The sequence below is a fragment of the Sarcophilus harrisii genome, chromosome 3 (genome assembly GCF_902635505.1).
Source record: "Sarcophilus harrisii chromosome 3, mSarHar1.11, whole genome shotgun sequence".
Lineage (NCBI taxonomy): Eukaryota > Metazoa > Chordata > Mammalia > Dasyuromorphia > Dasyuridae > Sarcophilus > Sarcophilus harrisii.
The window spans coordinates 237,974,868-238,096,763 of record NC_045428.1 but is presented as its reverse complement, the minus strand read 5'-3'; the positions used below and the strand labels follow the sequence as shown (position 1 = coordinate 238,096,763).

Genomic DNA, 121,896 nt, shown 5'->3' with positions numbered 1-121,896 from the left:
ACTTTAGAACTGTGCTGGAAAAGACTTTGAGAGTCCCTTGGATAGCAAGGAGATCAAATCAGTACTTAAATTAATTGTCTATTCACTGGAATGTCAACTACTGAAGGTGAATGTAAGTTTAAACAACAGAACTAATTAAACAATAGAAGTGGGAACTCATAAAACCATGACGTTGGGAAAGATTGAAAAACAGTAAAGGAGACAAACAGAAGGCGAAATGGATAGATACTGCAATGGAATTACCCAACTCCCCAAAAGTGTCTGGACAGAATTTTGGAGATAGTGGTAGATAGAAGGGACTGGCATGCTATGATCATGGAGTCTTAAAGAACTGAACACAAATGAATGATCAAATAATAATAAACACTTATATAAATTAAATTCTTCTCTTGTTACTTAGTGACAATGACATTGGCTATATGTTTTTATTACTGTTGATGAAAATTATTCAATAAACTACTCTGACTTAGCTTAAAGCCCTGAGATTTTCTTTTCTTTCTTTCTTTTTTTTGCTGAGGCAATTGGGGTTAAGTGACTTGCCCGGGGTCACACAGCTGGGACGTGTTAAGTGTCTGATGCCAGATTTGAACTTGAGTCCATCTGACTTCAGGGCTGGTGCTCTATCCACTGTGCCACTTAGCTGCCTCTCTCCCTTCCCCGCCCCCCTCCCCACCCCGAGGATTTTCTCGGAAAGCCACAGAATATTTTTTGAAAAATATTGATTTAACTTAGTTTATCTAAATTGTTCTCAACACTTAAAAACCATACTTCAAATCTTTACCTGGCTCTTGGAATAGCTTTAGTTTTAAAAGTATACTAATGACTCAACATTTCACATTAATTTATTAGAATTTGTTGAACTTTAGAACTGAAAGAATTTCTCTTCCTGCTTGTCTGGAAAGTACCCTTATACCCTGTAAACCATATTTCTTCATTGTTTCCATAATTTCATCTGAAATCAAAATGAAATGTAAAATCATATTAACTATTTTGGTAAAATTTATCTAATTGTAATATTTGCTGGGGAAAAAAAATCAGGATTATAATCACAGGATATTAAAAAAACAAACCCAAAACTTTTACCTGGCAAATAGATTTTACAAACTTTAAAAGTTTTCTAAGTTTTATTATGTAGCTTACTATTTTATAATAGTAGTTTGCTTAGGAAGTGAAAAATAATAATTTAAAGTAGTAATTATTACAAATAGGTTTTCCCCCCAATTTTATTTTGACTACTGACTGCATAACAGGTACAACACTCATACAAAAATACAAATATAGTGCCAGTTTCATGATACATACATGCTCAATTGTACTTATCTTTGTTTCATGAGTTGCCTTGGCCCCAAACCTAACATTTAAATGGCCAACTATACTGTCATTTAATCTCTCCACATTAGCTGTGTTGTTCCTCAAAAAATAGATTTGTTTTTTGTCAGGGCCATAAGTCTTCCCAAAAGCATAATAAACTGGCAGAACTTCTGCTCTGCTGATATGGCCTTCAAAAAACAAACAACTCATGCATATAAGGAATACTTTGTTGCAGAACTATGGCATGGTTATATTTATAGCCAATTAACTAATTATCTATCTATATTTACACATCATATATATTTTATGAAATATATTTATGTATTTTATAAATATTTCTAAAATGTTCACATTTACATTTAATGAATGTAACCAAAATGTTGAATGGATTCTTTGTGGTAAACTTATGGGAAGATAAAGACAAGAGTTACACAGGATGAATTTCAATCTTGATCATTGGAGGGAACTTTGAAATTGCTGAGATCACAGAGTCATTCAAATATTTCACTGAAAATACGGCAGTAAAGAAATATTTGTTGTTAGTAAATAGAGTTTCTTTTTAGTGTTCAACTTGTTTAGTTTTAGTTTCAAAACAGTTATCTACTTCTGATAATAAAATTTTATTTCCTGGAATAGAATGTATAATTTGTTTTTGAAGAAATAGTCTCTTAGGAAGTAACAGAAAAGCAAACTAATTTCAAATATAAAGAGCATAAGTGAATTTGAGAAATGAATGCAATTTTTAAAGGGAGGAGTATCTCTTTATTTCATTGGTATGGGATACTACTCATGTAGAAACTCTCCACAAAAACAGATCAGCAACTAGTTTTTAACTTATCACCTTAAGTTACTGTCAGTCACAGGGCAAATATGTATCAACAGTAAGATGTGAACATAGGCTTTTCTGACAGCAAAGCCAGCTTGCTATTTTTTTCATCTTCCTGCTTCATATGTAGTTTTTCATTTCGAAATTTTATTTTTACATTTTAAAAAAAAATTTGAATTCCAAATTCTCTTTTTCTCTCCAGAGCATTCCCTGCCCATTAATCATGTTACCAAAAAAAAAAAAAAAAAAAGTGAAAAACAATAGCTTCATTCAATCTGAGAGTTCAGCGGTTCTCTAGAGGTGGAAAGTATTTTTCATTATTAATCATTCAACAATGTCTTGAAGGCACTGCATCACAGTAGCTAAGTCTTTCATAGTTGATTATTCATACAATATTGATATTATTGTATTACCAAAGTTCTACTGGTTCTGCTCACTTCACTGTATCAGTTTATGTAAGTTTTTGCAAGCTTTTCTGAAACCATACTGCTTCTCATTTCTTATAGCACAGTAAGTACTCCATCACAATCATATACCACTTGTTCAGTCATTCCCAATTGATAGGTATCCTGATTCCTTATCACCACAAAAAGAGGTGATATATTTTTGTATACATATGTCCTTTTCTTTTTTTCTTTGATCTCTTTGGGATAAGACCTAGTAATGATACTGCTCGGGTCAAAACTATGCAGTATTTATAGCCTTTTGGGCATAATTCCAAATTATTCTCCAGAATGGTTGAGACCAATTCACAATTTTACCAAACAGTGCATTAATTTACCTATTCTCTCACATCCTCTCTAGAGTTTGTCATTTTCCTTTTTTATCATGTTAGCCAATCAGATAATTGTGAGGTAGTCATTCAAAGATGTTTTAATTTGCATTTCTTCAATTAGCAATTAAAAACATTTTTTTCACATGACTTGCTAACTTTGATTTCTTCTGTCTGTTTATATCCTTTGACCATCTGTCAATTCTGGAATGACTCTCATAAATTTGGCTTAGTTCCCTATATATTTGGGAAGTAAGGTCTTCATCAGAAAAACCCACTGTAGACAATGGTTCTATTTGTCCCCTAAACTTAATTCTGTGTAATCAAAACTACCCATTTTACCTTCATGATTCTTGCTATCTCTTTTTAGTAAAAACTCTAAATTCATATTCATGTATCTGAGAGACAAAATTTTTCCCCATGATCTCCTGATTTGCTTCTATCATTCTTTTTGTTTATATTATGGATCCATTTTGACCTTATCTTGTTAATGGTATGAGTTGTTGGCCTATACCTAGGTTTTCTAGTTTTTCTGTTTTTTTTTTTTTTTTTGGTCAAACAGTAAGTTCTGGGTCTTTTGGTTTATCAAACACTAGATTATTGTGGTCATTTATTACTATATATCATATATTCAATCTACTAATCCTTCACTACATTTCTTAATCAGTAGCAGATAGTTATGATTACTGCTTTGTAACATAATTTGAAATTTGATACTGCTAATCTGTTTTCTTCACAGTTTCCTTCATTGATTCCCTTGACATTCTTGACTTAATAGCATGATTATAGATTTTGAATTCAAGGTAGGAAAAAACCTATATAGTATTAACAGTAACTGATCAGTTGCATAAAAGAAATTAATAAAACTATAGTCAGGATGATTAGAGATGAGTTTATTGCAATGAAGATATGGTACTTGGAAAAAGTTATAAACATTTTTATGTTGGAGTCGCAGTATACACATCTGAGAAAATCAAAATGAATTTTGCTTTAAAATGATTAAAATAAAACTACTTAATTCCCAAACAAGTAGAATATACCAAAAACTACTATATCTTGTCCCTCTCTAGTGTTAAAATCCCATTATCTTATTTATATTTTGAAAGTTTGTTACATAATTTCAGCTAAGTAAATCATTGAAAGATAAACTCAATTTTATTACCTGGATTGTTTTCTTTAATAGTAACTAAATAGAAAAATCCTTCTGGTGATAGGAGGTCTGCAACCAAAGGGAAGAATCTGTCCATGACTTCTCGGCCATTTCTGCCACCAGCCCATGCTGCCTCTATTCCATGACTTCCTACCTATGTTATGAGTTGGAAAAAATCTTTTTATTTTTATTGAATAAACATATTATCTGGAATTTCAAAGTACTGAAATTCTTCTAATGGAAATTAAATTTCCATTATTAATAATTTGTTGGGAAACAACTTCTATAAACATTTATACTAATGTTAAGAAATCTTATACAGTATTTGAGAAAGTTCAAATTTAAAGTCCTAGATTAACTGCTAGAGAGCACACTATATTATGGAAACAAAGGAGTTTTAAGGGTTTGGTTTTTTTTTTTTTTTGGCATTAAAACATGTAAGAAATTCTATTTAAAAACTGACATAACTTTTAAAGAATATACATAAAGGTACACTTAAAAAAAACCCTATCCATTAGCTTCAGGTCTGGAAGTAAAGAGTTTGAGCAGATATATTGTGAATGACTCATGGTAATTTCATATACAAGATGGCAATATGTTATCTTAGAGCTGTGATAGCAGCTATGTTCCTTCAGCAGTGGAGGGCTCAGGATTCATTTGGTCTATCAGGTTGTGACAAAAAATTGGGATACCACTTCGGAGGATTTGTGAACTTTAAGTGGGTGCTTCTTCCCAACAATTTGTAACCCCATCTATGTTTTTTCATTTGGTGTAACTTTTGCCCATTTTTTTTCCCTACACATCCTCCATAAAGAATTTGACAGATCAGGAAATCTCAGGGAAAAGCCTGCTTTGATTGTCTCCTTCACCTTACCATAACCACTGACATTTCTTTGAATCAGAGAGATAAAAATGAGCCTTCTTAATCACTATTCAGGTATTTATTTTGTGGAAAGGCATCCTAACTCACCTTTTAGGTATTTTGTTCCCTTTGTGTTTTCTTTTCACCGTTAGCATTTAAAGCTGAAGTGTAGGGGGCCTTTTGTGAGATCAAGGAAAGAAATGAGAAACAGTTCACTGCTGTAAGCTTGATGTTAATTATCTTCATTATTAATGTGATCTTTATTATGTAAAGTAGTAAACCTATAATGATGAGTATCTCTGTAATTCAGAAAATGATTTTTTGGACCTTTATTTCCTTATCTGTAAAGCAAGGAGGATGTCTAACATTTTTTTCATTCTAAAATTGTAAGAACATTTTTAATTCCAGTGTTTGTCATTTATAAAGTCTATACCTATGGTTCCTCTAGTTCTAAGCAAGATTATTATGATAATAATACAGGGTAGGAAAAACTTAACTCATAATAGTCTAATCCTAATACAACTTTAATATAATTAAGTTAATAATGTAATCCTTGGTGAGTGGTAGTAGTTCTATGATCTCTCAATTTGACTTGATCTTCCATGAAAATGGCAGTTTAAATATCTACTGCAGTTCAATTAAACAAATATGTGTAGAGCATCATGCTACAAAAACTGGCTATACAAAGACAAAAATAACTCCAAGAAATTTCAACTGTAGTATAAACACAGGAGAATAAAACAGGGTTGGGAGTGAAGGGGATAGAGTTTGAAAAGCCCTATGAACAATAGAAGAGGGAAGAGAACACAGCTGGTGAATCAGGAGAAGTGTCAAGAAGAAGGTGATATCTGAACTAGGCCTTGGGGAAAGAAGGGGACTCTAAAAGGTAGAAATAAATAAGCATGTTTAAAAGCACTGACGTGGGAAACAGAATATTAAATTGGGGAAACAGGAAGTTACTAAAGCTTGGCTGGATTACAAGATACTTGAAAATAGGAAATATTGTTGGAGAGAGGAAGATGAGCCTATTTATTAGTAATAAGTTTCAGCCTGATGGGAGTCACACTTAAAGTTTTTGAGCAAAGTAATGGGGCATTTACTTTAGAGAAAAAATTTTGAATTGTGTGAAAGTTAAGATTATTCTATAGTTAGGATATGAGAGCAAGTAGTGGATAGAGCACTAGGTCTAGAGTCAGAAAGGCCTGAATACAAATCTCACCTTAGACACTAATTAGTTGTGTGACTTTGGGAAAATCACTTGGTCCTATTTGTTTCAGTTTCCTCATAAAATGAACTGGAGAAATGTCAAACCATTCCAGTATCTTTACCAAGAAAACCCCAAATAATCCTGACATAAAGAGTCAGACACTATTGAAACAAGTAAACAAGGACAAGTTAGGATAAGAGGTCATAACTTAGGCCATGTTTCACATACTTATCAGAGACAAGTGCCTTATTAATATATACAAAGTTCATCTCCTATCTACTTTCTGTCATTCTGGGAAAAATAATCAAATCAATGCTGTTCATAAAATAGGGCTGTCTGATAATCTTCATTAGTAATGATGTGTCAAAAAGCATCAAAAACTCAACAAGATTTAGCATCTAATAGGATTTTGGATGACTGAAATTATGATCCTAAGCAGTATGGTAGTGCACTCAAGTAGTAAAGACGTTTGGGTTTGGGGAAAAACACTATAGCTTTTGAGAGGTAGAATTAGAGATGCCAAAAGGACTTTCAAGTGGAACTGATATATATATATAGTCAATATATATTAAGGAGTCATCTTCAAAGATGATAATCGAATCAGTAGAAGTAAATGAAATAGCGAAGAGAAATTGTAGGGAAATAAAAGGGTTCTAGGAAGAGCCCTGATGAGTGTCTATGTTTAGAAAGAAGATATATAAGCTAATAAAGAAAACTGAGGAATGTTGTGTCAGGAATCTAAAGGTAAAGAAAATAACTATGAGGGTTAGGAATTAAAGATTGTATTAAAGATGCAGGGAAGAGCAAAGAGGTTGAAGACTCTGAGAAAAAGTTTGTATTAAATAGCTTTTGCTTAATTGCAAATTGTTAGTCATTTAGAGATTATGGATAAGTTTTTGTTTAATTTTATTTTTTCTAACATATTTTCCCTTAATACCCTCCTTTCCACAATAAAATTTTCTTCAACGAAAAAAAAACAGTATGTAAGTAACTGACACTGTGAATACTTTACACATTATAAACCATATTCTTTTTCTGTATTTCCCTACCCTTTCAATGAAGAGGAAGCATATATATATATATATATAAAATCTCTCTACTCTGGGACCAAGATAAGTTAATCATGGAGATTAATCATTTCAAATACTTTTAAAATATTTTCATATTATTTCAGTATTGTAGATTCTCTATCCTTTGTACCTATTTATACAATCCTTTCCATAGTTTTCTGATCATGTTCACTAAATTCTGAAATTTTGCTTTGGATTTGAGCTGTCCTGAATGATAAATGAAAGGAAACTCCTCTAATTCTCTTTTACCGTCCCAGCCCCAGCCCATACTTCAAACCCCATACATCCTGGAGATTTTGCTAAATGCCCTTCTGCCATATGTATATCCTCTCTCCCATCTACATTTTACCTTTTGCTAACTGAGAATAGTAATCAGACCAATACTATCTAATTACAAGGATTTAGCATAGTGCATGGTACATAGTAAGCATTTAATTGCTTTTATTCAGTTATTCTGTGGATCTGTTCAACATTTCTGAGACTCTCCATGCCATAACTATATTCTCTATGTGTACTGTCTTCCCTTATTGTTATACAATAATATAATATTGTTATACAATAATATAAATTTCCATAAGTAGAACCTATTTCATAGTTGAGTCTGTATTCTCCACTTCTAGCAGTGACTAATACACAGCATCCCTTGATTACTATTGTTCTGTATGATAAGTCAAGGAATATAGTCTGTTCCCTGGCTTAATCTTGACTGTGGAATTTGTCACTGTTTCTGAAAATCCTGAAAGGTATGAAGATCTTGCATGACTAGGGAGAATTTCATTTAGCAGGGATAACTTAGCATTCTGAATCTCTTTTGAAGCTGCAATTAATTAGGTGAATGTGTATAAAACATCCAATAGATCTAAAACCAAAGAGTTTTTAAATTTTTTTCTTTTATTACTAAGGAAAGGGTAGGTCATGTAGTAAAGGAGTCCTAAAGTCTCAAGGAGCATATGGCAATGGTAGTCTCTTTATTCTTCCATCTCTTACACTATGATAATTAGGACCAATATGAGGCAGTTTTTACCCATTTAACTATGTAACAATGGAGAGATGAATAGGTGCCAATTTCACTGATGCTAACCCATACTGAAGAGAAGTGAATGATAACATAAAATAAATTCAATACTAGCCAATGTATAACTTAAAGTTCATTTAAAATTTTTACACATTTCTTACCTCTTCAGAAGGCGTTACTACATAGGGTGGGTTAAATACGAGAAGATCAACTTTCCTGAATAACCTTGGTAACAATCCTTTGGCCTGGATACAAATCAAAATTGTCAATTTGGCTTTGAGGTTAAATGTTAGTGCTTTTGATAATGTCATTTGTATTCTTACAAAAAAAATGTACTTAATGTACTGCAAAGCAAGGCAGGTTTCAGTACCTGAAACATCTTAAAATCTCACACATTATGCAAACTGATTAATCAAAAAAAGCAAAACACATCTGGGTATGTTATTGCTGTTCAACAATCCATTTTGTGCACTTTGGTATATTTTTATAAATGAAGTAAAGGTTAGCCAGAATTTGCAGATTATAGAAAACTGGAGATACAAATATTTGCAGTTTGTAGGTACTTAAAACCTAGTACAATTTTCTGATCGAGAACTAGAAAAAAAAAGATGTATGTGGAATTTATTGACAAAAAAATTTATGCTTCTAGAATTTCTGTGCCCCATCTGTGGTTTTTATATTAGTTTCTCCCCCTCCCCCAAATTAAAGTAATGCTTCTTTATACAATGGCTGCCCTAGAGCATCTCATTTGTTACATTATGTCAAATTCTGTCAGAAATTATGAAATAGTATACATCAAAGATTTCGACTTTCAAAATTCTAATTAAATTTTTAGATCTAAAAGTGTTAAGTAGATGATTTTTTTTTTTTTAAAGACATGCTTATTTAGAATGAGTGCTAAATTTTCTTTCCTGGAGGTCCTTAAGATTCATTTTGTCTAGCAGAGATATCATTTTGCCTTTTTTTTTTTTTTTAAATAATGGTTATGTTTTTCTGGATTACTCAGGATTAAGTATTTTCTGTACATGAGTTACAAAGACATTACATTTTAGAAAGACTTCCATTCAAAATTGTTAAAATTTTTTTTTAAAATTTAGTACTTAAAGAATGAAGCCTCAACTATCCATGAAATCCAGCTATTCAGGACAATTATTCTCTTAAAAGCTACTTTAAATGTTATCTTAACTCTTTACAATAACCCTGTGAAGTAAGACTGTTACTTGGGCATTGACAAATTAAATAACTCCAGTAGTCATGTTAGAAGCAAAATTTGAACATAGATCTTCCTGATTCTACCCACTATGTATCTAACTCTTTATATCTCCTTATGCCTACCTACACCTTTTATACCAGCAGTGGAAAAGGACTACTGTCTCACCAAATCTGTAATTATTGGCTGAATGTGAACTTTGTTACACAGTGCTGTCTCCAAGGTACAGTCAGCTGCTTTAGGGTTGATATCAGTACACCTATAAAAAAAAAAAAAAGATAAAAAAACAATAAAGTAACCTTTGAGAAACAACTAAAACCTTCCAAATTAGTATGGCAAATCTAGGACAGAAATCAAGAAATCTATATGTTTTGTAAGTAAGTAAAGTGTTAAGAAAAAGTATAATGCTATAATAATGGACAAGAAAACATGTACATTAGTGGGCTTTTTTATCCTGACATTGGTATCACTATAAAATTGTTCAGAATTACAGAATATTAGAGCTGGAAGGGACTTTATGTATCATTTCTTCTAAGTAAATAAAAATAACAACTAGAGATGAGTAACTTAGATCCAAATTCATGTCATGGGTATACTTTTAATTATCAGAAAAGGCATATTATTCAACTATATCCTTTATGTGTTTAACTATTGCATTTAAATATCAAACATATGTACTTTGTAAATGTTAACACAAAATATTTCATTCAAATAACTATACTTCACTTAATTACTCTTATACTATTTGGTATATCTGATACTTACACATACAAAGCCTGAGGGCCAATAATTGAAGCCAGGAATGCAGACACGATGCCAGATCCTGATCCTATTTCAAGGCATATCTCTACTCTGAAGTGAAAATATTACATTTTGTAAAATAAAATCAAAATGGACTCTACCAAAAGTAATCCACTAGTTTTATTTATTTTTATTTAATAGCCTTTTATTTACAGGTTATATGCATGGGTAACTTTACAGCATTAACAATTGCCAAACCTCTTGTTCCAATTTTTCACCTCTTTCCCCCCACCCCCTCCCCCAGATGGCAGGATGACCAGTAGATGTTAAATACATTAAAATATAAATTAGATACACATTAAGTATACATGACCAAAACGTTATTTTGCTGTACAAAAAGAATCAGACTTTGAAATATTGTACAATTAGCTTGTGAAGGAAATCAAAAATGTAGGTGGGCATAAATATAGGGATTGGGAATTCAATGTAATGGTTTTCAGTCATCACCCAGAGTTCTTTCTCTGGGCGTAGCTGGTTCAGTTCATTACTGCTCCATTGGAAATGATTTGGTTGATCTCGTTGCTGAGGATGGCCTGGTCCATCAGAACTGGTCATCATATAGTATTGTTGTTGAAGTATATAATGATCTCCTGGTCCTGCTCATTTCACTCAGCATCAGTTCGAATCCACTAGTTTTAGCAAAATCTCTTCTATTCTGTAATCCCTCCCTATAGAATATTAACCATATGTAAAAATACTTATAATTTTTGTATGCTTAATATTATAAACCTCAAAATTGCAGAATTATTCTGTGTATGCATATAGTGTCTTGTTGAATTAGGAAAAAAATCGTATACTGGTGGTATCTCTGGATGGGTTTAAGGTAATTTCAATGAAATATTACACAAAAACGATGTACTTATTCCCTGAAAAAACAGGAATATTTATTAAGTGTTAATTTCTCTAGTCTTCTAAAATTATTTTAGAGATTTAATTCTATAATATGTTGTATTAGAAAGTAGAGGACCCTTGGTACTTATTACTTTAGAGTGCCAAAGGAATTCCCTATACTGAGAAGAGTGGTGAAACACTGAGATACTTGCATGTCTGATGATAGTGCTTTTTTAGTATCATCCAATTTAAGAGTTTAATATTAATTCCGCGGGAGACAGTGTGGTATGATAGAGAACACTTGTGGGCTGGAAATTCTACCTTTCATACATTACTATCTTACAGTGAACTTAACCTCTTAGTGCTTTCAGTAACTCTCTAAGGTTGTATAGGTTTTATATAAGGTTGTATATATAAGGTTGCAAATTCTTGCAATAGTAGAAAGTTTTCCCACATCATATGAAATTACAAAATAAATTCCACATTATTTGGTTACATTTATCTATATAAATAATAGACTCCAAATCAAACTTGCATTATGGGAGAAATCTACTACGAATTCAATTTTTTTCCTTTAATGAAATTTGATTTTATTTTCAGATCTGCATTTTCTTTATTACCTCTTCTTTATTTCCCTAATTCTAAATGCAAGTGGGTCCAATGGCGGAGCTTTATGAATTCAAATCCAGCCTCAGACAGTGAATGACTGTGTGACCTCAGATAAATCACTTCCCCCTCCCCACCTTTTTTTTTTTTTTTTTTTTTTTTTTTTTTTTTGCTGAGGTAATTGGGGTTAAGTGACTTGCTCAGAGTCACATAGCTAGGGAGTGTTAAGTGTCTGAGACCACATTTGAACTCAGGTCCCGCTGATTTTAGCGCTGGTGTTCTATCCACTGCGCCACCTAGCTGCTCCTATTTAGCCCCTTTTGCTTCAGTTTCTTCATCTGTAAAAAGTGCTGGAAAAGGAAATAGCAACTACCCAGGGACTGCCAAGAAAATTTCAAATAGAGTCACCACTGAAGAGGTGGACACGACTGAAAAAAGACGCCAAGACTGAACGAGACTCGGAGCCAAAGCTAACATACTGCCAGAGCAAGCAGTCAATGCGATTAAACAATAGCAAATCGCACTTCCGGCCCTCTCCGCCCCGCCCCCTCACTTCCGGCACCTAATCCGTCCCCGCCCCTAAAATGATGTTCCCTTCTTTCTCTTTCCTTCCCTTCTCCTCTTCCTGTCTCCTGCTTCGCTTTCACCCTCTCACCCCATAAGTTCCGCGGCTGCTTCCTCCAGCGCGTCCAGCAGCAAGAACGTGTCTTCGGCCGGCTCGTATACCTCTCGGAAAGCACCTTGTCCCACGTGTCGGTGCAATGGAGTCGAAAAACGAGGCGGGGCCCAGCCCCCCTGCGCCATCTCTATCGCGCCGGCCTTGCTGGGCGTGGCTCTGGGCGGGCTCTGGCTCGTGTTCGTAAGTGCCCAATGCGCGCCCGTTCTCCCGGAGTATGCGTAGAACTGCCTCCCCCTCTCCCCGTCACGGCCAGGCCGTCGGGCTTCTTTGTCGTCAGTGTCGGTCCAGAGACTCGGTGCTTTCGTTGTCACCCTTGCGACCTGGGAGGCCGCTTATCCCATCAGTTCCTCTCACTGATGGATATGCAAAGCTACATCTCCCCCTTGTGGATTCTAAGCTTGCCCCCAGGGAAGTCGTAAACGTCCTTTACGATGTTCTGCTTAATATTTAACATGTATTGGACAACCTAGGGGAGGGGGTGGGGGAAGGGAGGGGAAAATTTGGAACAGATCAATGTTGAAAAATTACCCATGCATATGTTTTGTAAATAAAGAGCTTTAATAAAAAATAATAAAAAGGTTGTCTGTTTAGATCAATTTAGTCAGCCAAGCCATAAATAACTTAGAAATGTGCCTATTTTACGGCAGTTTAAGTTGGTACAAAATAAACATCCCTACTCCCAAAAATATATACAAAACCAAACATCAAATCTGAGTAACTTGTATATATTCTCATATATCCTTTCCCCTTCCCCTCATTAATATTTTCTCTCTGAATAAATGCATTTTTGGGGCAGTTTTCTGTGTATTCATTGTGCAGTTGACATTTGGTGATATGGGAATCAAATCTTTAATATAAAGTTTAGGATTTTCCTTCCACATTAAAGAATGGAGTGTAGCTTGAACCTAAATATTATATTCCCTAGTTTAGTAATAAAGAACAAGATATAATTCTAGTCTGAAAATACCCCCTCTCTCTGAGAAGAGTTGTTGGCCCCAATCTCCTATTTGCTTTCCTGGCATGAATCAAAGTCTTCCTTGGAGAAGGTTAGAGGAAGATATAGTAGAGATATCTGCTCTTCCTTAACTTGAAGTCACCTTTAAATAGATGAAGTCACCTTTAAATAGACCCTTTATTTTTCTTGCTTTTTTTTTTTTTTTGAGTAATATTGCTAATATGGAAATATTTTGCAAGATTTCAGGTTTATACATTGCTTCTCTTCTCAATGAGTTGGGGAGGTTCTAGAGAGAGGGAAAACATTTAAGTCCTCAAATTTTATTTTAAAAAGGTATCAAAATAAATAAAACTTAAAAGTAATTTTAAATGAGAAACTAGCTGCTCCACAGTTAGCTGTGACTATCTCAATAGTTCCTGGGGGAATCTTTGTAAAGTAAAATAATGTATGCCCATAATGATGATTCTGAGACATACAGATAAGGTTAAATTATGTTCATTATCTTCGTTTTAAGAAGGCAATGAAATGCTTAGTAACATTTCCATTAAGATGAATTCTTAAAAAAAGAGATTTCTTTTCCTGCTCATTCTTTTTCCCACTTCCTATGAAAAGCATGTGGTCTTGTCTTCTAAGTTTTTAGGCTTTGCATTTATTTAGAATGTAGTGTTGAATAGGAAATAAAGTGTTGATCTAATGCTAATCTCTGCTAGACTCCCCCCCCCCCCCCATTTTCCAGCAGTTTTTTTTTTAAAACAAAGATTTTTTTTTCCTAGGTAATTTATGTTTTATCAAATGCTGGCTTGTGAAGTTGTTTCTCATTTTGTCTAATCTTTTCCATTTCTCTGTGTCTTATTTTTTTTTAAACTAATTTAACTAAAAATAATGTTTTTGGTGATTGTTTATGCCATTATAATATAGTTAGAAGACTTCTTGAAGTACTATTTTCCCCTTATCTCTACATCTTTTTTATTTCTTTTAATATTCTAGATCTTTTATCTTTCTAAATGAATTTTGTTATTATTTTGTCAAGTTTAATAAAGTATCTTCTTGGTGACTTAATTAGTTTAACATCAATAGTATAAATTAACTTTGGTACTATTATATTAACATATCCTAGCCATGAGGACTGAATATTCCAATAGATAATTTATTTCTATAAGGAGCACTTGTGTGCGTTGGTAGGTTGACACTCTATACTTTATAGTTGCTTTTTTTTTCTTTCTCCTTTTGTTTCTTGGATTTTGTTATTATGTTAAAGAAATGCAGTTTTTTTTTTTTTTTGAGGCTTTATTTTGTAGTCTCTAAATTGGCTGAAACTATGATTACTTTTCTCAGTATCTTTGCTGATCCTTTAGGATTCCCCAAATATACTATCTTATCATTTACCTAATAAGGTTAATCCTCTTTACCCATCTTTATGCCTTTAATTGCTTTCTCTTGTCTAATTGCTTTTGCTAGCATTTGCAGAACTATATTAAACCACAAAGAGGCATGCTTGCTTTACTTCTCTATGTATTGGAAAAGGTTCTAGTGTATCCTCTTTGCATGATACTTGTTTTGATTTTAGGTAGATACTTTTTATGATACTTTGTAAACTTTTTACATAAAAGAGTATTTTGCACTTTGTCAAGAACTTTTCTCTATATTTATGTAGATAATCATTTGGTTTTGGATATTTTGATTCTTCTCTTTGCCCCCCACTTAATAGTATTTCGTTATTTTACGATTACATGTAAATATTGTTTTATTAACTTTTATAAGATTTTGAGTTTCAAATTTTTTTCCTTTCCTCCCTTCCCTCCCCTCTCTCCAAGACAACAAGCACTCTGATATAGGTTATAATCATATTAATCTTATTTCCATATTAGTCATGATGTGAAAGAAGAATCAGAACAATAGGGAAAAACCATGAGAAAAACAAACAAAAGTTATTGTGTTACTGTAGTTATTGTCTTCTTGTAGGTCACTTAGTATTTCCTTTATTAATTTGTACCACCAGTACCATGTGCAAGTAAATGCTTTAGCATTTGAAGAACATAAGTTTGTTACTGGTGGTACTTTGGTATTAATTTAGAATAATGCTGTTTCATTGTACTTCCTTTTTATTTTTTGAATATTTGCTTTTATGTCTTGTTGAAGCTCAGTTAATATTCCTTTTATCATTTTGGAATCTAAAGTATCTGAAGTGCCTAAGTTTATTATTAATACAGAATTGCCTTGTGCATTATTCCTCTCAGCATGATATAGTTCACTTGTTTATTGCCTTTCATTTTTCCCATTTTCATTTTTTCATATTTGTTTTTACTTTATTATATGGTATGATTACAACTCTAGATTCTTTGGATTCATTTGATGCTTAATTAATTTCCTTATCCTCAATTTTATTTTATGTTTTTCTTTATTGTTGAAATGTATTTTTTTGGTAAGCAACAGATTATAGGGCTTTGTTATTCCCTTATTCAATATGACCCTCATTTTCCTTTTATTGAATTGTTTGATTCATTCATGGTTAAAGTTATGAAAAATGGATTTATATTTTCTTCATTTTGTCTCTAATATTGGTTTTCTCAAGTTACAATTTTTCCATTCTTCTGCTGTAATACTATAAATAGTCCCTTTACTTACTTTAGTTTATTCTTTTTATATATCCTTTTGTTGTTGTTGTTGAGGCAATTGGGGTTAAGTGACTTGCCCAGGGTCACATAGCTAGGAAGTGTACACTGCGCCACCTAGCTGCTCCTAGTTTATTCTTTTTAAATAAACGATTTTAACATTTTAAAAATAAACTATTCCTGCTAGCTCTCTTCCTCTCCCTTCCTAGCCTCGCTTCTCATTTTTTAAAAATCTGTTTTTTTTTTTTTTTGGAGTTTTGCTTGATATTTCCCCTTTTTTTGTTTCATCTGAGTGTTTAATTTTGCCTCTTCTTTTTCATTGTTCACATAGAGTTTCTCTTTCTTTGTTCTCCTTCAAGTGGTCTTGTTCATTTTTTATTTAAAAAAAAAATTTGATGCCCTTTTCCAGAAAGATTTTTTCTCACTCTCTTCTTTGTTCATTTTCTCTTTCTGTCTACTACTCTAGGATATCATTCTCTTGTTTCTGACTGTTATAATTATCTAAGTCATCTCTTTTCTCTGTATTCTTCATGCAATCAAAACTAGTAAGATAACCATTTTGGACTCTTTCATTAATGTATTGGGAAAAAATGGATAAGAGATCCCCCAGGTTTGGGCCTAGGTTTTTTTGTAAGTCCATATGTATTGCATCCTTCAGTTGGCTAGTATAGTCTTGTTGCTGGTGGCATGGTGTACAGTGGGGAAAGGGATGTTGAGTAAACATCACTTCTTGGTTTTTTTTTAAAACCTTATTTTAAATTCTGGGTGTCCTCAATTATGAAGATAGCTATAGTTGTTTTATCTTTGGGGAATAATTTTTGGAGAGGTTTGAGAGGATGAGGAGATAAGAGAAAATATCTACTGCTATATACCTTTTTCATCTTACAACCCAGAAGTCCTGAACCCATTAAAAAATTTGATAATGGAACTTCAATATTATTGGCTCCCTTCATAATATTATATATTTTATTTTATGCATTAAAAAATGCCATTCAGAGGTATCATCCTTAGGTTTTGCTAGAATGCCAAAGAAGCCCATGACACAAAAAAGGTTAAATTCTCCTGTACTAGGTGAAGTACTTGAAAATTTAAATCTATAATCTCTATGTCTTCTGTCTTTAAAATGTTATGATCCTATACGTTCATATCTTTAGGACACTCCCCAGAGGTTCCCTAATAGATGTTTCCTTGCTGAAATTTGGAGATTTTCACCACTAGATGGTGATGTTTCCTCATTAAGTAGTAGACTTTATGAATAATGATCTCCAGGTATTGGAAATTGTTGAAATCCTAGAAACATCCATGCAAATATTGAAATTTCCTCATTCTTTTAGTAAAAAAAGGTATAATTAAATATCATTATTGCTTAAATGTTAGACTTTAATATATGGCATATTTTATGTGCTTATAAAACATGTTCAATCATTCAGTCATGTTTGATAAAGAATTTTCCATTTCCTTCTCCAGTGTGTTTCCATTTTACAAATGAGGGACTGAGACAAATAGAGGTTAAGTGACTTGCCCAGGGTCACACAACTAGTAAATATCTGAAGGCAGATTTGAACTCAGATTTTCATGACAATTCTTAATGCTCTATCCACAGCACCACCTAGCTGCCTCATAAAATATATATACACACACATACATATATAATATGTACTATAAAACATATCCTATATTATAAATTTACATAAAATATATTTAGTTTATAATTATAATGTAATCTATATTTATAACATATATGTGAAATGATATTATATGTATAACCTAAGTATTAGTAAACTTATGGAAATGTAGCACAAGTTTTGGAACCACTCCACCACCTCCTATTTGTGTTGGTAAATCAGGTTTTCAAAACTTAGCTGATATACCTTTCCACAAGGTTTTATGCATAACTCTGAGAGATTAAGAAGCAGTTATCTATTTCCATAGCTCACAAATCATTTAATAAATATTTATTAGGTGCGACCTAGGTGTCTAAGCACGGGGGCTTCAGAAAGAGAAAAGACAGTTTCTGCTTTCAAGGAGCTCACAGTATAATAGAGGAGACAATAAACAAACAAATATGTATATATTTGTTTATTCAGCTATATGCTGAATAAATAGTAAATAAATAACAGGTAAAGCATCAGAATTAAAAAGGATTAGGAAAGATTTCCTATAGAAAGTAGGATTTTAGTTGGGACTTGAAGGGAGCCAAAGAAACAGATGGGTAGAGATAAGGGTGGGGGGGGAGATCATTATGGGAATGGGGGATAGCCAGAGAAAAAGCCTGGAACTGAGAAATGTAGTTTCTCCTCCAAGGGACAGCTAAACCACTGTCACTAAATCAAAGAGGACATGTCAATAATAATATGGAAAGATAAAGGGTAGAGCTATATTATAAAGGCTTTTGAATGCCAAATAGAATTTTATAGTTGCTCTTGGAAGCATTAAGGAACTACAGGGGTTTTTTGAGTGGCAGGTGTGAGGTAACATGGCTAGACATTCTGGTATAGAAAAATCACTTTAGTGACTAAATGGAGGATGGATTGGACTGGAGAAAGATTTAACTGAGGCAGATTCACCTAGAGGCACCATACCACTAGTGTGCTTTCCCATGATTATTAGTCAACCAAACAATTAGATTTTTAAAATGTGTATTTTACTATGTGGTGATTTCCTTGGTATAAAACATTTCCCTGAAAGTGTCTGACAATCTCTTATCAGTGCATAAAATGTCCAAGGAAAAGTGAACTCAGACTTAGAGAGTACATTTGATGAACAGGAAACTCACCACTCTGATAGTCCTCTTGCTGGAGTCCTCAAGGTATTTTTTGATAGGGCTAAATTATATAGTCAATAAGATGGAGAACTAGTAATCTATCCAATCTTATAACCTCTCAAATCCTTCCAAAATAGAAGTCTACATGGGAGATAAAGCACTTTTAGCAGTCTCCATAGTCCAGAACACAAGAAACCAAACAAGATGAAAACTTCATGAATTAACCTCTAACATATGGCCATTCGGTGCCCTCTTCTCCACTGACCACAATCCCTTCTGACAATCCCAATGGCAAGGAAGCACAAGCTGATTAATTCCAAACTCCTACCTCACCTCCTCCATCTATTCAGTGCCAAAGAGCTCCAAACTCCAAGAGGTAGAAATTTGTTCTGGCTGTGATAACCTGAAATAATGTTCTGTTTTTATTTTTTTATTTTTATTTTTAAAAAAATTTTTTAAAATAACTTTTTATTGACAGAACCCATGCCAGGGTAATTTTTTACAACATTATCCCTTGTACTCACTTCTGTTCCGATTTTTCCCCTCCCTCCCTCCACCCTCTCCCCCAGATGGCAAGTAGTCCTATACATGTTAAATAGATTACAGTAGATCTTGGATACAATATATGTGTGCAGAACCGAACAGTTTTCTTGTTGCTCAGGGAGAATTGGATTTAGAAGGTATAAATAACCTGGGAAGAAGAACAAAAATGCAAGCAGTTTAATGTTGTTTTTAAACAGCTTATTGGAGTAAAGGAACAAAAGTTATGAGGTAAGATAGATAGAGTACTGAAAACAGAAATAGAGGCAATCTCGTGTGTGTGTGTGTGTGTATATGTGGTGTGTGTGTGTGTGTGTGTGTGTGTGTGTGTATTAGAGAGAGAGAGAGAGAGAGAGAGAGAGAGAGAGACCCACAACATGCCAATAAATATGAGGAAAAAGAGCTCTGAATCTTCCTGTAAGCAGGTATGAGCCCCTAGAATCACTGAGGGTAATATCTAGGCCATTGAATGATAGAATAATATGTCCTGAAGAGGAATTGAACTTAAGATGCAGTCTGAGATAGCCTATCTTGTAAAAAATGAACCTAAATATAAATGAAAAAACATGGATATTCAATGATAAAGGGACATTTGAAACATTACTGGAAAGGAAACCAGACCTGAAGGCATTATTCCCTTCCTACACAATTCAAACAACAGAAATGGAAGAAGGCAAAATAAATAAATTAAAAAGAAAATGTAATGACAGCTACCTGATTCAGTGAATAAATTACTGGGCCTCTAAGTGAGAAAAATTCATCTTCTTGAGTTCAAATCTGGCCTCAGACACTTACTAGTTGTGGAACTCTGGGCAAGTCACTTCTTAACCCTGTTCACCTCTGTTTCCCCATCTGTAAAATGAGTGGGAGTAAGAAATGGCAAACCACTCCAGAGTCTTTGCCAAGAAAACCCCACAAAAGATCATGAAGAGCCAGGGATGACTGAACAACAAAAAAACAAACAAAAAACAACCAACAATAAAGATCAGAGACTTCTTTCTAAAGGAGTACAAATAACCAGAGATAAAAACGAGTCAAATAAAAATATTGGTGGAGAAGACCTAAAACATCATATACTAAACCACAAAACACCAAGCCAGTGATAAATCAATGTGTGTGTGTGAGTGTATGTATGTGTGTGTGTGTGTTTGTGTGTGTGTAATTTATAAAAAGAACAAAAAGAGGGAGGAGAGGAAGAAAATAAAGGAGAATATATGATGTATTTAAAACAAGTCAAAGGCTAATGGAAGGAAAAATAAACCCTACAGTCTTTCAAGGAAAAGAGAACGAAGTAAGAGACAAAGGAAGGATTTGAAAAAGGAGAAATCAAAGGAGGAAACCTTTTTTCAGTGCTGGGATGGGGTGCTACTGATGAATATTCCTATGGGTAAAGAGAGATATGAAAAGGGAGATGGGGACCTCCCAAAGACTATTTTTACACAAGTTTTTATTTATATTTCCTGTTTTTTACATCATCATAGTTATCTTTAGTATCCCTCTTCCTCTTCCTCCTCCTCCTCCCAGAAAGCCATCCCATCTGAAAAACAGTATTTTTTAAGAGAGGAAAAAATAAATCAACACAACTGATGGATATATTGAAAAAGTTTGAAAATACCTGCAATGTAGAAAACCTCCTACCTCCATGAAGGGGCACATTAAGAATATATTCTCATATTTCATCACTGAAGTCAGGCCTAATCTTTATAATTTTGTTACAATTAAATTTGGGGGGGGGGGCGTGTACTATAGTTGTAATTATAATGAATGTTTTCTTGACTTTTCTTATTTCTCTTTGCATCATTTTATATAGATCTTTTCATGTTTCTCTCCGTTCATCACATATATAATTTCTTCCAACACAATAATCCATTTCATTGAGTTCATGTGCCACAATTTGTTTAGCCATCTACTTTGTTTCCAATTTTTGGCTATCACAAAAAGTGCTCCTATAAAGATTTTGTAGTATATAGAGACTTTCTTCTTATCAATGACTCCAAAGGATATAATTCAAAGGAAATGAACAAATATTTTTTATTTTTAATTTATGGATTAAAACAAGCATAACACAATATAATAAAAATATTATTGCGTATAAAACTCCAAATCTGCTATGCACAACTTGCTATTTCTTTCAAATATGCAACAAAATTATCATGTGAATTTTTTTCTTCCTTTCCCTTCCTGCCCTACCCTAAAGATGGCTACCATTAGAACTCAAGTAGATTATATATATATATATATATATATATATATATATATATATATATATATAGTCTATTTGTTAGCAGGGCTCCCTCTAATCAAATCTGATTGTTCTCTTTATTTTTCTTTGTCCTGTTGGGATTGGAGATTCCCTGGTTCTTTTCTCTTTGATAGAATGATCCATCAAATGCCCCAAAGGGTCTTGTGTTGCAACATTCAGAAAGCAGATCACTTCCCTTAACATAAAATTTAAAGATAATTATGAAAATTAATATTTAGCATATATTGTTGAGTACTTACCTGTCTTTAAGAAATTGAAAATTATTTTTGTCCAGTAGTACAGAGAATGACATACCATATTGTATTAATGTTGCTAAGTGGACAAACATAAAGACAGTATATAATTTACCTGTAAAAGAATTTAATCAGGACTTTTATTTATGTTTATAAGCATCATGTGGTTCAGATGATCATGGCAGTGTTTAAGGACCCATACATGTTTCCACAATGTTTCATTATAATGAAATATTCTGAAAAATTTAAATTTTTTTGGGGGGGAAATTTCAGTAACTTTTACCATATGCTCTTTTCACAAATTCATCTTCACTAAACTGCTTTAAATATTTAGCAATGAGTTCTGAAATAATATAACTTCAACCACACACTCACTCATGAATTTTTTCAATTTTTTTGGTTATTTTTGATGTGTAGATTTCAAATTTCTTAATTTATTTTCTCTTATTTTACATATTTAAATATTGATCGTACTTTATCAGAACTTGATTGGTCAGAATGATGTATTTTATTATGAAATTTTAAATCACTTTTGGGGACAATAATATGGCGTTTACAAATTAAACATTCTTCTGAAAAAAAAGTCACTTCCACTTTGAAAAAATTTGTTTTCTTCTTGTATGGACTTTTTCTTATTGTTCTTAGAATGTAACATCAATAATATTCTTCCAAAATAAAAATTAAAATAAGTTTAAAAGCAAATAACTATAAGTTTATATTTCTAGATGTAAATAAATTTATAATTTTCTTACCTTACATAAGTTGGTATAAAGATTTTTTCTTTTGACTTCTTTTACCAATGGTAAAGATGGTTGAATATGAAAGCAACAAAATATTATTTCCTGTTTAGTGTTAATATGGAATGAGTTTCATTGCAAGGATTACAACAATGGATTAACTGTATAAACTGTACTTAAAAGAATCTTGAGGGTTGAATTTACTTGCATGGGTTATGTGAAACCTTCTCCCACCAGGCTATTGTTAGGGAGAAAATTTCAAAACATGACAGGAGCTTGTTTATAGTATGAGTGAGAGCACATGCTATGAGAAGAACACAATCAGAGTAGAGGAAGTGCTGCTCCATGCTTATCACTTTTTGCTTCTCTTTCGCAGAAATAACAGTCTTATCTTCTTGGTTTCCATACAAACTACCTTTGGTTGCTTGCCAAAGGTATGGTATTTTTTGATGTAAAAGCAAAGGCCATATAACCACAATATACTTCAAATGTTGTTGTTATTCATCCTTTGTTTTTGAAGAGGACCAGTGATATCCTAGGGTGAATTGAATTTATGTGAGTCAGAGTTATGTGAAGCCATTAGCTACAATTTCTCTACCACAGTCATCAGAATCCAGCATCAAGTTAAAATTCAGTATAACTGGTGATGGATGGCCCAGGATGCAGTGGATGACCTTGGCATTATTGATGTCTGACCAACCTCTAGACTCTCTATAGAACCCACTTCAGTTACTTTCATGGCCATTGGAACAAATTGTTCTCATCTAAAATGTTCATTCCACAGAGGGAATTCTTCGCATGCTTTAGATAGACATTCCCCTAACTCACTCTATCAGTTACCTTCAACCTAGGTTAGCCAGTCTGCCGAGATAGATTACTGGGATGTGGGTGCTGTACATTTTATAACTTCTTGGAGTCACTGGTGAGAGTTGAGGTGGACACTAAAGGTGCACCAAAGTGAATAGGTAGCCCTAAACAGGGCTGGGCAAGCCTTCACACCAGAGGTGCTAGTTCCCCTGAACACTCTATACACTCTATACTTCAAATGCTACATAAAAGGATGAATACCTATGCATAGAAATGGATGGTATGGCTGTGTTTGGTGTATCACAAGGTACTTAGTCAAATAAAAATACATAATGTATAGTTGCACAATAAGAACTACCATGAAAAAAGAAATGGATATTTTTTTCCTCTTTTACTTTTAGCTTTTCAGATATTAAAAATATTATGAAGTTCTTTATAATAAATATTTTTCTGCATTTTCCACTTAAAATAGGTTGTGATTGGCAAAGACATGTACTTGGCTGTGAACTATGCTCAATTGATTGTATATAAGGTTGCCTTCCATGTGCTACAAACTTCTCCGATTTCCATTACATGTGCCAAGTTAAGCGTCTCTCCTACCATTCCTCTCTCCACTACCCTATTCTGAGCTTCTTCCAAGCCAGCCACCAAATTTTCATGCAAACTATTGCCTGCCTCCTCCAAAATTACTAATAGTAACTATATATGTTAGAGTAGAAAATAATTCTTTTAAAACCAACCATTGGTATACTATCAATGTTAACAAGTAAGAATGGGTAAAATTGGTAATAAGCTGTTCATTTTATAATCCTAAAACTACCTTCAAAGGGTATTTTATGATTTTTGAAATGTAATATCTATTTTGTTGTATTTTTATTGTATTTATTGTTAAAATATTTTCCAATTATGTTTTAATTAAGTTCAGCTGTACTTGGGAGGGCCATGTTCCATATGTGATCATTAAATCAGATATTTGATATCTCTGATGTACGGTGTCAAAGGCTACATAGAGATCCCAGAAGATAAGGGTTGAGAAAGAAGTGTTGGAGACTAAGACAGAGGCTGAGAGTGCCAAGGCCAAGAGAGCCCACTGTCTCTGGGACTCCCATAAATACCCCAGCACGCTTACATTACCATCACACTGGGCATGCACAGCTGTAGGACATCATACCACATTACCCTAAGTACATACCAATTAGGTTGACCACATCATTACATGACATCAAGTATGTGCTTAGAGAACCATCATCTCACAGGAAGTAGGTACTTAACTACAAACACCCTACTGTCTTAGATTCAAGTATACCCTTTCAGAGTTCCAGCCCACTACATAGGGAAGACATAGACATGTTTATAGGAAACAGAATCCTGGTCTTCCCTATTCCCATAGTAAGTTTCTATGGTTAAGTTTTTACAGAAAATTTTTAAAAAATATTTTTGTTCAAATAATTTCTGGGTTCTCCCTGCCATCTCCCCCTGCCCCAGGTGTACTCCTAGGTATTTTATACTGTTTATAGAGTTATATAAAATCAAGGATCTCTTCTATCTCTTCTTGCAGGGCTTTGTTGGTGATATATCTTAATGCTGATAATTTATATGGATTTATTTTATATCCTGCTACTTTGCTAAAATTATTATTTCAACTAACATTTTAGTTGAATCTTTGGAATTTTCTAAGTATATCATCATATCATCTGCAAAAAGAGATAGTTTTATTACCTCATTCTTTATTCTGATTCCTTCTATTTCTTCTGATTCCTTCTATTTCTTTTTCTTCTCATTACAATTGCTAGGATTTCCAACAAAATATTGAATAATATTGGTGACCATGGGCATCCTTTCACATTTGATCTTACTGAGAAGTCTTCTAACTTATTCTTATTATAAATAATGCTTGCTGATGGTTTTAGGCAAATGCTTTTTATGAATTTAAGGAAAAATCTATTTAAACCTAGGATTTGAAGGGGTTTTAATAGAAATGAGTGCTGTACTTTATCAAAACATTTTTCTACTATTGATATAAACATATGATTTTAAAAAGTTTTTATTATTGATATAATCAATTATGTTAATAGTTTTCCTTATGTTAAACCATCACTACATTCCTGGTATAAGTCCCTTTCAGTTGATATATCTTTGCAATATATTATTATAATCTTCTAGTTAGTATTTTATTTAGAATTTTCCATCTATATTCTTTAATGAAATTGGCCTATTATTTTCTTTCTCCGTTTTTACTTTTCTGGATTAGGTATCAGTATCATATTTGTTTCTTATGAAACAAACAAACTTAGTTGGATTCTTTCTTTGCCTAGTATTCCAAATAATTTATTTAATATTGGAATTAGTTGATCTTTAAATCTTTGATAGTATTCACTTGTGAATCCATGTGGTTCTGCTTTTTTTTTTTCTTTGGAAGATCATTTATAATCATTTCAATCTCCTTTTCTAAAATAGGTCTATTAGATATTTTATTTCTTTTTCTGTTAATCTAGGCAATTTATATTTTTGTAAATATTCTTCCATTTCATTTAAATTGTTAAATTTATTTGTATATAATTGGGCAAAATAACTCCTTATAATTGTTTCACTTTCATCTTTATTAGTAGCATACTCACCCTTTTTATTTTTAATATTAGTGATTTGATTTTCTTTTCTCCAAGACAGCAAATCAATCTGATATAGGTTATACATGTACAATCATTTTAAACATATTTCCATATTATTTATGTTGTGAAAGAAAAATCAGACAATAGGGAAAACCCATGAAAAAACAGACAAAAAAAGATGAAAATAATATGCTTCAGTCTGCATTCAATATCCATAGTTCTCTCTCTTGATTCAGATAGCATTTTCTATCCCAAGGTTACTGAAATTATTTTGGATTATGAATTGTTGGGAGGCACTGTCTATCATAGTTGCTCATCACATAATACTAGTTCTGCTCACTTCACACAGCATCATTTTATGTCTTCCCATGCTGAAAATGATACTTTTAATATTTCTGCTTTTCTGCTTTTAATTATAAAATTTTTATGTTTTAATAAAGGTACTTCTTAAAATCTCTTTAAATTTACCAGGAGTTGGCTAAGAAAAAAATATATATTCCTTTTTATTTCCATTCAATTCTCTCCAGATAACCATCATATCTAGTTTATCTAAAATTCTATTCACTTCCTTGACATCTTATTTATTTTTTGAGTAGATTTATCTAGTTCTGACAGGGGAAGATTAAAATCCCCCACTACTATACTAGGTACACTAGTGTGTGTGTGTGTGTGTGTATGTGTGTGTGTGTATATACATATATATACCTGTCTTCACCTGTAATTCATTTAATTTTTCCTTAAAAAATTTAGACTTTATAATATGTAGTGCTGATAGGTTCAGTATTGATATTGATTAATTGCCTATGGTACCTTTTATCAAAATGTAGTTACCCTATTTTAGAAAAATCTTTATAAAATTGATAGTAAGTTACTTTAAAAAACCACTTTCATGTTTATCTATACTTCATTGAATAGTTATTAGTGGAGGTAATATTTATTTTTAGAATTAAAAATTAACAAATAGAATACATGATATGCAAATAATAGGGCAGTATATATTTCTGGAAGATGATCACTTGTCCCTTTCAGTTGTACAGTAGTGCCCCTGATACATACCATGCTTACAAATGCTTACAGCCACAGTGAGCCCTTTCGTCCAGTCCTTTGTAAACATGATTGCTACCTCTGCCTTTGTTGTAAAGCATAATAATAAACTCCACTTTAATCTTCTGTTAAACAATAAACAACATATTGTTGGATTAATTTTTAATCTATTCTGCTAACCATTTCCATTTTATGGATGAGTTCATTCAACTTATATTCAAAGTTAGTGTCCTTTACAAATAGGTGGCAGCTATGCAAGATACTGAGATCTCTAGTTCAGTCTCTGAAACGAACTTTGCTTCCTTCACAGTCCTAATGGGCTTTTATCTCTATAAGGATCTGACTCTTAAAAACATCATTTTACCTAGTTTAACAATGGCTCTATTTGAAATGTGAGAGACATGCACAACTAGACTTCAATAGTCACTATTATCTTAGGGCAAAAATTCTGATCCTACCTAAACCATAGAAATTCCTGAGACCTTTCCATGAATTTGTACGGTCAAAACTTCTTTCATAAGAATACTGGCTTCAATTTTTAATATAGTAATTATTGATAAATATGATCCAATGAATATCTCAATAATTTTTTAAAATATTGACAAACTTGAGATTTACTGCCCTAGAGAATAAGGGTCTTGTCAAGTGGTTTCAGTTGCCTGAGCTCCAGGATACATGGCTAGAAAATGAAGAGAGCATTGAAGGATAAAGAATTCAGGAAGTAGTTGTCTATAGTGATTTCATAAGTTCAGTAAAGAGGTCTGTGACTGGACAGCATAGTATTGGATAATAAGAGATTCTTCTTTTTGGTTCCTTCTACTGCATTTAGTTGTTGTGGTACAATTCAGCATTCCTTGGAGGTATCATATACCAAATTACTAAACTGGAACTATTTCAAAAGCATCAGAGGTTGGGTAATGTGTCAGAATAGCTGGTCATTGCTGCTAATCTATCCCCGACTGAAAAAATGGCATTTTTTTTTCATTTTAGGACAAAAGGTTTGCCCCTGCTGATCAACAATTTATCATCTGCCCAAGTTATAGATGTCTCAAAGCTGTGTCTGTGACAAATCAACATTACTTTGGAAAGACTCTCTGGTCAAGGGATTTCTGGCATCCAGTTTCCAGAAAGATTTTCCTGACAAGCATGTACTATTTTTGTTCATAGTTAATCATCTCTGACTTTCTCTGAGACAGAAAACATTTAGGGGGTGGTGGGATTTGGAAAGCTTCAGTATCAATTTAGATCCTGAACAGATTACAAGCTAGAGGTTTATGACTTCTTTACCACTTTATTACAGATTATCTTGATATATGATGAACTGTTGGCTGTGCTGTAATGTGTGCTGTGGCCTTCATATTCCTGATGCTTCCTTACTTATGTCTGCATCAAGAGAAGAATATGTAGCTAAGCTAGAAATGCCATTCTTTGTGTCATGTCCCTAGTCTTCTTGTTGCTGTGTGTGGGTCTTGAGGGCAAATTCATAGACCATCTGCATCACATAGAACTCCAACCCCTGAGATGACTGACCACATCTCGCATCTACTCTAGTTTTTCCTGTGCTGGACTGTATAGTGCCTGATTTCCTTAGAGATACTACTTAGCAGCTAAGCTAAGCTAAGTTCCAAAGTTTTTTTTCATAACTTGATGACCAGTTCAGTATTGCTGATGTTCATTATCATTGGCAATTTATTGCTCATCTCTGAGGTCCAAGTCTTTTATTGATAGGGCCTATTGGGTCAATGGTGTAGACAGTGGCTTTGTGGCTTTCACAGGAACTTCTCCCTAGGAATGCTTACCATCTCTTCATATAGTGTACTTAAGTGAATATTGTCCTGGCCCTCTTTTCTTCAAATTAGCCTTTTAAAAAACTTATAGGCATCTTTTTTTCTCTCCATTTCACTTCTTCTGATCTTAGAGAAAATAAGAAAAACAAAACCTTTGCAATGCATATGTATGATTAAGCAAAACATATTACCACATTGCTCATGTCCAAGAATTTGTGTCTTATACTGCATTTCTCTGTCAGGGGGTGGAGAGAGTTCCAAATCATAAGTGTTACAAAATTTTTAATTTTTACAATTTCGTTGCTATTTCATAAATTGTTCTTCTTGTTCTCCATTAGTTCAAAGGGCAACCTGCTTTCTCTATCTCTTCTCAGTTTAAATAGTTTACTATTTTTACCCTCTATTAAGGTAAATTACTGCATTGATGGTAAATTATTTAACTTGAAAAGGCTACAAACTAAGATTAAAATGGAGGAAGAACTGATGTGTGATTTTGTGTTCTTCAGCAGGAAACATCTGTCATACTAAGGGGCCCAGAGTGTGATGTGAACTTCCCTGTGGCCAGCATCAGGGCTTGGAAGTGACTGCCACAATTGCCGCAGGATCTTGGGAGTTCTCAACTCATATGTGGTAAGAAGGTTGGATAACTGAATAGAAAGAGATAATAGGAAATACTTTGCTGGTACTGGTTTTAGGATGCTATTGCATTGCCCATATGGGTCCTATCACTAGGGCAAAGAGATGCACTAGCATTATAGGCTTCAGGGAATCAGGGACCTGAGTCATGATTCCAGCATCAAAAGAAATTAAAACAATTATGGCTGTAGGAGAGCAGAGAGCATAGTTACGTTCTAGGGTGAAGAAAAGAGCTTGTAATCACTCACAAGAAAAGAGAAGCCCTAGTTTCAGTAATAAGGATGAAATGAGCACTGCAGAAGATCAAGGGACTTGGACTCAGTTTCAGAGCTAAGAGCAGTTCTATAACTTAACACAATATGGGGATCTTAGAGTCTCTTCCTGGATAAAGACCAGAGTATAAGTCTGGATAGCAGTGACCACATCACTCCTTAGACCACACACCATGTGAAGAGCGCTGAAAACTGACAGATTCCCAGAACTCTCTCTCTCTGAAAATAGAAGTATGAAAACCCTAGGGCTTGAGACCATGCCCTCTACTGTGGGAACAGGTCCTAACTTTAACATAAAGTTAAAAGTTAAGAAATAGGCTGGAAAAAATGAGCAAATAATAAACAATCAAACGAAAGAACTTGACCACAAAAAGTTAATATAGTGACAAGGAAGATCAAGAAACAAATTCAGAAGACGATGATGTCAAAACAGCTTCAAGCTAAATCTCAAATAAAAATTTGATTTAGATACAAATCTAGCAAGAATTACTGAAAAAAGTCCAAAAAGATTTTAAAAGAAGAATTTTTAAGGTGTTATTTTCTTTAGTATGCTTTTGTGTCTCTTTGAAACAAATCTAATGACTCTTTTCATAAGTTTCTTGCATAGGTCTTATTTCTTTTTCCAGTTTTTCTTCTACATAGCTCATATTTGATTTTTTAAAAATATTTTTTCATGAAAAGCCACTGAGCAGAAGAATTCTTTAGAGAGCAAAATTGTCCAAATGGAAAAAAAGGTACAAAAGCTCAATGAAGAAAATAATTATTTTAAAATTATATTTGGACAAGTAAAAGCTTATGACTTCTCAGAACACCAAGCAACAATGAAACAAAGTCAAAGGAATGAAAAATAACATGAAAAAATGAACTATATCATTGGAAAAATAATTGACCTGGAAATTAGAGAATAGATTAATAATTAATAATAATAGAGACATAATTAATATTGATATAGAAAATTCAGTAATTATTGGATTATCTGAAAACCATGTTTAAAAGGAATATAAATATCATAAATCAAGAATTATTTTTTTAAATGCGCTGATATTCTAGAAATAGAATTACATCAAAATTGAAAGAATTCACCAATCATTTTCTGAAAGAAATTTCAAAATGAAAACTTTGAGGAATATTCTAGCCAAATTCTATAGCTCCCAGTTCAAGGAGAAAACATTGTAATCACCCAGAAAGAAACAACACCCAAATATTGTGAAAACAGTGAAATAAACTCAAGATTTTAGAAGCTTCCATGTTAAAGAATCAGGGGCTAAGGATATAATATTATAGAAGGCAAAAGAGTTAGGACTACAACTAAGAATTGCCTACCCAGAAAAACAAGTTTCTCTTTAGGGAAAAATGAATATTTAATTAAATAGAAGACTTCCAAGCATTTCTGATGAAAAGACCAGAGCTGAATAGAAAATAATGACTTTCAAATACAAGACTGAAGCGAAGCAAAATAATAAATAAATAAACCAGAAAGAATAATCATAAAGAACTCAGTAAGATTTAACTGTTCATATTCCTACACATGAAAATAATACTTAAAATCCTAGGAACTTTATCATTGTTAGGGCAGTGAGAAGGCATATACACAGAGAATACAGATGTGAATTGATGATGTGATGATTTCAAATAAATAAAATGAAGAGTGAGAAAAGAGAGATGCCATGGAATAAGGGATAAGATTCATGGAAAATAATAGAATTGTCTCACACAAAAGAGGTATAAAAGAACTTTTATAGTGAAGGGGTAAATGAGGGTGGGAGGCTTACAGGCAATGCTTGAATCTTATTCTTATCAGAATTGATTTAAAAAGAGAATAGCATTCAGGTTCAATTGGGTATAGAAATCTATCATACTCTATAGGGGAAAAGATATGAGAAAGGAATGAATAAAAGAAGGAAAAATGGATTAAGGGAACCAGTGTTCAGAAGCAAAACAGACTTGAGGAAGTTCAGAGTAAAAGAGGAAAGAGAGAAAGATAAAAAGGGGAAAATAAAATAAAGAGAAATATAAACTGGTAATCACAACTGTGAAAGTTAATAAGAGGAACTCACCCATAAAGTGGAAGCAAAAAGTAGAAAGAATTAAAGACCAGAATCCAAAAATAATATCATTTACAAGACACATGCACAGAGTAAAAATAAGCAGCAAGGGCAGAATTTATTATGTTTCAACAGAAGTATAAGAGTCTAAATAATAAAATCTTAAAGAATAAGTGGGTCAAAGAACAAATCATAGAAACAATCCACAATTTCATTAAAAAGAATGACAACAATGAGACAACACACCAAAATTTATGAGATGAAGCCAAAGCAGTACTTAGGGGAAAATTTATATTTTAAAATATTATAAAATACTATAAATATAAAATAGATTTTATTAATATAAAATATTAATACAATATTAATAAAATAGCAAAAAACCCCAGCTCAATGAATTGGGCATACAAGTTAAAAAAAACAGAAAAATTGAAAATTGAAGACATCGAATTAAACCCCAAATTGGAAAATTTGAAAATCAAAGGAGAGTTGAATAAAATTGAAATAAGAAAAACATTAAACTAATAAACTGGAAGTTTTTATGGGAAAAAAAAACTAAAAAATTTGCAAATCATTGGGTAATTGGATTTTAAAAAGATAAAAGGAGAAAACAAAATTACTAGTATCAAAAATGAAAAGAGTGAATTTATAATCAATGAAGAGGAAATTAAAAGTTATTAGAAGCTGTTTTGACTAATTAATTCTGAGAATCTAAGGAAGATTGTTGACAACTTAAAAATACAAATTGCCCAGATTAATAAAAGAAAAAATGGAATTCTTAAATAATTCCATCTTGGAAAAAGAAATAAAAGTAACCACCAATGAATTCCCTAAGAAAAAATCCCCAGAGCTGGATGGATTTACAAGCAAAATCTACCAAGCATTTAAAAAACAACTAATTTCAATACTATAGTGTCACTTAACGCTACCCTAACCTTGTAGCTCCCCTTAGAGCTACACTTAACTGCCCTTCTGGCGAGGGCATGGCTAGGCCACACTTACCTGTCTTTGGGCACCAACCTGGATAACACAGAGAGAGACCAGCAGGAGGTAGGGGTGAAGCAAAAGAGAACTTTATACTTAGATAGCATGTATTTATACTTCCCTGAGGATCCAAGGGAAGGGGAGGTCTTCTAGGAACCTAGCATAATGGGATTGGCTTGAGAAGAGGGAGGGAGGTGTGCTATGCTTTGAGAGCACTAAGGAGGGAGACATGGTACCTGTGGTCAGACACCGCCTCTTGGGGTTATGCCCCACCTCCACATATAACTTGCCTGCACCTCGGTACCTCTCATCCCTCAGGTCCTGCCACATACCTTGAACTGCATTCTTTGCTCTTAGAGGCTTTTTAACCCTTATAAATACTATGTAAACTATTTGGAAAAATAAGCAAAGGAGTACTACCAAATTTCTTTTATGACACAAACATGCTGATATATAAACCAGGAAGAATGAAAATGGAAGGAAAACTATAGATTTTTCTAATGAATATTGATGCAAAAATTTTAAAATAAAATACTGGCAAAGAGACTTTAGTAAAATATGACAAGGATCATATGCTATATCCAGGAGAGATTTATATCACAAAAGCAAGGCTGGTTCATAATTAGGAAAACTATCATATTTGACTGCATCAATAACAAAATTAGCAGAAATTTTCTCAAAAATGCAGGAAAAATCTTTGACAAAATATGACAGCCATTTCCATTAAAAATAGGAACATAGGAAGAAAGGGAGCATGCTTTAAAATAACAAGCAATATCTATCCAAATGCATCAACAAACATTATCTGTAATGAGGATAAACTAAAAGCCTTTCCAATAGGATCAGGGATGAAGCAAGGATGCCCATTATCACCATTATTATTCAATATTATACTAGAAATTCTAGCTATAGCAATAAAAGAAGAAAAAGAAGTGGAAAGAATTGGAATAGGCATTGAGGAAATAAAACGATCACTTTTTTTTGCAGATGATATTATGGTGCACTTAGAGATTCCAGAGAATCAACTAAAAAGTAGTTGAAATAAGTAATAGCTTTAGCATAGTTGCAGTTTATAAAATAAACTCACATAAATCATCAGTATTTCCATGTATTATCAAGAAAGTCCAGCAGCAAGAAATAGAAAGAGAAATTCCATTTAAAATAATTGTAACCAATATAAAATACTTGGGAGTCTACCTGCCAAAGCAAACCCAGGAAGTATATAAACACAATTACAAAATGCTTTTCATCAATTGGAAAAATATTAATTGATCATGGATTGGAATAATTGAACTATCTCAAAGCTGTGACAATAATGCAAGAAATAATCCAAGAAAATTGTCCTGAAATGAGGGGAAGTAGAAAAAAAATCCACTGATCATCACTTCAAATGGATCTTTTGTGAAAAACACCTTGGAATATTATTATCCCAAATTTCCACATCAAAGAGGAAATTTTGCAAGAAAAAAAATTCAATTATGCTGGAGCTATAATTAGGATTGTTATTGGCAACAACAATATAAGACCGAAGGTCCTGGAATCATATCTACCAACAATCAAAAGAACTAGGTCTGCAAACAAAAATATCATATCCAGGAAAATTACTAATAATATTGAATGAGAAAAAATGAACATTCAATGAACTTGGAGATTTTCAGGACTTTCTATCAAAAAAATCTTCACTCAACAGAACATTTAACATATAAGAGCCAATATTAGATTAATTTCAAGGAACTTAACATGGACAAGTTGTTTAAGTTTTTTTACATGGAAACGTATAACATATTTAAGATTGACATCAGTGACAGGATAGTTCAAAAAGAAAGACTGATGCAGAGTGAAGGTAAAAATTGTAATTATGTTATATGAATGAGATGCAGAGGAAGAATAAAGACAAAGGCATTAGCGAGAAATAGGAGAACTTGTAGTTCTAAAAACCTACTACCACTGAGAATGAGTTATATAGGCAACACTTCATATATCCCATGAAGTCTATAGCACTCTCCAAAATCTTTAAAGAAGTAAGGGGAGGGGAGGGATGGACAGAGAGGGAAGCAAAGGGTGGGAGAAGAAGATAAGGGCGGTATCTATGAGTGGAGGGAGATTAAGTAATAGCAAAACAAGTTAAGGAGTAGAATTAAGAGTTAACAGGGATAGGAAAGATGTGTGTGTGTAAATGTATGTGGGGAGCTGGGGTGTGTGTGTCTACGTATGTGTGTATACATATACATCTACATCCTTGCTTAAAGGGAAAAAAGAATAAAATAAAAAGGTGAACAGCAGAGAACAAAAGAACAATCTATAAGGAGGTAAAGAAAAGATGGACACTCATGAATATAGTTTCTTCACTACCATATATACTTTATTGAATTAGTAATTTATTCTTATATATTTTGAATTGTAATGTTCTTGCCAAAATGTAATGTTTTCTGTTCGGTTTCCTGGAGGTCTCTGGGAGCAGTCTTCCTTTCAGTTCAGTAATCACCACAAGTACAGCTAGGTATTAAAGTCCAAATCCTTTATTATCTTTTTCCAAGTCTTGGTTTGCTTTCTTATAGTCCAGATCCTTTATTATCTCCTTCCTGGGGCTGGGCAGCTTTCTGGAGAGCCTTTCAGTCTGGCCTTGGTCTTAGTGGGGGAAGTGCGGAAGTCTAGACCAGTCACCAGGAAGATAGAAGATCGAATTGAATTTCTCCCCTTGGTTCTGAGAGCTTAAGCTCCTGCTGCCAGTCCTTTGCCTTCTCTTTGAATGTCTCTGAATCTCCCTGGCTGAGGCTTCTAGCTTATATGCTCCACACCGAGTATAAACCAATCATTATATCACTAGGAAACCATTGTTGTAGGAGTATAAATGCTAAACTAGATTGATTTAATAATTTTGGAGAGCAATTTGGATCTATGTCCACATGGCTACAAAATTATGCATCCCCTTTGATCCATCAATGCTACTACTAGTTGGTATCCAAAAGAGATTTAAAAAAGATGGGAAAAGGGGCAACTAGGTGGTGCAGTGGATAAAGTACCAGACCTGAAGTCAGTAGGACCTGAGTTCAAATCTGGCCTCAGCTATTTAACACTTCCTAGCTGTGTGACCCTGGGCAAATTGCTTAACCCCAATTACCTCAGCAAAAGAAAGAAAAGAAAAAAAAAGAAAAGAAAAATGGGAAAAACTGCAAAAAATATTTGCAGCAGCTCTATTTGTGGTGATTAAGAATTGGAATTGAGAAGATAACTATGAATTGATGAATGCTGAACAAATTATGTAGATAATTATATGTAATGTTGTTGTATAAGAAATGAAGAGCAGCACTCCAAGGATGAGAACTTTGCTCCTAGTATTTTATCTCCAACTTTCTTGATATCATTCTATGGCCCTTGCCAGTAGTTAATTCCTTGTTAGCGTTTCAGCTGCTCCACGGGCAGTGGGGGCATTCAGAATTGTTGGGGGAGCCATCAGCATGCTCAAGGCAACCCACAGATAGAACCTAATGCATTATTTGCAAAGGCCCCATTCCCAAATGTCACTCTCTCCACCCTGGATGCCACCCCATTTTTAACCTGCTGGTGAGATTTGTTTCGTCCAGGCTTTGAGCTACGATTTCTAGCTCCTCCTTCAGTCTAAAGATCATGGGACAACTGACTTGGACACTCCACATCTCTTAGATGTTGCTGCCACCTTCAGATCACACTTCCCTTCCTGGCCTTAACCCACATTGAACATAGGGACAACTTTCTGACTCTTGTCAGCTTGAAGCAGCTACAGAAGATGAGACCTTTGCCTCTGCCCCAAATGAATTTGGGAGGACTGTTTGAGGGGGGAGGAATGATGTAAATTGTCCCCTTGATTTTTTGGGGGGAAGGGTTGGAAAGGCCTAATGTAAACTGTGTCCCCTTTAATCTTTGGGGGAAGGGTGGTCCTTAGTCGAAAACCTTCCTGGCCTCAGGGAGGGACCCCACCCATTCATAGGGAAAATTCCCAGAGAAGTCATCTCATTCAATTGGAAATCTTGGCCTGGAGCATGGTCAACATCCTCTATTGATTTGAAGATTAATTCCTCAAACTGCTCCCCATCTCTGAGCCAAAACAAATCCAATATAATCAGAAACCTGTTACTGCTAATTCCTAATCAGGAATGCCCACTGAGTTGCTTTTCAGTGTAAACCCATTTTAGCAAAAGTCCTAATAGGAGTTTGCTCACTGATGAAGATATTTCTCTTCTCAGCTTAATAAATCCATTCTTCCCCCCAAGAAATGAAGAGCAGGTGAAGAGGGAAGTAAGCAGAATCAGGAGAATATTATATTGCAATATTGTATGAAGAATAACTGTGAGTCACTTAGCTATTCTCAACAATATAATGATCCAAGACAATTCCAAAGTCTCATGAAAAAAGAAATATCTGCCTACAGAAAAGGAATTGATGGTATTTGAAAAAGACTGATGCATACTTTTTCTATCTCTCTGTCTCTGTCTTTCTCTTTTTTTCTCTCTCTCTCCTTTCACAAAATGACTAATATGGAAATATATCTTACATGATTACACATTTTTAACCTATATCAGAATTCCTACTGTCTAGGAATGGGAAGGGAGGGAGAAAAGGAAGGATAAAATTTCATACTCAAAAGTTTTCCTTTTAAATGTTTTTTTTTATTTTTTTTTATTTAATAGCCTTTTATTTACAGGATATATACATGGGTAACTTTACAGCATTAACAATTGCCAAACCTCTTGTTCCAATTTTTCACCTCTTACTCCCCCCCCCACGCCCTCCCCTAGATGGCAGGATGACCAGTAGATTCCTTTTAAATGTTAAAAATTGTTTTTACATGTAATTGAGGATAAAAATTTATTATTTAAAATAGAAAAATGAGAAACTAACAAAATGAAAAGAAATAAGACATTTAAATAGTAAACAAAATTAGAAGTTTTTTGTTTTAAAGAATTAATAAAAGAAAAGCCATTAACTAAGTTGACTAAAAATAAGGGGAAAAAACCAAATTATTATTATTAAAATGGGAAAAAAAGAATTCAGGACCAATGAACTAATTACCAAAGTAATTTTGCCTAACTATATCTAAATAAAACATGATTTAAAAGAAATGAATAAATACTTAAAAAATGTCAAATTTAAAAAGATTAACAGAATAGGAACATTAACTGCAATACTCATATAGCACTATCTTAGGAAAAGAAATTGAACAAACCATAAATGAAATCCCTAGGGAAAAACAAAACAAAACAGGACCAAATGGATTTACAAGTAAATTCTACCAGATATTTAACAAAAGCTTACTTTCAATACCATAAACTGTTTGGGAAAAATGGGTCTTACCAAATTCTTCCTATGACACAAATATGGGCTTGATATCTAACTCAAAGATTAACAAAAATACTTTGTATATTTATTAAAGCTTTTTATTTTCAAAACATATGCATGGGTACTTTTTCAACATTAACCCTTGCAAAACTTTGTGTTCCAGTTTCCTCCCCTTTTCTCCATCCCCTCCCTTAGATGGCAAGTAATCCAATATATGTTAAACATGGTAAAAATATATGTTAAATCCAATATACATATTCATGCAATTATCACTGGATAAGAAAAAGCAAATCAAAAAGGGGGAAAATGAGAAAGAAAATAAAATGTGAGCAACAACAAAAAGAGTGAAAATGATCCACACTCAGTTCCCACAGTCCTCTGGATTCATTCTCTTCATCACAAGATTATTGGAACTGGTCTGAATCATCTCATTGTTGAAAAGAACCACATCCATCAGAACTGATCATCGTGTAATCTTGTTGTTTCCTTATACAACGACCTTCTGGTTCTGCTCATTTTACTTAGCATCAGTTCATATAAACCTCTCCAGGCCTCTCTGAAATCATCCTGTTGATTGTTTCTTATAGAACAATATTTCTTAATATTCATATATCATAACTTATTCAGCCATCCTCCAATTGATGGGCATCCACTCAGTTTCCAGTTTCTTGCCACTACAAAAAGGGCAAACATTTTTGCACATGTGAGCCCTTTTCCCTCCTTTAAGATCTCTTTGGGATACAGACTCAGTAGGAACACTGCTGGATCAAAGGGTATGCACAGGCAAAAATTATTTTAAAAAACTATAGATTAATATTTTTCTGAAAATTGGTGAAAAAATTTAAATAAAGCCCTAATAAGGAGATCACAGAAACATATCAGAAAGATTACATACTGTGACCAGACAGAATTTGTGTCAGGAATATAGGATTGGTTCAATATTAAGAAAACTATAAGCATAATCATCATGTTAGTAACCAACAAAAACATATCCAACCTTGTTTGAACTTCTTTTTATTTTTTCCATTAAATGATATTTAGTGGATTGAAATTTTTTTAAGTGATTTTGAAAATCTCAATTTTCTTTTCTTTTCAGTTTAAATTTTTCCTTTCCCTTTCCCTCTTTCCATCTCTTGATATGTTAAGAAAAAACAAAAAACAATAACAGTAAAGTCATAGAAAACAAATTTCTGCATTAATCTTATCCTCAGAAAAAAGAAAAATATGTTTCATATTCTGAGTCCTTCAATTCTTTATTTTGAGGTGGATAGTATGTTTCATCACAAGTCCTTTGGAATTGTGGTGGGTTATTTTGTTGATCAGACTTACAGTATTGCTTTTGCTATTTATATTATTCTTGTGGTTCTGCTCACATCAATTCTTTTAGTGTTTTCAGTTTTTTTTTTCTGAAACCTCTCCTTCATTATTTCTTAAAGCACAAAAGAATTCCTTCATTTTCAAATACTATAATTTGTCTGGCCATTTCTTACAAAATTAGCAATATTTTTCTTATGTGGGACGTTTTCTTCATTCCCTGGTGTTTTGGGGATATAGATTGCTTGTTAGTTAAATGGATAATGCTTAATTTGTGATTTAATGTTAGATTATGGTTGCAGGTAGGGACAAGAAACTTATAAATGTTCTAGCTAGGTCAAGAATGATGTATGATTGGAAGCCAGCTTCTGCCTGGGTTGAACATTTATACATCCTGTTATTTCAGCCACAGCTTCCCTTGTATTGCACTTTAAAAATCCACTTCTTCCTTAAGCAATTTTTGTTTAAAAATTGCATACATACATATCACACAGACGTGTACAGGCAGTATATTCACACATATTTTGTGTGTGTATCTATATCTATTAAGACCAAAGCTTCTGCATGGACTTATTTCCTGTACCTTACTGTCTATAGTAAGCTACTATAACTGGGTGCTCCTTTAAGTAAATCCTCTATTAAAACTTAGACTGATCATCTTGGCTTTGTGTGCCTCTTTCCTGAGAATCACAGGTTTCCTGAGTCACAAGTGGGTCTCCTTGGGAATGTGGATCCCAGTTGAAGAAATAATAGATTCATGTGGGCTACTTAGAGATTGGAGAGATGCCCTAACACTCTGTAAGGATTGAGTACCTTGCTGGCTAAAATGAAATTGGCAATTATTGGCAAAGAGACTAGGAGGGTAATTGCCAATTTGATTGTTGTTAATTGTTTTGTGTTCTCTATTTGAGCAATAGTAAGCTGCTGAGAAGGAAGTATGTGTATTAGAGAAAGACTTAAGGCTAGAAAGAGATATATGGATTTAATGAAGGATATGTCTGAAAAGAGCCAGAGAAGAGAAAAACACTTCTCTATTTTAGCATGTTATTTTGTGAGTATTAGAGGGTGCCAAATACCAAGAGTTGAGATCAGGCATCTTGTACCATCTAAGAATTGGGACTTGGAAACATGGCTCCAGGAAGAAATGGATACAGATGAGGGATAAAAAAGTAGTGTCTGAGACTGAAAGGAAAAGGAAGGATATAGACCTCTGTAATTATACTAAGTTGGATGGGTGTTAACCCGATAAAGCAGTGGTACATAGGAAATGACTAAGGTCTACCTCCCTCTTCCCCCACAATATATTATGAGCTTCAGAGAATATATCCAGGAGAGTTAATAGATTTAATAGCTAGACTTCATTAGAAATCTAGGGAATCCATTCCTAAATAGATGGTTTAGTTTATGGGATATGACTCAGGTAAAATAAAGTTATATGGATCTAAGGATGAAAAGATGAATAATATTATCATATATCTGGCCTGGAAGATTGTATGGCATAATAAGAATTCAGGGAAATCATTGCCTATGAGACTGGATTATTAGGATCTATAGGGATGCTTGACCAGACCATCTGATATGCCAGTAGAATGGGATTCTTGCAGAAGTAAAAGGAAGCCCAGGTTACCTTTAGGGAATTGGCTATGCAATCTACTGCATACACATGTCTCTGAGTTTCATGGGCATGATTCAGAATCCATAATAGTTGGAATAAGGAATAACCTCTGCTCATTGAAAGAAGCCCCAGTTAGCTGTTTTAGGTACCCTGGTAGAGGAATTATCCCACTACTTTGGAGAAGAACTGGTCAAATTGGCTAAAATTCAATATTTAAATCCCACCAAAGCAACATCCATGCAAGGAGAGTCAGAAAAGATGCCCATAACAAACTGGTCAAAGAAGCATAAAAGGAAGCAAATATAGCTTTATTTGATATGGACTGGGGTTCTTGGGAAACCTAATGTAGTATTACTAAAGAGATATAGACACTGAAATCTCATCAACAATATGAGAAAAAATCCTAAAGAAAATAAGGTCTCAGACATGAGAAAGGGGACATACAACAAAGCTTTACCTCACCCTTGCAGCCTGGAAGATGCCTGAACTTATTTATAAGGGGCAAGTTGTGAGGTTAAGATTCCCCAAGAGTAAGGTGGATGAGGGAGACCAGAGCTCACATAGGAGTTACCTTACATTGTTCACAAATAAGCAGACAATTCTTTTTTTTTTTTTTATTGCACTTATTTATTTTTATTTTATTTTATTTTTTAAATTTAATAGCCTTTTATTTACAGGTTATATGCATGGGTAACTTTACAGCATTAACAATTGCCAAACCTCTTGTTCCAATTTTTCACCTCTTACCCCCCCACCCCCTCCCCCAGATGGCAGGATGACCAGTAGATGTTAAATATATTAAAATATAAATTAGATACACAATAAGTATACATGACCAAAACGTTATTTTTGCTGTACAAAAAGGAATCAGACTCTGAAATATTGTACAATTAGCTTGTGAAGGAAATAAAAAATGCAGGTGGGCATAAATAAAGGGATTGGGAATTCAATGTAATGGTTTTTAGTCATCACCCAGAGTTCTTTCTCTGGGCATAGCTGGTTCAGTTCATTACTGCTCCATTGGAAATGTTTTGGTTGATCTCGTTGCTGAGGATGGCCAGATCCATCAGAACTGGTCATCATATAGTATTGTTGTTGAAGTATATAATGATCTCCCAGTCCTGCTCATTTCACTCAGCATCAGTTTGCCTAAGTCTCTCCAGGCCTTTCTGAAATCATCCTGTTGGTCATTTCTTATAGAACAATAATATTCCATAATATTCATATACCACAATTTATTCAGCCATTCTCCAACTGATGGGCATCCATTCAGTTTCCAGTTTCTAGCCACTACAAAGAGGGCTGCCACAAGCAGACAATTCTTGATCTACTTTACATGAATGGAGTACTGAAACCCTAGTAAATATGAAATAAGGTTGTATTACAAATAGAACATTCACCACCTCAAGAACATGCTGTATAAATGTCACCAATTCCTAAAAATATTAAAGAAATCGATTTATTATTGGGGGTAGCCTTGCAAACTCTTATGGGGGAATTCTGGTTGCAAAGTAAAAGTATTTTGTCAAATAGACACCCACTTTCCTCCTCCCATCATAGAAAGCAGTGAACATTAAACAATACAAGGCTCCTGGAAGGGTACCAAGAAATATCTTTTTAAAAAAATTATAGCTTTTTGTTTTCAAAATATATACATGGATAGTTTTTAGCATTCACCCTTATAAAACCTTGTGTTCTCATTATTTTCCCCTCTCTTCCCTCTCCTCCCCCAGTTGCCAAGTAATCCAATATATGTTAAACATGTGCATTTCCTCTATACATATTTCCACAAATATCACACTGCACAAAAAAATTTAGATCTGAAAGGGAAAAAAAAAGGGAAACAAAATGCAAGCAAACAACAAAAAGAGTGAAAATACTATGTTGTGGTCCACATTCAGTTCCCATTGTCCTCTCTCTAGGGGCAGATGGCTTTCTTCATCACAAGACCATTGGAATTGGTCTGAATCACCTCATTATCGAAGAGAGCCACATCCCTTAGAATTGATCATTGTATAATGTTGCTATTGCCTTGTATAAGGATTTCCTGGTTCTGCTCATTTCACTTAGCATCAGTTCATGCAAGTCTTTCCAGGCCTCTCTGAAATCATTCTGTTGATCATTTCTTATAGCAGAATAACATTCCATAATATTCATATACTGTAACTTGTTCAGTCATTCTCCAATTGATGGACATCCACTCAATTTCCAGTTTACCAAGAAATATCTTAAACAATTCTGGGATTTGCTGAAGTAAATATCATAAGGCAAAACCAAAGGCCTTTTAATAGTCCAATGTGGTCTGTGAAAAAACATAATGACAATAGACTTTTAAATCAAACAAGATTACTTCTTTAATGCTGTTCTCTCAGATAGCTTTACTATTTTCTCAGAAAGGCTGGCCACAAAGGTGGAACAATGGCATATTATACTAGATTTTTCGGTAACATTCCCTTAGCAGAGGAATCACAAGAGCAATCTGCATTCATGTGGGATATATAGAAATAGATTTTCCAGGTTCTGTCCCAAAGATACAAATTCAATTATACCATAAGATACAGTCTGATTGCACAGAAACTGGACATCATCCTGGCCCCTTTATGCATCCACCACGAACCTATATCGATGATATCATGCTAGTATCTGATGATTTGTCTTTATTACAGCAATTTTGACCAATTATATACTTTCCTCAAAAAGGGATGGGCAAACAAACCCTAGCATTAGGACATACAGTGAAGTTCCTATGTATAGCACTGTAAGGGTCCTTTAAATGGGCTGGCACATCGCCATTGGAGGTTTGAGTGGCCCGAAAGTAATTTTCTGTGACTAGGGACTGTCCCATAGGCAGGACTCTTGTCATATCGAGATAGCTTTGTAAGGGGAGATAGCTCCCTCTCTGATTGGCTATGTGTGTGACCTCACAGACCCTTTTTAAGTCCATCATAGCAGTAGATCCGTCTCTTTATTCTGGGGTAGCTGAGTCAGATGGATGGATAGCCAAAATAGGTAAGGAGCTTGATAGTGAACACGTGGGTCTCTCGCAGGCCAGATGTTCACTCAGGAGTTAACAAATCAGGGCATTATGTAAGCAAGGATAATAAAGACTTTAAGTTTGCACATGGCTGTTCTTGAGCACACTATCGGTTATTAAACTACAATTCAAGAAATTGTAGCCAGAGATCTCTGAAGGCCTCAGAGGAGGCAGCAAGGTAGAATTAGTTGACACTGCAAAGGTCAATGGCCAGAGGTTCTTTGAGGCCCTGGGAATTAGGAGAGATTGGCGATGTGAAATATTGAGTAACGCTAGGGCTTTCTCAAATGAAGTGATTGCTCAGGGGTAAGTAATAAATGATATTTTACATAGCACAGTCAGAAAGATTTCCTTACTCCTACTTAAAATGTTGTACAAAATTAAAGGATTCTTTTCAGAATTGTTGGAATACTGGAATGTTTATGTTCTCTGTGCGCCATTCTAAGGAAGTGATTGAGAATGGGGCAATAACCAACAAGCTGCTTTTACTAAAGTGAAGGCACTGGTGACATAAGTTAGTACACTTTGTGACACAAGCCCTAGTCTCCCATACAAATTAGATATCACTACATCTAATGAGGGATTTAGTTGGACTCTATAGCAGTACTCTCAACTTAGGGTATGACAGCTCCTTGGAGTCTGGTCACAACTATTTGAGGGATCTGAAAGGCAGTATGCTTTGCAAGAAAATAACTATTAGTTGCTTTTCTAGCTTTATAACATTTTGAATACCTCGATGAACATACCTATAAAATGATGAAATAACAATAATTTGACAAAGCGCACTTCTCCTGTTGTTACAAACCCTTATTTTTACTAAATGGCATGTTTATCTAGTGTATTAGAGTTCATTGTCCAATTGGTGCTATACAGTCTTTTAGGCAACTGAGTTAGAACCAGAAGAATCAATCCCTCCTTCTATAATTCTTCCCACTATGGTAAAAAGAGTTGAGTGAACCTCTCTAGCTGATGTTTTTTTTTTTTTTCTTGATAGTTCTGCACATGGGCTTTCCTCCAGATGGGTAACACTAGCTATTTAGATACACAGATTACACAGATTATTACCCAGATACCACATAACTTAATCAAGGTGAAGATAATATTAGTCAGTAGAGCCCGAATTTAGGGTTTTGTGTATAGTACTTTCAGGAGAGAATCTTCCCTTTACTCTATGTATAGCGTTCTGCATAATAATAGAAGGCTTAGTTCAATGGCCATGGTGGAGTAGGGGGAGGGGAAGGAAGGAATCAGGGAAGGATAAATGATTAATAGTTCCCCATTATGAAAACAAAACATGTAGGAGGATATTTAGGAACAAATACAAACCCAAGATTTCCTCCTATACAGATACCCAATTCAGAGGATAAACTGATTACCTGGGTATGTAGGAATATCGACTCCACATTAGAATGGACATAGAAATATGGTTTCCTTGCCCAGAAGATGTTGGATGAAAGTGACAAGAAAGTGCCAATAAGAAATGAAAAATCAAGTTGGTGAGTTTCCTGTGAACAGCCTAAAGAAAGTATATATGGCTGAACTATTCTATATTATTAAATGGTGGAAGATTACATCCTTTTCTATTATGTGCTTACAGGATCTCACTAGAAAAACAGACCTAATCTTGATCAGAATGATGACTTGTTTGGTATAAATTACCCAGTGAACAAAGATGAAGGTAGAAGTTATAATATCTGTTAGTGAAGCCAACAGCATCATTATTGTGAGAGAGAGACATGATATTCCAAAAATTGTTACTAACTACACTTTTTCTAATTAAATATTAGGTTTGTCTACCTGGCAAAAATTGCATTGTTATGTAACATGACTTTCCATATCAATGCCAGCTGGAGATATGAAAACCAAGTATATACATATTGGGTACCCCATATGGCACATGAGAAACAAAGCTACCTAGTTGCTGCATCTTCATGGCTATATAAGCTACCCCTTGTCATGGAGGAGCACCCTGGAAAATTGAATCACGGGCCAATTCTAATAGACTTGTAATAGAGAGAGCTATTTGTACCCAGAGAGAGAACTGTGGGGACTGAATGTGGATCACAACATAGTATTTTCACTTTTTTTGTTGTTTGCTTGCTTTATTTTTTCTTTCTCATTTTTTTCCTTTGATCTAGTTGTTCTTGTGCAGCATGGTAATTGTGGAAATATGTGTAGAAGAATTGTACATGTTTAACATATATTGGATTATTTGCTATCTGAGGTAGGGGGTGAGGGGAAAGAAAAGAGAAAAAAATTGGAACCCAAGCTTTTGCAAGGGTGGGAATTTTGAAAACTGCATATATTTAAAAAATAAAAAGCTAAAAAAAGGTTGAATCACTGAGAGCCAATATCTACTATTATGTAAGAGATTTTTTAAAAATGAAACTAAAACTGGGCAACGTGTAATGTTCCAAGTCCATAATTATGTCCATTGAGACATGGAACAAGATAAAATTGTGGACTTAGGTATAAAAATGGTTTTCTGGATGGGGCAGATGGAGGAAACAAACTCCTTAATACTGTACTTGCATTGCATACTCTTCCCTTATGATATGCATGTTTTTATATTATTAGTGTGTTGTATACTTACAATTTACAAATAATGGCAAATAAGATAATTAAATTCCTATTATGTAGTCTCTCCATGAAGCCTTGGTTGAATCAGGGAAGAAGTAAGCACTAAGATTGTACAAGTCAACCATGAAAGGTGGGATTCTGAATTAAATTGATCAGGATTGCAGTTAGAGGATTTTTGGATTAAATGTACTATAATTGCAGTTAGGGGCAAGAAACTCATAAATATTCTATCTGGGTCCAGAATGATGTATGGCTGGCAGCCAGCTCCACCTTAGTTGAACATTTACACATCCTGTTATTTTTGCCAGACTCCCCTTGCATATCCTGAATTTTTTTTCAAACCACTCCCCTCTTAAGCAGTTTCAGTAAAAAAGCATATAAATAGCTTAAGGACAAAGCTTCTTCATGAACATATCCTTTGTTGGCTGTTGGCTGTATCAAGGTGCTATCACTGGGATCTCTTGTAAGGAAATCCTCTAATAAAACTTAGACTGATCATTATGACTCTGCATGCCTCTTTTCTCTGATTTCCTGCATCAAAAGTAGATACAACAGGGTGCTTAGTGCCCTGCTCTGCAACATAGCTGTATCATTGGGTCAAAGGGTATATATGACTTAATATTTTTTTTGGCGTAGTTCCACATTGCTTTTTATAATGGTTGGATTAGTTCATAGCTTCCACATCCTTTCCAGCATTTGTCATTTCCCTTTTCCTTCTTGTTAGCCAATCTGAAATGTTTGAAATGGTACCTCAGAGTTGTTATAATTTGTACTTCTCTAAAATGTAGTTATTTCAAGTATTGATAGCAGGGATTTCTTCCTTTGAAAATTGCTTTTTTAGGTTCTTTGATCTTTTTTTAACTTTTTTTTTCCCCCCTGAGGCAATTGGGGTTAAGTGATTTGCCTAGGATCACACAGCTAGGAAGTATTAAGTGTCTAAGAATAGATTTGAACTCAGATCATCTTGACTGCAGGGCTGGTGCTCTATCCACTGTGCCATCTAGTTGCCCCAGCTCTCATTATAATTCAATTACCTATATATTTGAGAGATGAAATCTTGATTAAAGAAATTTGCTGCAAAGATTCCCCCCCCCCCCCAATAATTATTTTCTGCTTTTCCTCTAATTCTAGATGCACTGGTTTTGTTTGTGCAAATTCTTTAAAATTTTTGTAATTAAGATTTTTCATTTTATTTCCTTCAAACCTCTCTATTTCTTGTTTGGTCATGGATGCCTCTCTAACAGGTAATTTCTATGTTTCACTGATTTGCTTACATTACTATTTCTGTCTAAATCATGTACCTATTTTGAACTTATCTTGGTATAGAGTGACACACGTTGGTCTCTGCTTAATTTTTTTCCAGAAAGCAGTCTGGAATTTTTTCCCAAGAATTTTTGTCAAATAGTGAGTTCTTATTATAATAGCCTGGATATTTGGATTTATGAAATGCTGGGTTACTATGCTCATTTGCTTTTGTATATTATGTACCTAATCTATTCCACTGATCACCTCCATTATTTTTTACCTAGTACCAAATTGTTTGATAATTATTACTTTTAAGTATAATTTGAGAGCTGGTTCTGCTAGATTACCCTCCTTTCCATTTTCCCCACATTGATTACTTTGATAATTTTAACCTTTTATTTCTTTTGATGAATTTTGTTATTTTTTGTAGCTTTATAATCCTTTGATATTTTGATTGCATGGCACTGAATAAATCAATCAATTTAGAGAGTATTATCGTTTTTATGGTATTAACTCAATTAAGCCATGAGCAATTAAAATTTTTCTATTTATGTTTGTATTTGTGTGAGAATGTTTTGTGACTCTATTTACATAATTCTTTTGTGTGTCTTGACCAGTAGACTCCCAAATATTTTGCAATTTTGCTAAAGTTGGTTATCATTTCACCTGTTCTTTAGTTGATTCTCTTAAATACTTTAAGTATACCAACATATTATTTATAAAAAGTGATAGTTTTGTTTTCTGATTGCCTATTTTTATTCCTTCAATATTTTCTTGTCTTACTGCTATAGCCAACATTATAGTGGTGAAATTTGACATCTTTTCTTCACTCCTGATCTTCTTGGGAAGATTCTAGCTTATCACTATTTCTCAGATAATACTTTCTCTTATCTTCAGGTTTTTAGAAAAGCTCCACTAATTCCTATACTTTCTTTTTCTTTTTCTTATTTTTTTGGCTGAGGCAATTGGGGTTAAGTGACTTGCCCAGGGTCATACAGCTAGGAAGAGTATTAAGTGTCTGAGATCAGATTTGAATTTAGGTCCTCCTGACTTCAGGACTGGCACTCTATCCACTGCAACACCTAACTGCCCCAAGCTTTCTCATTTTTAATAGGAATGGATGTTATATTTTGAGAAAAGTTTTTTTTTGGTATCTATTGATATAATCAAATGGCTTTTGTTGTTTTGTTAATGAAATGGCCAATTACATTGATAGTTTTTCTAATATTGGAGTAGTCTTGCATTCTTGATATAAATCCCATCTATCTATAATGTATAAACTTTGTGATACATTGGTGTAGAGTTCTTATTAATATTTTGTTTAAAATTTTGCAACAATATTCATTAAGGAAATTGATCTATAATATTTTTCTCTATTTTTGTTATTTTCTGGTTTAAGTATTAAAACCATATTTATATCATAAAAAGATTTTGATAAAACTTATTTATCATTTTTTTCAAATAGATTATATAGAACTGAGATAAATTGTTCCTTAAATGTTTGGTAGAATCTGCTTATAAATCTGTCCTCAATTTTTTCCCCCTTATTAAAAAGAGCTTATTTATGGATTGTTCAATTTCCTTTTCTATAATAAAATAATTTAAGAATTCTACTTACTCTTCTGTCAATATAGTTAATTCCGTTAATATAGTCAATTTATTCATCTATTTCATTTAAATGGTCAGTTTTATTGGTGTATTATTGGGAAAAATAACTCCTAATAATTGCTTTAATTTAATTTTCATTGGTGGTGAATTTACCCTTTTCATTTTTGATACTTGTAATTTGACTTTCTTCTTTCTTAAAAAAATCAAACTAATGAATGCTTTATCTATTTTATTAGGGTTCTTCCCAAACCCCAAACTTAATTTATTTGTTAATAGTGATTTTTTATTTCTAATTTTATCCTTTTTTATTTATTTTTACTTCTGGCTTTATCCTTTGATTTTTGAAATTTTCTATTTTGGTATCTAATTGGGGATTTATTTTTCTAATTTTTTTTCCCCCAGTTGAATGCCCATTTCTTTGATCTCTTTCTATCTTTCACTGATATAAGTACATGAAGATATACATTTCTCCCTAAGTACTACTGTTTTGGCTAGAGCCCACAATTTTTTCATGTTGTTTCCTTGTAATTCTTTTTAATGTTTTTCTCTTTAATAAAATTATTGAATGCTTCTATGATTTGTTTATTGAACCATTCATTCTTTAGGAACAAATCATTTAGTTTATAATTAATTTTAATTTATTACTAGATAGTCTTTGTTGAATGTAAATTCTGTTGCATAAGATATACATTTAATATTTCTGTTTTTCTTCATTTGGTTGTAAGAATTTTTTTACATTAATTAATACATAGACAATTTTATGAAGATGCCATTTATAGTTTAGTATATATATACATATGTGCATATAGCTTTTCTGTTCCCATACAATTTTTTCTAGAAGTCTCTCTCGTTTACTTTTTTCTTATTTATTTTTTGAGAGGGAAAAATTCAAGATCTCTCACTAATGAAGTTTTATTGTGTATTTCCTAGTGTAACTCATTTCACTTTTTCTTTAAGAATTTGGATGCTGTGCCATTTGGTACATATGTGTTTAGTATTGTTATTACTTAATTGTCTGTGGTTCCTTTTAATAAAATGTAGTTTTCCTGCTTATCATTTTTTTAGAGACATTTTTTTTATTATAGCTTTTTATTTACAAGATATATGCATGGGTAATTTTTCAGCAAAGACAGTTGCAAAATCTTTTGTTCCAATTTTTCCCCTCCTTCCCTCTCCCTCCTCCTCCAAATGGCAGGTATATGTTAAATATGTTAAAGTATATATTAAATATGTTAATAATATAATATGTTATATAATATAATATGTTAATATTATATAATTAATATAATATAATATGTTAATAATATAATATGTTAATAATATAATATGTTAATAATATAATATGTTAAATATGTTAAAGTATATATTAAATACAATATATGTATACATGTCCAAACAGTTATTTTGCTGCACAAAAAGAATCGGACTTTGAAATAATGTACAATTAACCTGTGAAAGAAATAAAAAATGCAGGCGGACAAAAATAGAGTGATTGGGAATTCTATGTAGTGATTCATAGTCATCTCCCAGAGTTCTTTCCCTGGGTGTACCTGGTTCTGTTCATCACTGATCAATTGGAACTTATTTGGATCCTCTCATTGCCAAGGATAGCCATTTCCATCAGAATTGATCATCATATAGTACTGTTGTTGAAGTATATAATGATCTCCTGGTTCTGCTCATTTCACTCAGCAAAAGTTCATGTAAGTCTCTCCAGGCCTTTCTGAAATCATCCTGTTGGTCATTTCTTACAGAACAATAATATTACATAATATTCATATACCACAATTTATTCAGCCATTCTCCAGTTGAGAGGCATCCACTCAGTTTCCAGTTTCTGGCCACTACAAAGAGGGCTGCCACAAACATTTTTGCACATATAGGTCCCTTTCCCTTCTTTAAAATCTCTTTTGGGATATAAGCCCAGTAGTAACACTGCTGGATTGCTTATCATTTTTAATTAGGTTTATTTTTTTCTCTTTTTGTCTGAGATTATAATAGTTATCTCCTCCTTTACTTTTTTTACTTCAACTGATGCATAATAGATTTTATTTCAGGTCCTTATTTTAACTCTGTGTCTCTTTTTTATAAGTGTATCCCTTTTGAAAAACCAACCATATAGTTAAAATTCATCGGAGGAAAAAAGGTCAAGAATATCAAGGAAATCAATGGGGGAAAATGTTAAGGAAGATGTTCTAGTCATAGTAAATCTCAAACTGGGTTATAAAAAAATAATTATCAAATCAATCTAGTACTGTCTAAGAAATAGATTGGTGGATCAGTGAAATAGACTAGGTCACACACATTATAGTAAATGACCATAGTAATGTATAACATGATAAACTCAAACATTTAGGCTTCTTGAACAACTTATTTGTAAAAGCTACTAAGTGGAAAATATGAAAAAAACTAGTCACAGACCAAAATCTTACATTGTATACCAGGATAAAGTAAAAAATGGGTACATCATTTATACATAAAGAGTAATTCAATAAGCAAATTAGGAGAGCATGGAATAGTTTAATCTGTCAGATCTATAAATAAGAGAAGACTTTAAGACTAAACAAGATATAGAGAGCAATAAAAATGTAAAATAATTTTTGATCATATGAAATTAAATTTTTTTTCACAAACAAAACCACTTCAACTAAAATTAGAAGGAAAAAAGAAAACTGGGTGGAGGGATTTTGCAACAAGTAAATCTGATAGTGGCCTTATTCCTCAAATATGTAGAAAACTGAATCAAATTTTTTAAGAATACAAGCCATTTTTCAGTTGGTAAATGGTCAAGGATATAGACAAATAGTTTTCAGACAAAGAAATCAAAGTTATAAACTATACCCATACGAAAAAATGTTTGAAATCACTATTTATTAGAGAAATTCAAATCAAAACAACTCTTGAGATGCCACCTCACACTTATCAGACTAGCTAATATGACAAAAAAGGAAAATTATGGATATGGGAAAACTGGGATACTAATACACTATTGGTAAAATAGTGAACTAATTCAACATTTTAGAGAACAATTTGAAACAATCCCAAATAGTGATAAAACTCTACATATCCTTTGATCTAGCAATACAACTACTATATTCATATCCCAAAGAAATATTTTTAAAGGAAAAGGGTTGGGGCATCTAGGTGGTACAGTGAATAGAGCACCAGCCCTGGAGTAAGAAGCACCTGAGTTCAAATCTGCCCTCAAACACTTAATACTTCTTAGCTGTGTGATCCTAGGCAAGTCATTTAACTCCAATTGCCTCAGCAAAAAAAAAAAAAAAAAAAAAAAAAAAAAAAAAAAGGAAAAGGGTTTATTTGTACAAAAATGTTTATAGTGTTTGTTTTCTTATTGACTAAATTTGACAAGATGATGCCCATCAGTTGAGAAATTTCTGAACAAGCAATGGTCTCTGATATTGTTGGAATATTGTTGTTATAAGAAATGAAGAGCAGGATGATTTCAGGAAAAACCTGTAAAAACTTACATAAGCTGAAGCAAAGTGAAGTGAGCAGAATTAAGAGAACATTGTATACAGCAATAGCACACTGTGTGATGAACTATGAATGACTCGGCTATACTCAGCAAGGATCTAAGAGAATCCCAAAGGACTCATGATGTAATATGCCATCTACCTTCAGAGAAAGAACTGATGTTGTTTGAAATTAGACTGATGCATACTACTTTTTGCTTTCTTTCTTTTGTGTGTATGTGTATCTATCAGATTGCTTACTGTCTCAGAAGGGAGGAAAGAAGGGAAAGAGAGAAGGATAAAATTTGGAAGTCAAAAGTTTAAAAAATATAAAAATTGTTTTAACTTGTAATTGGGGAAAAATAAAATATTATCTAAAACCCCCTATCAAATCTGTTGTTGGATTCTGCTTCTAATTCATTCTGATTTTACCTTTTTATGTTAAATTTTACCTTCCCCTCTATTCTAAATTTTACTTCAAAATTTCTCTTAATATTCTTGATCTTTTGGTTTTCCAAATGAATTTTGTCATGATTTTGTCAAGTTCTGTAAACTCTTAGTAATTTAATTGATGTAGCATCAAAATATAAATTAATTTTTGTAGTATTATAATTTTTATTATATTAGCATTGCCAAATTATGAGCACTAAACATTTCTCCAGCCATTTAGGTTGTTCTTTAATTCTTTGATAAAAGTTTTATAATTAAATACATACAAGTTTTTTTGTTTGTTTGCTTTGGGAGGTTGGTTTCCAGATGGCATAAAATAATGCCATTTGTAGTATATGGAATGAAATTTCCCTTTCTCTGAATTGGTTCTTCTGATTTGTTATTATAGTATAGTAATACTTTTGATTTTTTTGAGCATTTATTTTGTAGCCTATAACTTTGTTGAAGCTATTCATGGTCTCAGTATCTTTCCCGATTCCCCAGACTTTCCCAAGTAAACCATCATATCATTAACATTAATTTTTTTAAAGTTATTTTTTTTCTTTAATGCCTTTCTTTTGGTAGCATTTCCAGATCTAGATCAAATAATAGTGGGAGAGTATGCATCCTTTCTTCACTCTGATATTAAGTGGAATTTTTAAAATGTATTTTCCTTATATATAATACTTGTTTTGATTTTTCAATGGATGAAATTGCTTTTAATTTAATTGCTTTAAAATGCTTTTTTCATCATTTTCTTTTTTTAAAAAAGTTCCTTTATGCTGATTCTTTAATAAGGGTTTTTTTTCTTTTTAATCATAAAAGTATTGTACTCTGTCAAAGGTTTTTTCTTCATCTATTAAAATGATCACATGTTTTTGGATGTTTTGGTTTGTAATGATTAATTATGTTGATTGTTTTCTAATGTCAAACTATTCTTCTTTCCCAATATAAATTTCACTCAGTCATCATAAATGATTTCTTGGATAATTCATTGTAATCTATTCAATAGGATTTTGTTTAAATTTTTGAGTCAATATCCATTAATGATATTGGCCTATAGTTTTCTTTTCATATTTTATCTTTTCCTGGTTTAGGTAATAAATCTTTGTTTGTCTTAAAAAAGGATTCTGGCAGTATTCTTTGTTTCTCAGTCTTTGAGAATAGCTTATTAAGTATGGATATTATCTTTGCTTTTTTTCTTTCATAGTTCCATTGCAGATTGATCTATTTTCTTTTCTGAAATTGGATTATTTATAATTTTATGGTTTGCAGTATTTTATATTTTGGAATGTATTCCTCTTTTAATTCAATATTTTCAGTTTTATTAGCATATAACTATGCATAATATGTTCTATTTATTCTTTTTATTTCTTTTGCTTTTGATATAATTTCACCTTACTCACTTGCTATTTTATTGATTTTATTTTTTGCTCTCTTTAATCAGATTATGTGATTATAATTATACTATGGGCATATAATTATATTTGATTATTTAAGATAATTAGCAATTTAATAATTAGTATATAATTATCCAATGCATATAAATACAATTATTATAAATAGTTGTTATATTATGATTAGATAATTATAACTTTACTAATATTTTAAAACACTCTTAAGTTTTATTTATGATAATTTGTGATTTTTGTTCCTAATATCTATTTCCCTTCTAGTTTTTATTACCTTTTTTTGTGATTATTTTAAGTTTATTTCTTGATTCTCTAGCTTTTTAAAATGAGTGTTCAATTTATTAATCTTCCCCTTTTCCTATTTTGTTAATGTATGATGGAAAGAATATAACTTTAACCCTGGAGACTGCTTTCGTTGCATCCCAGAAATGTTGGTAAATTCTTTCACCATTAGAATTTTCTTTTAGATGGTACTTTTTAATTGTTTCTGTGATTTGTTCTTTCATTCATTTATTATTTAAGATTTTTATGGAGGAGCTAGGTGGCACAATAGATAGAGCATTGATTATGGAGTCCAAGAACCTAAGTTCAAATATTTCCCTCCCTTCTTCATGTGTTTTCCCATTTTGTAATGTCATCCTTCAAAAGAAGCATCCATCTTAAGAAGGATGTTACCATAATGCAATGATCTCCCATATACGTACTCTATCTGCCTTTTCGCCATTATTGCTACCAAATTTTTATTTTGTGGAAAGAATGTTCTATTATATTGGTTGAAAAGCATCAATTATTATTTTGTTTAAATTTAACTAAATACTATTTCCATCCCAAATGTCTTCTTAACCCCAATAATTCTCTAATAAGGCTGGAAATGGCTTCAAGAAGTTTTGGATTTCCCATTCTTATTTTGGGTTACTACATCCAGAACTTGGTTAGGGTTCACTGAAGCTTTTATTTTGGGTTTCCTTCATGTGATTCATATGTGACTTATGAAGAAACTTTTGTGAAAATCCTATATAACGTAAGCCTTCCAGAACTTGGAAGGGGGAACTTCTTTCTGGTTCGCTCTCACTCTCACACTCTCTGTCTGTCAATATCTCTTTTTCTCTAAATGATCTACTTTAAAAAAGTATTTCAGGTTTTGGGGTTTGTCTTCTTGAATAACAATGTGGTGTTAGAAGTAGGATTGTCTGGTGGATACCCTAATAAATCTAGTAGGTCTGTGACCAGGGAAACTGAGTACATCTCTATGATTCTAGGATAGGTGGGACTGATGAATATAGGATCATACCAAACACAAAGAAAACCTGATGGTCTATGACTGTACAATAACTATTCAGTGAACAGTCTACTGAAATGGGCAATAATTCTACACTCATTCATTTTAAGATGACCCTGAGTTAGTGAGGGAAACTTGTATTTGGCAGCCATTTGGACTCTGATGAGGTTTTTTGTTTCAGAAGTTCTCTAGTTTGTACAAGGTCTTGTTTACCTTAATGAATTTCAAAGGGAAATATTTTGCCAACATGGAAACTGCTATAAGGCAGAAAGAGAGCTTAGCTGGCTGGGGAAGACTAATGAAGTCTCATACTTAAAACACCTCTCCAGTTATTTGGAATATTAAGCATACAATCACTTTCTCTGATTTTTTTTGTTTAGAGATTTAATGCTAGATAGAGAGGAAAACTGAAAAATTCTCTTTCTCTACTTTCACACTTTCGCAATTGCATTGGAAACTACAGAGATAAAAATGACTAGAAGAGGAAGGAAACATTTTAAAAGCTTTAGAAATATCTTAGTGGATTTTTGTAGATTTGAGGCTAGGATAGAGAATATAGACAAATGGCACATATCTCTATTACTACTATCTTCCCTTCCTGAGGGTGATAAATGCATTTTGTTTTAGTAAAAGGTGATTTCAGCCATGAGAGAATCAACAGAACTAAATGATTTGAAGTGATTAAACAGAGTTTAGCTAAATTAAGGTAACCTAAGTCACTTCATTTGAAATAGACTATATAAATCAAGAAGGAAAAATCCAGAAAGTTATTGTTACTGTAGAAGGATATCGATACAGGAGAGATTTAGTAAAATGTTAGATTAGAATATGATCGGGGAAATAAGATGAGATGGACAAGTAGCAGAGGTAAAGTAAAATGAAATACAGATAAGAAGAGAATGGATGGAATATTTAATAAAAGTGAACTTTCTTTGCACCACATAGAAAGTAACTGACAATAGAGAGTAAAGTTAAGGGTTTTGAAAGATGTTTGAGATTTTTAATTCTATTAAAACAAGAAGAATTTGAGAAACATTTTGGAGAAAGGCCTGCTATTAATTTCAGGCAGACCATTTTTTTAAATCAAGTAATAACATTTGCCAAATGGTAACTATAGAAATAAATTTACAGAATGGAATTATTTGAAGATAATATGATAAAATATATCCCTAAAGGGTCATTAGAAAGATATGCCCTAATCCTTAGCGCTTAATGGATTCTAAAATGAGAGAGATGGGAATATGAGACTGCTACTGAGAATCCTTAAAAAAAGAGTTGTCAAAACAGTGGACCTATACTTTAAGGTATGGTAGCTGATATAGCCTTTGGAAAATTAAGATTTTCAATGTTAGTATTAGTGATTGTAAATCCAGATTTTATTTGGTTGAAATGTATCCTTAACTAAATCATAGAGTGGTCTCATTTTCAGAGTATTTTATTTTATTTTATTTTTAATTTTTTATTGTATATTATATTTATTTTATTGTATATTGTATTTATAATTTTTTTCTTTTTTTTTATTTAATAGCCTTTTATTTACAGGATATATGCATGGGTAACTTTACAGCATTAACAATTGCCAAACCTCTTGTTCCAATTTTTCACCTCTTATTCCCCCCACCCCCTCCTCTAAATGGCAGGATGACCAGTAGATGTTAAATATATAAAAATATAAATTAGATACACAATAAGTATACATGACCAAAACGTTATTTTGCTGTACAAAAAGAATCAGACTCTTCAGAGTATTTTATTAAAACAAGTGTAGTAAATCCAAATTTAATGCAAAATACATTTAATATTTGGCATTTAAATGATATACTTGGAAATGGCATGGGCTGGGAAAACTTTTTCAAATCTGATATCAGAAATTTATTAGCTGTGTGACCTGAGAATGTCACTTCACCTCTGTTTGCCTCAGTTTCTTCATCTGTAAAAATGGGATAATAATGACATGTACTTCCTAAGATTCTAAGGTGAGGATCAAATGACATAATAAATGTAAAGTGCTTAGCATAGTCCTGATAATCACAACATGATTGTTTGCTATTATTATTTTTATTAAGCATAATTACTACATAATTTTTTTAAAAGATGCAATTGGTATAGAATGCCAAATTGATAGATATTGATTTTCATTATTAGGGTATTCAGAAATGCATTCAAATGAATTGATATTATTTGACTGGCAAAAATAATTGTGGTTTGTTTTGAAAATCCATATTATTGTTTATGTAAGTGTGAAACTCCTAGTTTTTCATGTGATTTTCGGGAAATCATTGCATAAGAAATTCTGTTATTAAAAAAAAATGATAACCAGAAGGTATTGTAATTGTAACATTAGCAAAGTAACTTCTCTTTTAATATGAATATTGTGTAGAGGCAGAGCAAAGATGGGGGGGAAAAAGCGGAGATCTATCTGAAATTTTCCAATTTCCCCAACAAAAAACTTTAAATAATGTTTCCAAATGAATTCTGGAGCAGCAGAACCCCAAAAGGATGGAGTGAAACAATTTTCCAACTTTTTAAATATTGGGTAGAATTCACTTGTAAATTCATTTTATCATGGGGATTTTTTCTTATGAAGCTCATTTATGGCTTGTTCAATTTCTTTTTGTAAGATAGGATTATAAATTTTTGATTTCCCTTTCTATTGATCTGGTCAATTTATATTTTTTTGTAAATATTCACTCCTTTCTCTTAGATTGTCAGTTTTATTAGAATATAGATGGGCAAAAGACTTCCTAATATTGATTTAATTTCATCTTCATTGACTTTTAATTTTGATAAAAGTAATTTGTTTTTTACCTTCTCAAAAATCTAATAAGAAAATTATATGTGTATGTATAATCTGTATAATACATTATATATTAATAAAACTAGCTTCTAGTTTTGCTTATGAATTAAATGTTTTTTGTTTTTGTTTTTGTTTTTACTTTCAATTTAATTAATCTCTCTTCTGATTTTTGGAATTTCTATTTTGGTGTTTAATTGGGGATTTTTAATTTGTTCTTTTTCCAATTTTTTTTTTTTTTAGTTTGATGCCTAATTCATTAATCTGCTTTTCTTTTTTTTTTTTTTTAAATTATAAATCAACATAAACATTTCGAAAACCATACCAAGCTTTAGATGTTTTTACATGTTGCCATAACTAGTTCTTGGAATTTATAGGTTTTCAGTGCTTTCAAGGTAGTTTTACCCTGGGAGTAGTGTTATTACTGCTCTCCTGGTATGTGCTGCAGTTTTTATCCAGGAAGAGATCCTGTTCCTCTGTATTTGCAAGTGATGATACTTTTCTCTGTCCTTGAACTATGACCAGATCTTCTGTTTCTCAGCAATTGAAAGTGTGCGTGGGCAATGAAGTTGTCAAACAGCATTCAGTCCTGTTCCCAATGTAACCTCAGGGTCCTTTGTAATATCTTTTTTTTTTTTTTTTTTTTTTTTTTATCAGATGCCCAATCTCCTTATTGTTTCTGTGCTGAGAGCTCCCAACACTAAGACTGCTGCTGTTGTAGTTTTGGGCTGTCCCCAAACTCAGGGTCACAGACTTCCCTCCATCTTCCTAAATTATCATGGACTAGAAAAATGTATCCCCCCAACCTTTTTTTGCCAGTTATATTGCTCCAGATTTGATTTAATGTGTAATTTCAAAGTCATTTTGAGGGGAATATTGGGGAGAATTGAGCTTTTTTCATGTCCTATGACAATAAGAAATTGGCTTAATCCTCAGTTTCTACATTTACTCTTTTCTCTTCTAGGTGAAGAGATTGAATCCTCTGATCTTGAGTTTTTAATTGTTAGAAGAGTGAACTTCCAGAGTCCCCAGCATCTAAGTTTTGTGTCCAATTTAGTATTGGTACTCTAAGGAGGAAGGAATGATTTTTGAGAGTGTACTTTCGGCCACATCCTTCTCAGCAGGAGCTAAAACAAAGATTAATCTGGCAGCAATACTGCCTTTGGACATGAACTTTGTGGACCCAATGTTATGTAGGAATTAAGCTAATTTTGATCCCATTTTTTTTTTTCCTCCAGAGAATAAGGTAGGCTATGGGAAAGCTATGGGAAAGACCTATGTCTTCTAGGTACTGTGGGAAAATATTTGTTTATTTTTTCCTGCTATATCTTTAAAGTAAATATCACTTAAAAACTAGTTGATGTTAAGAGGTCACGTGGCAATGGAGCACTAATCCCTGACAACAAATAGCATGAGAACACAGTTGATTGATTAGTCTTTGAAATAAGGGAATTAAAGAAGAGATACACCAAACTTCTCAAAGTACCCTAGAAATACAAAGGAAATTTGTTTTTACTACTCAATGCCTTGCTATTTAATAATGTTTTATTATATTCATTGCTTGCCTAAGATTTTTCAGTCAATGATCTTCTAGTCCTTTGCAACCACAAAGAATTTTGCTGATTTTGGGGAGACTTATATTAGACTTTTGTTTTTGTCTTTGACTTCTTTGTAATATTTTTCTAATTATGTGACTACTGGGTCAAAAGTTTTTGTTTAATTTAAATAATCTATTAGTCAGCAAGCCTTGATTAAAAACTTACTATGTGCCAGGGACTGTGTTCAGTGTTAGGGATACAAAGAGGAAAAAAATAACAATTCCTTTTCTCAAGAAGACACAGTCTAGTAGTAGAGAGAACAAACAAATACTTATTAACAAATGCCAAATATGAACATTATCTTGGAGATAATCAACAGAAAGAAAGCACAAACATTAAAAGAGATGGAGAAAAGCCTATTGAAAATATAATTTCAGTTGAGATTTGAAGGAAGTTAGGAAAAATAAGTAGCAGAGACAAGGAAGAAGTTTATTTGACGGGGGGGACAACCAGTAAAAAGATAGGGAGTTAGAAAATGGAGTATTCTTGTAAGAGGAACAACAAGAGGATCAGAGTCATTGAATGATGGAGTCTAAAGAAAAATAATATATAAAAAGACTAGAAAGATAGGAAGGGACCAGATTAAGAAAGGCTTTAAAAGTCAAACAAGTTTATTTTAAGAATTTGATGCTGGGGGCAAAGGGAAGCTACAACTAGTGAGAAGTGTGTAACATGGTTGGATATTTATTTTAGAATATCATTTTGGTAGTTGAGCGGAAGAAGGACTGAGGTAGGGGGACACAAAGTAGGAAGAACAACCAGAAGACTATTGTAATAGTCCAAGCCTTGAGGGCCTGAATCAAGATAGTGCTGGGATCAGAAGAGATAAGGATGAAAATATGGAAGATGTGATTTTTTTTGGAGGAGGGGGAAGTTCAGTTTTAGACATATTGAGTTTAATATATTTATAGAACAGTTTGAGATATCCAGTAAGAAATTGCAGAAGCAAGACTAGAGGTGCAGAGAGAGGTTAGGATTTGGACAAATAGATCTGAGAATCATCTGCATTGAGATGATGATTAAATCTTTGGAGGCTGATGAGATCACTAAGTGATGTAGTATTTTTTAAAAGGACTTCTCACTTTCTTCCTCCATATCTATATTGTTTAACAACTTCATTGCCCATATGCACTTCTAGATCACAGCTGCAGGATGGAGAGGAGTGTTTGTGGCTGGTCATAGGGAAGTAGAAGCTCTGATTATAGTTCCAATACCGAAGTATTGGTGAGTGACCTTGACCTAGATTAACAATTAATAAAAGAAAGCGAAGACTTTCTGATCAAAGAAGGAGGAGAACCAGGAGAGAATGGCTTCACAAAAACCTAGAGAGGAGAGATTATTAAGGAAGAGAGGATAATCAATAGTGTCAAAAATTAGAGCAGATTTCAGAAAAAAATATTTACATTCATGTATTTGTAATTGCTGACTCCTTGAGGTACAGTCCTGAACTATGTCTTGTTCTCTGAAAGCAAAGAAATCCCAGGCAGCCAGTCCCAAGGACCCTTGGAGAAGAGAGAATGACTTTCTGGGAGTCTTTCCCACCTCCACCCTGTTGGCAGGATGGGCAGGATGAGCAGTTCTTGCTCATCTATCTTTGATACCTTGGAATACTGTCCCTTAATCTGGTTGGACAGTTCTTCAGGGCTAATAGCTTGATTCCTCACCCCATTTTCCCCAGGACTCTAATTGATTGTGTCTCTGCCCTTTTTCTCATTTAATGCTTGTCCAATTTTCATTTCCCACTGCTATGTTTAAGCAGAGGGAGTAGACACCACCTGCTTTTTTGTAGCTACCTTTTGTCGTATTTGACACTTTTTTTTTTTAATTAAAAGAAACACTGATAACTTTGGAGACAGCAGTTTCAGCTGAATGATGGAGCTGGAAGCCAGGCTGCAAAGAGTTAGGAAGAGAGAGGAAAGAAAGTAAAGGCATTAAAGTTTTCTCAAAGGAGTTAGCCATAAAATTAAGAAGAGATATAGGATGATAGTTACTGGAAATGAATGGATAAAATGAGGAGGTTTTTTGAGGATGGGTAAAGAACAGGAGTTTTTGTAGGTAGTAGAGAAGCAGTCACTTAGACTCCATTTGTCTATATCCAAAGTCTTTCAGGGTACTAGGGTAAATAATCTTGTGGGGGAAACATTCTTCTACCTTTCCCCTGTAGATGTTAAGCCTTCAATTATGCACATTTATTTACACAAATATAATAATTAACAATGATTATACATTAGATATTAATATTACCATTTACTTAACAATAAAGTGAAAACAATAATAATATCATAGGAATTAACATAAAACAAATAATAAATATATCATTTTTTTTACATATAAACCTGGCTTACATTATCCTTCCTGCCGTAGGGAAAGCCATGATTACCTTAATTTGAAAGATTACTTGATATTAATTTTAAAAATATTTAATTTTTTAAATCACCAGAATTTTTTTTTTTTTTTAGAATTTTCTCCTAGTATCCTTCACTCAATATCTGTAGGGGAGAGAGGACACCCAGTAATTGAAATGTAGCAATGAGGAAAATCTCTATGCTTCCATTAACTCATAGGCCTGAATATTATTGTAGGCCTGAATATTATTGATCCATTCAGGAACATCTGCCTTCCATGAAGCCACTTCTCTGCTAAACATTTTTTCTTTGGTCTTTATCACTTTCATATTAGACAAATACATGTGTCTTTTACTGTGGAACTGATGAACTAGTTGAAACTCTATTGCAACTCATTATCACCCTTAAAAAGGCAGGTTTTTTTTTTTTTTTTTTTTAAGTCAGAGATAAGCCAAGCTCATCAAGCTTTCTTTCTTTGAATAAAGCAGAGAAATACAGGCTTCTTTTTACTCAGTGGAATTCTACAATCTATTGGATATTACCATTTCTTCTTAGAGAGCAAATCTTCTCTAAAGATCTTCTCTCCCTCCCTGGACTTTTCTTGTTCCTCTAAAACCAAAAAGAGAATATGTATTTTATTTATTTATTTATTTTTTGGAGAATTTTTAGTATTTTATTTGGATTTCTGAGAGGGAGAGATTTTCTGGGACCAAAAGATCCTTTTTGGAGCCAGAGCTGATGTCTTAAAGTATTCAGCAGTGAATGTGAGATTCCAGTGATTTTTATATTTGTGGCTCCAAGATTAGGGGAGACAAGAGCAAGGGGTGGAGTCCTAGCATTGGTGAGCAAGGAATTTCCAGAAATAGACCATCAATCTGGTTCTGACAGGGTGGGGGGTGAGGACCATAAATTCTGATAACAGGAGGACTTAGGAGCCAGTATGTCTGAACTAGAAGATCTTCTTCCCCTATCTGAGATTATACATTTACAGTTTATAACTCTTGGAATGCCAAAGTGGCCAGATCTCCACAGCCCTAATTATCTCATTCCTAGTGAACAGGAAAAGGGGTTTGCAACCAAGGGGATTGAGGCAGAACAATTCAAGGAACTGAGGCAGAACAATTCAAGGAACTGAGGCAGAACAATTTAGGGAAACTGAGGCAGTACAAACTGTGGCACAACAAATGGACTTTGTTGACAGTATCATCATAAATTTGGCCACTAGAAGAGGAAACATTTCTGATTATAGAAATGGAAGAAGGCTATCTTATTTCAGACACAGAAAATTTAAAATCTGCATTAGTAGAAAATATATTTATTTGATTTATATTTTTCCTCACCTTGAAGTTTCAAAGAAGTTGTTTTCCTTACAATGGATTCTCAGTTAATTTGTGACTGGGTATGACCACCATCAATTCAATAGAAAAAAAAGCCAATATTTTATTTGTTACTGAGAATATGTATTTTAGAAAGCCTTCACTGTTCTTAACAGTAGATGGTGCTACAGAGAAATAATAGAAATAAAAGTTCTCTTCCATAGAGTTTATTTATCTAGCAAATCAGCATCAACTGAAACCCTCTGTGATCTGATGTTCCTGCTCCTAGTTTCTTCACATATGGGGTTTATCATTTCTGATTCTGATTCACATTTCCCTTCTGATTCTTCACTCTCTTGTTCCACCACTCAGGTTTCACTACTTTTAATGGTTCGAATAAGTGTCTCCTCATAATCAGTGATTCACTTTTATCTATAAGGTAAAAACTGAGAAAATATCCTATTTGAAATTAACATTTCCTATTTAATCATCCCTTCATTTCCAATATCATTTTATCCTTTAAAATAATTATATAAATCTGCCCTAAGGAACTATATACAGTCCTCTGGAGCATGAGTTCACAGCTCTGAAAGAATACTTTTTTGTTTTTGAAAACTGTGCTTTTTTTCCACTTAGACTTTATAAAATTTAAATCAAGTTCTCTTCTTGTTCATTTTAAATCATCATTCTGTTCACACACAAAAGAGGCATCTCATGACATCTTCTATAAGATAATTAGCCATTTTTGTTATGCTGCACTTCATTTTCTGTTCCCTTGACAGGGCTTATCTGACAAATAGGTTTCTTCATAGATTTCTATTTACTGCTTTCTTTGATAAAGAGATTTACATTTGTTGAAAAAAAAAAGACTAATCTGAGGAAGTATAAGCTAAATGCTGTCCTTCCCCTTTGAGAATGATTAGGGAAGTAAAATGATCATTTTGTCATCATTTAGGCCAGAACGTCTTAAACTTTTTCCAGTTGTGACCCCTATTAGCCCAAGAAAATTTTATGTAAACCCAGGTATGTAGATATGTAAAATTATGTATACAAATCAAACATTTACTGATAACAAATCATAATTTTGCAATCTCCACATTCAGTTATATGATCCCATAGTTTAAAAAGCTTTGATCTAGATCTATACAATGACTGTTCAGATTAATAAATTTATATATGTATACACATATGTGTATACATTCAGATTTCCATAAAAAATCAGTTACATTTTCATTGTTTAAATAAGTTGGTGGGAACCAAGAAGAATCAAGATTAAGTTTCTATCTAAATTAAAGATCAACATATGTTAAATGTTATTCTCCCTATTTCTCTTCCATAAAAAAATTAGAAAATAAATTAGAAAACCATAAACGGTTTCAAAAGTCTTGGAAGAAGTTTTAAAACAAGCTTAAGGTTTTATGTGAATAAATATTTAGGTAAAGTATCTCGTTATACATTTTTATCTTATTTCTAAGAGAAATTCATTTTAATAAATATATACCTGGTTACCAAAACTACAGACAAAGGCATAATAGGAAAAGAAGTTCTAAAAACAGAACAGATTTGTTTAAATTGCAGTCATAAAAATGAGCACTGAGCCTTAGGGAGGAGGGACTGTGTGAGACTAATGGTGTGAGCAAAAAGAATTTAAGGTTTTTTGCTTTGGGTTTTAAAGGAACTGAGAGAAACTAGTGGGGAAGGCAAATGATCTAAATAGGTAGACTGCATACATTTTGAATCAGGATTAATAATAAGACATCCCAAAGACTGTAAGAAAGTAAGTTATCTACCTAGTTTCTTCAACTGTAAAATGGGGATGATAATAATAGCATCTACCTCTCTGGGTTCATATAAGGATCAAACAAGATAATATTTGTAATGTACCTCAGAATATAGTAGAGACCAGGCAAATACTAGGCATTATCATTATAATCATTATTTGAATAAATTCCTGCCTGAGAAGTGATTGAATGATTCTTATTTGAGAGGCTAAAGAAACTAGTAAAATATTTCGATTTCTGTCTTCTTGTATTTTATTGTAGCCTAAAAATGACATACATTTTACATTCAAATGAACTTTCCCTTATATAAAATCCATGATTAAGTGAGAATTTTTATTTTTCTTTATAACGAAAAAACACTGACAATACTATTGTCAATCATAAATGTTTCCTCCCCTCCTAATAATTTAATAAAATGTTTAACCTTTTTTTTTCTGAAAGTACAATAAAAATTCAAAGCCAAATAAAATTCCCAAATTTTTTTTCAAAGAATGTTGTTTGTGCATCACTAATAGCATGAATATTTTCTCAGCTACATCTGTTCTTCTACCCATAGAACATATTGCTTTTATAACAGGAATTCACTATGTAGTAGATTTTTTAAAAAACAAAAATAATAACTGTCTAAGAATTACTAAACTTCACTGACTTCAAATCAACTTTGGGACTTTGGAATGATAACCAATGTGAGAAATTGTGGGATGTGAGAAAAATGGGATTTCACTTACATCAAAATTTGATAAAGATTCTTGGATTTGTTTGTTTAAAGTTAAAATTTAGGGAAATTGAACTTGATGGCAAACTCAGCTGATAGAAGCTGTTCTTATTCCCATTTCCAGATCCATGTGAACTGCTTGAGGTTGACCAGACATTATCAAATCCAACCTTTCTCTAAGATCTTTTATTAGTTACGCAAAACCACTTACCTATGAAACATTGGAATGTTCCAACCTTCTTCCACCTGCAGTCTCCTCTCCCCTCTGACCAAATACTTTATAAGAACCTCATATCCAGCTGTATCTTTGGTTACCTCAGCACTTACTGTATGGAATGCCAAGCCTTAACTCATTTCCTGGAACAGTGAACTTAATATAGGTTACCTTCTTGTTAATTCAGGTTGACATTACCTTTCCACTATAAATAGAGGGCATAGCCATTGGTAATACTGCATATTATTGGGAGCATTTCCAAATGCTATATATGGTGAATCAGAACATTTCAGAAAAAAAACATTGTTTTTCTTTTCATTCTGAGATTTATTGAGACTCTTCTTTTATGACAATATAAAAATATTCAAGTACTAGCTGAATAACAAGAATTGAGAAGGATATCTAATTAGGATATCAAAATTTGAGAAAATAGTTTTTCCCAGCAAACTTTATAAAACTTTAAAGTAAAATACAATATATCACAATATTTATCTTTTTAGAGCTCAGTAACCAAGGATTGATTCTAGAGCTTGGAAATTCAAGTCACAGTGAATCTTAGGGAAATTGAGATATTTTCTATTATAGTATAAATCACAGAAATTCAAAGCTAGAGGGCACCTTAGAAGCCAATCAGTATAATCCATGCCCAGAGATAAATGTTTACATTTCCTAAGAAATCCTCTTCCAGTTTTTTCCTGAAGTCCTAGAATAAACCAGATATATCCCAAGAAAACCCATTGTATTTTTAGACAGAATTAGGAAGCATTCCCATTTATCTTCAACTTCTATCCATACTTTTGCCTTCTGGAACTAATGACAACAAATCCTTCCTTTGTAGCTGTCCCTAAAGTTTTTGAAAACCAAGATTTTTCTTAGATCAAGGTGCTCTTGGTAAATCAAGAGTCTTGGTAAATTCTATCAATCTGGAAAGTTTTAGGTTTAGTTCAGGTGAGAGACTGTATGACTAGTGACCCAGAACCAGTATAGCTAACTTTGCACATACTTGTGACCAAATTGTCTTCAGAATGATGAATTTTTTAATTTGTAGCAACATAAGATCTCTAAATTAGAGAAGAGTTGTGATCTATATAAATAAAAGGAGAACCCATATTTATGAAATCTTATAGATCTTTAAAGTATACAAGTAAAAATGCAATATCTTACACTTATCTTTTCTTTCCTTTTACCTATATGCCTAAAGAAAAATTTGTCTTCTGTAAGCTTTAAGATTATGTTGAACATATTTCAATATTTTGATGAGTCTAGGATTTTATCAATGTAAGTGCAATTTCCAGTAATGCAGATCATAACCTATCTAGATTTTCCTATTCTATATGACCCATTCATTTTTATTGTTCAGTCTTTTAGTCATGTTCGACTCTTTTCCCACAGACTCTTTTATCCTCCACTGTCAAAATCTGTCTGAATTCATGTTCATTATTTTCTTGACACCATCTGTCCATCTCAATCTCTGCCCTCCCCTTTCCCTTTGCCTTCAATTACCAACCCAGCTTTTTCCATTAAGTCCCATCTTCTCATTGGCCAAATTATTTAAGCTTCAGCTTTAGTATTTGATCTTCCAACAAATTGCCTGCATTAATTTCTTTAAATATTGATTGATTTGATCTCCTTGATGTCCAAGGGACTCTCAAAAGTCTTCTCCAGAACCATAATTCAAAAGCATTGATTTTGCAGTGCTCAGCTTTCCTAATAGTCCAATTCTCACAGTCATACATTGCTAGTGGAAAAACCATATCTTCAATTATATGGACTTTTGTAAGCAAGGTGATGACTTTGCTTGATAGTATGCTGAACAAATTCACCATAGCTTTCCTTCCAAGAAGCAGTATCTTTTAATTTCATGGCTACAGTCACAGTCTGATGTGATCTTTGAACTCAAAGATGTAAAATCTGACATTGCTTCCATTTCTTCTCCCTCTATTTGCCAGAAAGTGATGTGACCATTTGCCAAGATTTTAGTTTTTTTTTTTTTTTAAATGTCAAGGCAGTTTTTATGCCCTTCTCTTTCACCCTCATCAAGAGGCTTCTTAATTCCTCTTTACTTTCTGCCATCAAAGTGCTATCAATTGAATATCAGAGACTGTTATTTCTCTGGTAACCTTAATTCTGGGTTTTGATTCATTCAGCTTAGCATTCTGAATACTATGCTTTGCATATAAGTTACATAAGTAAAATTGGCTAAGATGACAGGAAAAGATAATGATAAATGTAGGAAGAGACATGAGAAAACTGGACACTAATAATTGTTGATGAAATTATGAAATGATCCAATCATTCTGGAGAGCAAATTGGAACTATGTCTAAAGAATTATAAAACTGCATACTTTTGATCCAGTGGTGTCACTATTGAATCTGTATCCCAAAGAGATCATAAAGGAGGGAAAGGGACTCACATGTGCAAAAATATTTGTAGCAGTTCTTTTTGTGGTGGCAAGGAACTGGAAATTGAGTGGATGCCCATTAGTTGGTGGAATGCTGAATAAGCTATGGCATGTGAATATAATGAAATATTATTGTTCTATTGTTTATTTTCTTGAGGAGGGGGAAGGTAAGGGAGAGATAGAGAAAAATTTGGAACAGAAAGTCTTATAAAAATGAATGTTGAAAACTATCCTATATGTTTTTGGAAAAATAAAATTAAAAAAAATAAGGTGACAAGATGCAACCTTTTCATACTCTTTTTCTAATCTTAACCTAATCATTTATTCCTCTTCTCCCTAAATTCCTATAATTCCTTTACAAGAGGGTCTTCCTTAGGTTCTTTTAACATTGTATAGATTTTAATAAAGTAGGAGGGGAACTGCCTTTGTTTCTGTAGCATGTTTGGCCCAACATCTATCACCAATAAAGTTCTTTTTCACCCCCTTTTAAAATCTTATTTTAATAGTATTTTATTTTTTAAAATACATGCAAAGATAGTTTTCAGCATTCACCTTTGCAAAAACTTGTTTTCCAAGTTTTCTCCCTCTCTCCCCTCTTACTCCTCTCCCCAAAATAGGAAGCAATCTGATACAGGTTAAATGTGTAATTCATCTAAATATATTTCCATATTTGTCATGCTATGAAAGAAAAATCAGATCAAAAGGGAAAAAATAGATAAAAAAGGGAAAAAAGTCAAGGAAGCAAACAACGACAGCAAAAGGTGAAAATATGCATTCAGTCTCTATAGGTCTCTCTCTGGATGCTAATGGCATGTTCTATCATATCTATTGGATTGCCTTGAATCACTTCATTGTTGAAAGAGCCAAGTCCATTACGATTGATCATCACATAATCTTTTCATTGCTATGTATTGTTGCTATGAACAATGTTCTCTTGCTCCTGCTTACTTCACTTAGCATCAGTTCATGTAAGTATTTCCAGGCTTTTCTGAAATCAGTCTGCTCATCAACGAATAAAAATTCTTTTACATCACTTCTCCTTACATTACTTTCTTCCTATTCATTCCCATCGGTCATATGTCTATTATTATTTTCATGGTTAACAAGTTCACTTTTTCAGAAAGCATCAGTGGAAATGAGATAGGAGTTATTATTATTCCCATTTTGCATTCAAAGAAATTGAGGCAAAAAAGGTTTCTTTCCCAGGGTTGCAAACTTCAGGCCAGATTGGACTTGGGTTTTCCTAGCCCAGTGCGCTATCCACTGGACCATCTAACATCCCCTAATAACTTGCACAGGGTCACATAACAAGAATCTGTGGGACTTACAGCAAACTGGGTCTTAAACCTAGAACTTCTTCACTCTGAGGTTAGATTGTTATCTATTACGCTGTGTTGAGAAGCAACACCGTTTTTTGTTATATAGTGTTGTTAAATAGACAGATCTTTGTTTCATGGAGAAAAACATGGGCCAATAAAAAAATTGTGTAACTTTTCAGAGATCCAGCCCACTATCCTTTTTTTCAGTTCCAATTTCAGCACAATGTTCAAAATCAGTATCTGTCAAAAATGTATGTGGGCAGCTTGCTTTGTGACCTAGACCACCTCAATGTGCCTCAGTTTAGTTATCTGTGAGATGGAGACTATACTATTGGCCTTCCCTCATTAGGGATCTAATTATTAAATGGTGTGAGAGTACTTTGAATAATAAAAACATTTTATAAAGAAATATGTGCATTGAAAAATGGATTTTGCTTTACAATGTGTTACCTGCTGCATAGCTCAGCCCTAATGATGTTTTTTTTTTTAATACAAATCATATGTTTAGTTATTCCAATATCAGAATTTAATGTTATTCTGTCACTTTTTTCCAGATCCCTTTTAGCAGTTTTAGGACATTTACAGATCCCATCTCAGAAAGTTTTTAAATGCATAAAATAAAATACATAGTATTACAAAGGAAACTAATTAAATTGAAATATAATTGTCAAAATATTTTTTTTTTTTTAAAATTCAAAGACAATAGGTTAAGAAAGCTTGCCTTAAAGTAATCAGTTCCTTGTTTTGGCAGACTTAAGTAACAAGTCTGATTTCACATAAGACAGCAGCAGAACACTCCAATGGGTTGTTTTCTAAAATAAATGTTAGAATAGTCATCTGTAAACTTTTTCCAGCTGTTCTCATTCCAGTACATTGCATAATTGCTGTAGAGCTGGAATGGGTTCTTAACAATTACTGAACAAGTTAGAATTCTGAGAATGTGAAACAACTGTCATCTTAAAAAGAAGGTCCAGAAGTGTTTTATTTAAAGGTCATCTGGAAATTTTTTTTTTTTTTTTTTAGCAATAATGTGTTGGTATTGAAGAATTTTATATCAGTTGAAAGAACAGTGTACAAAACAATATGCATTTGATTATACAAATTATAACCCTGGAGCAGTACTTGGACTTTTCTAATTAAAGGATAGACCACTCAAGGATAACATCTCTTACCAAAAGATTTCTTGCCAAGCACATAACCTGTGTGAATATACCAGGCATTAAAAACAAAATCACTCATATGTTTTCTCTATCTTTACGTAAATATGAGTGTTTATGACAGATTTATGATAATCATACAATTTCAGAATTCAAAGAAATATTTGTGATCACACAGACTGATTACTTTATCAACCAGGATACTAAAATTAGAGAGTTATTGCCATATAGTGATTTAGAACTATTGTAATAATTTCTTATTGTATTCTTTACAATTTCCAAATCTATTGGCAAATTCTTCTCTCTGTGTTTTGTTATTATTAAAGGTAACAACTACACAAAATAAAATCCAAGAAATTTGTACTTGCTCATTTTATTTCTCAACTTTTTTTTTGTTCTAAGAGTAGACACAGCAATATTTTGATAAAAGTCCAAAAAAGAAAGAAAAATATTGTTCCTATACCACAGTTTTTTTCCTCAAATGTGTGGAGTAAAAAACCAATATGGTGAGCTATTGTTCAAGAATAATTCTATTAATACAATTCGCATGCTAATTTCAGGTGTTCCCATAGTTTATTTCTATGATATCTGGCTTACATTTGAATGAAGAAGCAAAAATCCTACAGTTAAATTACTATTTATCTTAGAGGTCAGCAATCAAGTGTAACAAACATAATTGGGGGAAGGTTTAATATAATGAGCTGCATTTTAAAGTCTTCCAGAGTGCTGTACTTTTTTTTTTTTTTATGTAGAATCATTATTTTATAGGATAAAAGAACATGTTAACAGAACCAAATAATTGTGAAGAATTTTAAAAGAGTTTAAAAATGTAATAGTTGAACAAAATGATTATATGTTAAGGAAATTTTTAAGTTTCATTTGATCATAAATACTCCCAAGAGCAATTACATAGACAGACTTATTTTGCAAAGAAAAATGGTAAACCTCATGGAAATGGTATGCCAAGGCTCATGGATCATAATGATTATATCCTTAAATGTATTGCAGTCACAATTAATGTAAGCTTAATTTCATTTTAATTAAAAAAAAACAAAAATAAGGAGGAAAAAACATTTGTTAGCCTTTAGCACCTCTTAGCAGCAATCAGAAAGTATATTATCTATTCTCAGCTCAGTATGGATTTCCTTAGTTTACAGAATCACTTCTCCAAATGGGACAAAATAGTCTAGGTAATACAATACAGTTCATGACTGATTTTTAAATCATGTATACATTAGGACAGTTCCTTAGATAAAAAATCAGAAACTCTGGATCTAAGACTTTCCTCCTTCATATGTAGAATGGACTTTAGAAAAGAATGAAGCTCCTAGAGTTAGAACTTTTCTTCTGAGTATTCTAATATAGGCAGTGACTTTTGAATATTTCCACTTCCAACTTTTCATTTAACTATGGAATTGTATTCCTCAGTTCCTAATTGTTTGGAATTGAATTCCTCAAGTAATTGAGGAATGAAGGCAAAAGCAAGTCAGGAACAAAAAGTAACAAAATTTCCTTGTTTTGATTGCCATTTTACAAGAAAGATGATAATGAACCTAAAGGCCAAAGGAATCAAGAATTCTCCAAACTGAATGTATAACTGAAATGATAGGTCTTTATGAGATTTCTATATTAGATAGCTACAGTGAAGATAAATTTGAATTTTAAAAATTAAGCATAATTTAAAATTTATGTAGTATTAGTAGTTCTGGATACTACATGTTAAAAAATTGAATATTTTCAAAATCTACTGGTTGGAGGTAGATTTATATCATGTAAAATTTTTGCTGAGTTGACTTGCCTTTCTTTTTTGCCAAAAAAAAAAAAAAAAGGATACTTCAGGATTCTAACCTGGGTTACAATGTGAAAATATAATGTTAAAAAATACACCACTTGGCTGAGTCACGATGCTGGAGTAAATTAAGTATTTAAGTAAATTAAGTTTTGTTTATATTGCTAATTAATTTTAAAAATTTGAAAAAGAGAGGTAGAAGAAAAATTGGGAAATAAAAGTGATGCAAGAAAATTATGAAAAAGCTTTAACAGATTATGAAAAGAGGTTAAAAAAAGTAGAATTGACGAAATGATAAAAGAGATACAAAACCTCACTAAAAAAATGTTTCTTAAAAATGAGGCTTTGTCACATGGAAACTAATGATTAGATAAAACATCAAAAAACAATAAAACAAAGTCAAAAAATAGAAGGCAATATGAAATATCTCATTGGGAAAAAAAAACAACTGACCTGGAAAAGGATAAAGGAAAGATGATTTGAATATCATTAGACTATGGAAAAATCATGATTAAAGAAAAAAGGTAGACATTAAATTTCAAGAAATAGTAAAGTAAAATTGCTCATACATTTTTGAACCAGAAAGCAAAAAAAAGAAATTGAAAAAAAATTTACTAACTACTTTCTAAAAGATATTTCAAAATGAAAACTTAGAGGAATACTCTAGTCAAATTCTAGAACTCCCAGAATAAAAAGAATATATTGCAAGCAACAAGGAAAAAACACCATTTCACAAACTGTAATGGTACTGGTCTGGTTCACACAAGATTTAGCAGTTCCGACTATAAGGCAGCAGAAGGCTTGAAATATGATATTCCAGAAGGCAAAGGAGCTAGGAATACAACGAAAAATGACCTATTGAGAAAAACTGAGTAAATCCTTCCAAGGAAAAATGGATATTTTCCTTTCCTTCCAAGGAAAAATAGAAGACTTCTAAGCATTCCTGATGAAAAAGCCAGAGATGAATAGAAAATTTGGTATTTAGACAAAGAAGCATAAAAGATAAACATAAAAAACAAATCATAAGGAGTTTGATAAGATTAAACTTTATAGTCTCAAATAGGATGATACTTGTAAGTTCTATCATTAGGGCAGTTAGAAGGAATATGCTTAAATAGAGGGCATGGGTGTGAGTCTCTTATGTTGAAATGCTTTTTAAAAAAAGAATGAAAAAATGAGAAAGTGGGACACCATGGGAGATGGTGGAAGGGAGAGAAAGATGGGAAAATAATATCACATAAAAGAAGCATGCAAGAAAGAGTTTTTATAATGGAAGGGGCAAAAGAGAGGAAGCAATGCTTGAACCTCATTTTCATCTGAACTAGTTAAAAGAGCAAAGAATGTGTGTGTGTGTGTGTGTGTGTGTGTGTATGTAAGTAGGAGGGGAAAGAGATAAGTACAAGAAAAGTGATAAAATGGAGAGCATTTTAAGGAGGTAATTGTCAAAAACAAAGAAATCTTTGGGGAGGGGACAGGGAAGGATAAAGAGAAGAAAATAAGATAGAGGAAAATATAGTTAGCAATCATAATTGTAATGGACTCATTCATAAAACAGAAGATAGCAGAATGGATTGAAAACCAGAATCTAACAATTTGTTGCTTATGAAACACATCTGAAAGAGAAAGACAGGCAGCTGAAATAAAAAAGGCAAAAGTAGCAATTGATCTCAAATAAAAGCAAAAGCAAAAATAGACCTTATTCTAAAATCAGGGAAACTACATTTCACTAAGAAGTATCATAGAAAGTGAATAAATATTGATACTAAACATGTATGTACCAAATGGCAGCTCATCTAAATTCTGGATAAAAAATTAAATGAATTAAAGGAATTAGATATGATAGTATTCTGGAGAATATTTAATGGGAATAGAAATGTTCATATCTCTTCCTCAGCTATACATGACATGTTCACAAAAATGCTCTAAATCACTATTGATTAGAGAAATGCAAATTGAAAAAAACTCTGAGATACTGCCTCACACCTATCAGATTGGCTAACATGATCAAAAATAAAAATGATAAATGATGAACAAATATTGTTAAAAAATAGGGGAACTAATACATTGTTGATGGAGTTGTAAGCTGGCCCAATCTTTTTTTTGGAGAAAACTGTTCTTACCCTTTGGCTTAGTAAACTGAAACTTGATCTATATCCTAAAGAGACAAGAGGAAAAGGACTCATATTTACAAAATATTTATATCAACTTTTTTTTTTTTTTTTGGTGGTGGCTAATAATTGGAAACAAAAAGACATCCATCTTGAGGAATGGCTCAACAAGTTGGGATCTATAATTGTGATGGAATAGTTATGCCATTTGAAATGATGAAAATTTTCAGAAAAACCTTAGAAAAACTTACATGAGTTGATAGAGAATGAAATGGGGAGAATTAGGAGAACACTGAAACAATAATATTGTAATGACAATCAACTGTGAAAGACATTTTCTTTGATCAGTACGATAATGATCCATGACAATTCCAAAGGACTCATGATGAATAAGATTTAAGAAAAACTGATAAACTCTAAATGTGCATTTAAATATATATTTTTTTCACTTAATCTGTTTTTGTGCTTTCTCCCACAATATTGCTATTGTGGAAGTATGCTTTACATAATTTCATTTTTATGAATATTATATTTCTTGTCTTTTTAAAGGATGAGGGAGGGAATGAAGGGAATGGGAAAATTTGGAACTGAAAATTAAAATAAATAAAAATATACATGACAATTCAGAAATGTATTTTTGTGAAAAGGCAGCAAAAAGCCAAGCATTTCTAAGTAATGTTTGATTTTTTCCCCCATTTTCTTTCAGATGTTTGTTGTATAGAATCTCAAAAGTTCTGTAAGTTCTGGTATGATTCATGCCTGAGGGGTTTTGCTGACAATTGACTTACTGTTCTCCTTTCTTCCAGAAGCTTTTGAGTGTAGGTCTGTGTGCCCCTGCACATGTTTTTCATTACATGGATTTCTAAGGAGAGAGAAAACATTGGACTATGGCAGAATTGTTGTTATTCATTTGTTTCTTGACAGGTTACATAGTGAAAAGACAACATAAATTCACCTTCTGATACATTTTCATGTGCTAAAATACTTGTCAATACAGTATCAAAATCTTGACACTATTAGTCTCTTCCTTTTTTGTGATTCTGATCCTCTCTTTTCTCTACATTTTCATGACATTCCTCTATCCTTATTCTCCCACTTGTCTGACCACTCCTTCTCTGTCTCTTTTGCTTGGCTCTGGATCTATGTCACACCCATTATGAACGGGGCTCTCTTTTCTTCTTCCATTATACTTTTTATAATATTTCATTTGGAAATCTAATCAGCTCCTTTGTTTTCAATTATCATCTCTAAGCAGATGACTCTCAAACCTACTTGTCTATTACTCACTTCCCTCCCAACCTCCAGTTTGACCAGCAGCTCCAACTGCTTATTAGATAGTTTCAACAGATAGTTTCATAGATATCTTAAATTAAACTAAAATAAACTAAAACTTTACTCACACTTACTCCTTATCTCTCCAGTCTTCTTAACTTCCCTATTACTGTGGAGGCTATAATTATCTTCCCAACCCCGTAGACTCACAATTTGAGTTATCACCCTTGACTCCTCACTCTAACTGTCATATTCAATCAGTGGTGAACTCCTGTGGACTCAACCTTTTCAATATACCAATGTCCTTACTGAAGGAAAGCCAAGCATGTTAATTTTTACCATCACCATTCTCAATATTTCTTCAATGTTTTTAAGGGAGCTTAGGGATGTAGTTCTGCCACTGGCTCCAGACCCCTCCAATCACATGCCCTTAATTGCAGGAGGTAAGCTGAATCTCAATTCCATTTAGCCATTTAACAATTTCAATAGTTTTTCCAAAGGAACATTTATATTTACTTCAAAGGAATAGAAATAATAAACATACAAACATATGTCTCCCCAATATCTGGGATCATAAACCCCATCTTTGTCATTTTATACTCTTAAGAGTCAGAGGGGCTTAGGTTTACAGTTTAGCTTCATTCTTTTGCAGGCCAATTCCAATTTCCAAATGCAAACACCCCTCATCACAACCCCCAATTTAGGCTCAAGTTCCAAGCTTGCTGGCTTCTTTGGTTTTCCTGTTTGGCTGTCTACACATCCAGCCTGGGAATCTTGCCTCCAAAGTTGCCATGGTTTGAATTCCCAGGTCCAGTGAGAATTCCACCACCTGCACCTAAAACTGAGCACAAAGTAAAGAGATTAAGCCAAAACCCTAGTTTTATTTCTTGGAGACACAGGGCATAATGGGATGAGGGGAGGTATCTCTTCTCTCCTCACCGGTTCAGTTTACTTCCCAATGTGACTGAACTTTCAACCTTTCTGAATGCCACAGGAAAAAGTCAGAGTCCAAGCCTGACAGTTTTATAAATTTAATGTGTTCCAGATATGCAACTGATGGATATGCTATATCCTCCCACTTGGTAGGGGAATACAGAATGTCCTCAAAGCTGCTTCCTCCATCTTTGGTGATCCAACACCCTGTTATGGTGACATCTATCCTATACTTCTTTTTTATCCTGTGACACTGTCATCAACTTGGTGTAAGCCACTTCAAGCCAAGACCATTACAATTGTCTGCCTTCAGTTTCTAACAATTCTAGTCCATTCTCTATACTCTCTCTACCCAATTCCCTCAACTTTATTGCTTCTTAATACTTCCAAGTTAAAATATAAAATCTTTTATTTGATTTTCAAAGCTACATGTAACAAAATCACTTCCTACCTTTTCAGTTTTTTTATATCTTAGCCCTTTCAACATATTCTTTCTTCTGTGACATTGATCTCCTTGCTGTTCTTCACATGGAGTTTGCCATTGTAATGCTTTTTCTCCTCATTTCTCAGTCTCCTGGTTTCTCTGGATTATTTAAAATATCAGCTAGTTTTTTTTTTTTCATTTCATTACAGTTATTTTTCATTTGCCTGTTTATTTATTCATTTATTTATTTGCTGAAGCAGTCGGGGTAAAGTGATTTGCCCAGCGTCACACAGCTAGGAAGTGTTAAATGTCTGAGGTCAAATTTGAACTCAGGTCCTCCTGACTTCAGGTCTAGTACTCTATCCACTACACCACCTAGCTGCCCCTTGCCTAAATATTTCAAGTATAGCAGAATCTACTAGCTCTCAAAGGTATCCCATTCCACTTTTGGCTGTCACTAATAGTTACAAAGTCTTTTTTTATCTTCAGAAAGCATTCTATTTATCACTTTGAAATATGCTTATATCTTGCCAGATGCCAACCTTGGATTATCCCACCGTCTGCCTCCCTCCAATTCTACTCATAAACTGCTGAATAGAACTGAAGGAAGTCACTCAATTGAGCCAAAAGGTAGCATTACAAAATTGTATTATTTAATCTCAAATGGGACCTTATTTTAGCAAGACAATCCTTTTACTTCTCCCTGATTGATTCCCTTTTCCACTCCTTACAGAGTCTGTTCCAATTTTTTTCACCAAATCTCTTCCATTATCCTTTCCCCACTTTATGCCAGCTGAAGAGCTAATCTCACACTTTCCTGAGAAAATAGAAACCATCACTATAAGCTCTCTCTCTTTTTTTGTACCTCTCAAAAGTCCTTCACATTGTTCCTCCAATCCTCTCATCCTTTACTCTCTCATAAAAAATTGACACTAAAAAAAAAAAAAAATTGACACTGCCCCTTGCCACGGCCAGTCTCTTTGTATGTACCTGTCCAGTTTTATTTGCTTCTTAAGCTTTGTAATCCTTATCAGTTACACCCTTTTGAAGTCTTTGACAACTTTTTCTCCTCAATACTTTGTCCTTTCCAGTCTTTTATAACAAAGTTTTGTTTTGGTTCTCTTTCCATTTATTTGAATAATTCTCAATCTTCTTTGCTGATTCATGTTCCATGTCACACTTTGGAACTTCAGAGGTTTCCCAAGATTTCTGTCTGGTCCCTGTTTTTTGTCCTCTTTAAAAATTCATACATAGTCACTTTATCAGTCTCATGGATTTAATTATCATCCATCTCTAACTTCATTCTCTTTCCTGAACTCTAATCATGCATCTCTGACTATTTATTTGATGGATTTCAAACTGCAAATTTCATAAGCATCTCAAGCTTTATAATAAAAAAAAAACCTCAGTATTTCCCCTCCAAATTAATCTTTTCTCCAAAATTTCCTGAAATATTTTTATATGGAGCACTATCCTTCCAGTCCTATAAGTTGACAACCTCAGTGTTATCCTGGCTACTCTCTCTCAATATGCATATCTAATCAATTTGCAAGTCTTTGCAGTTTCCATCTTCACAAAATCTTGTATCTTCCAATTTCTTTTGTTTATACAAATAGAACTGCCCTACTTTAGGCCTTCAACTCTTCTCACTTAGTGCTTAATAAATGCTACTTGACTTCCTTTTTTTTTTTTTTTGTAGTAAACTTATTTGTTTTTTAATACATATTACTTTATGAATCATATTGGGAGAGAGAAATCAGAGCAAAAGGGAAAAACCACGAGAGAGACCCCCTCCCAAAAAAAAAAAAAAACCCAGAAAAAAGAAGTGAACAAAGCATATTTTGATTTACATTCAGTCTCCTTAGTTCTTTTTCTAGATGTAGATGGCATTTTCTGTCCAAAGTTTATAGGAATTGCTTCGGATCACTGAAGTACTGAGAACCAAGCCTTTCATAGTTGATCATTGAACATTCTTGCTGTTATTATATACAATGTATTCCTGGTTCTGTTTGTTTCACTTAGCATCAGTTCATGTAAATTTTTGGGGGCCTTTCTAAAATCAGCTTGTTCAGCATTTTTAATAGAATAATAATACTCCATTATCTTAATATACCACAACTTGTCCAGCCATTCCCCAACTGATGAACATCTACTCATTTTCCAATTTTTTTGCTACCACAAAAAGAGCTGCTACAAACATTTTTTGCACATGTCTCTTCCCTCTTTTATGATTTCCTTGGGATACTGATCCAGTAATAGCATTGCTGGGTCAAAAAGTCTGTTCAGTTTTATAGCCCTTTGGATATAGTTCCAAATTGCTTTTCAGAATAGTTGGATCATTTCACAACTTCACCAACAATATTAGTGTCTCAGTTTTCCCACATCCCCTCTAATATTTATCATTTCCTTTTCCTATCACCTTATCTAATCTGAGAGGTATGAGGTGGTACCTCAATATTGTTTTAATTTGCATTTCTCTAATCAATAGTGATTTAGAGCATTTTTTTCATATAATTATAGATGGTTTTAATTTTGTCATCTGAAAATAGTCTGTTCATATCCTTTGACCATTTATCAATTGGGGAATGATTTGTATTCTTATAAATTTGACACAGTTCTTTATATGTTTTAGAAATGAAACCTTTATCAGAAACACTAGCTGTAAAGATTTTTTTCCACAACTTTGCATTTTCCTTTTAATCTTGTTTCTGTTGATTTTGTTTGTGTGAAAACCTTTTAATTATTATAATCATAGTTGTCCATTTTCCCTTTCATAACATTCTCTAGTTCTTCTTTGGTCATAAAGTCCTCCCTTCCCCAAGAGTCTAATAGGTAAATTACTCCTTGTTGTCCTAATTTGTTTATGGTATCATCCTTTATGCTCAATTCATGTGTCCATTTTGACCTTATTTTAGTTTGAGGTATGAGATGTAGGTCTATGCTGAGTTTCTGACATATTATTTTCCAGTTTTCCTAGAAATTTTTGTCAAATAGTGAGCTCTTATTCCAGAAGCTGGAGTTTTGGGTTTATAAAATACTAGATAACTAGAGACCTTGATTGCTATTTGATTTACTACTGTAACAGGAACTATTCATTATAGCAAATGGATAAATTTTGAATGCTTCACTTACCTTGGCAGTATATTTTCTGGAAGTGTACACATTGATAATGAGATTGATACATGCATTGCCAGAGTTCAATAGTTGGAAGATTCTAAAGGAAAATATGGGAGAGAAGACATTTTAGACTGACTACCAAAGTAAAGTTCTACAGAATTGTTATATAGCTATGAAACTGAATGATATATATACCAGTGCCATGCCAGGAAACTAAATCACTCCCATCTGATTTGTCTTAGAAAGATTCTGGAGGTCATCTGGGAAGATAAGATACCAGACACTGATGTCTTACTCTAACTAAACTGCTAAGCATTCAAACTCTGGCAGAGAATGCAACTTCAATGGGCTGGCTATACTATACAAATCTTAAATGTATGCCTGCCTAAAAGAATATTTTATGAACTAACACAGAGCAAGTGCTCATATGGTGGTCATAAATAGACATTTAAAGACACTCTCAAGATCTCTCTTAAACTTTGGAATTTATTACATGACATAGACACTAGTACAGGACCACAAGAATGGTGTGCCTTCATTAGAGAAGGTTCTGTATTCTACAAGCAAAGCAGAATTGAAGTAGCTCAAAAGAAATATGGGATATGAGAGAATCCAGTCTAAATGTTCAAATGGATTATCTATGCCCAAACTTTGTCTGATCAGTCACAGTAGGATACACTGTAGCTTGACTGTTGGAGGGATGTCTTTTTGGCCCTCTTTGAGAACAAAGAACAACCAATCAAGTGTAATAGGATCTTAATTGGTCTTTTTGTTTCAAGTCTATTTTTATTCCATCTATCCTCCATACAGGTGACATGATTTTCCATAAGTGCAAATCTCACCATGTCATTTCTTTACTTAGTAAATTCAGATAACTTAATATTTACTTAAGAATCTAGTATAATTTCTTTCATTTAACTCACTTATACATGAGTTATATGTACAACTTGGACCTATTTCTTTCCTTCTTGCACTCTATAGTCCAGCCACAATTTTCTTATTGTTCCTCTCTTATAATGTTTTGTGTCCCATCTTCTTGCCTTTGCACTGGTTATATCTCTTGTCTGTAGTGAAGGATTGATGTACTCTAGCACTAATGTGGATTAGAATGTGAAAAGCTAGTGTTCTGAACTGGTTACTGCAACTCACCTGTTTCCAACTCATCTGATTAGTGTTCCATTTTCCTAACTTTTCTTTCTAAATATTCCTTTCTCATTAGTTTTTCTCTCAGATTTATCTCTTTAGAGAAAAAAAAAATCTCATTTCTTTAACCTATGAAGGAAGAAAAAAGGGACAAAAGGTGGCTGAAGACACTATACTCTGCAAAAAAGGGGATTAGGATATCTTCTCATATCTCTTCTTTGGCCCATGTTTATTCTTTATAATTTTGTGATTTTATTTTTATAATTTTGTGGTGGTTATTTTTCTCATTCACATTGTCACAGTCATTTTATATCATTGTGCATTTAAAAAGGATATATTACTTTTGTGACTCTCCTTGCCTTACTCTATCAATTCATGCAATTCTTCCCAAGTTTCTCTGTATTCATCATATGTGTCATTTCTTACAGCACTGTAATATTCCATCATATTCATCTACCTACTTTTCTTAGCTATTCTCTAGTCAACGGCTGTTTACAGTCAATTGTTATAAAGGGAAAAGTACTTCTATAAATAGTTTATTATCTAGAGAGGATTTCTCTCCTGTGGGTATTAGAGGGAACTGAACTCTTTAGTTCAGATTCCATGATGGGAAACTAAAAAAAGTGATTTAACAATTATCAAAGGGATGTCTGTTTTGTCTTAATATGCCATGGCTATGCAGGAACATTAAAAACAAAAATAACAATAAGTCAGCCTTTATATAGTATGTACCATCTGCTAGATGAGGTGCTAAGCATTTTACAAATGTGCTCTTATTTTAATTTCTCAATAACCTTGGGATATACATGCTTTATTATTCCCATTTTACAGTGGAGGAAATTGAGACAGGAGGAGGTTAAGTGACTTCACCAAAGTCACACAGTTATTAAGTTTCTGGAGTTGGAGTGGAATTCAGATCTTTTTAACTTCAGGCTTATCTCTATATACTGTATTACTTAGCTGCCACTATACAATGGCATCCTGTTTGAAAAGCTCCAACTGCCCATGGTTGAGATTTTTTTTTATAATTTTAGGTGACTTTGTTCCTTTTTAAAAAAAGCTAATCTATAAAGATTAGAGAAGGAGGGAATGGAGTCTGGTCTATCTGAGGTGTGGGAAAGGAAATTGAATTGGTGAAAAAAGTTAGTAAATATTAGTCCCATCACATTGGGTATATGCCTAAGGGTGGAATCTCTGGGTCAAAAGGAATGAACACTTTAGTCATTTTGCCTAATTCAAAATTATTTTCCAAAATAATTGAAATGATTTGCAGCTCCATTAACAATTCTCTTGTGTGCCTATCTTTCTCCAATTCTTCCACAATTCACTATTCCCATTTTTTATCATTTTTAATAATTTTCTAGGTATGAGGTAAAACTTTAGCATTATTTTGATTTGCATTTTTCTTATTAATAACTTGCTATATTCTTTTCATATGGTTATTAGTAGTTTTAAGCACTTCATTTACAGTCTTTGGTCACTTATCTACTGAGGAATAGCTTTTGGTCATATGTATGTATATGTTATATATACATGTGTGTATATATACATATGTGTATGTGCATAAGCATGTATGTGTATATATGCATATTAACATAAATGTGTTAATTGTCAGCATATCTTAGATATCAAATCTGTATGTGAACAATTTTTGTGATTTTTTTCTTGATTCAATTGTTTCTTCTTAATCTAGATGGAATTACTTTGGTTTGTAGGAAAGTTTTTGAATTTATGAATTCAAAATTTTTATCTTTTTAAATTGTCTCTTTCTTGGACTAAAAATATTATATCAATATTTTTAAAGGTCTATGATGTGCTTTTCTTTTATAATTTTTATGGTATGATTTTTAATATTAGGTTTAAATATCCATTTTGAATTTATTATGAAAAATGAAAAAATATATCAATATTTGCAAATATATCAAAATAGCTTAAGCTATTTTCCTAACCATTTTCATTAAATAGAGACTTCTTTCTTAAGTAATTTATATTTTCAAATTTATTGAACACTGGGTTATTTGCTGTTGCTGTTGTTTAGTCATTTCAGAGATGTCCAATTCTTTATGACCCATTTAGGATTGTCCCGCCAAAGTTACTGAAATGGCTTGCCATTTCCTTCTCTAACTCATTTGAGAAACCAAGGTAATCAGGGTTAAGGTACTTGCCTTTGGTCACATAGCTAATATATGTCTGAGGTCAGATTTGAACTCAGGAAGATGAGTCTTTCTGACTTTAGGATTGACACGTAATATCTTCAAGTTTATTGAACATTAGGTTATTAAGTTCCATAAATTATGACTCTCACTTATTTAATTTGTTCCATCCACTTTTCTATATTTAATAAATAGCAAATGAGCAGTTTTAAAATCTCATATTGTTTTAGTTAAACAGCCAATTAACCTAGCCCACTTGTGTAGTAGAGAATGGAGAACATTTATACATTAAGGTATGCTCCAAATTCCTTTCAGGAAATCTCCATGTTAAGCACATCCAGAACAAACCCCATTTGTTAAATTCTCTTTAAAGATAATTTAAATGTTGGATTCTATAAATGTTTTGTGTGGTTGGGTAGGTAGATTAATCCTCAAATATTCTATGAATTTTTTAGTTATTTTGAACGTTACTTGTCATTTTATTATTGACTTTTGGATTTTATTATTTTGTAGAAATCTATCAACTTTCAATTTAACAAGATAGAAAGCTGAGGACATTTCTCCTATCCTCATGACCTCTTAAACTTTCCAAGGTAGGACTTATACAGCAATTTCAACTGTCTTTACAATCTATATAATACTGGAACCCAAATAAGGTAAAAACTCCATTAAATATCTGTAGAGATGGCTAATAATTCCTAACTCCTGTTGTGTTCACTTAGCATTTCTTCCTCTATTCTCCACCAGACTCCAGCAGTAAAGCTGCACAAGCATACCCACAAACTGGCAAAGAACAAAACAAAACCAAAAAAAACCCAGAGAACTTGCCCCAAACCCTCAACTATATCCTTCCATTTTTTTAGTGTCAATGAAAACCAAAAGACTCAAAATGTGGTCCCCCGGACTGGGAAAATATCCTGGGAACTCACTCTGCTGCAATAGAGTTCAGGGAAAGAACTGAGATATAGACAGAATAGGGCAGAACACATTTATGTGGCTCTATAGAGTTCCACTAAGCCTGAAAGAAGAAGCCTGGTAGCCAGCTGGAACCAATTCTGTCCCCCTTTTAGAAGTCACTTGATTAAAGGTTCTGATAAAGGCCTCATTTCCAAAAAAAATAGAGAATTGATTCTAATTTATAAGAAATCAAGCCATTCTCCAATTGATAAATGGTCAAAGGATAGAACAGACAATTTTCAGATGATGAAATTGAAACTATTTCTACTCATATGAAAAGGTGCTCCATATCACTATTGATCAGAGAAATGTAAATTAACACAACTCTGAGACACCACTACACACCTGTCAGATTGGCTAAGATGACAGGAAAAATTAATAATGAATATTGGAGGGGATGTGGGAAAACTGGGACACTGTTGGTGGAATTGTGAATACATCCAGCCATTCTGGAGAGCAATTCTGAACTATGCTCAAAAAATTATCAAACTGTACATGCCCTTTGATCTAGCAGTGTTACTACTAGGCTTATATCTCAAAGTGATCTTAAAAAAGGGAAAGGGACCTGTATGTGCACGAATGTTTGTGGCAGCCCTTTTTGTAGTGACTAGAAATTGGAAATTGAATGGATGCCCATCAATTGGAGAATGGCTGAGTAAATTGTGGTATATGAATGTTATGGAATATTATTGTTCTGTAAGAAATGGCCAGCAGGATGAATACAGAGAGGCTTGGAGAGACTTACATGAACTGATGCTAACTGAAATGAGCAGAACCAGGAGATCATTATACACTTCAACAACAATACTGTATGAGGATAAATTCTGATGGAAGTGGATTCCTTCGGCAATGAGAAGATCCAATTCAGTTCCACTTGATCAATGATGAACAGAACCAGCTACACCCAGAGAAAGAATATTGGGAAATGAATGTGTACTGCTTGCATTTTTGTTTTTCTTCCCATGTTATTTATACCTTCCTGAATCTGATTTTTCTTGTGCAACAAGAGAACTGTACAAATATGTACACATATATTGTATTTAAGATATACTCTAACATGTTTAACATGTATGAGACTGCCTGCCATTGTGGGGGGGGGGGTGGAAGGAAGGAAGGGAAAAGTTGAAACAGAAGTTTGAGTGCAAGGGACAATGTTGAAAAATCACCCATGCATATATGTTCTGTCAATAAAAAGCTATAATAAAAAAAAATTTTAAAAATAAGAAAAATAATGTAAAAAAAAAGAAGTCACTTGAAGTAGAGACTAAGTGAAACATGAATTTCCCATCATGGAATAAGATTGAAATAGCTTTAAGGTTTAGCATCCAGGTAAATTGTTATCAAAGGGGAATGAATCAGAAAATCAACAATAGGAGCATATTGGGGAAAAGATTGAAATTACTTTAAAAAAATCTCAGGAAAAATAAATTTCAAAGATTTTGAGTATAAGCAGATAAACTAATGGGGAAAGATATAATAACTGATAATGCTAATAACTAAATAACACCAGATATCTAGAAATAACTATTGCAAAACAAAGGAGAATAAATCAATACTCAAAGATGAAGAGGATCCTGTAGATTCCCAAGAAAGCAAGAAACCACAACCAGATATTCCTTAACGATTTAAAAGAAAAGGTTAAAAAGCAGAATCCAGAAAACACAGAGAGAAGAAGCATTAGAATTTAGCAACCTTTCTTCCCTCAATCCCCAACAAAGATCTAAAGAATGAACATGATTGAATTCTCACTGGGAAAAGCCAAGAAGAAGTTAGAGTAAGTCATTTTTCTGGCTCTTGATGGCTTAGAGAGAGGGGTCTGCATACACTAGAATGAGGATCTGTCCAGGAGCACAGTTGGTAGGATGCATTCCAGGATAAGGAGAGAATCAAGACTGGGCATTAAAGTAGGAAGTATTGAGCTAGAAAAATCCCAAGAGATCCCTGATCAAACATTGGCAGCTGAGACCAGTGCCTTCTGGTAACTGTCACCCACATTTAGGTCTTGGACCTATGATAGAGAGAGAGAGAAATGGTTATGAGTGCTGGCCTTGTGTTCTGAGTATGAATTAAGTTAAGAAAAGAATAGCTATAAGGTTGTTTTTCCAGGAGTAGAATGCGGCATCCTAAAGAGAAGCCAGCAGTTCAGTCACTATGAAACTTGTAGAGTTTTCTTGTGATTCAGTAGCAAGTGAGACAAGTATCAGTCTACTTAAACTCCTAAGCAGAAAAATGTTGATTGAGATAGAGAACCTACAGAATTCAGTCCAAAGAACCTCCCCTCCCCCTATCATACCATTTTGGTGGCAATGAAAGTTTTCAGGTAACTACAGTTGCTGTGAAAGCAGCAAAAGGAGAGAAGCTCAGGCTAGACCTCCTCCCATACCCTTCCATACCCCCCTGAAGTGTGTAGAACCAAATATTAACAAAAAAGTCCAAAGTTGAGAAGATTGGAAGAATGAGAAAATGAAAAAATAATCTGACCATAAACAGCTATTATAAAACATGGAAGAATATAATTCAAAACTATTGATTGTAGATAGTTTAGATAGATAGATAGTAGATAGATAGATCAAAGAAAAATGCAGTTGGGACATACAAATCCAAGTGTTAAAGGAAGAATTTTATTTTTTTTTTCATCCACTGCAACTGAGCCATTGCCAGGCTTCTTTTAAAAATTATTATTTTTGTTTATTTAAAAAAAACAGAATAGAAAAGAGAAAGACAGAAAAGGAAAATAAAACAAAACAGAACAAAACTTTGTCATATGCCCAGCAGAACATCAAAGACGATTCAAATATATAACAATAAATTTCCGGTTCAAGAAAGGATATATAATAGTAGAAGAAATTATATTTACAAGTATCCATCTTTTCTTTGCTTTCTTGAAGATTGTACTTTTGTTTTTTATTCTTTTTTCCCCTTTCATCCTCCTCATCTCTTCCAAGCAGGTTATAGTTAAACACACATATTTATCTATATATAAATATAGATATATACACACACATGTACATACACATATACACTTCCACCCAAAATACACACACACATACACATATATATGTAAATATACATATACATTCATACCCACCTACAGACACACAATACACATATTTATATACACATATACAGAGAGCAGCATGCAAACATTTCTATATATAGTAAAACATACACACATATATACAAATGCATTTACCCATATATAAACATTCATCTAAAATATTAGTACAACTCACATATAATGTAGATTTCTCTCATGATTGAATCTTTAAGTTTGGCTGTCTAAAATATCCATATGATCAATGTATTGACCGATTAAACAATTCCTTCTGATCCCATTAACTTCTCAAACCTCTCCAAAATAGACACTATATACCAATGATTAAGCAACTTTAGTAGTCTCCAAGATTTAGAAGATTAAGAAAATATGAATTAATGCCTACCTTGAAATCACTCAACATTCTCCCTCCACCTCCCAAACCATTCTGTTGATACAGATGCCACACTAACTAACCCAAGGACCTGATCAACAAACTGTGACAAAATCCAATCCTAAACCCCAGTCCCCTTTCGTTCTTCCCCGTGTTTTGGAGACTCTAGTTCCAGACTGCAGAAACTTTCTGGAGTTGTACAGATGCTGCTGCTGCAGTAGCAGCAGGAGCAGTGTTTGCTGCAAAGAAAATCTCTGTAGAAGAGAGGAATAGAGGGAAAGGGGAAGGACATTTGTTTAACTTTGAAATAGAACTCAGTCTCACAATCCATCTCACTCTCCTTCTAGAGCCTCAGAGATTCCCAATTACAATAAACAATTCTGGAGCACCAAGAATAGGAAAAGAAGTTGGAAAGAACACTAAAAAAGGCATTGTGCATGAGTATATGGAGGGAAGCTGTGTGGCACTCTATTATCCTGAAGAAAAGAGCTCAGCATTCAATGCTTTCAATTCTTTCCCCACAAAAGTCACCTGCTCATTGTAGGAGGAGGCAGAGATTCTTTGAGATTCAACCCCAAGGAAAAACATGATCAGAGAGGTAAGAGCCAGAAAGGGAAGAATAGAAGAAAATGGGTGGGGGGGAGGAAGACTGAAATTATTAGAAATCTCAGGAAGAAGAAAACTTGAATATATAAATAAGGAAAATATTAACAGTAAAAGCAACTATGATCTCCAGGTTGTGTCCTGAAAGATGAAATGACAGAGGATATAAGGTCTGTGCTTTTGAGCATTTCACTTTATTAAGCAATGCAAGCCAACAAATTGGGACCAATAGCCTTCCTCAGCTTTGATACTGGGCTTTGAATATAGCGGGAGAGAGACATTAAAATATACACATAATTAATTAAAGACCATTTTTAAAGAAAAGAAAACAAAACATTTGGCAATCCGAATTCTAATTGGATGAAAGATTAGACACTTTCCAACTTGGAAGGAATGGGGAGAGTGAACAGATGCAATTCCCTGAAATCAGAAAAAGATTTGTCTTCCCTCTCTCTGCCCATCAATTGTCTGTAAACAAACAAAGTAACATGGAAACAATAATCAATATAGAATCAATTGTTTGAGAATGTAGAAGTGTGAGAAAAAATCTTTGGATCTGACTAGGTTTCTGGTCAACATAACCTAGGACCTTACTTAAGGATCTCTAAGCATCAGGTAGAGGTGGTTCAGCTATCCAACCATACAGGGCTGGGTTCAAACAATGCAATAAAGTTTTTCCCCAATTTCCACAACTGAATAAAGTTTTCTCACAAGATAGAAATGAGACTAGAGCCATAATAGAAAAGTAATTGAGCTAGCTGTGGAATTGAGTCACAAGATAGTCAGTGAAGCTGTCAATTTCCATCACTACATGCTGCTCCAATCCCTCAACTCTCTTAAGATTCAGTAGGCATAAATTAAAAGATACTGTAAAACAAAGGAAAATGATTCAATAATTGATGAGACTGAAGACTATTTCGAATTTCATACAAACATAGAAGCAAAACATATGGTTCCTTGGTGTTTTAAAAGAGAAATGAGAATTGTGGGAGTAAAATTTATCACTAAGACAGCAAAACTAATTGGAAGAATAGGAAAATTGGAATCTTCATGAGAAGTCTTATCAAAGAAACAAAATAGAAAGCATTGTATTAGGAATGAAAAATACATTGAAGTGAAGAATGATCAAGAAAACAAGAAGGAAAAACTCTAACATTAAAATTAAAGATGATAACAACAACAATAATAAGTAAATATAGTGCTTACTATGTGCCAGACATTGTACAATTATTAGCTCATTTGAGTCTCACAACAACCCTGAGAGGCAGGTGCTGTTATTACTCCCATTTTACAGATGAAGAAACTGAGGCAAACAGAGTCACTTAGCTGCCTTTTAGGTAAACAGAGGTTAAGTGCCCAAGGTCATATAGCTAAATGTCAGAAACCATACTTGAACTCTTGTCTTCCAGAGCCCACTGCTCTATTCACAATATACATAGCATAGCATCTAAATTCTTAGAGGAAATGTTAAATAAATTACAAGAAGTAAACATTAAAATATAATAGTGGAGGATTTACCCCTCTCAGATCTAGACAAGTTGAACAAAAAATTATTAAGAAAGACTTTGACATGAATAGAATTTTAGAAAACATTAGATATGATTGACCTCTAGATAATGTTGATTGGGAATACAAAAGATGTATACCTATTTTTCAGTTGTGCATGGCAAATTCACAAAAAATTACCATGTACTAGGAAATAAAAACTTTATGAATAAATGTAGAAAAGCAGAAATATAAAAAGAATCTTTTACTGACCATAATAAAGAAAAATTATATTCAATAAAGGGCTTTGAAGGAAACTAGAACTGGAAACTATTTTCATCCTAAATAGGTGGGTCAAACAACAAATTATAGGAACAATCAAGAAATTTCATTAAAGACAATGACAAATCAGTACTTGGGGAAAATTTATAGATCTAATTCTTTTATTAATAAACAATAGGGATAAAAAATAAACAATAGGGATAATAGAACAATGAATTGGGCAATAATCTTTTAAAAAGCCTAGAAAATAAAACAAAACAAACAAAAAAAACTAAAACCCCCATTAAAGCCAAAATAGCAATGTCAAAAATCAAAGAAGAATTTAACAAAATTGAAAATTCTAAAAAATTTAATAATATATTAAACTAGGAGCCAGTTTTGAAAACATCTAGTAAAGTAGGCCATTAGCTAATTTAATTCTTAAAAAGAAAGAAAAAAGTCAAATCGCTAATATAAAGAATGAAAAAGGTGAATTTACCATTAACGAAGAAGCAATTATTAGGTGTTATTGTGATCAACTATATGCCAACAATATTATTACAGATAACATTTCTAGAACTATATCAAATAATAGTGGGGAAAGATATACCTTTGCTTTGCTATTAATTGTGATACTTCTAGCATAAGCCCATTTCATATGATGCCTGCCATGTGTTTGGAGATTTTGTATAATAACAAGAAAAATCCCTTTTATAATGAATACTTTGTGGGACAGGGGGAGAGCTAGCAAAAATAAGTGTTGTACTTTGCCAAAGGCTATTTTTGCATCTATTGAGAAAATCATGTAGCTTGGGATGGTTTTTATTTTTAATATAATTGTTTATTGTTTTCCTAATCTTGAACTACTTTGGCCTCTTTGGTGTAAGTCTGTTAGCTAATAAAGAATGATTTCTTGATTGAAAGCATTTTATTAAAATTTTTGCATTGTATTCATTAATAATATTGGTTTATACTTCTCTTTTGTTTTATTTCCCCTGATTTAGTTATTAAATTATATCTGTCTCAAATAAGGAAAATACTAATATCTTTTCTAATTATTTGAGGTTTTTTTTAATTTTTGTTTTCAATTTTTAAAAAAACTTTTATAGTTATTCATCTGTGAAATTTTCAGGAGCAAAAGTTCTCAACTACCTATTCATCCACTCACTCAACCGCATATATACTTTGAGAGTTTCTGAGACTGGCTTATCTCTATTTGCTTTTCCTTTACTTTGGATATTTTCTATTTGAGAACATTTTTCTATTTCTTTTTTTTAATTCTCAATTTTGTCAGCATATAACTATGCATAGAAATTATTTTTATTCCTCCTAAGTTTGGATTTTTAAAAAATTATTCATTGTTTACCTATTTCTGCTTTCCTTACTTTTCATTGTCAAAATATTAGGAGACCCCCCAGTTTTCCATAGCTAAGGTCCAGTAAGCAGCTTGTGCCCTGCTAATTTCTTTTTATTCCTTCCAAGTTTGGATTTTTTAAAAAATTGTTCATTGTTCACCTATTTCTGTTTTCCTTACTTTTAATTGTCAAGATATTAGGAGACACCCCAATTTTCCATAGTTAAGGTCCAGTAAACAGGTTGGTGCTGCAGTCCTGTTTCTATCACTAATTCTGGTTCTGTAATCTGCTGAATGATCACAAGGCTCAAAGACTCTAATGACGAGACAATCACAGGGTTCAATGATAATTTTGTTCCCATAGGACCCAAGAATGTGTGTGTTGTCCCAAAAAATGTCAACCATGGGGACTGTTTACTCAAGATTGTATTGGGACCCATCTTCTTGTGATTTTTACATATAAAAGTCCTAAACCTGCCATAAGCCATAAGCCTTTCTTCTTAGGAAGGTGGACTTTCACTTGCAAGCATTTTTCTCACTTTGAAATTAAACTTATGTTTGATTCCTGTCTCTTTTGCCTCTAATGTGCTTTGACTCCTCCCACTCAAGTTAGATACCAATTCCAATTCAGTTGACATCATCATATCTTAGAAATAAAACCTTTATTGAAGAAACTTTCTGCAAACATTTTTCTCTACTCGTCTTCTTCTCTTCTAATATCAGCTGCATTATTGTTTCAAATTTTAAAAAATTTCCAGTCAGAATTGTCCATTTTACTTTTGAGTGATTCTTTCAATCTCTTGTTTAGTCCATAAAGTCTTCCCCATCCTTAGTTTCAATACATATTTTCCTATTTATTTTTCTAATTTGTTTACAAAATTTCCATTTATGTCTAAATTGTGTATTCATTTGGAGTTTTTTTTGGACATAAGGTATGAAATGTTAACCTATAGACTATGTGATATTCAATTTTTCCTAGACTTATGAGGATTTAGTTTCTAAACATAATTAGAAAACTTAAATTAGAGAAATGAAACTGAAACTGAAACCTAAGAAATGAAATCTAAAGGTTAGACTGACATAGAACAAAGGAAACAAAACTTATAGAAGGAATCCATAAATTAGAATAAGAAATGTGCTATGAGATGTAATCAGAGGTGGGGGACTCACATTCACATAGAGGAATTAGGCACTCTGGATAGGCTGTAACCTCTGTGGTACTCAGTCAGTGGGGAATCAGAGGAGGGACTTGTGTTTTTGAGACGGTATAAAAAGGCATGCTCTGGTGATTCTAAGATGTGCCTGTTTCCAGAGACCTGGTCTAGAAAGATTGTGAATAAAAATACTTTCCTGGCTTCATCAGTGGTTCTGAGAATCCATGGTAACATGCTTGTCTCTTACATCTTCCTGCTGAATTTTATTAGTAATATCCAGAAATGCTTATGATTGATGTGGGTTTATTTTCTATCCTGTAATTTTCCTGCGATACTTAATTTTCAATCTTTTTAAAGTTTACTCTGTAGAATTCTATCATCTAGAAAAAAATAATCATTTTGTTACCTTTGCCTGTTATTCCTTCAGTTGCTTGTGCTCATCTTTTGTTACAAATTATCACTATAGAGTAATAATGTTTATGTTCTTATGTTACGTTGTTAAATATATTACCTCTGATCTTATTGTAAAGGCCTCTTTCCAATGTGTTCTAGTTCCAATATATTCTAGTTCTATGTTCTTATATTCTATAAGGTCCTCTATTCACCAAATATTGGATCATTTACTTTCATTTTGCTGTATTTATGCATAGATGTCTGAACTTGTTTATTAGATCTGGAGATCATATTTCTATTGTCAATGTTTTCCCTATTGATTTGTCTGATTGTTCAGCTTTTTTGAATTTTCTTCTATGTATTTTTAGTCTTTTCCTCCTTATTTTCTATTATTGTTTATTTTCTATTTCTGCTTTGATGAGGCTTATCGGCTGGGCTAGAAATCACCCCAGCCTATTTCCACCCTGGGCAATTCACAATTCTCCAGGCTTGATCTCTGATACTTAAAAAGGGGACAAAATTGGCCCCAGCTGATACTGAAGCCAGTATCAGCCTTCCTTTAGGCATAGTGGAATGCTGTACAGGATCTTCCTCCATGGTATTCTATCCTAATAACTTATCCCACTCCTTTTTCTTCTCAGTTCTCTGGCACAACACGGATAGTTCAGAGCTTTACAGAGCTGGTACTACAAGGTTGTGGCCCTTGACAGATTTGTGCTCTGATGGACTATGGCTGTCAGCCACTGTCATGGCTCAAGCAAACTTCCATAGCCTGGAGCTACAGGTTCCAAAGAATCCAGAAAGAGAGAGAAAGGACTGAGGCATGGGTATGCTTTCTTGTAAGCCTGGGCTGATTCCTCAGATCTTCTAGTGCATCCCTACATGTAAGATTGGAGATGAAGAAGGGGTGCTGAGTAAGCTTAAGTTCAGGGTCAGTGAATGTCAACTTGATGATTTGGGATTTTTAAAAATCTTCTTTTGGGTTCTGAGTAGTCCAGGACATACAGACAGTTGAAGTTGCTTTATCTTTAGTGTATAATTTCTGTTTTGAAGAGGATTGATAGGTCAGATGAATCAGAATAAAATGTTTTGTTTTCCATCTTATTGCTCAGATTGACCTAGAAATACTCAAATTAGTCTGAAGCTCCTTAAATACAGGAGTGTTCACTTTTCATTGGCCTCATTCCCAGCCCCAGAAGACTTCTCAGTAGACAGAATTGGCCCCACCTTTGGGTCTGATGGCCTGAGGCAGTTCCCACCACACACACACATCCCCACCCTCCCACCCCCATTCCCCACATTGGCCTCAATTCCCTTACTTTTTTTTCTTCTTCTGGCTATGCACTGATGTAGTTCAGCATGCTCTCTTCTTTGGTAGAATATTCTTTCTCTTTCCTACTTGTTGCAATGGAAAGGTTTGGTGAGGGCAGGGACAAAGTGTGCTAATAAATAATGCAACTGAAGCAAGAAAATTCCTAAGTTGAAATCAGAGCACAATACTGTGGGTTTGGTTTTGAAGCAATCTCTGAGAACTGGGGTTATAGAGAAAAGGGTCCTGAAAAAGTAAATTAGTTATTAGAATTAGCATTGTCGGATATTAATTTATCAAGCTTCTTGTTGTTTTTATCTGATCAGAGGGGGTTTTGAAATTTCATGAGGAGTGGAGGAAATCTCTAATTCTCCATTCCTACAAATGACCTAAACTCTAAAGACATAGACTCTTTATGAATGCTTACTGTACAAGGGTTGATAAAGCAGATTCAACTCTTCCTAGAAATGTAGTTTTAAACTTTTTTTTTTGTATCATGAACCCTATTGGTAATCCAGTGAAATTTATGGACCATTTCTCAGAATAATGTTTTAAATGCATAAAATAAAATTCAAATGATTAAAAAGAAAATCACTTAATTACAGTTACCAAAATTTTTTTGTTAAAGTTCCTCAATAGTACCTTTGAGAGCTCTCAGGATAGAGATGGTTAAAGGGTTATATAACTAGTCAGAAAGAGGTTACAGATGACTTTTCTGGCACTGGTGGAAGCTGGAAGTTATTGGTAACTAAATTATCTATAAGTAGTTCTGGGTTGCAGTTCTAGGGTGATTGGTCTCAAGGGAGCAGGGATGCTGTTCAAGCCCAAGGGCAAAATTCATATTTGAAGGTGAAAGGGAATAGAAGCTTTTCTTGGCTAAAGACCAGAGCACATACCAAGAAAGCAATAATCACACCTCTTCTTGCTTCACACCAACTCAGAAATGCCTAAAACTTGCAGTTTCCTAGAACTAATTCTGAAAACACCAGCAAAAAAGTGGTAAAGCTTGGCACAATGCCTCCCCACCCCCGGTAATTCATGACCAACCAACTTAGCATAAAGTTCAAAGTCAAGAAATAGGATGGGAAAATGAGTAAATAAAACAAAACCAAATAAAACTTGACCACAAAAGACAACTCTGTGGAAGACCAAGTCATTCATAAACTTAGAAGATAACAATGTAAAAACAACTATAAGAAAAGGCTCAAAGAAAATGCTAACTAAATTTAGAGTCAGCAAGAATTTTTGAAAGAAGTTAGGTTGAATTTAAGGAAAAACCAGGCATTTTCATAACATAGTAGAATAGAAAAAAAGATAAATGCAAATAAAACTGTAAATCTATTATGTACAACTTGCTGTTCCTTTTAAATATGTGATAAAGTTATCATGTACCCCCCCCCCTTTTTTCCCCACAGGTAGTAGTGTCTTTCTTCATAGGTCCTTTATAGTTAATTTGAATGTTTATAATAGTTAAAATAACTTATTCACTCAAAGTTGTTCTTAAAGCAATATTGTTGTTACTGGATACAATATTCTCTTGGTTTTGCTCATTTTGAGCTTCCTTATTTCATGTAAGTCTACCCATGTTTTTCTAAGATTATCAAGCTCATTATCTGGCAGCGGTCCTCAAACTATGGCCCATGGGCCAGATGCAGCAGCTGAGGACATTTATCCCCCTCACCCAGGGCTATGAAGTTTCTTTATTTAAGGGCCCACAAAACAAAGTTTTTGTTTTGACTATAGTCCGGCCCTCCAACAGTCTGAGGGACAGTGAACTGGTCCCCTATTTAAAAAGTTTGAGGACCCCTGTCTTATAGCATAGTAGTATTCTATCACGATCATATAACACAACTTGTTCAGCCATTCCTCAATTGATTGGCATCCTTGCCATTTCCAGTTCCTTGCTACCACAAAGAATACTGCTATAAATATTTTTCATTCTTTTAATCCCTTCTACTTCACTTCCTCCTAGTTAAGTAGAGTCTAAAAATTTCCTCCCCTTCCCTCAAATCTCTTATTTTAAGCAACATTCTTTTGTGTTTCTCTTTTTCTTTGAAAAAGAAAATACTTTCTATTGTGAATTCAATAATTAACAACAATCAAATATCTCAAAACACAAAGAACATGGAAGAGTACTATACAAGAAAGTGTGAACTTATCATATACTACTTTTTAAAGTTTTAATGGGGTAGTAATGAACTAATCTATTTTTCTACGCCTTCTGCACCTCCCCTCCCTTCTTTCTGTATAACTTTTAAAGTGTTTTATTGATTCTCTTTTATTTTCATATCTATTATTACCAACAAACCCTCAAATGTAATATAAAAAATCATACCAAAAATGTTATCATAGGGGATTGAAATGTTAATGTAGAAAACCAAATATAACTGGAATAATAAGGAAGTTATTTTTGTATGTATGTTTAGACAGACATATATGCTTATATATATTTATATGTATATACACAAATGAAGCAGAACAGAGACTGAGTTTTGTCAAGATAACTCACTGGTAATAACAAACCCTTTTTTTCAACAATTCAAAAGGCAATTCTGCATATGGACAGATGAGCAATATCAGAATCAGATTGATTGCACACTTTGCAAGCAAAGATGAAAAAGCTTTACATAGTTAAAACAAGACCTGATTGTAGATCAGATCATGAATTTATTACAAAATTAAGACTTAAATTGAAGAAAGGGAAAACCATCAGATCATACAGGTACTACTTAAATAATATCCCAAATTAAAATGAAGTAGATGTGATGAATAGATTTAAGGGATTAGATCCAGTATATAGAATGCATAAAGAACTATGGATGGAAGTTCACAATATTGTATAGGAGTCAGCAACAAAGAAAATGTTCCAAAGAAAAAAAAAGAGCAAGGAAGCACAATGATTGTCTGATGAGGCTTTACAAATTGAGGAAAGAAGGAAAGAAAGAGATGAAGGAGAAAGGCAAAGATATATATATGACTGAATGCAGAATTCCGGAGTATAGCAGAGATAAGATTTTCTTAAATCTGCAAAGAAATAGAAAAAACCCTAATAGAATGGGAAAGACAAGAGATCTCTTCAAGAAAATATCTAAAAGGAATCATCACAGGTATCAAAGGAACATTTCATGGAAAAATGAGCATGATGAAAGACAGAAAGAGTAAGGACTTAATAGAAATAGAAAGAATTAAGAAAAGCTATCAAGCTATCAATAGTCAAAGAGGAAAAATGTTTACATCATGAATAATAAGAAAAATTCCCAACAGATGGGAAAATTTGATGAAAAAAGGAAAATGACATGTTGAAGGAACTGTGAGAAGTGAGTTATATTAGTTTACTGTTGCCATTCTACCCAAAGAAATATAAACAAACACATATGTATATATAAAATAAATTATATAAAATACATATCTATGTATTAGTGTAAAACACACATAATGTTTATAATAATATAAATGTAGGTAGTAGATATTACACACAACATATAATGTGTGTATACACACAAATATATATTGGCATATATGTTTGTATATACACATATGCAAAATTATTGATCTTAGTAAATTATAAACACATGTATATAATTATTTCAATAATGTAGAGAGTGCCTAGAGAGCAATTTCCTCACTACTTAGAACTAAAGTACTAGTGCAGATTACTTTCTCTACTTATAGTTTTTAGTGAACAGCTTGAGAAGTTAGGCCACTTGTCAATGGTTATACAATTAGTATGAATCAGAGGCAATGATTGAATCCAATCTTTCTAACTCTAAAGACAGTTCTTTCTTCACTTTACTATGATGTCTCATCCTAAATCTACACAATAGAATGGAATTCCATTATGTATAAGAGATCAAAAAATATCAACACGTAGCTCCCCAAAAGAAGACAAAGGTTAAAACAAATAACGAATTTCTCCATATATCCTTCTTTCCTTCTCCCATTGTTTAAAAAAAGAATTAAAAAAAAATTCATCAAATTGGACCTGGCTCTTTTCAACAATGAGGTGATTCAGGCCAATTCTAGTAGACTTGTGATGGAGAGAGCTGTCTGCATCCAGAGAGAGGGCTATGGGGACTGAATGTGGATCACAACATAGAATTTTCACTTTTTTGTTATTTACTTGCTTTTTGTTTTCTTTTTCATTTTTTCCTTTTTGATTTGGTTTCTCTTGTGCAGCATGATAAATGTGAAAATATGTATAAAAGAATTGTACACCATTAACATATATTGGATTGCTTGCTGTCTAGGAGAGGAGGTGGGGGGAAGGGAGGGAGAAGAATTTGGAACACAGGGTTTTGTGGGGGGTGAATGTTAAAAACTATCTCTGAATATATTTTAAAAATAAAAAGGTATTTTAAAAATTCATCAAAATAAACTAACATATTAACCAAGTCGGCAATATAGGTTATGGTACACACTCATTGAGACTTATCTCTGAAAATAAAGGAGAGAGCTACATTTTTGTAATTCAGAATCAAAGTACACAAAGGTCAGTTAGTTAAGATTTTTCAAGTCTTTTCTTAATTCCCTTATTCAGAAAAAAGGAACTGCTAATTCTTCTAGCTCTTTCTTAGAGTTTAATTAGTAAGCCAATGACTTCAGTCACTTGATTATGTCATATAAACCAAAACTTCCTAAACTATGGTTTGTGATCTCATATGGGATTGCATAACTGAATTTGGAGATCACAAAATTATGATTTATTATTAGTAAATGTTTGATGTGTATACTTATTTTATATACTTATATACCCTGTGTCACGTAAAAAATTTCTTGGTTAAAAAGGAATCCTTATGGAAAAAATTTAAGAAGCCCTGATATAAATAATATAATTCAATCCTAGATAAACTCATGAAAAGGAGATTATAAGAGAAGAAAAAAATATGCAGAAAAAGGAAATGGATTTACTTTAGCTCAGACTAGTCAGAAACATCCTGCTATTTCTGAATTAATTTTTAATTCAAGTTACCATAAGACTGGGTCTTTCTTGATGTGCCTTCCTTCCATTAATGCAAATCATAAGTCTTTTGTGACTTTCCAGAAGGTTGTCAAGAGGACCAAACATCATTGTTTTTTGGCTAACCTGATGTTGAGCTTCTCCATAGCTATGTTGGCTGTTGAAATATAGCCATAATCTGTTGTGAAACCCATGCTCTATAAAGAAAATCAACTCTTATTCCCCAGATTCAATGAAGCTAGAGTTGGAAAAATATAGTATACTGTACTACATGTAGTAAGGATATTATCTTCCCTTTTTAAATATTATTACTGGTTTCTTTATAAAGTAACTAAAGTAAATGAAATGGGAAGGAACAACTGATTTAAAAAATATATCTCCAAACTTGTCTTCACCAAATGGCTCTTTCACATTTATTTGTTATAATACTTAAGTATATGAATTGTTGCTATATGTGCAAATTCTATAGCTTTATTTTATATAAATATATACACAATATTAACTTTATGTCATCACATTAAATTCAACTTATACCTATACCCTCCAAGCAAACTCTTAACAAAGATACAATTCTCAAGAGTTACACATATCATTTTCCCATGTAGGAATGTAAACATTTTAATCTTTAAAAAACATAGTTTTTACACAATGTTAATTTTGCATATTTGACTAAAATCAAATTTTAAATTGAAATAGAAACTTGGGATTGAAGGACTTTTGACTTCAACAAAACATGAGGAATTTTATTTTTTCTTTTATTACAAAAAAAATTCCCAGTATAATGAATTTATAGGCTTTTTGAACAACTTTTTTTGATTATTTACATGAAAATTATTTTTAAAACACATGGATTACAACTCACAATTCATTTTAGTTTAAAAGTTATGCAGAAAACTTAGAATGAAACCTAAAGTATTTGAAAAATAATTTTGGCTTATTTGAAAAAACTCAGACTTCATCTGGATTCGCCCATCCCAAGTGTATAATTGACCCAAATCATAAAATTTCTTCTCAAGTAAATATTTTCTTCTGTTTTCTGTCCTGATTCTCATCAATTAGACAGAGCTACAATATTCTTTTTTTTTTTTCCATTTGTGTTACAGTCAACAAATAATTGAAGAAAAGAACGACAATTGTTCTTGAAAGATTCTAGGAGTTAAAAAAGAAATAGGCACTGAAACATGAAGCATACATTGAATTTTGTTGCCAAAGGGAGGGGCTGGTTAGGCAGGAGTACATTTGGGGTTATTACCTAATGTGTTTGATTTGTTTTTTTTTTTTTCCTGAAAAACTTATTCTCCAACATAAGAAGAAAAGTATTCATTGGAAAGCTTCTAGTAGATTTGCAAGATTAATTTCCACAAGCTGTTTTCTAATTATTAAATAGTTACTATAGTATAGTTTCTAAAAGCTAAAGTAATCTCTTTTTGTTTCCAGCTTATTTCCCTTCTAAATCTCAATAACTCCTATTTTTTTTGTGTTACTTTAGGTTTGGTTATTTGTCAAATTTCTAGCTTTTCAAAGTATATATTCAGTTCAATGAATTTCTATGTTTTTAGTGATATAATTTCAAAGTACAAAAAGCAGTTATTTTAGTTGCAACCCAGAAATTTTGTTGTCTTTTCCCTATTATAATTTTAGTTTACATAATTTTAAATTGTTTCTATGATTTGTTTCTCAAAACATTTATTTAGGTTTTTACTATTGTTTAATAATAGCTTTTTATTTTCAATAAATGCATAGTTTTTAACACTCTTACTTGCAAAACTTTGTGTACTAAATTTTTCTTCCTCCTTTCCCTCCACCATCTCCCCTAGACAACAAGTAATCCAATATATCTTAAACATGTGTAATTCTTCTATACATATCTCCACAATTATCTTCCTGCACAAGAAAAATCAGATCAAAAAGGAAAAAAATGAGAAAGAAAAGAAAAAGCAAGCAAGCAACAAAAAAGGTAAAAATACTATGATGTGATCCACATTCAATCCCCATAGTCCTCTTTCTGGATGCAGTTGGCTTTCTCCATCACAAGTCTACTGGAATTGGCCTGAATCATCTCATTGTTGAAAAGAGCCATGTCTACCAAAATTGATTATTGCATATTCTTGTTGTTACCATGTATAATGTTCTCTTGGGTCTATTCATTTCACTTAGCATCAGTTCATGCAAGCCTTTCCAGGCTTTTCTGAAATCATCCTGCTGATCATTTCTTATAGAACAATAATATTCCAATAACATTCATATATAATAACTTATTCCAACGTTCTCCAACTGATGGGCAGTCACTCAATTTCCAGTTCCTTGCCACTATCAAAAAAGTTGCTACAGATATTTTTGTACATGGATGTCCTTTCCTCTGGTTTTCATTGTTATATTTCCTATGTGCTCCCTGAAATGGTTCATAGTACTATTGTATTCTGGTCTATAAAAGATGTATTTACCTTGTTTACTATGGTCCCTTTCAGTATAATAGTTTCCTTCTTTTTATCTCTTTTACATTGTGAATTTTTGTTCTAACTTTATCTGATAGAACAATTGCAACTACTATTTTTTGGTAGTAGTTGTTAAAATAAAACCCATTCTAACTCTGTGTTATATTTTTGCTTTCAATTATGTTTCTTTCAAGCAACATATTATAGAACTGAACAAGGAATAACTGATTGGCTTAAGATTGGAAAAGGAGTACAAGATTGTATATTATCACCTTATTTATTTAACTTGTATGCAAAGTACATCATGGGAAATGCCAGGCTGGATGAATCAAAAGCTACAAGTAAGGTTGTCAGGATATATATGAACAATTTCAAATTATGCAGATGGTATCATGCATCTCTGATGGCAGAAAGTGAAGAGGAATTAAGAAGCCTACTAATGAGGGTGAAAGAAGAAAACATAAAAGCTGACTTGAAGCTTAAAATAAGAGGAAAAATCCTAAAATTTTGACAGCTGGTAACATTACTTTCTTACAAATAGAGAAGAAACGATAGGAGTGTCAGATCTTATATTCTTGGCCTAAAAGATCACAGCAGACTGTGACTGCAGCCATGAAATTAATACTTGAACCTTAGAAGGAAAGCTATAGTAAATATGGACAGCATACTAACAAGCAGAGACATCATCTTGTAAACAAAGCTGTGATTTTTATAGTAGCAGATTTTAAAAGTCTCTTGGTCAGCAAAGAGATCAAATCAGTCAATACTTAAAAGAAATTAATTCAGGCAACTAAAAGGTGAAATGGTGAAACTGAAACTTAAATACTTTAGTCCCATAATGACAAGATGAGGCTCATTGGAAAAGAGCCTGATGGTGGGAAAAATTGAAGGCAAAAGGAAAATGGGATGGCAGAATTTGAAATGGATACACTGTCATTGAAACAATGACCATAAAGTTGAAAAGGTTTTTAGAGATAATGGAGGACAGAGGGGCCTGATGTACTATGATCCATGGGCTCATGAAAAGTCAGATACAACTGAATGACTAAACAACATTATTTTAATTTTGCTATTTTCCTCTATAATTCATTTAACTTTTTCTTTAAGAATGTGGATACTATGCAATTTGATGAATGTGTATTTATTGTAATTAATTTATTTTCTTTGGTACTTTTTAGCAAAATATAATTTCCTTGAAAATTAGGACTATTAAATTAGAACTGTTTTTGCTATTGCTTTGCTTGTAATTATATTGTGACTGGCATTTTTTACTTTGTCTGAAGAATAATAGATTTGACTTTAGCCTTTGTTCTGTGTATATCTTTCTGTTTTAAATGTATTTCTTGGAAGTGACATATGGGAGTTTGGTTTCCAAATTATTCTGCTATTCTCTTCCATTTTATGGTAAGTTCATCCCATTTATATTTATAGACATTGTTGATTGTGCATTTATTTCTCTCCAACTTTTTTTTTTGTATGCTTTCCCTTGTTTTTTGTTTTTCACCCTTTTAAGAATTTGTTTTGCTTTGGTTAATCTTTTTTTAATCTATCTTCTTTATAATTTATGCTTTTTTAATTCTTTCCCTTCCTGTTGCCTTCCTAAGTGAATTTTCTATACCCAAATGTTTATGCTTATATGCATATTATTCTGTCTTTTATCCAATTAAGATGATGATAATCAAGTATTGCTCAATCAGTACCTCTTTCTTGTTCTATAGATCAATACTTGCATACTCAATTTATGGGCTTTAATTTTCCCATTCTTTCTCTTCCTCTTTACCAGTGTATTCTCCTCTTCTCTTCTCTTTCTTGTCTTCTTTTAAAATTATCAGAACATAACAGAATTATTCACAAGATCTCTGTTTAATTAGGCTCCCTGTATGGCATTTGATAATGTTTTAAGAGATACACATATTATTTCCTTAAATAAGAATGGAAACAGTTTAACCTTATTTAACTCCTTATTATTGGTCACTGATGTTTATCTTTTTATTTTTTCTTGATTCCTGTGTTTGTACATTTTCTTTTCTTTTTTTGGTACAAATCTCCCATTTTGTAGAAATAGGAAATGAGTTCAAAATATCATAGAGATCATAGTAATCATAATGACTAATATATAATATTGTGCTATTCATTGTCCTATACCCTTTACAATGATTACTTCACAACAACCCTGGGAAGGAAACATTTTGCTTTCAATTCTTGCTTGATTTGCTTTCAAAAATAGCATTTTATTTTCCTCCCCAGTTATAGGTAAAAAAAAAAACCCAAACCAAAAAAAAACCCCAATAACTTTTTCATTTGTTTTAAAAACTTTTAGTTCCAATTTCTCTCCCTTCCCCCTTCTCTACCACCCCTTATTGAGAAGGCAAGTTGATATAGGTTATACGTGTATAGGAATGCAAAATATTTCCAAAAAAGTCTATAATAAAAGAAAACAGAGGAAAAAATACCTCAAGAAAAATAAAGTTAAGAAAGTATGCTTCAATCTGTATTTAGAAACCATCATTTCTTTCTCTGGATATGGATAGCATATTTCATCATAAGTCATTCATATTAGTTGTGAATCAGTGCATTTCTGAGAATACCTAAATCATTCACAGCTAGTTGATCATCTTGCAATATTGCTGTTACTTTGTACACAGTACATTTCACTTTGCATCAGCTTATGAGTCTTTTCAGGTTTTTCTGAGCATATCCTGCTCATCATTTATTGAAGAATAAGTGTTTTATCACAATCATATATCATAACTTGTTTAGTCATTGGCATCTCTTCAATTTCCAATTCTTTGCCACAAGAGAATTACTATAAATATTTTTGTACATATAGCTGCTTTCCTTTTAAATTTTTTATTAAAGATTTATATTTTCAAAACATATGCATTGATAATTTTTCAGCATTGTCCCTTACAAAACCTTATGTTCCAATTTTTCTCCTCTTTTCCCCCACCCCTACCACTAGATGGCAAGCAATCCAATATATGTTAAACATGGTAAAAATACATGTTAAATCCAATATATGCATGCATGTTTATATAATTATCTTGATGCACAAGAAAAATCAGGTCAAAAAGGAAAAAAAATGAGAAAGAAAATAAAATACAAGCAAACAACAACAAAAAGAATGAAAATGCTATGTGGTGATCCATATTCAGTTCCCACAGTTCTCTCTCTGGGTATTGATGGCTCTCTTAATCACAAGATTATTGGAACTGGCCTGAATCATCTCATTGTTGAAAAGAGCCATGTCCATCAGAATTGATCATCTTATAATCTTGTTGTTGCCATGTACAATGATCTCCCCCATGTTTGTACATTCTCTACTCAGCTCTTGTCTTTTCATCAGGAACTCTTTCATCAGGAATTCTTAAATTATCTCTCCTGTATTTGTTTTCTAGATAATTTTTTTTTTTTATTAAGAGATCCCTCACTTTTTTTTTCTATTTTGACAGATTTTTCAAAGTCTTTTGACTCTGTCTCTTGGAGTCATTTGGTTCATTCTAATTTTTAGGGTATTTATTACTTGTGTAAGTTTTCATACTTTCCAAACTTTGGGCTTCTTATTCCTAGTTATTCATTTTCTTATCATATGTTTCTTCCATAATTTTATTTCTTTTTACATTTTCCCCTCAGCTGATCTTACTTGAATTTAAAATTAATTTTTACTCTCATGTTAACCTCTTATTTCATCTTTCAGTAATTTTTTTGAACATGTGTTCAAGTTGATTTTTTTCTTTAATGTTTTTCTTATAGATGTTTTTGAATCATTTTCTTTTCCTGAATGTGTCTTAATCTTTAAGTCTGTTTTATCTTTTTATAGGATTTTTGAAATTTGTTTGATCATTCTTCCAGTCTTCTTGATTTTGGACTATTTATTAGTGCTGAACTTTACACACTTCTGAGGGAGGAGACTTATGATGGGCTTTTGCTAGTATATAAGGGGAAGTATAAGAGGGGAAGCAACAAAATGATAATGCCTATGGTCTCCTAGCAATAAGATGGACTTCAAGAGAAGGAAAGATATGGTAGAAGAAAGAATGTGAAAGTGGGGCTATGAAAGGAGAGGGTGTTGGTATACAAAGAATGGGGAGATCCATTGAATACTGCTTGCATTCAGAAAAACATTTATTTTTCTACCCACAAGTCAGGTGGTCCTACTTAAATAAATCAGCAAGGCACCCTAAGGGAGAAACAGAAGACAGTATGTGATAAGAAAATCAAGTTGCCACCACCATCACCGGGATCACTACTTCTCTCCTCCCCCCACTTACCCACTCTAGATGCTGATGAAGAAAGTATAAGATCCTAAACCAAGAAACCTGAGATAGTAATGCTTCTAGCCCAATGTCTAAAGCCATCATCCTGGGAAAGCTCCAAGGGAGATGCAGTTTGGCAATTACTCCTAATGTTACTGGAGTGTTATTGAAGACCAAGAAAAGATAAGTCTTGTGATGAAAGTTTTTGACATTATCTAATAGGACAAGATCAGAAACTGATATGAATTTATTAGTGGAAACAGAATTAAAGAAGCAGCATTACCATTTGCTTTGCTTCTACATGCCGAAGACCGAAAGATCTTTTAATATGACTTAAAGCTAAAACCCTTCTATATTTCATCCATTAGTCTGTGGCATTTTGAGAGTAGAAATTGCCTTACTTTTCTTTTATAAAATGTTTATTTTAAGTTCCAAATTCTCTTCTTCTACCCCTCCCCATCCATTGAGAAGGCAAGAAATGAAATATCCATTATACAGATGCAAAATGTTTCCCCAAATTAGACATGCTGCAAAAAAGGACAAGAAATAAAGATGTGTATAAAATATGCTTCAATCTGCACTGTGTTCACCAGTTCTTCCTATGGAGGCAGGTAACATCTGATATCACAAGTCCTTTGGAATTATAGAGCATTGTATTGATCAGAATAGCTAAGTAATATATTTGGTCATCATTGAAACATTGCAACTATTCTGTACAATGTTCTCCTAGTTCTGTTCATTTCTTCATTTTTCATCAGTTCACATAAGTATTCCCAGGTTGTTGCTGTTTATTTTAACTATCCTGCCTCATTGTTTCTTATAATTAATACAGATATTCATTCCACACCATGGGAGTTATGAGCATAGCATCCCCATGATCTGGAAAATCCACATAAATTTTTTTGGCCATCCATTTGTAGCACAGAATTCTGCATTTTTTCCTTTTTCTTTTATGGAGTGTTTATAGTACCTTATTGTAAAATTTGGATTAAATATTTGATCATAGGCTCTGTGTAATCTGCTGGCTTTCATATGTCATTTGTGACTTCCAAAAAACTCCCCCAAATTCACATTTAATTTCTTATGTCAACCTCTGAGATACATTGAAACTATGATGAGGAAAGTCATGATATGGAAGGAATAAGAAATATTTAATCACAATCATATAGTATCACTCATTCAGCTATTCCCTAATTAATAGTCATTCCTTAAGTTTCTAAGCCTTTGCTACTACAAAAAGAATTGCTGTAAATATTTTTGTACACATAGATCTCCTTTCTTTTTCTTTAAGGATATGAACCTAATATCAGTGCTGCTGGGTAAAGGGTATGTACAGTTTTATCACACCAGACATAGTTCCAAATTATTCTGCAGAATGGTAGATCAACTCATACTTTCAGTAGTACCTTAGTGAAACTGTTTTTCCTCCCCATATCATTCGCACCTTCATAATTTTTCTGTACTGTCATATTGAACCAGTCGGATAGGCATGAGATGGTACTTCAGAGTTGTTTTTAATGTGTATTTCTCTAATTATTAGTGATTTAGAGCATTTTTTCACATGACTATTGATATCTTTTATTTCTTTCTTCTATAGACTGCCTATTTATACCCTTTGACCATTTATCAATTAGGGAATAGCTCTCATTCTTTTATTAATTTGGATCTTTCTAATGGCCCCAGTTGTAATAATCTTCTTCCAGGTTACACATATCATCTTCCCATTTCAGAATGAAAAAGATTTAACCTTATTAAGCTGTTTATGATTTCTCATTCATTTTCTCCTTCTCTGGGTCTTGTTTTTGAACATCAAATTTTCTATTAAGTTCTCTTTTCATGAGGAATGTTTGGCAGTCCTCTATTTCTTTAAATGTCCATTTCTCCCCTGTAGGATTATACTCACTATTTTTGGATAGATTATTCTTCATTATATTTTCACCCCTTTGTCTTCTGAAATATCACATTCCAAGGCATCTGTGTTAAATCTGTGTGAATCAGACTGTGAATCAGAATTCGCTTCATAGAATTTGAATTGTTTCTTTCTGGCTACTTGAAGTATTTGCTTCTTGACTTAGAATTTCTGGACTTTAGATAATATTCTTGGTGTTCTCATTTTGAAATAAAAAAAATTCTTTCAATTTTTATTTTGCTTCCTGATTCTAAGACATCAGGATAGCTTTTTATAATTTCTTGAAATATGACATCTGGATTTTTTAAAATCAAAGCTTTCCAATCATGTAATAATTCTTAAATTATCTCTTTTCATTCTTTTTTCCAAGTCATTTAATTTTCCAATGAAGGAGTTAATAATAGGAGTTTCTATTTTTTCATTTTTCAACTTAGTTTTATTGTTTCTCAATATTTCATATAGTCATGAATTTCCACTTGTCCAGTTCTCATTTTTAAGGAATTATTTTATTCCTTTAGGTTCTTTTAGCATTTGGTAAATTTTACTTTTTAAGGAGTTACTTTCTTCAGTTATTTTACCTGTTATCAACCTATTTGTTCTCTTTTCATAATTTTCCCACACCCCCATTTTCCTCTCTTATTCTTATTTATTTGATTTTTAAAATAATTTTTATGCTCTTTTAAAAATCTCTTTGAGGGGCAGCTAGCTGGTACAGCTCTATTGAGCACCAACCTGAAGTCAGGAGGACCTGAGTTCAAATCTGGTATCATACACTTAATATTTCTTAGCTGTGTGACCCTGGGCAAGTCACTTAACCCAATTGCCTCAGCAAAAAAACCAAAAATCTCTTTGAGAGGTGAAGGCACAATGGCAGAATGAAGGCAAAGGAACTCTTTGAGCTCTCTCCCCAACTCCTCCAAATACCTTTAAATAATGTCTATAAACAAATTTTAGTGTCAGAACCCATAAAAAACAAGTGAAACAACCATCCAGCTGAAGGGAGTTCAGCAAGAGGAATTATTGTATGAGGGTGGATCTGGGGTACAATTATAGTGCAGACCACTCCAGCTCAGTTTTGGACTCCTGGAAACCAGAAGCAGACTATGGATTCTCTAAATCATGTCAATGGCAGAGATCTCCACACCTCTCAGCTTACAGATGCCAAGAATGACTCAGCAAGAAAGGTTTGGCACAGGTGTGAGAGGAGCCCTAGAAACCAGGAACAGGCTTTGGGAGCTACTGAATCAACAATTCTGGTAGTAGAGCTGTGGAAGCAGCAGCAACCCAGGGTAGTGACAGTGGCAGCAATAGCAACAGCAGCAGCTTCCAAAGATCTCAGCCCACAAGTAGGGGGAGTAAACATCTGGTCAGAGGGAGATTGTAATGACCTCTTTGCTAGCACTGAGGCAGGACTCTGTTACTTACAAAATAGAATTGAGCAAATGGAAGCTAATGTCGTTCTAAAAATCAAGAAACAATAAAACAAAGAATAAAAATAGTAGAATTTTTCTACTACTAAAAGAATAAAAAAAGCAGAAAATAATGTGAATTATCTCACTGAAAAAACAACTTGCCTGGAAAATAGATCCAGAAGAGATAATTTAAAATTATTGGTCTATCTAAAAATGATGATTAAAAAAAAAGCCTAGATATCATCTTTCAAGAAATTATCAAGGAAAACTGTCCTGATATTCTAGAACCAGGGAGTTTTATAGAAATTGAAAGAATACACTGATCACCTCCTGAAAAAGATCCCAAGAATAAAAACTGCCAGTAATATTATAGCCAAATCTAGAACTCTCAGGTCAAGGAGAAAATACTGCAAGCATCCAGAAAGAATCAAATCAACTATAATGGGAGCCACACTCAGGATCACAAAAGATTTAGAAGCTCCAACATTAAAGGATTGATGGACTTGGAATATATTCTAGAAAGCAATGAAGGTAGGATTACAAGCAAGAATTACCTACCCAGTAAAAATGAGTATAATTCTTGAGAAGAAAATGCAGATATTCAATGAAATAGAAGATGTTTAAGCATTTGTGCTGAAAAGACCAGAGCAGAATAGAAAATCTGATTTTAAAATATAGAATACAGGAGAAGCATAAGGGGATAACCAGGAGAGGGAAATCATAAGGGATTTAACAAGATTTATCTATTTACATTTGTACATGGGAAGATACTTTAACTTACAAAAACTTTCTCACTATTATGGCAATTAGAAGGAATATATATATATATATATATATATATATATATATATAGGCACAGGTATGAGTTGACTATGAAAGGATAATATCTAAAAAATAAAATTAAGGGATGCACTGAGAGAAATGGAAAAGGAGAGGTGGGATAGTATAAGTTGTCTGCCATAAAAGCAACAAGAAAAAGCTTTTACAGTGGAGGTAAAGAGGAGGAGGGGAAGGGAATGAATGAACAATACTCTTTATCAGAATTGACTCAAACCTGAAATAACATCCATACTCAATATGAGTATAAAAGTCTATTTTATGCTGAAAAAAGGTAGGAAAGGAAGGCAATCTTAGAAAGGGGAGGGTGATAGAAGAGAGGGCATATTGGAAGAAGGACTGGTTAAAAACAAAACACTTTTGAGGAGGGGCAGGGTAAAAGGAAAGAGAATAGCATAAACAGGGGGAAAATACAGATAGCAATTGTAACTCTGAAAAGAATTTTGAAGCAGGTTTCTCTAATGAAAACCTCATTTCTCAAATGTATAGGGAATTTATTCAAATTTATTAAAAAAGAAACAAGAGGCATTCCCCAATTGATAAATGACCAAAAGATATGAACTATGCTCACAGGGCTATAAATTCATGCATATCCTTTGACTTAACCCTACCACTAGGCATGAATCCCAAAAGAGAATTTTTTTAAGAAAATATTTATAGCAGCTCCTTTCTCAGGTCAAAGAACTGGAAATTGAGTGGAGGCCCATCAATTAGGGAATGGTTGAATAAATTGTGATTATGATGAAATATTATTGTTCTATAAGAAATAACGAGCAAGAAGCTCTCAGAAAAATTTGAAAAGTCTTCCATAAGCTCAAGCAAAATGAAAAGTACTGTGGACATAGAAAAAATTCTATCCATATCTGGAGAAAGAATTGATTGGGTCTGAATTCAGACTGAATTATTTTTTCCTTGAGAGTGTGTGTATGTGTGTGTGTGCATGTGTGCGCAAGCGCACACACACATACGTGTATATATATGTGTATATAGGGAAATCTATGTTTTCTTTTGCAATATGACTTTTATGGGAATATTTTGTATTATTTCACATGTGTCTTTTCAATGGGACATGAGGTGGGAAGGAAGGGATAGAATTTGGAACTCAAAGTTTTAAAAACAAATATTAAAAACTGTTTTACTTGTAATTGGAGAAAAAATATTAAAACATATTTTTTCTTTAATTCTTGTTTTGTTGGGCTTTGTTCAATCTTCATTTGTTTCTGAAACTTTGCTTGTAGATATTTTTAAGTCTTTGCCTTTTGAATTTGTACCTTGAGTTTTCTTGTTACCATAATAACTTTTTATGGCCATGTTCTTAATTTGTTGTTTGCTCAGTTTTCTAATCCATTTTTGGACTTTGGGCTTCATGTTATAGTTGGGTTGCTGCTTCTAGTCATGGTGGTGACTGTTCTGAACTTTAGGCTTTTCTGTCCTGCTGTTTTCACATTGGAGTGTATATGTTTCTAAGATGGTATGATCAGGGAAGGTGTGGTCACAACTATTTTGGTCTGTGTCTTGGTTCCTTTGCAGGTAAAATCCCTGCTTTTTCCAAATTTAAGTGCTCCTCTATGCCCTATGATTGTTACCCACAAACATATAAAAAGAGGTAAGAGTTACCAAAGGAGTCCAATCTTGGATTCCCTTTAAACTGTTTTTGACTAGTTATTCAATTTACACACTGCGTAGGTACTGAGAAGTCTTGCTATTGCAACTGCTCCTGCTACTACCATAATCACCACCACTGTCTCCAAGACTCACAACTACTTTCACTTCCTCTTTGCCATGCTCCTGGCCAGTCCCCACACTGCAGACCACAGACCTCTCTTTCTTTCCTCCTAAGCTGTCCTGGGTTAGAAAAATGATTCATTATACCATTTTGTTGGTTATGATACTTAGAATTTGATTGATGATTTTCTTAAAAATGTTGTTTAGAAAAGACTATTTGAAGAACTCAGCAAAAATGCTCACTTTACTTCCCTCATTGCACTTTTCTATTTGTATCCCCAGCACTTCACACAATGCTTTATATACAGTAATAATTTAATAAATGTTTTATTTGTTCATTCTTTATTCTTTAACCTAGGTGGTGTTAATGTATCAGAAAACCATTATTCCTTTCTTTTGACCAAGAGATTATCCTGTTATTCATAAACCTTTAGAAAATAAAGAACCCATATGCACTAAGATTTTTATATCAACAATTTTTATCATTGCAAAGATCTGGCAAGATTATAAATGTTCAGTTGAGAGATAGCTAAGTAAATTGTGGTACATCAATGTAATAGAATATTATCTCAGAAATGAAAACATGAATCATAGAAAGTCATATGAATTGATGCAAAATGAATTAAACAAAACCAGGAAAATAACATACATGGTAACTACAACAATATAATTTGATAGGATGACAACATAATGGTAATTAAAACTGATTCCTATAAAAATATAATAACCACCTTCCTGAAGAAGAGATATGAGACATCTCCTTCTGATTTTTTGGAGAAGTAAGGATGATAGGATGCAGATAATATTAAAAATTTCTTGTGCTGGTTAGATTTGTGGTACCTTCCCTCCCTTTCTTCTTTTTACTCTATTAATTTTTTTTTTATTAGGGATGACCCTAAATAAAGGAGGTAAAAATATAAGTGATATAAATACAACAAAAATAATAAAATATTAAAATTTAAAATATAAAATACAAGCTAGCAGACTGGTGAAGAACCACCCCATATGTGCATTATAATGGGCAAGGGCTATCTGACTTCTGAGGGAATACTTAATATGCACTCTTCTAGTTCAAATTCACATAAGACTTAGTGAGTCCACTTTCAGACAGACATAATGAAGGAAATTTTTTGATTGAAACTGAGAAAGAGGTTTCTTTTTTGGGGGGTTGTATTGTGCCAATTGTTTTAAGTTTGAGTCAACTTTCCAAGGACCAAAGGCATGGATAGAAGGTATATAGTATGCCTCTGATCTGAGAAGATCTAGTCTTTTCTTTATCTTTTCAGTTAATAATTCTTTGTAAAAACTAATGGATATTAATTTGTTGGTTGAGGAAATACTAACTTATTAACTGATAATGGGGAACTTATTAGATGGATACTTATGAATAATATTAGAACCCTCAATTCCAGCATCTCTGGAAGGCTGAAGAGAAAAGCAGAAGCCACCCTCAAAGGATCTAAGCTGCTAGTTTGAGTGATTCCAAAGCCTATTCTGTACAAATATATTTGCAATATGGTTAAAGCTTTCCCCTATATCCCTCCTCCTGATTCATCACCTAGCCATTACTTTCAGTTATTTTGTGTATATTTTGTATTTGTTTCTCTCTTATGGTCTTGTTTTACCCAGTAGAGGGCGCTTTCCTTGAAGTCAAGGATTATAATTATATCCAGTATAAAGCACATCAAGTTTTAATAAGAACTTGCAGAATTGAATTGGATAGCATATATTTCTGGTGCTCTCATATTTCAGATGAAGAAATTAAGGTTCAGGAAAGTTCAGTGACTGAACCAAGGTCACACAATTATTAAATGACAGAGCTGAGATTAGAGCCCAGTTCCTTCCACTTCAAATTAAAAAATTCTTAACACTGAACCATGCTGCTCCCATCCATATGATTTATACATATATGAAAAATATATGTGATTTTATGTAGCGAGTAACTTCTCTCCTAAAGAACATTAGCAACTTTGTTTTATTTGACACTGAATATAATGCATGTATTTGTATACAGATAACATATAATAGGTCTTATTAATTTCTTGGGAATAACTAAATAGACAAGAATCTGAAGTATGAAATGTGTTATTTCATTTAATGGTAGGAAAAGTCTCATAGAATCATCATTTTACATAAACATTATTACTAATCACCAGAAGACAATTAGTCATCACCCAAGAGGAGCAAACTTTTGCAAAAGAATATTTTGACAGTGCAGTCATTTTATACTTTGTACCAAATATTCATACACAGATGTTCACAATAAAAATCTTGATCTTGGGTTAAAACATTTCCCTTAGTGAATTTAATGAGCAATTCTTCCAAGTGCTTATAGAAGTCACTATATATGCCAAACAGAATTATGGAGGAGAGGAAAGGTTTGGAGGAGGTAATTCTCATTACTCATTTTCTACAGTTAAAAAACAAATTTTAAAATTCTCTTAATATAATTATTTTATTCTGAACTTTCAGAATTCTAGGATGTTTTTAGATTAGAATTGTTGTCTAGATTAGGGTCATGAGTACTAAGAATTTGGGATATCTAGTATTCTTATGAGAAAATATGTAGACAGTTTTTGTTAAGCTAGTTATGGCTAAAGAATGTGCAATTTGGAGTTTCTCTGCAAGCTGGTAGCTAAACCCTTGTGGAATTAGTCCATTAAATTAGCAAATTCTGTCATCCAAGGAATTTACACATTTAAAGTATGTTCATGCCTTTATTACCTCCAGGGAACAACAACCAGAAAGAAAAAGACTTTTAAATGGAAGCAACAACTAACTCACTTGGGAAACAAAAGGGAATTTTGTTCTAATTGAGTCAATAGTCACTTTAGCTCTTGCTTTTGCTGGAAATTTCATTTTTTCTCATTATTTTTTAAAATGTTGAGATCTAAAAGAACTTTAAAAGTGGCAAACTCCATTTTTCTTACCCAAAATATTTAGAAAAAAATCTCATCTAAGCTACTTTGGGATATTAATAGTTTTACAGTAAAATATTCGATCCCTTAAAAATCAGTCTCAACTTTGTTTTTTAACACCTTCCATAATTTGGTACCAGTTAATAATATGAATATTTTATTTATTTTATAATAGCTTATTATTTTTAAAATACATGAAAAGATAGTTTGCAACATTCACCCTTGCAAAACCTTGCATTCCATATTTTTCTCCCTCCCTTCCCACCTCCCCTCCTCCCTTAGACAGCAAGTAATCCAATAAAGGTTAAACATGTGCAATTCTTCTAAACATATTTTTACATTTAGAGTGTGAGCCACTACATAGCATTCCCAATCTATTTTTGTCCTCCTCATTTTTGATTTCCTTCACAGGTTAATTGTACATTATTTCAAAGTCCGATTCTTCTTGTGCAGCAAAATAATTGTATGAAAATGTATATATATATATATATATATTATTTAACATATACTTTAACATATTTAACATATATTCATCTACCTGCCCTCTGGGAGAGGGGGTGGGAGGAAGGAGGGGAAAAATTGGAACAAAATGTTTTGCAATTGTCAATGCTGAAAAATTACCCATGCATATATCTTGTAGATAAAAAGCTATTTAAAAAAAAACATATTTTCACATTTATCATGTGCACAAGAAAAGTCAGATCAAAAAGGAAAAAAAAATGAGAGAAAATAAAACCAAGTAAACAAACAACAGAAAAGGTGAAAATACTATGTTGTGATTCACATTTAGTCCCCATTGTCCTTTCTCTAGATGCAGATGGATCTCTCCATCACAAGTCTATTGGAATTGGTTTGGATCACCTCATAATATGAATATTATAAATTTAAAGTCTACAAGAATAGTAAATAGAGATACACAATTTTAATTAAAGTGTTTTAGTTAGGGACTTCCAGGTCACATGACCAACATAATGGAAAGTACTGATATTTTCTCTGACCTCCACAATTTTTCAGAGCTCTCCTTAACATAAATTGTGCACTAAAGATAATGTAACTTCAGCTGTATACATGATCTAAAACACTTGGAATCTAGAAGATTAAAAAAAAAACCCCACAACTGTGAACTGAAACCTTGAATCCTTTTGTTTAACCTCCTATCATATTATGTACCTGTACTAGCAAACCCCAAAACCTGACACATGGAAAAAAAACTTAAGGACTTAATATTATCTTATATCCCAGTTCCCCTTCTTCTTTTTAGATGCTGGCTCCAGGTTGCAGAAATTTTGGGGGAATATAACAGCACCACAGAATTAATATTCTTTACTGCAAAAGATCTGGACATATGTCTGGGTTTCAAATATAGCTCAACCATGAACCCTACTCCACCCATCTCTTCTTAGAGTCTCTGAAACCTAAAAACTATAGAAATTAACTCTGTTGCACCAGCGTGTAATCTCTGAATTGTCAGTTCTAGGGCAGAAAACTGAGAAACAGAGAAAGTAGGATAGCATGCCAGAATAAGACATGTAGGAAACAAATAGAGATTATGTGACAATCCACTAAGCCTAAAGGAAAGGGATCAGGAAAAACCCAAATCAAGTCTGTTCCCCTAGAAGTCACTGAGGCAGAAATCTAGGCTGGTGAATCATGAATTGCCTTGCATAGGAAGAGACTGAGACACTTTGAGATTTAGAGACCCTAGAAAAATTTTCAGAGGAGAATCAGAAAGTGAACAGTAGGGGGAAATAAGGGATAAAAACACTGATAGATATATTTTTTAAATTTAGGAAGAAAATGTAAAGACTTTAAGCATACATATATGTCAACAGGGAAAAAAAGAATCGCAGGAGGAAATATAATTTCTAGATTGAATAAGTTCATACATAGATGGCTAATTTACAGACAGAACTTGGTGATAGTCTACCTATTGGTGAATCAATGTTTTGGTAGGACTCTGTTATAAAATTGGAGGATACATGAGAGGGGGAGAGAAAAGTCCTCTAAGAAATGAGGGTACAAGATCATTTTATTTGTCTCTTGAAGAATCTGTATGAAGACCAAGAAGCAACAGTTAGAACTGAATGTAGAACTCCTGATTGGGTTAAAATGGGAAAAGGAGTATGACAAGGCTGTACATTGTCATGTTATTTATGTAACTTATATGCAGAATACAGCATGGGAAATGTCAGGCTGAATGAATCAAAAGTCAGAATTAAGGTTGTCAGAAGAAATAACAATAATCTTAGATATGTAGATGATACTCCTTTGATAGCAGAAAGTAAAATATAGCTACTTGATGAGGGTGTGAAAGGGAAATATAAAAGTTGGATTGAAAATATATTAAAAAACAAAACAAAACTAAGGCCTTAGCAATTGGTCCCATCTCTTCCTTGCAAATAAAAGGAGAAGAAATGGAAGCAGTATCAGATTTTATATTCTTGGGCTCAAAGATTGCTACAGATTGGTAACTGTAGCCATGAAATTAAAAGATACTTGCTCCTTGGAAGGAAAGTTAAGATAAATCAGGACAGTATCACCTTCCAACAAAGACCCATATGGTCAAAGCTATGACTTTTCCATTAGCAATGCATGGCTCTAAGAATGGACTAGGAAAAAAATAGTTGGATTATTAGGAAAGCTGAGCATCACAGAATTAATGCTTTTGAACTGTGGTTTTGGAGAAGACTTTTGAGAGTTATCATTATCTACAAGGATTCATCTTAAGGTGGAATTGTTGCAAGGCTATTGTTAGAATTGCTAGTGTATTATTGTTAGAAGAAGAAAAAAGTATTATGTATGATGTATGTATCAAACCAATTTACATATTTCTTCTTCAATTACATATCTTGACTAATACAAAGAAATACATTGATGACTTAAACTAAGCAATGCATGCAATTATCTATTGAATAATTCAAATATTATCCCCCTCTAGGAAGAAATTACTGACCTATCCCTAAAAGTCCTAATTATATCTCAGACTGGTGACTTAAGACAATATTCCCTCTCTGCTTTTTCTCACTCTCAACTGAGAATCTTGACTCATATTTTGCAAAAAAACTTAAAGCCATTCTCCATAAGCTCTCTCTTCTCTCTTCCTCATCTCCTATTACTCTTATACTTTGTTATTATCTCCTCTTCTGTCTTATATGATGAAATGGCCTTATTCCTTACCTACGTCAACTCTCTTTAAGCACTCCCATTCCATCCCATCTCCTTCATAGATTACTTCTTTTATCATCGTCATTCTCTTATTTTCAATCTCTTTCTCATTGCATACTTTCTACAAACATGTCCAGGCTCCCCTATCCTGGAAACTCTCACTTGATCTTTCATCCTCTCTAATTATTATATCTCTTTTGCCCTTTGTAGCTAAACTCAAACAGATCATCTGTCATAGATGCCTCTATTTCTTCTCTTCATTCTCTTTTTATCCCCTCATAATTCAATTCCCAATCTTTGTTATTATAATAAAATTATTAATGATCTCTTAGTTGCCAGTGGCAACTGGATTTACCAAATTGGGTAATTTCTATCTCAGGAACATGAAAGGCTGTCTTTCCTTTGTCTTCTATCATAGAGATATGATGGCACAGATTCAAGTCAGTCAATCATAAACTTTTATTAAGCATCTATCACAGGAGTCCTCAAACTTTTTAAATAGGAGTCCAGTTCACTGTCCCTCAGACTGTTGGAGAGCCAGACTATAGTAAAAACAAAAACTTTGTTTTGTGGGCCTTTAAATAAAGAAACTTCATAGCCCTGGGTGAGGGGGATAAATGACCTCAGCTGCTGCATCTGGCCCGCGAGCCATAGTTTGAGGATCCTTGAGTCTATCTTATAGCCAGCTATTGGAGATACAAATTTGAAAAAAAGCAAGACAGTGCTTGTCCTCAAGAAGCTTACACTATAATGGGAGAAACAACATAGAGAAGGGAGATAAAAAGGCAGTGGTGATGAAGGTATCCAACAGAATGGTGTGATAGAGTTTAAAGGAATACCAATGAGTGGGAAATAGAAGGATGGCCTGGGTCCATACTTAAATGGATTTTTGGGAAGAGCTCATTACTTCACCAATCAGAGAGGCAGAAGGTACTGATGTGGTGTAAGTATGAAGGATAATTTAATCTTGACAGATGATGAGATTCCTAGGGACATTTGCCACCTAGAAAAGCAATTAAAGTATCTTCAGTTTTGGGTAAGGAGCACTTACCCACCTTAAGTCTTATATTTGACATCTAATAATCCAATACTTGCTATAGGAACTACAAGGTTTCACAACAATTATGTTGACAGTTTGCTGGATGTTTTGCTGTTGTTAATTCATTTTTAAAACTGTATCTGGCAGAAGGCACTCAGCTAAGAACTTATTGGGAATATGCATTCTTATCTTTATTGCCGCCATTTTCTACCCTCCTGCCATTGCTACTCCATTCTCAAAACTGAGCCATGCCTGGAAAGAGTTAAACTACTTGGGTATTCTCATCTTCACCTGAACATTTTTCACCTTGCTACCTTGTACAATCCCCCTAACCCCATCCTCTTCCCACATCCTGCTCTGAGAATTGAAATTAAATAAGCACTACTATTACCTCTGGCTTTCCTTTTGATTAGTCAGTTTTACTGTTCCATGCACCATTCTGTGACTTCCCAAACTAAAAAAACTCTTCTCTGTGCACCATTCTGTATTCACTCCTCTTATTAGATTTTAATGTTCTTAAAGATATGAATTGCTTTGTTTTTGCATTATTTTCCTCATTTTTAGCACAGCAATAACTTAATAAAATGCTATTTTATTTATTCTTCAAGGATCATTTTTCTAACTTGATCTTGAAAATATTGTGAGGGGGGCAGCTAGATGGTATAGTGGATAGAGTACCAGCCCTGAAGTCAGGAGGACCTGAGTTTAAATCTGGCCTCGGCCACTTAACACTTCCTGGCTCTGTGACCCTGGACAAATCACTCAACCCCAATTGCCTCAGCAAAAAATAAATAAATAAAAAATAAAAAAAATTGGGAGTTATTCAAGTACATTGTGTTTATTTCAATTCCACACCTAAGAAATGCAATGAAAAAAGACAAGAATTCATCTCCTGAGTTGGAGGGTACAGTGATTATTTTTTCTCTCATTGTCTTCTATATAATTTTTCTATAAGAGATTGTATGTTTATCTTACTTATGTGATGCTCTGAAAAGAGGTTGGAACTGGAACTAATAATCTCACAATGCTGAAACTCCAAAGGTAGTTGAAGGATCTGGACATACAGTGTTTTACATTGTCCCTGACATTTACACTTTCCTATATGACTCGGGATTTCCTCTAACTCAACTGAAATATGGATAGTCCTCATATCAACCACAACAACCACAACTACAGCACCAACAGCAATAGCAAAACATTTCACAGTTCCTTCAATCATTATCTGGTTTTGTGTTGTAGTTCCAGGGCAGAAGGAGGGGTTATGGTCTATGATAATCAAAGAATAGAGGTTCTATCTGGACAAGGACAAGGGTACAAGTCCAAAGGACAATGACTTGACCACTCTTCAAATCATACTTTTGTGGAAAAAATAAAAACTTGCTGGTCCCTAGATCCTTATATAGAGGTTCAAATTAGTTGTCCTCTTCAGAGTAGAGCAGAGCCCTACTCTAACCAAAGTAAGAAACAGTCTGGGAAAATGAGATAATTTTTAAAAAGGAATATGACTGTAAAAAACTACAAATTCAGAATACAACATGAAAACAACTATAAGCAAAGTCTCAAAGAAAAAATGGACAAAAGTCCACAAAAAATTTTAGAAGAGTTAATGAAAGAGAACAAAGAGCAAAAAATCATTTTAAGAATAAAATAATAGTGATAAAGGAAAAAATGGGAAAAGAAATGAAAGCAATGGAAGAAAATTATAAAGAGAATTAAGGGCTTGGTAAGAGACACAAAATCTTATTGACGAGAATAACTAATGGACTATTTGAAAGCCATAGCTAAAAAA

The 121,896-nt window shown here is 33.0% G+C and overlaps 1 protein-coding gene and 1 long non-coding RNA gene across 4 annotated transcripts; one reads left to right on the top strand and one right to left on the bottom strand.

Annotated features, from left to right (window-relative positions):
* Positions 1–826: 826 nt before the first annotated feature.
* Positions 827–12,488, bottom strand: N6AMT1 (N-6 adenine-specific DNA methyltransferase 1). Of its 2 annotated transcripts, none has more exons than XM_031959247.1 (6): positions 12,317–12,488; positions 10,189–10,275; positions 9,592–9,682; positions 8,375–8,458; positions 4,072–4,213; positions 827–952 (listed from the first exon to the last, which is right to left on the bottom strand). In XM_031959247.1, the coding sequence occupies exons 1-6, from the start codon at positions 12,463–12,465 to the stop codon at positions 846–848; spliced, it is 660 nt and encodes a 219-aa protein (XP_031815107.1). In that variant the 5' UTR covers positions 12,466–12,488; the 3' UTR covers positions 827–845. The 2 variants fall into 2 exon arrangements, with proteins under 2 accessions (XP_031815107.1, XP_031815108.1); XM_031959248.1 differs by lacking the exon at positions 827–952 and adding an exon at positions 3,518–3,873.
* A 14,186-nt stretch (positions 12,489–26,674) lies between these two features.
* LOC116422335 lies at positions 26,675–78,946 on the top strand. Of its 2 annotated transcripts, none has more exons than XR_004232925.1 (3): positions 26,675–28,052; positions 29,198–29,321; positions 78,632–78,946. It is a non-coding gene; the product is annotated as an uncharacterized LOC116422335 (long non-coding RNA). The 2 variants fall into 2 exon arrangements; XR_004232926.1 differs by lacking the exon at positions 78,632–78,946 and adding an exon at positions 45,252–45,878.
* Positions 78,947–121,896: the final 42,950 nt, after the last annotated feature.

Excerpts from the sequence above, each read along its gene's own strand:
- N6AMT1 (XM_031959247.1), bottom strand. The coding sequence starts at position 12,465 with ATGGCGCAGGGGGGCTGGGCCCCGCCTCGTTTTTCGACTCCATTGCAC. Across the intron at positions 10,276-12,316 it reads GCAGCCGCGGAACTTATGGG|AGTAGAGATATGCCTTGAAA; the intron begins GTGAGAGGGTGA and ends TTTTCACTTCAG. Across the intron at positions 953-4,071 it reads TATTAAAGAAAACAATCCAG|ATGAAATTATGGAAACAATG; the intron begins GTAATAAAATTG and ends TTTTGATTTCAG.